At 37.9% G+C, this 134114-nt stretch overlaps 8 protein-coding genes, 1 non-coding gene and 1 pseudogene across 11 annotated transcripts; 5 read left to right on the plus strand and 5 right to left on the minus strand.

Moving 5' to 3' along the window:
- Positions 1 to 4630: 4630 nt before the first annotated feature.
- Positions 4631 to 7261, minus strand: LOC131332023 (U-box domain-containing protein 30-like). Its single transcript, XM_058366039.1, has one exon. It carries the CDS (start codon positions 6644 to 6646, stop codon positions 5297 to 5299), a length of 1350 nt encoding a protein of 449 aa, XP_058222022.1. The 5' UTR covers positions 6647 to 7261; the 3' UTR covers positions 4631 to 5296.
- Positions 7262 to 10828: 3567 nt separating this feature from the next.
- Positions 10829 to 13281, minus strand: LOC131332024 (U-box domain-containing protein 30-like). Its single transcript, XM_058366041.1, has one exon. It carries the CDS (start codon positions 12560 to 12562, stop codon positions 11213 to 11215), a length of 1350 nt encoding a protein of 449 aa, XP_058222024.1. The 5' UTR covers positions 12563 to 13281; the 3' UTR covers positions 10829 to 11212.
- A 16614-nt stretch (positions 13282 to 29895) lies between these two features.
- Positions 29896 to 32482, minus strand: LOC131332025 (glutamate--tRNA ligase, cytoplasmic-like). Its single transcript, XM_058366042.1, has 4 exons — positions 32242 to 32482; positions 30974 to 31904; positions 30289 to 30756; positions 29896 to 30119 (listed from the first exon to the last, which is right to left on the minus strand). The coding sequence occupies exons 1-4, from the start codon at positions 32274 to 32276 to the stop codon at positions 29898 to 29900; spliced, it is 1656 nt and encodes a 551-aa protein (XP_058222025.1). The 5' UTR covers positions 32277 to 32482; the 3' UTR covers positions 29896 to 29897.
- A 4056-nt stretch (positions 32483 to 36538) lies between these two features.
- LOC131332990 (serine carboxypeptidase-like 7) lies at positions 36539 to 59661 on the plus strand. The gene is made up of 14 exons (XM_058367292.1): positions 36539 to 36788; positions 42430 to 42543; positions 43270 to 43415; positions 44026 to 44102; positions 44658 to 44780; positions 45204 to 45306; positions 57339 to 57353; positions 57420 to 57514; positions 57715 to 57789; positions 58452 to 58523; positions 58866 to 58984; positions 59085 to 59198; positions 59296 to 59341; positions 59433 to 59661. The coding sequence occupies exons 1-14, from the start codon at positions 36757 to 36759 to the stop codon at positions 59514 to 59516; spliced, it is 1215 nt and encodes a 404-aa protein (XP_058223275.1). The 5' UTR covers positions 36539 to 36756; the 3' UTR covers positions 59517 to 59661.
- Positions 59662 to 62882: 3221 nt separating this feature from the next.
- LOC131332030 (serine carboxypeptidase-like 7) lies at positions 62883 to 69334 on the plus strand (annotated as a pseudogene).
- Positions 68989 to 103999, minus strand: LOC131332026 (calcium-transporting ATPase 3, endoplasmic reticulum-type). Of its 2 annotated transcripts, none has more exons than XM_058366043.1 (34): positions 103696 to 103999; positions 102516 to 102566; positions 102346 to 102379; positions 100453 to 100470; positions 99950 to 100086; positions 99035 to 99109; positions 96780 to 96825; positions 96298 to 96357; positions 96107 to 96187; positions 93817 to 93902; positions 93389 to 93490; positions 93252 to 93305; positions 92284 to 92385; positions 91460 to 91518; positions 88127 to 88271; positions 87208 to 87315; positions 86340 to 86492; positions 84757 to 84861; positions 83340 to 83536; positions 82938 to 83049; positions 80741 to 80839; positions 80499 to 80644; positions 80305 to 80362; positions 78185 to 78277; positions 77330 to 77380; positions 77037 to 77168; positions 76430 to 76531; positions 74259 to 74313; positions 73414 to 73499; positions 72228 to 72376; positions 71335 to 71440; positions 71152 to 71205; positions 70416 to 70464; positions 68989 to 69648 (listed from the first exon to the last, which is right to left on the minus strand). In XM_058366043.1, exons 1-34 carry the CDS (start codon positions 103726 to 103728, stop codon positions 69581 to 69583), a joined length of 3006 nt encoding a protein of 1001 aa, XP_058222026.1. In that variant the 5' UTR covers positions 103729 to 103999; the 3' UTR covers positions 68989 to 69580. The 2 variants fall into 2 exon arrangements, with proteins under 2 accessions (XP_058222026.1, XP_058222027.1); XM_058366044.1 differs by having other exon boundaries at positions 100422 to 100470.
- A 6654-nt stretch (positions 104000 to 110653) lies between these two features.
- LOC131332033 (cysteine-rich and transmembrane domain-containing protein WIH2-like) lies at positions 110654 to 111550 on the plus strand. The gene is made up of 3 exons (XM_058366051.1): positions 110654 to 110836; positions 111085 to 111226; positions 111323 to 111550. Exons 1-3 carry the CDS (start codon positions 110695 to 110697, stop codon positions 111393 to 111395), a joined length of 357 nt encoding a protein of 118 aa, XP_058222034.1. The 5' UTR covers positions 110654 to 110694; the 3' UTR covers positions 111396 to 111550.
- A 1511-nt stretch (positions 111551 to 113061) lies between these two features.
- LOC131332028 (F-box protein At3g12350) lies at positions 113062 to 116106 on the plus strand. 2 transcript variants are annotated; one of them, XM_058366046.1, is made up of 2 exons: positions 113062 to 114350; positions 115428 to 116106. In XM_058366046.1, the coding sequence occupies exons 1-2, from the start codon at positions 113433 to 113435 to the stop codon at positions 115524 to 115526; spliced, it is 1017 nt and encodes a 338-aa protein (XP_058222029.1). In that variant the 5' UTR covers positions 113062 to 113432; the 3' UTR covers positions 115527 to 116106. The 2 variants fall into 2 exon arrangements, with proteins under 2 accessions (XP_058222029.1, XP_058222028.1); XM_058366045.1 differs by having other exon boundaries at positions 113068 to 114350; positions 115508 to 116106.
- Positions 116107 to 117960: 1854 nt separating this feature from the next.
- On the minus strand, positions 117961 to 122030 carry LOC131332032 (LIM domain-containing protein WLIM1-like). Its single transcript, XM_058366050.1, has 5 exons — positions 121545 to 122030; positions 120879 to 120975; positions 120558 to 120601; positions 120315 to 120404; positions 117961 to 118496 (listed from the first exon to the last, which is right to left on the minus strand). The coding sequence occupies exons 1-5, from the start codon at positions 121677 to 121679 to the stop codon at positions 118269 to 118271; spliced, it is 594 nt and encodes a 197-aa protein (XP_058222033.1). The 5' UTR covers positions 121680 to 122030; the 3' UTR covers positions 117961 to 118268.
- A 3463-nt stretch (positions 122031 to 125493) lies between these two features.
- Positions 125494 to 125565, plus strand: TRNAP-UGG (transfer RNA proline (anticodon UGG)). Its single transcript has one exon. It is a non-coding gene; the product is annotated as a tRNA-Pro (tRNA).
- The last annotated feature ends 8549 nt before the right edge of the window (positions 125566 to 134114 follow it).

The raw sequence follows: 134114 nt of genomic DNA on the forward strand, positions 1-134114 counted from the left end.
TATTTTTTGCATGGGGACAGCAATAATATAATGGAAGATAAGAGCCAGAGGACCAAGCAATATGTATGCCAGAAGCAAGACATTAATAGCACAACACTCCTCTTGTTTTTTTCCATTGACCAAATAGAAAACCCTCAGGGTTGGCCTAGTGATAAGGTTTGGGATTAAGGGTTTTCTCTCATTTTTAAGATCTCAAGTTCGAAATTTCTCAGGTGCTATCAACTCTCTCTGACTTTAATTGGGACACCTGCAAGTATGCGATGGGATCGGTCTCCAATTGGGACACCCGCTAGTGGGCGATGGGGTTGGTCCTTAGGAATTATTCGAGGTGTGCGTAAGTTGGCCCGTACACATGAATTATAAATAATAATAAAAAACTGATATGCATAGAACACTCATACCCAAAAAAAAAAAACACCCAGAACCTTAATATGGTAGACCTTGATCTTATCTTTCCAAACTAAAACACCCCCTAAATTTTTTACTACTTTTAATATGTATTTTATATTACTCCTATATGGAAAATATGGTTATCATGTAAATTTGGTTGGATATTCTAGATACATATTATAAAAGAAATATGATTTTGGCATTGCCCTCAAACATAAAACTAAATCTCATGCAGATCATTGATTGGTAGGTCAGAGATAAAATTAACTCATAGGCCATAGCACTTATAATGAAGTACTGCTCAAAAGTCAAGCATTTGGTCATCATTTATCCATGCATTTAAGAATTTTCAAAATTACATTGGCAGGCATTAAGAAATTGTACTATATATGAAAATGCCAACTGCATGTGTTATTCAAAGTTCAAAGACTTGTCTCATTTTGTAAACCATATTGAAAGTAGTTCGAGTCATTCATTATTTCTGAATCCATTTTTATGAAAGGTATTGAGACACCACGTTAGAGCATCCAAAGAACAACTTCACCCGTAGTTATATTGACTGCCAAGCTATATTTGAACTTCATTTACCCATGCATTTGAGAATTTCCAAAATCTACATAGGCACTAACTAGGCAGGCAATCGAGTCATTCATTATTTTTGGATGCGTTTTTGTGAAAGGTATTGAGACCTCACCTAAGAGCATCTCAAGAGCAACTTCAGCCATATATTGACTGCCAAGCCATATTCAAACTTCATTTACCCATGCATTTAAGACCTCCCAAAATCTGCATAGGCAGGCAATAAATCCATCTTAAGATCGAAGTTGTACCATGAAACTATGAAAGTGCCAACTGGTTCAAACGCAGCAGGGTCTTGTTGTGCTCATTAATACTATGGAAACCCATCACAGGCCTAAGAAAGTTGTTCGAGTCTTTCATTATTTTTGCATCTGTTCTTAGAAACTGGAAAGGGTATTCAGACACCCCGTAAGAGCATCTGAGAGCAAGTTTAATTTACCCGTCGCCATATTGACTGTCAAGCCAGAATTAATTGAACTTCTTTAAATCACATTCAAGGTTTTTTTTTCCTCGGCAAAAGTTTGGTACTAGTAGTTATTGAAATTTTGAACCCTAGTCAAATGCATGAGAGTGCATGGTGCCTATCACCTGGCTACCACTCCGGCCACTTGCGATCACATTTGAGTTCAATGTTGTTAGTTTTTGTCACAGAAAAAGAAAAGGTCGTCATCAGTTCTGAATTTGAGAGCAATTTTTGACTTTGCCAAATTCGCAAAATCACTCAACTCATCTAATTTTCATAGAAAAACAAAAGGGAAATGATTTTCATACTCCCTTTTTTATAATCCACACTATTATTTTTGTTTTTATCCACATGACTTTACAAGGTTACGCTTGGGGGTGTGATATATCAAAAAAAAAAAAGTAAGATAGTAAATTAATGTGGATAGAGATGAAAAATAGAGTGCAAATTGTACAAAGGAAAGTGTGAAAATCACTTCCAAAAAAAAAAAGAAAAGGGATTTAATTAAATCAGCAGTTTGAATTCGATATTCTGCCATGGCACCAAATCGACACAACTAGCATTGTTAAGTGCAACTCTTTTGTAGATAGAGATATATGTCCGCATCCACCTTAGATCTTAGATATTTCTTCTTTGTATTCAACTTCTTCAAAGACGACATCCAAAAACGTCTAGCAACAATGACTATTTTCCTTATGGTATAGTTCGTAATATTCACATCGATCTACAATGGGCCTCTACATCAAGTATTTGTTCGACCTCATAACCTAATTATAACTTTCTAGAAATGTAACACATCATAGTACTTCTTTAGACAAAATAATTTTTACAGCAACTGATATACTTTACTATAATACTCTATCCATTTCCATTTTTTTGTGTTTAGTCCTATTCCAACCAAATAAAAAATTAGTTATAACTTTTAATTAAGTGGAGTACTAATTAGCACAAAAGAGGTTGGTCGTGTGCCAGTCAGTCCATTCAAACGCATCTAACAACTAGGGAGATTTGACCAGATTCAACTTTAAAGCTAGGCTTAGCTGTTTTTTCTCTCAAGTTTAAAACAAATGTTAATTGAGGGGGAAGGGGTTGGGGGTGGGTGTCTCATCAGTCAAAGATCCCAAATTGCCAATGCCAACAAAAGTACAAAAACTTGTGCCCTACTCTCCTTTTAAGGCAAGGCAATGTTTCCTAGCTCTTTTTTCTAGTACTAACTTTTTTTTTCCCCCCTTCTTCTTCTACCTGCTGCTTCCTTTTTCCTGGTCCAAGGCAGTGTACGTGGGGCACTCATTTGTGACAAAAAGAAAGAAAAAGTGGATTCCCACTGCCCCTCTAAACAGCAATTTTCTGCATCAAAATCCATGGAATACAGAGACCCTTTTACTGAGATCTAAAAATCCCATTTCTAACCCTCCTTCAATTACACCATTCTTTTACTGCTATGTCCAAAGATTTTCTTTTTATAACCGAATGTCCAGGTCAGCATGTGCACATCTCAATTATTTTCGGAGCCCTTTAAGTTAACAATAGGGCAAAACTCTTGAGTGACCACAAAGTTTGAAATTTTTGGGCTCCGTGAGATTAGCAAAAGAAAGGAATCCTTTAATCCCACCACAAAAAAAAAAAAAAAAAAAAACTCGATCGGGGGAGTGAGGGGGTGGGTATTCAATAAGTGGAGCCGTAGATTGTCCGCTTGACCCCAAAAAAAAAGAGTAAGTGGAGCCGTGAGTTTTTTATTTGTTTTTTCATGTCTATTTAGCCAAATTCCAGGTTTGCTATTCCCAAGTTACTCCATTGTATGTACAATTAATTTACTTGTCATATCACAAAACACGATTTACCTGATAGATTTTTGTTCAATAACCGGATATCCGATTGAATTTAATGGATAAAGTAATTTATATAACCTATCTTAATGGATCCCCTTTAAAATTCGTTTTGATTTGATTTGCTTCTTATATCTTTTTTTGAATCCAAGATTTGCTTTTTATACCTTATAGAAAAGAAAGACTTAGAGCATCTTCAGCTTTCACCCATATTTTTTCTCAAATTTGAGTCAAATTTTGGATAAAAACTCATTTTGGGTAGACACATCTCCAACCATCAAATCCAAATTTTACACATCTCCCTCTTTCTCTCTCTCTCTCTCTCTCTAACTAGCCGTTGGAGATATGGGTCAAGGCAAAAGTTGTCTTAGATTTGGGCAAAAAAATGGGTAAAACCCAAAATGGGAAAGGGTTTGGGTCAAAGATTGGAGAGAGATTTTGTGGTTTTTGCCCCATTTTTAAATTTGAGTCTTAAAATGGGTCAAGGCTGGAAATGCTCTTAGAGCATCCGCAATGGGAATAATTAAAATCGATAACCAAAATGTGCCACGTCAGCATTTGATTATCCATTTAGTTCATAATCAAACTTAACAAACTTGACCTCCACATTGGTTATTTTTGTATCCCTATAAAAAAAAAACCCCCACAATACGCAATGCACCTATGTCCAATTGCAAACGAGTTCCAATCACGCATCCGACCACACCAAATTATTCGTTTCGATGAGACGATTCTAATGTGAGGTGTTTTTTAATTTTTTAGTTTTGAATTTAGTTATTGGGTTTGGTTATTGAGTTTTGGTTATTGGTAAAAATTGTTAAGTTTGGTTATGGAATGGGTGAAATTTGATTATTTGCTAAAAGACTTGTAATTTTGCTTATTACAATATGAGGTGTTTTTTTAGCATTGTTATTAAGTTTGCTTATCCATACCAATTTACTTATTACAATGTGGATGCTCTTACATTTTGTTCTTTTCTTTCTTATAAATGATATGTATTCGTTTCCTAAAAAAGTGTCCGGACAGCTTACACGCACCTCAGTTAATTCAAATGCTCTTCGTCAACATTTGCTGGATGGGTAATTTTTAGATTCATTCTCAGCTACCCAATTTTGACCCATTGGCTCAATCTAAGACTCTTGAGCCAAAAAACAAAGAAGTCTCATCAAGCATTCATTTGCTTCAAGAATACTGTAATGTAATTGCCTGTGGACTTAAATAAAGTTCATCGATCTTTCAAGTTGAAAAGGATGAGAAACTATACTTCTTTTGAGAGCAAGCCATATTGTCAAAATGCCATAAAAGAGAGAGAACACTTGAGGCTTCTGGCAAACAAAAGCAAAATATGGAAAACTGAAATAGACATCAAGTATATGAAAGGAATGGGTACTCATTGCTTATGTTGATTTTCTATTGCAAGCCCAAAAACACATACACAAAGTCTACAATGGTGGGACTCAGTAGTGAATCACCCCTTTGAACAATGAACAAAATTGGACTAATAAGTGAGAAGCCCCCACAAAACCTTCAGAAAGAAGGCATTGGGGAGGGGAAAATTGGGATCAGTGGGAAAGGGAACTTACAAAATTTGACTATAATTACAATTGACAAATTCAAGTCTAGCTGCCGCTGCTGCTGCTGCTGCTCTAATGCATATGAGTTCTTGAGATTTCGCATCGAACCCAACACTATTGCTCAAAAATGAGATCATTTCAAACAACCCAAAGACATGTCGCGGAAAGGTATCTTTGATGAATAAACATGTGAATCCATTGGAACACAACTTCACATTGGCTTATTGAATCCATTGGAAATAAAAATGAGCCCAGAAATTCACATTATGAAGCTTCCTATGTGAAACCAAATGATCAAAATTTGACATTCTTGAATATTCACAGGTGAAAGAAGGGTGTACCTCAGGACCCATTTCACGTTGCTTTGAGTAATCATCTTGGATCCCTTCTCTTCAACCCCATCATTCCCACAATAGCAGGAAAAATGATTAGTTCATATGCACAACTATGCCAAAAATTTCCCTTCATTGTATTGTTCTTGTAAGCTTGCACTTGGAAATGAAAAGAGTAGTAGTGCAATTCAAACTACACAACTTCAATAGCTCAGCAGACCGTTGCTTCAACACCGGATTGCAACCGCTCTGAATTACCAAAAGAAGCTTAGCTGCTAGCCCTGCATCGACAGCTATCGGTGCACACTCTTCTGGTGAAATTTCGCAAACCCCCCACAAGATTGTAAGCGCTAACTGAGTGCAATTCTCTGAGACCCTCATTAACAACCTAACCATGTTGGGGATTGTGTTGGGACAATCTTTCAAAGACATTTTTCCTTCTGTAAGGCTTGATAAGGCTTCCAGTACATAAAGAGCAAATTCCAAACACTCAGAATTCAAATTGGGCAAAAGCTCAACTATTTGAGGGACTCCCCCAATGCTCACAATTGAACTCCTCACCCCTTCATAAGAAATTACCAACTTGAGCAACCTGAATCCTGCTAATACACCGTTTGGGTGTTTTTTATCCTTCACTAATCTCAATAGCCCCACCAAAAGGCTAAAACTAGAAAAACTTTTTGATTCCAATTCCTTCCCCTCCATCAACATCTCAATCATTTTGGCGCAGTTGATCTTCGTCTCAACCGATCCCTCGTTCAACATGTCCACCATTAGTGATACTTTCGCGGGTTCCACCAAATTCTTCTTTGATTCCGAATCCAAATCCAACTTCACAAGAATCCCGATTGCTTCAGACCCAACAGCATGTGAAGTAAAAGGACCCAATAAAGAACAAATCATCCCAATCCCACCATTTTCCGCCACTGTTTGCTTAACCGAATCATGGCTACTGACAATTTGCCTAAGCTCTTTGAGGGATTCAACCCTAGCTTGACCCTTAACTTTTTTCTTCAAAACCTCCAAAATCTCCAACCCCCTACCCTGCACATCCTCTGCCTTCTTCTTCATTGCCGTATACTTCTGCGAAAACCAACTATGAATCAAATGGCTCAGAGTATTATTCGGCGTAATCGAATCGTCCCAAAGCTCTTGCATTGTAGTGGGGCAAGTCAAATGCCCCAAACTGAACCATTTGAGGATGTTAGACCTCTCATAGGTCTGACCAGTACAAAGGGTCACTGGATCTTGCATTGGTTCTAAGGAAATCGGGCAAATGAACACCGATGGGACTTCTATCGAATCGAGCCGTTCAACCATCGTTTTCAGATCCAATTTCTCCCCCTTGGCAACCACCCCACCTCCGCCCCCCAAAATCCCATCTTTCACGGCGGTTTCCAGATCTAAAACCTGGCCACCCCCACCCACTTCTTTCTTCCATTCCCCATCCCTCCTACGACTAGATGGTTGATACATCGGCATTTTTAAATAGAAATAGATTATCAAAAACCCAAAACTGAAGAACCCTTTTGAAATCAAGAACTAAGGAACCCTTTAGAATTCACTCCGAAACAATCAAGAAAAGTACAAGAAACGAAACGTGTGGTGGAATAAAGATGGGGGAAAAGAAAAAGAAAGACGCTTACACTCTTTTGTATCTCTATATATCAGGATCTTGACCTTATTGGCAACTGAAATCAACGATACAGATCAAAGGGGGCATTTTTTTCCCTTCTTGACGACCTGCTTTTGGCTTTATCTGATCTCTTTTCTTTTCCCTGGTCAAAAGATCCAAAGTGTAGATTTCCAATTATCACGAACGTGTAAAATCTTCTTCTCCAATACCGAAGCTTTACTTGTTCTTGAAGCTGAAAAGGAGTGAAATGATTCTGACCCAGATGAGAAAAGGAGTAATCAAAGGAGAGAGAAAGAAGAAATAATCACTGTCAAATACGTTTACAATGGAGTTTCGACGAATTTTGGTGACAAGAATAGAATTGAAGAGATCAAAGAATGGGAAAACCCAGAACCAGGAGAGAGAGAGAGAGAGAGAAGCTATCTATCCCTCTCGCGGACAGGTCTTTGTTTTTTGGGATGAAGATGAAAACCCTACAGAAAATTCGTTATTTAATGGATTTTTTAATTAATTTTTGTGTGTTGGAAAAAATAAACTGGAAAAACTGGGAGACTGGGCCCTTGGTTCTCCGAGCACCACACGTGCTGCGGTGTCCAAAATCACTTATAAAGTCTAATTTTCTTAATGAAAAATAAGAAAAATACTTTTTTTGTTTTTGTTTTTCTTTTTTTGGCAATGACTTTTACACTGCCTTATTCAAATAATAACTTCACTCATGTTTTGGGGAGTAATTTTGCTACTCTCATTTTTGTTAATGTCACTTTTTTTTGTGCTTTTATTAGATGATTTATTTTGTAAGAGAATGTGATTGACATTAACAAAAAAGGGAGTGACAAAATCAATTTCCTATGTTTTTCTTTAATGAGGAAATTTTTAAAGTTTCTAGAAGTAATAACTAATTATGTAGTGATTTTATTTGACTGCATATTAGTTCTCGTTTGTCCCAAAAGTGTTCACGACCACCAAAAGATTCTAATTTACTTTTAAAGTATTATTTGAAAAATTCTAACCTATTTTTTCCAATACTCATCCACAAACAACAATAGTCAAGTTGCCCCAACTCTTTTACCACTCCCCCACCATGCCTGTTGCTCTAAAATACTATAAATTCGGTAGTTTATTTTTTCTTTTTTCTGTGAAAATAGAAAGTGATTATATGAAAGAAAACATATTTGTGCCATAATAGAAGATATATTGAGTAAAGATTGAATTAAGAGAAGTGCATATAATCACTTGTATCCCCCTTAGAGCACTCGTCTTTTTATCAGATCTATTAGATTAATTAATACTTGACATGCCATGATACCATGACGAGAAATTTCACTAAAAACTAAACCATGGAATGCATCTACTATCAACAAAAATGTCTAGAACAAAAATATATGCAGGTTTCGTACAAATTAGAGCCGGGTGATAGGAGGGTTAGGTGACGGCTAATGGTGGTATCAAGTGAGTACAGAAAAAGTATTAAGCTTAGAGTTTGATGAAAATAACCGCACTCCCGAATAAATAAAATTTGCGAAGAGGTGTTGAAAAAAATTAAGATTTTTTTTGTTATCAGCTTTTTTTTTTTTTTTTTGACATGGTTATCAGCTTGGAAAAAAATAAAATTAAAGAGTATATATTTTATTGTTCAAACAATTGTATATTTAAAAGTAAAGGTTAAAGGGCAATAAATAGTTGGAAAGAGGTGGAAGCCCGTGGCAGGGGGGGACCCGCAGAGAGGTGGAGCGTTGCTTTTCATCTAATGCCAGGTGGGCAGTTTGACTGGTTTTTTGTTTGGGCCTTTGACTGAAAGTGTGTACAGTTTAATTATTGATTCTTTTTTTTGTTAATTATTTTATGCAATTATTGCACAGTTAAGTAGGGAACATGGGAATTTGAGATTTGACTAAATACTCCTATTCCTACTCCTATTTTGTTGCAGGGAGGGAGCTTAGGTGGTGGTGTTGTACTTGAGGACAAGCTGGTCAAAAGGGGTTGAGCAATGCCCTAATTAGGGCTGCAAACGAACCGAGCCGTTCGCAGCTCGATTCTTTAGTGGCTCGCTCAAGCTTGACTCGAAAGTTTAACGAACGAGCTCGAGCCGATTTTTTCAGCTCGTTTTGTAAACGAGCCGAGCTCGAGCTAGGATATGCTCAGCTTGAGTCGGCTCGCGAGCCGGGGTATATATACTTAAGTTTATGATTTTTTTTGTTATTTCATAATTTGTTTTTTTTCGTTTTCACTATCTAGTCAACCAAGGAAAGCGAGAGCACACCGGTACACCCCCGCTCCATAGGAAAATGAAAGATATATACCTTCATAATCAAAATATTTTTGATTGTATTAGACCTATGTGAGGATATATATATACATTTTTCGTTGGTTCATTAAGGCTTGTGAACAAGCTCGAGCTCGAGTCAAGCCAAGGCTTGCTCGGCTCGAGTTCGAGCTCGTGTTTGTTAAAAACTTAATAAACAAGCTTGAACACCGTAAAGCTCGGCTCGGCTCGTTTCCAGCCCTAACCCTAATGTATTTTCGGAGGCTTTTCAGTAGGCAATAAGTTTTGAAAAAGAACTTGTTGTTAACAAATCGTTAGTTGTTTTCCTTAATCAATAAGTTATTGAAAATGTCAAGTTATTTTCAGTAATCAATAAGTTGTTACCAAATGTCAAATTGTTTTCACTAATCAATAACTTGTTGATTAGTGTGAACAATATGCTAAAATGGCTGAAGTTATTGCCAAAAACTTAGCAGAAACCTGGCCTTATTATCGTGATAATGAATTCCCGATTCAACAGTCTGTAGAGTTTTCTTAACAGTATTTTTGGCATGAAAAATTAAGTTAATTGGACATCGATAACAACACGATCAAGATAGATTTATCTCATGGTTTATCTTTAGAATCCTATCGATCATGATCGTTGTAGATGATCTATCAAGAAAACTCTAGAAATTATGTTTTAGATCCCGATGATGAATTTTCATAGAACTGAACAAGGCGCAGTACACCTTGTCGTGCACTTGCGCACCGTGGAACCCCTTTGCTGCCAACTTGAGGGCACGACTCTAGGGACGACAATCTCATTCGTAACCGGTCACAGGTGAGCATTTGAACCAATCGGATCGGTTTTATCCATTTTTTGTAACCTGTGTGGATATGGTTTTGGATTTTAGTCAGGAAAAAATTCGGGTTTGATTTTATACAATATCCGCACCAAAACTCAAACTCAAACACATACCGAACCCGAATATATATTTCACGATGTCTTCGTATACGCATAGGCACGCATGCATGACACGTAGTATATTTGTGTATATATTTGTGTATATATATACAAACATTGGGTTTGGAGAAAAAAACCAAACCGATCACACGTCGGGTACTTGCAAAATTCAAATTTCAGTACGATTGTGTCAAGAAACACAGGCAGAACTGACCCATTGCCAATTGCCATCCCGACATAACTATCTACATGAATATTTGTCGGACTCATGTAAAATTTTGTGTGTGATTCCTTTGTCTTGACGAGAAGAATCTGCACAAGTAAAAAGTGTGTCATCTTATTTCTCATATCTTAGGTTGTGAATAACAAATATTCAGGCCCAACGATGCTGACCCCACGGGGCTGCCTGAAATATTTGGAAAAAGGCAGTACCCATTTTGACCCCAATGTTAGAAAATATTAAGCTCTTCGCTACTGAAAGAAGTTCCAAAAACATGCAAAGTTCACAATAGTGGGACTCAACTGAATCGCCGGAGACAGATGTGTTCGAGAACGTTAGATGGACGCAGGGCTTACATACATCATGTGAATACAAACACATCTCCGTCCAGATTCGTGTCCCAAGCATTTCAGCTCGATCATATCCTTCCAACAATGAACAAAAATGAAGTATTGAGAGTATAGAGAGGGAAAGTTTGGGTCAATGGGGCAGTGAACTTAATCACATTATCTACAATTACGACTGCCGAATACAAGCCTAGCTGCTACTTCTGTATCCCATATATGAGTTCTTCAGATTCCACATCAGACACAAATCCATTGCACAAAAATGATCATATTTCATTTACAGATTCAACCAACACAGTTACATGTAGCGAATCAGTATCTTTGTCGGGGAAAATGTGGATTCATCCAGACTCAAAACTAACATAGGCTTATTGAATCAACTGGAAATAACAATTAGCCCATAAACTTGCATTATGTGAAGCCAATGATTAACAATTGGCATTCTTGAATATACACAGGAGGGAAAAATGAAGGGTACCTCAGGAACCCATTTGACTTTGCATGGGAACACCTAAGTTCACGAGTCGGTGATAACCGGTCTCATACTGCCGATGTTTCCACGGGCTAAACAACCGTCTCGCAGGTGTCCCGGATCCCACAAGCTCTTCATGTGAACAAGTATGCCAAAACTTAGCTTCATTGTATTGTTCTTGTGAGTTTACACTTGGAAATGAAAATGGTAGCTGTGTAATTCAAACTGCACAACTTCAATAGCTCAGCTGACCGCTGCTTCAACACCGGATTGCAACCGCTCTGAATAACCAAAAGGAGCTTAGCTGCTAGCCCTGCATCAACGGCAATGGGTGCACACTCTTCTGGGGAAATTTCACAAACCCCCCACAAGATCGAAAGCGCCAATTCAGTGCAATTCTCCGAAACTCTCATCAACAACTTAACCACATTGGGAATTGTATGTGAACAATCTTTCAATGCCATTTTGCCTTCTGGAAGGCTTGATAAGGCTTCAAGTACATAAAGAGCTAATTCCAAACATTCAGAATTCAAATTGGGCAGAAGCTCGACTATTTGAGGGATTCCCCCAATGCTCACAACCGAACTCCTCACTCCTTCGTATGAACAAATCATCTTGAGCAATCTGAATCCAGATAATACCCCGTTTGGGTACCTCTTATCCTTGACTAATCTCAATAACCCAACCAAAAGGCTTAAACTTGACACAACTTCAGACTCGAATTCCTTCCCCTCCATCAACATCTCTATCATATTCGTGCAATTGATCTTCGTCTCAACCGATCCCTCGTTCAACATGTCCACCATCAGCGAAACCTTCGCGGGTTCCACCAAATTCTTCTTCCATTCGGAACCCAACTCCAACTTCACAAGAATCCCAATTGCCTCGGACCCAACAGCATGTGAAGTAAAAGGACCCAACAAAGAACAAATCACCCCAATCCCACCACTCTCTGCCACAGTTTTCTTAACCGAATCGTGGGCATTGACTATCTTTCTAAGCTCAATGAGTGATTGAACCCTAGCTTGACCCTTCACTTTTTTCTTCAACATCTCAATAAGCTCCAAAGCTCTCCCCTGCACATCCTCTGACTTCTTCTTCATCGCCGTATACTTCTGCGAAAACCAACTATAAATCAAATGGCTAAGTGTACTATTCGGCGTAACCGAATCGTCCCAAAGCTCTTGCATTGTAGTGGGGCAAGTCAAATGCCCCAAACTGAACCATTTGAGAATGTTAGACCTCTCATAGGTCTGACCAGTACAAAGGGTCACCGGATCTTGCATTGGTTCCAAAGAAATAGGGCAAATGAACACCGACGGGACTTCTATCGAATCGAGCCGTTCGATCATCGTTTTCAGATCCAACTTCTCTCCGGTGGAGATAGCGCCGCCTCCGCCGCCCAAAATCCCATCTTTCACGGCGGTTTCCAGATCTAAAACCTGGCCACCACCACCCACTTCTTTCTTCCAATCCCCATCCCTCCTACGACTAGATGGTTGATACATCGGCATTTTTAAATTGAAAAAGGTTATCAAAACCCCAAAACTGAACAACCCTTTTGAAATCAAGAACTGAGGAATCTCCAGAAATCAACTAAGGAACCCTTTTGAAATCAAGCACTAAGGAACCCTTTTCAAACCACTACGAACAACCAACTACTCCGCAGGAAATGAAGCGTGTGGAGGAATAAAGAGGGGTGGAAAAGGAAGGAAATAGGCTTACAGTCTTTCTATCTCTATCAGTATCTTGACCTCATTGACAATGGAAATCAACCAAAGGGGGCAATTTTTCTTCGCGGACTGCTTTTTTGCTTTTATCTGGTCTCTTTTTCTGGTCAAAAGACTGGTGGTGTACGTTTTCATCATCATCACGATCTAGCACATCATGAAGGGGTAATCTTGTGCTCGAATACCGAAGCTCACTTCCTCTTGAAGCTGAAAAGGAGTGAAATGATTCTAACCCAGATTAGAAAAAATGGGAAAAGGAAGAGGGAGTGATTAAAAGTTGGGAGGAAAAAAGGAGGAATAATCACAGTCCAGGACTCAAGGACGGACTGTGCCCTAAATTAATTACTAGGGGCTTTCGAGGAATTTGTAGCAACAAAGGAAATTGAGAACATCAAAGAATTGGGAAAACCGAAATGGCCAAAAGGCCCAAAACAATGAGAGAGAGAGAGAGAGAGAGTTATCTCTCTCGTGGACGGATCTTGATTTGGGAGTGAAGCTGAAACCCTACAAAATTTCTTTTTTATTCTTTTTTCTGTTTGGGAAAATACTTCCATGAGGTACGGGCTAAGCCAGTGAACGGGGACGATGTGGACCTGGGTGCACGAGCACCACACGTGCATTGATGTCCGAACTCCAAAATCGGGTTTTCTTTCAAAAAAAAAACCTTTTTTTTGGGTTTCCATTTTTTATTTTTCGGGTTTCAAACCCAAGTAGATGCGTAGGGCCGCATATGGACAATCTGCTCACAAGCAGCTCTTAACTCGGCTTGGCTTGCTAAGGTTCGGTTTGGTTTGACTTGTTTAATAAACAAGCTGAACTTCAGTTTAAGGCTCATTTACTAAACAAGCTAGGAGTTTACATGGTCCAGATTGGACAGGTTTTTGTAGAAATTCAAGAACCGAACCATAACTAAACAAGCTGGGAGTTTATTGATTTGTTCAGTTTTTTTGGACGCCCCTAAAACAAGTCGAACTCAATAGTCCAAAGCTCAACTCGGCTCAGCTCGTATAAAGAGGCTCATTAATTAAGTATGTAAATAAGCCAAGCTTGACTCATTTAAAAACGAGCTGAGCTTGAGTTTTAGGCTCGCCAAACTCGAACATGATGAAACTCGGCTCGACTCGTTTGCACCCCTATCCATGCGTAAGCACAAGTATGAACACGAACAGGAAAGGCTGACACTCCAAAACTTGTCTTTTAATCGGAGCAGAAGATCCAACTAATTAAGATCAACCTTGTTTGTTTGGGGGTCTCAAAATCTCCGTGCACGTTCTCCAATAAATTTTCTTTATCTATTTCTCTCTACTCATTTTTCTCAAAAACTTTTCTCAAAACTCTCCAACGAACAAAGCTGGCCAACCTCACATTTTCATTAAATTTATTTACTCCGTATGATATTTGAAAATCTCACATGAGGTTTTTGAAAATCAGTCTTCCTATATTTTTGCTGATAGTACTTCTGAAAAATCTCTCTTTCATTATCCAAACGTCTAAAAATAGTAGATAAATGGGTGATGTCATACCAGTCTAACTTTCAGAACATGGGCAGCGAAAAGGACATCGATCCTTTGAGATCGTGAGCAAAAGAAGGGAAAGCCAGAGTCATTTCATTTCAAAACTTTAGCAGGTGATGAAGTAAATATTACACTGTTCAAATCCTAAATACTGTATGTATCTACAAAGATTGTCTTCATTTGTTACCGCGGTCGTCGACTTGATCACCGCCGATCTTCTTCATCTTTAGATGACAATTTTAGGCTAGGTTTTTTTTTCTTATTGTCCAAAACAGACTAAGCAGAGATCAAAATGAACTGAAACCTTAACAAAATAGATTAGGTGATTCTTCTTATATACATTAACTAATAATTTATTTAACGAAAATAACTTGTATAAAGCCCATAAGCTACAGACAAAATCTTTGAGGAAAACCCACCCTAAACAAAGATAAATGAATCTTTGAAGAGAAAAAACCATCTAGGGTTTTGAGAGCTCTTAGGCGATTTTGAAAAGTAACAGTCGCCTGGCTTTTCTGTCTAGGGGGGACGCCCCTCTCCCTCCTCCCCGGGCTCCTCCTCCTCCACCCGCTCTCCCTTCTCCACTCTCCTCTTTCTTCCCCCTCTTTTCTATGATTTTTTTTTGCTGTTACTCCCATACAAATTGGGCCTTGAACACGTAGTGGCAGGTCGAAGCATCAAACAAACTCCCAACAGTTTTTTCCTCCCTTAGATTTAACCCTCTCTGTTGGGCGGGCTCTGCTATCACCGGAGTCGTTTGTCCGCATGTAATCCGTCGCCGAAGCCCTTGTGGCAGGAGCAGTGAAGGCAGTGAGGGTTGCGATCTATTCGGCAGTTTTTGTGCGGCTGGATTAAAAATAAGATCCGGAGGAGTTTTGTTTCTCCTTGTGAGAGTTTTGTCTCTCATTTTGAGAGTAATAAAGTTCGCTTTTGGACGATTTATTTACGGTTCAGGCTCGAGAAGTTAATATGCATATATTGGTGGTTGCTAGAAATTCATTAGTGTGTTCATTTCTGGTCGAAGTTCGTCTAATAGTATGGATTGTTGTTGTTTTTTTTTCTTGGCTAGTAAAGTATCTCTTTTTGAGACTGCTATAGAATATATGAATTTTTCTACTTAACAGAAGGTGCATCAGGTGATGCCTGAGCTAGGGATGAAAAACATCAATCGCCTCGTTCTTTATCGTTATGTATCAGTTAGATTATTAGTTTGACTTTGTTCAAGTTATCTGTAATGAATTTCGTTATGTAAATGTCGTTGGGTTTTTATCAATGCAGTACTTCTCACTTTTATAAAAACTAATTGTTCTCTTCCATTTTTAAAAAGAATTTTTTTAAAAATTTCCTCTAGATTCCCTCTACTTTCAATATTTCTCTCTCTATCTCTCTCCACTTATTACCCTTACTATTTTTCAAAAAAAATTTCAAAACACAAAGCATAAATGAAAACCCTCATTGGCGGCCATTACGATCGCCGAAATCCACGTCACCGCTAGCCGGAGAACTCATACAGTACAGCCAAAATAAAGAGTCGAAAATTGTTTTAACGGTCTTGCTACTGTCAGCCCACTGGGCTGACAATAAACACACTAAAAGACGAGAAAAATACGTATTTCTGTGTACTTTTTATACCCTTTAATACACATTCATACACTCACTATTGTCAGCCCATTGGGCTGATTTTAGAATTTTCCTTGTTTTAAAGAGGTTGGGGAGCTGGAAGCACGTGGCGGTGGGACCCACAGTGAAGCATGGCGTGCCACTCACTAAACGCCAGGTGGACAGTTTGACTGGTATTTTTTTTTGTATTTTTGTTTTGGGTCTTTTGACCGTGTACAGCGATTGATGAACCTCGGGTGCGGAATTGTCGGGTTGGGGTTTGACCGTGCCAGATCGTTCAAAATTCTGCAGCTTCTTTTTTACGTAATTTTTAATTAAGCAAATCGAAAGTACAACCAACGGAGCTAGTTTAGCTAGACTTTTGCATCTTACTAGAAGATCAAGAATTCGAGTATTTCTCCACCCTAATTGGTCTTGTAATTGAAAGAGAAGATCAAGAATTCGAGTATTTCTCCACCCTAATTCGAGTATTTCTCCACCCTAATTGGTCTTGTAATTGGAAGAGAAGATCAAGAATTCGAGTATTTCTCCCCCCTAATTGGTCTTGTAATTGGAAGGGCGAGGCCTAACGCAACGATAAAGTTGTTTCATTGTAACTTGGCTGTAACGGATTCGAGTCGCGAAAATAGCTTTTCTAAGTACAACGACCCTTCTCCAGACTCTGCAATGATGAGAGCTTCGTGCTCTGAGTTTTTCCTTAATTGTTGGAATTAGCTATATCATGGATTCTCACACAATTAATATAGTGTCTCGTGGTTTGTAATTCATATGACATAGTACGATGTAATGATATCTATTGGAAAAAAACGAAGAGAAATGATAATGTTAAAACTATTTTTATTAGTGCCAAAACTCTAACGCACAAAAGGCTTGTACCTTGTGCAGTGTACAAGACTTTTATGTATTGAAATTTTGGTACTAATAAAAACAGTTTTGATATTATCATTACCAAAAAAAAAAAAAAAAGAAGCCAAATACAAAGTACACGGACACGTGGCGGTACGTGGGGCCCTGTCACCCTGGTGGATCTGATCTGAAAAGAGAAGAGTACTTTTGTTTTGAGTATGTATTTGGTCCCAGTAGTTTATTGCATGGTTTGGTTAATTAATGGACCCCTTAATTAATTGGTTAAGTAAAGGGGGACGTGGGAAGTTGGGATTTGACTAACATTATCTTGTCGCAGAGTGGGAAATTATTGTTGCATAGAAGTATTTGGTGGCAGTAGGCCATGCTTCTAATAGCATGCACAAGTCTGAGTCTTCTTCATATTTATGTCCCAAATGAAAAACAAGAATTCATTGGTTTATTTGTTTAAATATGTAAGCTTCGTTTGATAACAGTAATAGATAATTGTGATTCGTAAGGAGATGAGATTAGAATTGAGATTGTTAATGAGAATGGATTGATAAGAAGATGAGATTGATAATGAGTATATTTGTTTGAAATAAGATTAGATGATGAGATTATTAGTCCACAAGCCCTTATTCATCTTAAAATACAACAATACCCCTAATACCAAGTGGGAGAGACCTCTACCAATACCCCCTAATGGCTATAGCTCCCAAACCCATTGGATTGTTAGTCTACACATCTTTTTGGTTATCAAAGAAGTTATTGTGAAATCCATGGGATTGATAGTCCAATCCCAAGGCCTAGTATGGTTATCAAACGGGGCCTAATTATAGATGAGATATAGGATTTATTTTTTGTTATTACCTAAGGACAATGTTCGTTTTGAGATTTTGGATAATAAGTAGAGAGATAGATAGAGAAACGAGAGTAACAATTGAAAGAAAATGTATTGACCGTGCGCGTAGAAAGAGAATTTCAAATTCCAAAACAAACATGGTCGTGATGTTTGGGTCATGCACACCATGATTAATTTGCGGAAAATTAATACCACCAATCACTAATGTGAACCATTGTTAAAGTCAAGACAAAGCTCTAAATGAAACGATCCTACAAGAGTTGGTGACACCAAGGACGGATACAAGTGGGGCCCCGAGCGGGCACGGGTCCCCATTCGATTTTGTAGAATTATATTACTCCCCCCATCCCAAATTGGATATCAATTTTTGATATCCGTGCCAAGTTTAATTCCTTATATTTTTCGATATGGATCTCAAAAAATATGCCATATGGATCTTGTTTAAAAGTTCTCAATTAATTCTATTATAGAAAATTTTCAAATTCATGAAAAATATTATTGATTGAAAGATATAAACGATGAAAAATAACACAAATTTCAAAAATTGTCATCCTTTTTGGATGGAGGGAGTAATTTTCTTGAATATTTCAATTATACCCAATAAATTTGTGATAGTGTTACAATAAAATTATTCTAGATTTCTATTATGAGGATATTTTTCTGATCAATTTCTTCAAGTACTAAATTTTCATATCATCTTTTTCTATAAACACATCCCTTTCTGCTAATTATAAGATGAAATTACAAGGGAAATGATGATGTTGAAACTGTTTTTGTTAGTGCCAAAGCTCTAATATACAAAAGACTTGTACCATGTGCCATATGCAGTATCACTATCCAATTACAGTTTTGACATTATCAACACTCAATTACAAATATACTCGTCAATTTGTTATTTTACTGACAAAAAATGTATTAATTGATGAATTATGAATTAAGTTTATTATTTTGTGTACCCCAATTAATGCAAATTTTAACCCCGAGTCTTTGGAAGGAGAAATCTTATGGCTCATCGACTAAGGCTAAGATATTATCTTTTAAAAAAGCATCAGGAGTATGCTATGTTCTAACGCTTTGTAGTTTAACAGGGATTAAAAAAAAATGGTACGGCTAAATAACTGACACTAAAAATAAACAAAACACAAATTAGGTCATACCAATCCAACATATCACTTAGGGATGCTGCCGAACAGGTGCAGAGCGGCCAATGAGGCCGTTTCATCTCGGCACATAAGGTTCGGTTTAGATCGAATCTGAGTACATACAAATTTGAATTGTCCATTACTGGGTTAAGATTCAAGACGTCGATTGTCGAGATAAGCGGCCGAATCAACCACTTTACAGTACTGCTCTACAAAGAGATGCTGCCAAGATTCAAGACGTTGATTGTCGAGATAAGCGGCCGAATCAACCACTTTACAGTACTGCTCTACAGAGATGCTTGGCAGCATCTTCTATTCCTTGAACACCCCCAAAAGAAAAACAACACGACGAAAACTGAAAACCCAAAACCCAACACAAACAAAAGCTACTTCTGCACCCCATTTTTGGTCGTGTTCCAGGTTCCAAAACATTCAACCACCTCCCCTACTGGTTAAAACAAAAACACACCCATTTGTCAGTTTCCAAAACAAATTCAGAAAACCACGCCCCCCTGTGTAGATAATGGTGAACGATATACAATCTTCTCTGTATAGGCCATGATGTGTTCAAGAATTGTTGTTCTTGAAAATTGGTGAATGCATTCTGCTCGATAAACAACGGTTCGGTTCGAGCTCTGTCCACTGGCCTGTGCGAGTCTCTGTTTTACTAATCACGAAAACTGTACCGCTAGAAGTTTTCAAAATTTTGGCCAAAAGAAAGTGATGCACATGAATTCAATGACCCAGAGGCATATCGTAGGTGAAAACCAGTGGCTTCATTAATGAATTTCGAAAACAATTGGGTAATTAATTCTCGAGAAATGTATCATAAATGACAGCTCCTCCAACTGCTCAAACCAAACAATGTACGGTACCACCCAACACTCCATATTGATACTATATATCAACTACCAATATAATTAACGTTATCCATTGTTTCTAGAGAAATTTGTAAGGCCCCCGCTAGTTAAATTTATTTATTTATTAAATGTGATATATTATGAGAGATAATGACTTGTCTTGTAAAACGAAAAATAAAAATAAAAACTTTAACAAAACGGACCCTAATTCAAGACTCGATACCAACCAACAAAAACACTTACCCACACTGTGGAACAAACAGCGTGTAACTATTTTCCTTCGTGGTGTCATCTCAACAATAAAAAAGCTTGAATGAAATTGGATATGTGAAAGTGAAACATTCATTCTAAATTAGCAATTCAACCATGTTGCATGTCCTGCGGGTGCGATGGGATGTTTCTCGTTTGCCGATAGGACCGACAGATGATTACAGATTGGGAGTTGTGGCCGGCGGATCCGACTGTTAATCTCGATATGAAGGGTTGGACTACAGAGAAGTTGGTGCAATTCATTTTCAGTAAGAGAAAAGAAATATTATACCGTATTGAATTGTTTGAAACAAGACTAAAACAAGCCATCTAGCTACTTAGCATCTCCAATCCTTGGCTTCAAATTAGAGATGTAAAATTTTTTTGAAGGCTTATGTGACATTTTTGACATCTCCAATTTGACATCAAAGTCTCTTCCCCAACCATTATGCCAATTTTATTTATTTGACATCAAGCTATCCTTCTTCAACCCTTATGTCAATTTATATTATTCAAACGCGAACATTTTCAAAGTCCTAACTGTCAATTTTTGAAATTTGACATGGGAAGAGGTTGCTGCCAAAATTGGCAGTCTTGGGCTTCCCTTCAAAGCCACGTAGGTTTTGGCATGGTAGAAGGCACTTGGGTTGCATAGTGAATTAGTTTCAAATATTAGCGTTACAAGCTTCACATCAAATTTGGCATCTCCTATTGGAGATGCTCTCTACAAACAATTAATTAGCGTTTGGCAATAAAGAGATTCAGTAACTTGGAGGGTTTTTTTTTTTTTTTTTTTGGCCAAAACGATAACAGTTGATATTTTATATCACCAAAAAAAAGGGGGCAAATTTCACTCAGACCCCCTGAGATATCTGACAATGACAGAAAGTACCCCTCAGTTTTTAAAAATGACAGAAACCTCCCCTATTTCACAGTTTGGGTTTCATTCCGTTAGTTCCGTTAGTAAAGTGGACGGAAAATGTACGAAAATGTACAGAAAATGAAATCTTCAATTTTATTTAGTTCTACAGCTATCTTAGGGCTCTCATTGAAAGTCCTAAAACCAAAAATTAATTATGACCATTTAGGATAAAATAATTAAAAAAATAAAATCTTTGTACCGATTCAAACGAATTAAAATTTGGAACATTTAAAATTTTGCTCTTTATTTGATTTTAGGGCTTTCAATGAAGAGCAAATACTTAAAGTGCTCCAATTTTCAATCTATTTGAATCGGTGCGAAAATCTTATTTTTCTAATTATTTTATCCTAAAGTGCAATAATTAATTTTTAGTTCTAAGATTTTCAATGAGAGCCTTAAGATAGCTGTAGAACTAAACGAAGAGGAAATACTTAAGTGCTCCAATTTTTAATTCGTTTGAATCGGTGCAAAGATTTTTATTTTTTTTATCATTTTATCCTAAATGGTCATAGTTAATTTTTGGCTCCAAGGCTTTCAATGAGAGCCCTGAGAGAGCCATAGAACCAAATGAAGGGAAGATACTTAAGTGCTCCAATTTTTAATCCGTTTGAATCGGTGCGAAGATCTTATTTTTCTGATCATTTTATCCAAAAGGGTCATAATTAATTTTTTGCTCTAGGACGTTCAATAAGAGCCCTAAGATAGCTGTAGAATTAAATAAAATTGAAATTTTCATTTTCTGTACGTATTCCGTCCATTTCACTAACGGAACTAACGGAATGAAACCCAAACTGTGAAATAGGGGAGGTTTCTGTCATTTTTAAAAACTAAGGGGTAATTTCTGTCATTGTCAGATACCTCAGGGGATCTGAGTGAAATTTGCCCAAAAAAAAACCATTACATCAAGGATGAGACTCATCCAAAAATAATGGAACAAGAAATCATGACGGCGAAAAAACAGTCCAAAGACTAGACTCCATACCAAACAACCTCGACACACGCCCAACAAATGCTATCCGACAAAGTCAAAACCGCCCGCATGCTCGTGTTAGAAGGCCACGAATCGCCAACAATCAAATGCCATGAACGGGTCCTCGTTGTCATTGTGAGGATTGAGTGCCATTTATTTGCAGGTTGTTCACCACTAAAATAGTTTGACCCTTCCAAATAGAAAATCATGCGTCTGCCGCTAGACAAAAGACATGGGTCCTCCTTGAAAGTGGTCGTTGATAACTTTTTTTGACGTGTATTGAAATTTTGATAATTTCTTAGCCATGCATTTTCCCTTCACTATTTTTCTTGAGTCTTGCTCGTCCACATGCGTGTATAATAAAAGACTAAAGTAGGGCTCCTCTTCGAAGTTTGCCTTAGCTATCTGAAATGTCAGAGTCTTGAGTCATTCTTGCTTTTATTGGGTTTGTGAAGTCTGATACGTTATTTTTCAGCAAATATCTCTAACAATTTCTGTTCAAATAAAGGGAAGGAGTAATTAAGGTATTTGCTAATGAAAAAAAAACTAATAACCAGTTATTTAGGTAGTTTTTGGGTCACGGAAGAGAAATTGTGGAGGAGAAAATACAGAAAATTAAAGCAATCTAAGTAAAAAATATGTCAAAGTTTGCCGATCAAAAATAAAATAAAAATGTCAAAGGTTTTTTTTTCTTCAAGGCCTTAAGCTAAACATCAAATGAGGCCTACATTATTGGGCCAGATACGACGCCCTGATCATTTTGTTTCATTGGGCTAGTCCATCTTGTGAACAAGTGGCATTTAACAAAACTCAATAGAGAAAAAAGATTTATGTAGCAGACCCCAATTGATTAGAACTTAAGGCTCGGTTTGGTTTGGTTTGGTTTGGGCTGGTCCATCTTGTAAAGGGAGATGCTGCCAAGCATCTTCTTGTAGAGCGGTGCAGAGCAGTTGATCCGGCCACTCATCTCGACAATCGATGACTTAGATCTTAACCGATTGAGCAATGAACGGGTCAATTATTTATGTACCCAAATTTAATCCGAGCCATCCATACTGAAATGAACAATCAGATCGATCGCTGTGCACCCGCTCAGCAAGAAGCTGCTTGACAGCATCCCAGCTCCGTCCGTCTTCCATGGGGCCTCCTCTGAGGCTTTTCCATGAGCATCTAAATTGTGAGGTATTTCATGGGCTTGGACGGGCCGATATCATCATTACTTAATTTACTTGATGATGACCCACCACAAATTTATCATAAATTGGGCCAATTTCTATTCAACGGTTAAGTATTGGGTTTCAAGATAATTTTACAATCGTGGCATATTCGTTAATTTGTGTTATATTTAGGGCGCGACTATTTGCAGCCATTTATTTTCTTCCATAGCCCACTACATTTCGGTAAATGGTTGTCGAAAATCATACATAACATTTCGGTAAATAGCTGTTGAAAACAAGATTATATTTTGGTAACTACATGTTGAAAATATGTTCAATTTTCAGTAAACAACTGCCGAACATACATTTTCAGTAAATAGCTGTTGAAAAAAATATTATATTTCGGTAATTGGATGCTGAAAATATATCTTAATTTCGGTAACTAACTGTCAAGTATAATTGAAAAATTTTAACGGATTATGGGAGAAAATAAAGGGCTGCGAATAGCAGCGTCCTATATTTATGAGTTTAACAAATCAATATCATCGGGAAATTACGGGCTTGTTTGATAACCTAAATTCAGCACTTAATACTGAATCAATTAAGTAATAAGTGATTCAGTAGGTTTGATAACCACATTTCATATTACTTAACAAATTAAGTACCACTTAAAATATAGGCTAAAAAGTTGAAAAAAATTAAGTAGCTTTAAGCTACTTAATTCTGGCTGAATTTTTATGTACTTACATTCAACTGTCATACCACCACCACAACTACTTCCACCAACACCTCCACCACTCCACCACCACCACCACTACCACCACCTCCACCACCTCCGCTACCACCACCTCCACTACCACCACTCCTCCTCCACCACATCACCACCACCACCACCGCCACCAACACCACTTCCTCCAGCTCCACCACCACCACCACCACCAGCTCCACAACTCCACCACTACCATCACTACACCACCACCACCACCGCTCCTACCACCACCACCGCTGCTCCACCACACCACCACCACCGCCACTCCCCAACCACTACTATCACTACACCACCACCATCACCACTTCCTCCACCACCACCACCACCACCACCACCACCACCAGCTCCACCACTCCACCACCACCACCACCACCACCACCAACAGCTCCACCACTCCACCACCACCACCACCACCACCATTACACCGCCGCTCCTACCACCACCTCCACCACTCCACCACCATCACCACCACCGCCACTCCACCACCACTACCATCACTACACCACCACCACCACTCCACCACCACCACTACCAGCACTCCTACTACCTCCACCACTCCCCCACCACCACTCCACCACCATTTCCAAAAGTATATTGTGACCATTAGTAAATTAAGATAGAATTGGAACAAAATTAATTCATCATTTTTTTAATTCAGTACTTAATATATTTATCAAACAGCTTTTCAGTTTAAAAATTCAGCATTCAATTTTCAGTACTTAATTTTTCAGCTTTCAGTTTCAGTTTTATCAAACAGCCCCTACGTGTAGATCCACTCCTTTCAAGGAAATAATTCCCACAAAGTCAAACACATAAACTTAATTCCCGCATAAGGTGCACCCATTCACGCGTACGGGGGAAGGCTGGGGAGCACGGCCCTTTGGACTTTCGAATTAAAAAGTCATGCCTGCTGTACGTACCTTTCTCTTTCTTTTTCTTTTTTTTTTGGGTTCAGGTTTAGAGTTTTAAATACTTTCATAGCGTACCATAGGCTTTAGGTTTAGACATTTTCATAGGGATTTTAGGGTATATTTTTCTGTCATAGGGTTTTAGCGATTTAGGCACTTTCATAGAATACCCCTAGAGTTTAGGCACTTTCATAGGATTTTAAGGTGCACTTAATTTCATAAAATTTTAATGGTTTAGACACTTTTATACAAGCTGAACCTTGTGAAAATTATTCCCTAGTGGCATCCATGTGTGCAAATTTAATGGTGTATTGGCGCAGAAGCCCAAGGAGCTTTAATGGTGTATTGGCGCAGGCCAAGAGCTTGCTCCTTGGGCTTCTGCAATACACCATTAAATTTGCACATGTGGATGCTAATAGCTGCAGAATACAGAGAATAAAATCATTCATACTCCAGCCATGAGTGCCGTTGAAAAAAGAAGAAGCTAAAACGAAAGGAAAGGAAAAAGCAACAGATTTCATTATCGGAATAAATTTCTTTGTCCCGGTGACTTTGGCTTGGTTGACTCGGGGACGGAGGCGCACATCTGATTGAAAAATTATGAGCATCTTGAGCCCATGACCCGTGAATGGATAATGAGGGTGTATTTGAGACGCATGGGGTGGTGTTTGCAAAAACTCGTTATCCACATGACCGTTAATTTAAAAGATGGACAGACTTGGCAATTTGTAGGAGCAATCAGCAGCATCAACACAAAAAAAATGATCATTGGCTTAACATCACTTAAAGGTTTGAGGAGACCTTCCAAAAGTTAGCTTTATACACAAATAAAAAGAAACAACCACACATAGTGATGACAATTACATACGATCCGCCCCCGTCTCCGACCGCTCCGCCCCCGATCTGAGCAGGTATTTCCCGATCCGATAGGCAAATGGGGCGGGTATGGTATTTGCTTCCCCTGCCCCGTTTTAACCCGATCCGAACCCGATTATAGATATTTATATTTTTGTATGTATATGTTTAAATAAATTTCATTGTTTTGATATAATAAGAGCAATATACCAATTAATAAAACACTAATTTATGTCTTTGTTTTTTTTATTTCTATTTTTTTCAACTCTCATCAATCATCAATATCTTGTTTTTTTTTTTCAAAACACTCTAAAAAGAACAAAACTAGTCAAATTATTATGGTGAATGGGGACCCGATTTTTCCCCGCTCCGACTCCGATCCGATATAGAACGGGGCGGGTTTGGGGGACTCAAAATCCGACCTGATCCGCCCCATTGCCATCCCTAACCACACAAAGCAAAATAACAAATTGTGGAAGCAAACCGGAACAAGAACAACATAGGTTAGTAAATGATTGGGGAGGCGTTCAAGTTAGTTTTACACACACATACTACAAGAGAAACCACCAGTACCTTGGTTCAAATGCTGTTCAAATCATCTGATGTATAACATGTATATTTGAATTGCTCCGTTTCGCCTCCGTTTTGTCAATGACATGACTGATGAGATTCAAAGTATAGTACTATCCAAATGTCATTACTACAATAATAGTTAAGGAAAATTATTAATAAAATTTCTCAAGGATTGGACAATTTATGTTGAAAAGATAATGATCATGGCATTTCTTTTCTTTCTGATAAACGAGTGGTTTGTACGCGTAATTTTCTGATTTGTTCAAGAAATGAGAAAACTTCTTTAAGTATGAAACCACAAAAAGAAGATAATCAGATTGAGGTGCCTAAAATTATTATTTGAGAGCATTATACAGGTCCTTCGTTAGCAAAAAAATAAAATAAAAAATCCGACAAAAGAAACAAAATTAAGGTTATTGCAGGACTTCGAATTCCTAAAACTTCTCATTTTTCGTTATTATATTTTATTGAAATATAAAGGATTGGGGTTTGTTTCGGATCAGTTTGCAAAATTAAAGATCGATTTTGTAAATTCTACTAATTACTAATCAGAACCAATACACATAAAGATTCAAATCTTCGTAGAATTTCTCGTTTTTAAAAATCTTATCTTTCTTTTTCTTTTTCTTTTTTTTGGTTAATAAAACATTTTTGGTATAATTTTTTTGGATTCTCAAATTTTGTTAGAAAAACTTTACCAATGGAAGAGTCCCTTTGAAGTTTGAACTAACCTCTCTGTATTAGCGATGGGTACGGTTTTGGATGGGACGTTGTTTGATCTATTTGCGAGTCGATTAAAGGTTGAAAATTGGAAGTGAAACTGAGAATTTGAGAAACAGAGAGGCTGCGATTTGTACCTGATTGAGTTCAACGATCCAAGATAGGCCACGATTCATCGTATTTGTACGACAAGGACAATATCTTCATCTCCAGCATACACGGGGATATATATATATATATATATATATATATATATATATATATATATATATATATATATATATATATATATATATATATATATATATATATATATATATATATATATGGAGATTATGTTAAAACATTTCGTTTTGGTATTTGGATTTTGAATTTTGAGTGAAAAAAAATAAGAAGAGAAATGATTGAAAGTAAACTTATTGAAAACCGTGAGAGCTAATTCAAAATTCAAAATACCAAAACAAACAAGGTCAAATATATAAGATTATACTTTGCTTTGGTTTGGTGGAAGATAATAATGCTCTGGTAAAAGCAGCAACTTGAACTCAAATATCAAACCAATTATGTATGAGAAATAGTAGCCTACTGATAGGAAAACTAGAAGGCCCACCGAAGACTGGAGTTGGGGTTCAAGGGTAATGATTAATGATTAATGAACGATTTTTATTAGAGAACTGTGCTATTCACACAGAGAAAACCCACACAGATCACATACAGATTTTGTGTGGGGCCCATTATGGGTCCACACAAACAATCTAAGTCATTCATTAAATGTAAAACATTTTTTCAAGGGTCTTTGCAAAAATCAGATCAATCCAATATCTATAGAAACTCGATCCAATCATCTAATTTTTCATTCGAATTTTAGGATAATGAAAAAATAGATGATTGGATCGAGCACCTATAAGTATCGGATTGAGCTGATTTTTTTGCAGAGGCCCTTGAAAAAATATTTTATATTTAACAAACGGCTCGGATCATTTTTGTGGGACCTTTAGTGGGCTCTACAAAAAATCTGTGTGTGATATGTGTAGGTTTTGTCTGTGTCGTTAGCATTATACTTTATTAGATGTTTCCAAACAAGCCACGAGGCAGCGAATGATAGGTCCGAGAAAAAAGTAAATAAAAGCAAAAAGTTCAGGAACACGACTTTTAGGCACAATTACATCCAACGCCGTTCGATGTATGCGGATCTACCTACATCGATCGACACCGATGCAGTTGCGTTTTAAAATTGTGTTCAATCGCACCGTTGCTCAAAAAATAATCGGTGGTCAAATGCCAATGGGGAAGGAAAGTCGGCGATAAAGATAAGAGAAATGTATGGGTGGTTTAGGGATGGAGGGAATCCCAAGTCCGCTATAAATCGAAAGTGTGAGTGGCAGGGTCGGCTCATAAGTTTTAGAAGTCGAAAGTGAATTTCTTGAATGAGACCTCCCAATATTTTTCATACAAAAGTTGATCTATAAAGAGTTTCATAAAAAAAACAATTACAAAAGATTTACCATTATAAAATATAAGCATATAATTATTCCAAAAAAATACAATCCTTACAATATCTCAAAATCCATCATTTCAAAATTAATCTTTTCAATTTCATTCCATTCCATTGTTTATTCCATTCTATCGAACCAAATGTACCCTAATGGGTTATGGCCTATAGAAGTTGATAATCGGTGTATTCCACCGTTGGGCCTAGGAAAATTCTATGTAGTCAATCTGGACCATCAATTTTCAAATTCGAGTTCATTTCTGGGTATTCTTTCGGGGTACCTAGCACTCCTCTTGGGCCTATGTTGTGGCTCCTAAATTTCAATTGGGCATATTTTGTGTAAAGAAGACTTAGAGCAATTTTTTTGAGGGGCCATAAATACATACATATATATAGGGGTCTTAAAATTTTTTGAGCCCTCATTTTTAGCCTTTTTTTGGGACCCGAATCGCATGCTTCTCTCGCCTATCCTCTAAGCCAGCCCTGGGAGTGGCATATGAGATAATGCCACACCTATTACTTTTAACTTAAGTTATAACTTTTGAGTCATGTAAATAATGGTAAGGGTTAGCAGATCCACTGGCGTGGGTCATCACACTATATGTTTAGCTCATCACCTTGTGCAAGTGATCTAGATAGAAATAGGCCCTAGCTAGGTTTATTACCCTCGAACCCAATTCCAGTCTTCGGTGGTCTTTCTAATTTTCATATCAGTAGGCTACTAACAAAATATGGGAGTAAGTTAAACTCAACAACTTCGCTTCGAAAACTTGTAAATTTCATTGGGTTTAAAACATAATTTGGCTTCGAGCTCGTGAATTTCATTGAATTCCAACACATTCGGGTCAACCACATAAATCTATTTTCCTCTGTTAATGGCAGATAAAGAGTTCAACATTAAAATCGAATGCAAGGAGTATAATTCAATGGAGTTAAATGTCCTCCAAATTAATGGTGGGACGGTTGGACTGAATTAGTATTTCTCTTGTTCCTCCAAAATTTGTCCAATCGATTTACCTTCCTCTCACAATGGTACCCACATCAACGTCCTCTTGTGACTAATTTCCTCCAACCACCAAACTCACCGGCAGTGTTATAAAGAGAGAGAGAAGGTGAAGATCTGTTTGCGACATCTCATGAAGAGATTCATCCGCGCCAGAGGAAGGGGTTGGAGAAGAGTGAGAAGGTATCTGGGGCAAATCGTTTTGATGGATCTGATTCAACGACGTCATCGTTGCAATCATGGTCGATAGCTGGAACCGTGAGAGGGGAGAGAAGGCGGGGAAAGGAGATGTGAGGGAGGAGGGGGCAGTTTTGGGAGAAATAATCAGAAATCCTTACAGGTGCTTTTCTAATTAGGGCTTGTACTCCGAGGGAAATAGACCCCCTCGGACCCCCTAAACTAGACCGACCCGTAAACCTCTCTTAAGAATGTCAACACCATTATAAAGCTAGGGTTGATATAATTTCACCGCAACGATCCTATAGTTCCAAGGCATTAATAGTATCCAATATGATGTAAGTACCAATATATTCTTGTAGCGACGTTACATTCTTACCTGTAAAATAGCAATATGTTTCTTCTCGAAGGAGCATGGATTTACATAAGCTGGAAATGCAGTTTATCTACGCTAAACTGAATTATAAGAAACAGGATACATCATGACTTCAATACCGTCCGTTGCCTACCATCTGGAATAGCAAAGAGAACAATGGGATTAGAAGGCCTAACGAAGGGCACATCACATCTAAAATAGCCTTTTCTCTCCAGCTGCAGTACATCTCCACGCTGCAAGTTCCGCATGTTCGAATCCCCCAGCGCTGCAATCTCCTTTTTCGTATTTTCGTTGAGCACGTCAAGAAAATCCTCGCCTTCATCGACCTGCAAGCAGAAATGGTTTAAAACCGATAAGTATTTTATATGGCTCACATCGTCTTTGGGTTGCTCCTAAAGTCGAACTCAAGAACCATGCGATTGTACAAGGATGAAAAAAACACAGTGATCCCGCACAAGACATAAACGAGTAATAAGAATATGGGCAAACACACACCTTTTTTTTGGTAATTAGATAGTCAAACTCCACCAAAGAGAGATTCACCAGCTCACTCGTTTCAGGTAACCAAGTAAGCTTCAACTTTGTGGTCCTGACAGATCCTTCAAGATGCAAAACCCCAGTTAACTGCACAATACAATCATTCTCATCCTTCACGATTTCTTTCACTATCGCGTTGCCCCAGTCCATTAAAGTTATTTCCTCATCAATTGAGATGGATTTGGCATCGACAGAGTCAATCCATATTTGCCTTGCGTATGTCGTAGCCTTTTGTCCAGCACCTTCGGACATCTTATGCCTGGGTATGATGCGGACAAATGGTTTCTCTGGCCCATCAGTTAGGGTTAACATGACCCTTCCTCCTTCGATCACAGCGGTATGTCTGGGACAAACATGATCGATTTTTTTCTTATTAACCGTCCAGAGTTTATCCCATTCCATGAGATTCAGATTCTTTGAAGCTCCCTGCGATGCAAAAAAGAAAAAAGAAAAAGAAGAAGTGACAAACAGAATTGAGCATCACGGGAATAAATATGCTAGCTAGACACTACATAATTGAAAAGGTGAGTTCCCAAGATAAAATTGAAAAAAGATAAAATCTTGTATCGAAGCAACTTCTGGCATAACCGAAAGGAGGAAAGAAAATCTTCTGTAAAGCATGCTACAAGATGCATGTTCTTACTTGTTCATCAACGAATTCTTTCAGCGCCTCGATGGTCAGACCTCTCCGCACAACTCCTTGTACCGTTGGGAAGCGGGGATCATCCCATCCTTCGACCCTTCGATTCTTAACGAACCAAGCAAGCTTTCGCTTGCTCAGTAGGGTATAAACCAAGTTCAATCTACTGAACTCGTGTATTTCGACCTTTTCAAGTCCCATATCTTCCTGAATCCTATGATACTGAGCATTGCGGTCATGATACTCACTAGATCGCAATGCATGCGTTACCCCCTCCAACGCATCCACAACCGGACATGCAAAATCATAAGTCGGATATATCTTATAACTTGAGCCAACACGGTGGTGAGGAATTGGATTGCAGCGGTAATACACCGGATCCCGCAGCGACTTGTTTCGGTGCTGCATACCCAACTTACCGCGTAGGCAACACTGCAATCCCCTTTCAGATCCAGCACTCATTTCCTTCCACAATTTCACGTTCTCCTCTGTGCTGTTATTCCTACACCTCGACTCAATGCCATCCATTCTCTCTTTTTGCATTTGCTCACGCGGTGTATCATCAACATAAGCCTTCCCTTGAATAATCAACTCCTCAGCCATTTTCATTAGTTTCGGGAAGTAATCAGAAGTGTAAGTTACTTCATCATACTTGATACCCAAAGTTTCTATGTCCTTCAGTATATTTACCACAAAGTCATTGCTCTCCTTAGCAGGATTAGTATCGTCAAAGCGCACAATCAGCTTCCCTTTGAACTCTTGAGCACGCTGCTGGTTCAACAGTCCCGCTTTCGCATGTCCTAGGTGAAGGTAACCACTGGGTTCTGGTGCAAATCGCAATCGCACTTTACCAACAACAGCATTCTTGAGATCTACTCCTTTTCCGTGGTCACCAACATGCCTGTTGGCTCGCCCTTTCCCTTTTACTTCATGCCTGCATATTAGGTTAGGTTGGAGTTAGTAAGCACGGGAAATCAGACGTTCAAATCGAACATCGCAAACAGATTAAGATTCACCATGATAAATGTTTTAACACGACCACAACTCTAATAATCAGAATATATTGGTTTCAAATAAAAATTCTAATCAGAATCGTACTGCTTGTCAATCTCTGATTGAATCCAAATAAAATTCGTATAGTATTAGTTTCGAGATAGAACCAATCCACCAACGTTTTGGAAACAACATAGTCAACAGTCCATGTAATCTCAAACAACCAAACAAAACAAACAATGAAGAGAAACACGTTCAGAGTCATCAGAAAACCTTACCCCGCTGGACGATGGGCGACTTCCGCCGCTGCCATGTAGCAACCACCACGATCAGAATTGAAACAAGCTGAAAACAAAACTGTGGGATCAAAGTTTCTTATCGGAGATGATCGAGAAGCCGGAGAAAGAATAGAATGATGGTTTGGGTAACTGTGTGTGTGAGCGTGTGCTCGATATCTTGATTAGGTTAGGGTTTTGTGCATGGCTTCTGTTCTCCCCTTAAGAAGACGCAGAGAGGCGGTTCCAACGCTGCATGGTAAGGCGGTGGCTATTCCTATTCCTTATGCGAGTAGTACTGGAATAGGAGATCTGCAGTGCAACCCTGAGGGCTGTAAGGCGGTTGATTCGACTGTTTATTTTAACGCCGACGGTTCGGATTTAATCTGAGCTCTTATTAATCCGAGCGTCTATTGTTCGAATTAAAATCCGAGTCATCCATCGCCGAAATGGACGGTTGGATTGCCACCATATAGCCCTGCAATGCGGGCTGCACCAGGATCCCTTGGTCTAGTAGTACTTCAAAAACCTTAGGATACATGACACTCGATCTATGAAACGGTTCATGAAAAGAAATGAACGATTTTCATGGATCCAGTGTCATGTATGGTATCGCTTGGAGTCTAAAATCTCATCCAAAAGCATCTCAAATTCAACTTTTCATAATCAGGGTTTGGAGCATTTACCACTTATAAGAATCCCTAGAATCCTATTAACTATTGATATTCTTTTGACAAACAGTCACAACAGATTTTTTTAAAATTAAAATCCTAAAATCTACTCGTAGAATTTTTCGTAACCGCGCACTTGCACTCTTTTTTTTTTTTTTTTTTTATATACTTTTTTTATCCATTAATATACTCTCTTGGTCTCCAAATAAATATATGACGCGCAAATCAAGACCTTTAAAACCATGCAATTTTTTTCCCAAATCAATAGATATCAATGAATTCTTTTAAGTTGTGAGAAAAATTGAATTTTTTAACAACAAAATGCATCTTTAAATGGCTTAGATTTCCGCACCGAATATTTATTTAGGCACGGAGGGAGTAAAAAGTTTTGAGGCCGTTTGTTGGTCGGACTAATTTTGAGAATTAAATAAGAAAGGCAGATAAGAAGAGAATATGGTAGAATGGTAGATTAAAATAACTAGGATAAATTATTTTATAATTGGTTTGATTGCTAATTTGTTTGAGTGGATAAAATAAGGTGGATGGTGCAAAAGGCGGCCAATGTATTACTACCTCCGTTCCAAAATGTTTGTTCAATCTGCAAAACGAGGACTAAAAAATAATGTATTTCTCTCAAAAAAAAATTCAAGCTTTTTTCATAAATTAAAAGAATTCATTGATATCTAGTGAATTGTTGAGAAAAATTTAAATTTTTCTTGTAAAAATTATATTATTTTTACGTTCTCGTTTTGTGAACTGGACAAATATTATAGGACAGATTGAGTATTTGCTTGCCCTTTAAAGTTTCTTTTACTGTGGCTAAATAGGGCATAATAGCCCTAGGTTGACCCAATTTAAGCACACCATACGTCATACTAGAATCATTTTTTTTTTCTTTTCTGAAGGTGACTTGGGCTATAGCCCACCTTAGCCCTAATGTTCTTCCACCCTTGATTGGAAGAGTGATTCTATTCTAACCCAAAACATCATCTCCTGAGAAAATGGATGTGAGGGAAAAATTTGGGTTTGAGAAAATAATTTCGAGTTAATCCAAATTAAATTCTTGATTCTGACCTTAACAGCGACTATTTCTTGTTGCCTGGAATTGGACGACACAGAAATTGGAAAAATAATACAATACTCTTGGAGGCTTGGAGCAAGGCTATGTGAAACTTTGTGTGTCAAGATTGGTGAATCTAACAGGATCCACTGGAATTACAGGATCCATGACTTTTATGTGGATTTTTAAAAGACAAACCGACACATAATGTAATGTGAGTGGTAAGAACATTGCTCCAAAAGCACTCGATAAATTTATTTATTTTGTGACCAAAACGATAACAGATGATATTCTAAATCTCAATTGATCCCCATTGGTGTGTGGTAAGTTCCTATGTAGGTTACAGGATTGAAGAATCTGTTCTGATTAGTAGGCATTTCGCTTTTTAAGTTTTCACATGACATCAGAGTGGGGTCTTTTTTCAAAAAAAATCGCACAACACTCAATGATGACAGACCAGTAAAAAAGACTACACGATGATATGGCCCATATGTGACAAACATCAAATACGGCTGCACGTGAGGGAGAATGTCTCATATTGCTTGGAAGTGAAATGAGTAATCACTTAATAACATCTGAGACCTCTTCACTCATTGCCAATTAATTTTGAGATTGATACTTATCAGTTTCCACTTTCCACAACTTTTGCCCGCTCGTGAGTTCGAGAATGATGTGTAATGGCAGTACAAATTAGAGTGGGATTTCAACTTAAAAGATGATGAAGGTGCGTTCAATATGTGCCATTGATAAGACCGCGCTTGGTAATTTCTTTACCATGACTCCCTTCCTTCGTTTTTCTATTTTATTAGGTTACAAAAAACGTATTAAATCGAGAGATACAAGAATCTCCGCGAGTTTTCGGAAACATCTGAATGTACCATCCCTTCCCATTTCCTTGTCCTCTCAGAATTTTGACCAGACATGGGGTTGGCAGCGAAATTCAGTCTTCAGAACGGAAGCTCCACTGCTCTGATCAATATTGAAAGAGTTGATGAGAATCTCTGAGAACAGAGACACATAGAGAAAATTTGTTTGAGATTGTGCGCAGGGATTTTGAGTTCCCAAACAAACAAGGTCGCTCCCATCCGAAGATCTGCTGGGATTCATTTCGTTGGCTTTTCAAAAGAGGACTAGTACGAGTAGTTCCCATCAGAGATTTTCACAAACTCTTTCAATAACGAACGCACCTTCATCATCTTTTAAGTTGAAATCCCACTCTGATGTGTAATGCCATTACACATCATTCTCGAACTCACGAGCGGGCAAAAGCTGTGGAAAGTTACAAGTATCCATCTCAAAATTAATTGACAATGAGTGGAGAAGTCTCGAATGTTATTAAGTGATCACTCATTTCATGCACTTTCAAGTAATATGAGATTATATTTATTTAACATCCTCTCTTACGTGCATTTGCATTTGAGGTCTGTCAGATGTGGGTCATATCATCGAGCATTCTTTTTGTTGCTCTGTCATCGTTGAGTATATATGGTGCAACATTTTTTTTAAAAGGCTCCACTCCAATGCCATGTGGAAACTTAAAAAGCGAAATGTTCTAACTGTTCTATTTGCAATAGTAGATTTATATTATGGAGTATGACTTCTTCACGTATTTCGTTAAAGGTAATTCATGGAGTTCCCTGAACATTCTCCCCACAAGGTGTTGACTTGAGAATGCAAAGCCCTTCTAGCTCTACGGGATGTACTTTAAAATACACGTTTTGGAATGGCAACTAGGTAGCGGATAGATTGGCTAACATGGGAATTGAACCGGAAAGACAAAAATAGTGCCACATGTCATCCCCGAACGATATCATTCCGCTTTTAGAGGTGGACATGCGAAGTGTGACTGCAGTTAAAGAGATTTTAGTTGTTATAAGGCCATAGTATTTACCTTTCTAGGTTAGGTTTCTAAACACTTTAAAGTTGATTTTAATGGGTTAGAGTGAGTCTTCCTAAGTAGTAAATATTTATTTACATTCTACTAAATAAATCTAAATATTCTATTTGCAATAATAGATTTATATCATCCAGTATGACTTCTTCACGTAATTCATTGAAGTTAATTCATGGAGTTCTCCGAACATTCTGCCCACTAGGTTTTAACTCGAGAATACAAAGCTCTTTTAGCCTTTTCGGGGTGCACTTTAAAACACACATTTTGGGAGGACAACCAAATGCTGGATAAATTGGCTAACACGGGAGTGAACCGGGAAGACAAAAATGATCATCCCCCAAACGATATCATTCCGTTTTTAGAGGCGGATCTGGGAGGTGTGGTTTTTAAGAGATTTTAGTTATTGTTCCTTTTCTATCGTACCCAAAAAATTAGGAAAAATGACGGCTCAAGACGTGTTTTGATAATTAATACCTGCCATGGACAAGTTGAGAACATTTGTTAATGCTGAAAATATCATTGACAAGTATTAATTATCAAAATACGCACTTGGCCGTCATTTTCCCAAAAAATAAAGGAAAAATGACGGCCAAGGACGTGTTTTGATACCGCCAATGATATTTTCAACATTAACAAATGTTTTTAGCTTGTTTTTGACAGATATTAATTATTAATTTCTTCATTTATTCATTCGATGTGGCAAAGGAGGAAATTGGTTACGAACATGAAATTAACCAAGCGATGCTATAATTTTGTAAGCAACTATAGCTAGTTGTATCAAATTGTCAGCTGTCAAGGGCGATTTACGCACATTCGGCTCCTCATTAAATGTATCCTCACAAGTAAGAGCACCAACAATAACTTCATCTGCTGCAAATTTGCTCAAATTCTCGATGGCTTCATGGATCTCATCATATATAGCATCATCGTACTGTAAAGCGCAAACGTTGAGACACTCTTTTACAACAGGATCCTTAGAATTTTTGGATAAATAATTTGCCTGGTCGAGAGTAGCATTCAATTCACAAGTAAAACTTTTAAAACGATGCAGGCAAGCCCTGATAGGGCTAAGGCCTGTTGCTTCCACACATTTCTTATTTTGCTTTGCGTGGTTGTTTCTCTTGTATGTGTGTGAAGCTAACTTCTGGAATGTCTTTTCAGTGATGTTAAGGGTGCAAACTATTATAAGAAACATCCAGTGATCCTTTTCATCATGTTGATGCTGCTGATTCCTCCTACGAGTTTCCAAGTCCCATGTGTCTCTTTTAAATTAGCGGTCACATGGATCCCAAGCTTTTGCACCACAGCCCTATGCGTCTCGAATTTGCTCACATTCTCAATTCACGGGGTTTGGGCTCAAGATCGTCTGAATTCACCCATCAGGTGTACGCCTCCGCCCTCGAGTCAACCAGGCCAAAGTCAACCAGGTAAAAGAAAATTTATCTGGGTAATAATATCCATTCGAATTAGTTTATTCTGTGTATTCTACAGCCATTGGGATCCTTGCATATAGATTTACTGGTGTATTAGCGCTTTCTTCCTTTCGTTTTAGTTTTTTTTTTCAACAGCTTTTCTCTGGAGTATGAATGGTTTTATTGTGTATTCTGCAGCCATTGGGACCCTTATATGCTGATTTATTGGCGTATTAGAGCTCTCTGAAGAGTTATTTCAGTCTATATCCTCGCAAATTTTGGGAGTACGAATGGTTGCAGCATGGAGAATGCTGTGTTAATTTCCCCGACTCGAATGACTATTTGAGCTTCGATGTGACTTCTCTGGAAATGGTGTATAGTTATTTGAAGATAGCTAGGCATAGCAATCTGGTGACATTGGTTGAGATGCTGGGTTATCAACCAAGGACTTCGCGGGTTCCCAACCAACTTGCACGCAGTACCAGCAACACTCTATAATTCATTTTCAGTTTATTGTCCGGTGTGAAGCCGTGGGTGGTGGAATGTTTTAGTTGAAAAACTTGGTTTTTTGCTTTGATGTGATCGGAGCTGTGATCAACTGCATTGGGCGTGCCTTCCCTAATTGCCCAGGTAATGGGGATAACACCCATGTTTTATTCCCACTGCCACCTTCTCCACCTCTTCCCCCACGTCCACCCCCTTCTCCATCTCCCCCTCCCCCTCCCCCTCCACCGTCTCCCCCTTTTCCTCCTCCTCCTCCTCCCCCTTCTCCGCCGCCACCTTCTCCTCCCTCTCCTCCTCCCCCGCTCATCCTTATCCAACCTATTTTCATTGGTTTGCGGCAATTTTCTTATGCATCAGTCTTTGGTCGCTGTGGGAAAGGTCAAAATTACTTTAGTTGACCAGGTCAGAGCTTTGACCACCTTATCAGAAGAAGACATATGACACCTATAGAGGAAGTGGTGGGCACTGATCAAGAGAGAGAACATCCTCCTCGGATTGACCTCACCCATTCCATCTAGGAAAACCTGCATCTTACACAAGACGGAAAAAGACGCGCTGCCTTTGTCTCTTCCGCGGATAGATTGGGCACACAAATAGGGCCGCGACAGGTCCGTGCACAGCACAGACATGGCCGCGACAGGGCCACGCACAAACATGCCCGTAGACAGGCAAGGCTGCAACAGGTCCGCGCACAGACAGCGTCGCGACATGGCCACGCAGACAGAGCTGCGCACAGACAGAGCCGCAAACGGGCAGGATCTGCGACCTCTCCACTCTTTTCCAATTGGTTTGGAGTTGGATGCGGTTTGGGCACCTATTTATACACCAAGGAGAAATCTAGAACATTCTCAGAGAAGCTTCCCAACTATTATACCTACAAATATTTACACAAGTCTAGAATTATACTTCCTCTGTCCAACAATGTTTGTCCTGTCCACAAAACGAGGACATAAAAATAATACTCCATCCGTTTGGATTTAATAGTCGCTCGTTCAATTCTAACCAGATAAAAAATGAGTTATATCTTTAAATTGGTAATGGATTTTATATCCAACATGGATCTTGTTTGATAAATCTCAATTAGTTTTATAAGACAATGTTTTCAAAATTATATAAAACATTATAAATTATAAGATATAATCGATTGAAAAATGACACAAATTCCCAAAAAGGGCTATTACATCCGGACGGGGGGAGTAGAATTTTTGCAATAAAAACTTCAATTTTTTCCAACAATTCAATAGATATCGACGAGTTCTTTAAAGAAACAAATTTGAATTTTTTATTGAAAGAAATGTATTATTTTTTAGTCCTCGTTTGGCGAACCGGACAAATATTTTGGGACGAAGAGAGTATACAACAGTCAGATTAATTTACGAGATAGTTCTAGAAGTTCCCTAGAATCCTATAGGCTTCCACATTGCTCTAGAGAACTCTAGATTGTTCCAAGGAAAAAAACCTGCATGTCTTGGTGGGAAGCATGCCAGGTGTTTGTCAAAATGCCTAGGTTGTGACACTATACTCAACAATCTTGTAACATTAGTTGACATGCTGGGTTATGCACCAGAGGATCCATCCTAGCGAACTTGCGAGGAATGTACAGCAACATTCGATAATGCATTTTTACTTTGTTATCCGGTGTCAAAACTTGCCTGGTGGAGTGGTTCAGTTGAAAGACCTATTTTGCTTTAATCCAACTTGAGCTTTGATTAATTTCTCGGGCCCTACTAACTCCCTGGTATTGCTCTCGCTGCCATCTCCTCCACCTTCTGCCCCTCCTCCCCATGTGCGCGCATCTTTTCTCCTCCTCCTCCCCTCACTCCTCCTTATCAGGTCTATTTCCATTGGATATATTGCCTTGTCTTTTTTTGACCCTTTTTGTTGCTTGGGCTCTTAGGTTTGGTTTTTTTTTTTTTGAACAGCAAAAAGGGTGGGAGGAGACAACCAGCGTAGCAACCCCTCATGAGCATGACCATAGGGGCTCTCTACCCATTCTGGAATGTCCGGTTAAGTCATAGCTACTACCCCGTGAGGACATGCCGTTACCACAGTACCATCAAGGTGCTAGCTGGAAGTAGTATGCCATCCCCTGCAGGACCACTTTTTTTTCCCTTTGTTGAGGTTGGTTTTTCGTTTAATATAATTTCTTTGTAATCTCACAACCAAAAAGACTTTTGGCGATGGAATCCAAATTTCGTTCACCAAATGCATGGTACCTTTTGGTGTTTCATCGCCAAATTGGACCTATTTCGCGAGGAACTACTATTTCATCGCCGAATGCTACTTTTTGGCGAGAAAAGTCATATTTTGTTGCATAAAGGTTCCCATTGGCGACAAAATACCATTTGCTCGCCAAATGTAATACTAATTAGTTTTTTTAATAAAAAAATTCATATATTTTTAAAATAAGTAACCGATATATATTATACATAAATTACTCTAAAGATTATTGAAAAAATAGTAACATATATATTACATTTTGAGTTTGAGTAGTTTAATAAAGAATTGGAGGTCCTGAGTTTGAGTAGGAGGAACAACAAAGTGGAAGGAGTAATTTTTCTAGTTTGGCCGCTTTGCCTCAATGTTACATTCGGCCACGAATTTTTTTTTTTTTTCCTTCAAAATTTATCTTGTTTTAATCTGTTGAGATGGGTTTCCAAGTTAATTTATTTATTTGTATGTTAAAGTACACGAAGACTCCCTCAACTATTACTTATTTTCACAGAGACCCTCTAACATTTAAAATCATCCAAGAAAACCTCCTCAACTATATGAAATAAAAAAAAATTGGTTAACTATATTAACGGAATGAGGAAAAATAACAACTCTACCCCTTAAAAAGTGCCAACATTGACCTCCTCAACTATAAAAATTGTCCACGCTGACCCCTTCATCTTAACGGTCTTTTTGAGATAAGAGTGCTGATTGGTTAATGCCTTAACGGTTATAGTTGAAGGGTTCTGTATGGATTTTAAATGTTAAGGGATCTCTATGGGAAAAAAACGATAGTTGAGGAAGTCTCCATGTACTTTCACCTATTTGTATTCCATGTCTGCCTCTGTCTCATAGCATAACACGAAACCAATTACTACTAATTTGGAGGTGTTTTAAGAGAGAGTAGAAGTGGTGCGGAGAGCTAGCATCAGCCTTGCCGTGCTGGTAGTTCAAGATGGTGAGTGAAATTAAATAAGCAAAGTCAAATTAATTCAGAATCAGGCGAAGCAAAAGAATTAGTAAAACATACTGAACAATTTAAACGACAATCTGCGCAGCCCTCTCACTAGCAGTACCGCAAAAATCACGAACATTAGTTTACATTGCAGCCATGCACAATCGTGCTCCGACCATGAAACAAAAGTACCAATGAAAACTGATTTCATTTTCGCGGAAAATTGATGGTACGGAATGGAGTCATTTCCACATCCTCCCTTGACTGAAACTAGGCTCTCTTTGTACAGGAAATTCAGCTCACCCGAAAGCTGCGAATCCGGAATTCCCACCCTGTTTAATTGGTAACAACGTCGTACAAGAATGGCATAAGTTCCTCCAATCCAGTCTCTTTTCCACGTTAGATCCATTGTTTTATGGGTTTGCAAGTAGATTAAGGTCGAAAATTGAAAGCGAAACTGGGAATTCGAGAAACAAAGAGGCTGTGATTTGGACCTCATTTAGTTCAACCATCCGAGATAGGCTAGCTGTGATGCAGATTATGTTAAAGCATCATATGCAGTTGTACTTGGTTTTGGTCGAAAGGTAATAAGTTAATAGTGCCATGGCACGTAAAAGCAGCAACTTGAACTCAAATATCAAATCAGAACCATGTGATTTTTGTAAACAATAAGTAATTGGATTCAGATGATAAGATAATTCAAGGATTTCATATCATTGTATGCGAAATTTTTTGTTTTACATATATATATATATATATAGCTGATGACGAAGCTGTCGGAACATATATCTTGTCGCATCGTCCTACGTATATCTATTTTCTGATATATATATATAAAGGAAGAGAAGACAGACAGAGAGGCTTTGGATCTTCAAATTAAGACAGGAACAGATTCGCTGCAAGAAATATAGGAGATACCTCATCACGGCAAGAAATATAGGAGATACCTCCAAAAACTAAAATGTGGTAAAATCCAATTGCTACCTACCGGATTAAATATACTATTATGTCCAAAAAAGACTCCAAAGAACAACTCCTTTCTGATCCCTTCCACAATCCCTCCTTCACTCTTTTCTTTATTTTTTTTTACAACCGGAACTGGGGGTTCAGGTCAGTTTTTGCGCCCACCTCAACTAATTATGTGCCTTGAAGTTAAAGAAGGGCAAACCTTCCGGTGGCCAAAGGTTTGGAATGTTTAGCTTCCATGAAATTTGACCATTCGATCGATCTTGTAGAGAACAAACACTTCTTAGTTTAATTTCTAATTTCTCTATGCCCACTTGGCCAAATTAATTCCTTGGGATTTCTTCACCCTTTTCATTTACTGTCATCTGTGTATATTTCTGTGAGACCTAATCCCCTGCTCCCATTTGGAAATCAAGATTTTGATTACTGGAAATGGCAATTCCGGAAACAGAAGCCAAGCTATTGTTGTTCAAATTCCAAACTGATCATAATACAGTAACTGGGTGCCATATTACGATTTTGGTCCTGTCTCTTCTGCTGGCTTGTTGTTCAGAGCCCGCGGTCTCTTCTTCTGCAGTTGAGTCTCTCCCAGGATTCCAAGGCCCGCTTCCTTTTGAACTCGAAACCGGGTGTGTCCACTGATCCCTTGTTCATTTTGATTTCCACGCTCGCGTGTATGAAATATGTGTAGTACATAGTAGCATACGTTATGCAAGCATTTGGCATCTTAAATCGCATGTGAATAATGTCTATAATAGTATGAAATGATGCGAGACAATTCCAATTTGGAGGTGCCCTTTTGGATTTGAATCCAAGGCCGAGAGGGACAAACCCGTGAGGCCAGCTATTGTGCTAGGCTAAGGTGGTCAATACTTAGGTCTTGTTCGATTCGTGTTAAATGTTGAAGGGCCGGGTTCAGTAGCAAGCAGAGGATTAGGATAGGGAATTTGAGATTGAAATTGGTAGTGAGGATTGCTAATATTGACGGCCTCACCAGTTTTTCAATATTGAATTGAATTTCGATTGAAAATAAGTTACCAAGAAGCAACTAAAACACGGATACTTCACAAGACGATATCCACAAACTACACGTCGAATGTTTTTTTCCGTCTTTTCATTCAACTGTTTTGTCTTCCAAAATGCATGGCTATATTTGGGTGCTTGCGATGTTGAGTGATAATGGGTTTGATTATGAAAATCAAAAATACCGAGTAACCGATTGAGAGGCAATTCTATTCAAGTTTAAATTACTGAAAATTTTGCCAGAAGTAGTTTTTCAAAATATGTTTCTCTAACATTTTCATTTCTGTCACTGAAACTGAGCCTGAATGTTTATTTGTATGTCCATGTAATAGCTATGTGGGAGTGGATGAATCAGAGAATGTGCAGCTATTCTACTACTTTGTGAAGTCAGAGTCCAACCCACAAGAGGACCCATTGGTACTTTGGCTAAATGGAGGCCCTGGCTGCTCTTCCATTACCGGTTTCATGTATGAAATAGGTAAATTCGCGTTCGTTCTGCTAAGGTTCTTATTTTTTTACAATAAGTACTTATTTTTCGTTTTATGAGACAGATCATTTTCTCACAATACATCATCTTTAAGTCAAAAAAATAACTACTTATTGTAATTAGCGGAATGGGGTAGTGTGACTATTTTTGGATAAATAACTCAAATTAACTTATAATTTTGTCATTATTCAAATTTTTTTCACACTTGTTAGTCTTGCACCAAATTTTTGTGGACTATTGATTAGTTTCGACGAGAGGAATCGGAAAAGTAAAAAACTATGATCGAAACTCATGATTTTTTTTAATAAAAAAAAATTGTCTTCTTGACTTATTTGTAATCATTCAAAATTTGGAATCATTACCGGACAGAGCTTTTGAACCAAGCCTTAGTGCCTCCCAAAGGCCAAAGTTAACGTGGTTAATATTGGACCAATCCCATCTTTTAAGGCATAAAGGGCACATTCACATACCACTTGTAAAATTATACATTTCCTTGGCAATTTTATCCCCATCGATCATGTCTTTTCCATTAGCAGAAAAACGAAAAAGAAAGAGACGTAGCTGAACTGAAAAATGGAAATTTGAAAACTTAATTGTGTAGGTCCGCTGAATTTCAAGGCAATGCAGAAATATGGGAGCTTGCCCGAATTAGTGTTGAATCCAAATTCATGGTCAAAGGTACGTAGAATTCAATAGAGAAATTATGGTACGAATCCAAATTCATGGATTCCTCTCCGTCTTTCCCTCTCTTGCATTATTGAGATTACATCCTAATCAAAGACGTTGGCGAACGCCCATTGCCGACGTCGTTAGCTTTTGGAATGCCCATTGCCGACGTTAGCCTTTTGGAATCCAAATCCTAGCTCCGGTAATCCATTTTACACCGCTGCTCATCCAGAACAATGGTTGCAGTGCAGGGCCCACAGTTTTCGAGTTTTGCTAGCTAGGTGTACGCAGAACAATGGTTGTAGGGCCCAAAGTTTTCTTCTGCGTTCACTAGCTCTTGTAGTAGTCATTACGTGCATGAATGCATATGCTGCATAGAAATAGCATTTGTCAATAGACGATCCAGATTTCATCTCGGCCGAACAAATCTCAGCCGTCAGTCGAGACGAAATCTGAGCTATCCATTGCCGGGCACGGACGATCCAGATGGGCCCAACACGCATGATGTCCCTTAGCATGAACCCCGGGCATGATTAACAATGTTACGTACGTACATACATATATCAGGTGGCAAGCATAATATTTTTGGATTTGCCAGTGGGAGCTGGATTCTCGTACGCAAGAACCTCACTTGCTACTCACTCGTCAGATTTACAAGCTTGTGAACACGCCTATCAATTTCTGAGTGAGGTACATAAAACGGTGTATATAAAAGAGTTTTAGCATTATCTCGAAAAAATAAAAAGGAGGAGGAGGAAAACTGGTCGGGTTGGATTTGGGTTTAAATTAACATATATCTAACCCGACCCGTTTCAACCCGCCTACTATCAACTTGTATTTGAGTTGCAAATATTTGACCCGTGACCCGTTTCAACCCGGCTCTAATAAAACCGTACTTACTTTCTTAAGCCTTAATTAAATCACACCAGAATATATATATAGTTTACTAAATCCCCTGATTAGTCAAAATGGATAAAGATTTTGGGATTTTTAAAAAAATGGAATAAACACTAAGATTTCGGAACAAAAGATGTAAATTTTGGATACATTACAGGGGATTTAGTAATTTCTATGTCGATTTATGAATTTATTTAAAGAAAAGCGTCATTGCAGTGGCTGATGAATCATCCGGAATTCCTCTCAAACCCATTTTACGTGGGCGGAGATTCGTACGCGGGCATTACGGTTCCAGCTATCGTGCAACTTATTTCAAATGATATGAAAATCAAACACTGGTCGGTATGTGAAATTTTTGGCAAAATCGGGGAGCAACGGTGCCCCCAAGATCATAGAATGATTTTTCAAAATAGTTCGAGTCCTTGTGATTCAAATGTCCAATAAAATAGAAACATGAAAGTGCTTCTTGATATTGCTGTGGCAAGTCAGCATTAAAAAATAAATTACTTTTTGAATTATAAAGATAACCTTGCATTATATTTCAGAGAGTACTAATGGCTTCTTAGCGATTAAATTTGTATTCCTAGAGGGACGGAAAGGCGGGATCAGATGGTGCAGCGCCTCAAAAGCACTATACCGTGCAAAGCTCTATCTCATCGGTTAAAAGTGTTTTGGACAGTTCGAATGAAGCGTTGCACCGTGCAGAGCGAACTTCAGAAAAGGATCCAATTACCGTGATGCTCCTTGGTCAGACAACCAAGGTATTGGCGAATGCAACATATGGTAAAAAAAACAGAGTACTGAAAGCAACTTGCTAAGTAAAAGGTAGAGTCACAAATGTAATAGAAATAGTGAAGAGTGCTTGATAATAGGATTGGGTGTTTAGGTAAATAACCCTTGATAATATTCCCTTCTTTAAAAGTCATCGACTACTAGAACCATTTTAAGTGTAGCTACGAGAGCGTATACTGTTCGCTTTTAATTAGACTAGTCCGCATCGACCTCGGCCCTAGGACAAAGCGAGCGTATACTGCTCGCTTTTAGTTAGACTAATCCGCATCAGTCTCACCCCTAGGGCAAAGCTCAAGAGGCCATTGCCTAGGGTCCAACCAACAGCCATAAATGGGCTCCCTGATACTATTATTTGGTCATGTACTGAGTTGTAAAAAATGCCCAAATTCATCAACCCAATTGGATATCAAATGCTACTCTGGGATTTTCAAGCTCAGTCCACCTGATTCAATGTTAAGCACCTTCGGGGTGCATGCGCCTCCGAGGCGCCTGGCTCAATCGAGATTGAGCATCTGGCTTGATGTGGGTCAAGCATCCGAATCTGTATCTGAATCTGTTGCCGGGACTTTTGAGTTGTCGCGCGACTTGTCCGAATCTGTTCTGAAGTTTACTCGAAGACTTCGGAAATCTGGCTCTTCTGTTGGTTTGTTCCGGTATTCTGAATTTGTTCAGAGCATTTGTTATCTGCAGTCAGTCTGTTTGTTTGTCCGGTTTTGAGAGCAATGTTGTTTGCTTTTGTAGTTTGCTCTCTTGTCTCTCTTTGTTTGTTAGAGTTTGTAGAGAGTCTGTTTGTTCTGGTTTTTGGATTGTATTTGGAGGCAGCTTGATTGTGTCTGGGAGGTGATTTCTCGCCAAGGTGGAGATTGTTGAAGATTGGAGTTTTCTCACGTTTTTCACAAGAGGGAGGATTTTGGTCAATGTTCTAAAAGTCGCTCGGCGTTCGTCGCTCGGTCGATCACCTTCGAGCTTCGAGACCTATTAATCGCCGATTAATCGGCTTGTAGCAATTAGTCGGGTTTTTATTTATTTATATACAAATACTCCCCAATGACAACTCTCATAAAAAATTGAACATTCATCTATCAATCCAACAACATCAATTGTTTTTCAAATATGACATAGAAATCTCGCCTTTGCAGAAAACTGTTAACATGATTATAATACCAGCTGGTATTGGGTATGGACCGTTCATTTATTAGTCACTTACCAATTATAATAACTTTATTTATATACACCAAACAATACTACATTTTGTGTTAAGATTTAATAAAAAATATTACTACACTTTGTTTTCAGAATCACTAACGCGTCAATATGGGTATGGGCTTTTAAAAAAAAAAACACTAATATTCGAGGTCGGTGGAGACGTGGAGTGAGGAGATCTCGAATTTGAGAGAGAGAGAGAGAGAGGCGATTGTAACGCCCCGACTTTCCGTAAGCAATTTAAAATAAAATCTTAAGAAAATTTGCTAAATAAATATAATTTTTCAAAATAAAGTTTAGCTATTACAGTCACAAGATAAATTTACTGATTCAAAATACATTAATTTCAGAGCTAACTCTAGGCTTGATACAAATCCGAAACATACTCGATCTTCGTTCCTGATATTCTTTCTGTGTTGAACTGCAACATTTTTGAATCCTCTCCAGTGAATCCTGCGCCCTCTGGCAAATTGATCGCCGAAGCAAACGATTTGCCAGGATACAGACGTATCCGTGAGTGATAAATCACCCAGTAGAATAATCCAACCCAACTACCCATCTTACTTTACAGATAGCAAGCAGCAGGATAAATATAGTACGAAGTAAAATAGAGATTTCTCACATAAATTGATTTATTACTATCCATTATCCCTTTGTGTGATCTAAGATCCCTCCGCGAGATCTTTCCTCCCCATCCGCTAGCCATGCTCGGTCCCATGAGATCACTTCCCTTTGATGTCGCAGATACACCTAAGTTATGTACTGAGTATGCATCCCAATAACTACAACAAGGGGAAAGCTTATCATACCTGAATCACAACTAGGGTTCGCCTATCTTATATATCACCTCACAAATCACTTCACAATCATCACTGGACACCCGCCATCAATTTATCACTGGACACCCGCCAGTTTTATTTTCATCAATTTATCACTGGACACCCGCCCGCCAGTTTTATTTTCATCAATTTATCACTGAACACCCGCCAGTTTTATTTTCATCACAAATCTCATCACAATCACCAAAATCCGCCTGCAGGCAAATCTAAAAAATAAAAACTTTCCAGTTTATCCATTATCTAGCATCGTCTAGATGAATTCTATTTCGCAATACCACCCCATGTCTCTAGGGTCCAATCTAGCATTCAAATCAAGTATCGATGCAATATACAACCAATCAATAATAATTAAAAATAATTAATAAACAATAAAATCACGCAACTTATTATGAACGAGCCGTTGTGTTTGTCACGCCCCAAATTCGGGAGCATGACCGGCCGTGCACCATGAAGCAATCATGGGACACGAAGCCTAATTAAAAATATTTTTACAATTCGAACTAATAAGAGAAAGACTGGATATTTTATTAAAACAAAATGTGCAACCTCAAAACCAGTATTTTTGTTAAAACATCTCATAATCTCCAACTCCAAATTCTACAATGAACTGCCAATTAATAAGAGTGCAGAAGCTAATAAATAAAAGTGCGGAAGCTTTTTGACAATAGAAAAGAAATAAAAAAAATGCAGATGTCCTAGAGGTCCAAACAGAAGGTCCCGACAAAGCCACAGAGTCCACTACAATGCTCCATGAACTAACCTGAAAAAAAATGTGGAATAAATCCGTCAGCTGACGAGCTCAGTGAGTAGTTAAGCATGCTAAGGGTGATACAAAATGGCATACGTATAAATGAACGATAACGAGTGCTCCAAAGAAATGGTTTTCAATAGTAATGATCGATGGGTCAATGAATAGCAACAACTAAATAAGAAAGGACAAGATGAACGACCCAACAAGCAGTATCAATGGCCTCAACAATTGATTAACGAATACCAGGATCAATAATCGAGTCGCACTAATGAGCATTTACATCAAATAGTTTGCCAGATGATATTAAGAATGACCAACAATAATATGGAAATCCAAATCAAAGTGGGAACCAAAATCACCAATTGCCAAATGCCAAATATTTTCTCAGGGCTAAGTGGGAACCAAAATCACCAATTGCCAAATGCCAAATATTTTCTCAGGGCTTAGCCCGTTGGATCCAACACTGTACTTAGAGTCACCACAGGATGGCGCCTGAGACCTTTTCCCTAAGCCGATCCGGAATAGGATCACAGGGTATTTCACAAGTCTTTTCCCTATCCGTTGAGCACTAGAGTCACAGGGTATTTCACAAGTCTTTTCCCTCGCGGCCAAAGTCACCACGATATTTCACGGGTCTTTTCCTTGGACTTTAATAAATACAAATATAGTCCATGGTCCCAAACACAAATAGAACAACAGCGAGCCGGAAGCACCTGCACCAGGATTATTCTCCGTGTCGTTGCAGAGTCACAATAATATTAAGGAGTCAACGAACGAACAACAAGAAAAATAAGGGCAATCCAACAATCCTATTAATTTTCATCAGTGAACCTTGTATGCCGAAGGGTACGTCAATTGTCAATAATTATGAGAGCAACGAATAAAAATAATTATCATCGGATCACAACCAATAACGAATTGTCAATAATCGATAGGCTCAAGAGAATTCCAAAAGAAGGGATCACATGCTTAACCACTCACCTCGATTGGATGGATAAATCGCGAAACGTAATATTACTCGAGTGTACTCTGCTAGTCTGAACAAAAGAATGCATTACGGAAATCAATTCAATGAAAACAGCAACTCTATTTACCACTGAAACTAATAACAATATAATTATGGGCCATAATTATCACTAATATCGATCCTCCTTAAGTTAACTCCAAGAAATACCTCATGGGTTAATCTCTCAATTGTCTCGCCTCGACACACGCACACACTCCACATGCATACAGGTTCATAATATACTAATATATATACATATTCTCACACTTGCAAACCAAGCACAACACACACTACAACCATCACCCCAAGCGCACAACCTCATCACCATTGCCGCCCCTCCTTCTCTCTCCTCCATTCACTCGGCACCACCAAATAAAACCACTATTTTTCCCAAATCAAGGCCCCTATTTCTATGTGTTTGTATAACCATAAACTATATACTTAACAAGGAAGAAAAAGAGACGATAAAAACCTTACCCGAAGATTCACCGATCCAAAAACTACCGCAAACTCTCAACTGTGGCTTCTCTCTTCCTCCCTCTCGTTCTCAACTTTGTGGAATAAAATAACCCTAAACGCTTCCTCACCCTAATAAACTGTCCACGTTCAAACTTAAAAACTTATCTAGTCTAATTACACAATCTACCCAACATTATTCTTTACGTTAACTAATCACTTGTGGGGACCCATTCCCAGTTTAACCAAACTTAGGGTTTTAAGCGATACGTGTAACTGATGCAAAAAAAAAAAAAACAGCCCAACATATACATTTTTTTTTAGCAAAAAGTTTGAAAAGAAAAATAAAAGATTTAATTATTTGCGTCAAAATATTATTATTATTATTATTTTACTGAAAAAGTGGGACGTCACACGTTGCCCTTAATTTTGTATGGTCACAACGTCAATAATAAAGTAAAAGTTTTAAAAGGAATTAAAAGGAAATTTTTTTGGGCTCTTATTAATTAATTCTAATATAATAGATTAATTAGATAAAAATATTGAAATATTTATCATGACCTTACCAAGAGTTCTAAAGGTCATACGCAACCAGTTGAGTATCAAAAGTTGAGTTCGGAGGGTCGCGAGATTAGTTTAAATAAAGACGTTAAATAAAATGACCGAAAGTGAAGTACATAGATAATAAATAATTTACTAATTAAAATATGTTGAGGTTAACAAAGTTTTATCTTCGGAATGTAGGGAGTCTAAATAAAATTACTCGGGCATTAATAATAAGGTTTATAAGGTCATAAAGATTTTTGATTGGAAACGCTATAGAAATAACAATAAATGGTAAATTAAATAAAAAAAAAATTAATCCAACAAGATAACATCTTTGAGATGCAAGGAGTCTAGAAAAAATTAGTTTGGGGGTAAAAACGTTATTTGGAAGGTCGCAAAGATTTTTCATTGGTAAACTTTGATAGATAACTAATAAATAATTTAATAAATAGATAATTAAATAAAAAAAATATGATCTTAACAAGCTATGATCTTTCAGGTGTGAAAAGTCTAGGAAAAATAGTCCAGGCGTCAAAAATGAGGTTTGGAAGGTCGCAAAGTTTTTTCGAAACATTTAAAACCAACTCAATCTACCAGATAAATTAAACTGATATAATTAATACATTTTATACTACGATGATATTATATTGTAAGAAAATAATATCAAGTCAGTAGTTTTTCATAATATTAATATCAGACAGATTGTAAAATAAATATCAGACGGGTCATCTTATTCGTAAATAACTACAAATAAAGTATCGGGCTCAAAAATAATATCAAATTGGTGAATATGGCTGAAAACGCACGGTAAAGTATATATTTTTCGTTCAGGACATATGGTTAAGCATATAAACACTTAATATACTTGGAGAAGAGGTTGGAATGGATTATAATACCTTTAATCGGATCGAATTGATTTAAAAACGAATCTTGAATTTTGGGAAAGAAGACTTCGGTTTTTTTTGATCGGGAGACTTTGGAACCAAATTGGACGATGCTTGGTGATACTAGGAGTAGAAGGAAGAGATTGGAATGGTCGGATTGAGTTTCGGTTGGATCTTGGTACGAAACCCACTTTTCTGTCTCTTTCTTTCTCTCTTTAAAACTCCATGGATTGAAACTTGGTTTTCTCTCTCTCTTTTGGACTGGTGGGACGTAGGGAATATTGTAGTGTAAATTTCGTGGGTCAATGGGGTGGGGTATTTATAGGAGAATTTTGGTTGAAGAGAATAAGAGTGAATTTAATGGGATTGGGTTCATGGAATTTTGAATGGACGAATTGGGCTTGGTTTTAGAGTTAGGGAGGAAGTAGAGACTGAGTAGGAAACGGAGAGACGGAAGGAGTTTGTATTTGTACATGCATGTAATTTGTGTGTAGGAAAAATTTAAAAAGAAAACATGTATATATTGCATGCATAATTGTATCTAAAAAAAAAAGAATTACATTAAGGAAAATAATTCTAATAATATTATATTTATGAAAAAAAAATTGGGTCAAAAATCCGGATCGTTACAGCGATAGGCGGCTCGGAGATCTCGTGTTTTACACAGAGATATGACAGGTGACTCCGAGATCGATCAATTGATGATTGGGTGTTGAACAAGCCCTAAAAACTGTGATTCAAAGCCCTTAAATTGGTATGAGTATATAACAGTTACACCCCTTGATTCAAAATTATAGATTTTACCTCTATTAATCGCCGATAGCCGACTAATCGCCCATTAACTGATTAATCGACTTATCGCCGCTAGACGCCGACTGACTAATCGCCGGTTAATCGCCGACTAACTCCGATTAACCTCCTGACCTACTAATTCAACCTTCTAGGCATTAATCTAATCGGTTAGGCCAAATTTCTGATTAATCGGCGATTAAATTCTTCTTTTGGAACACTGATTTTGGTCAAAGAAGATCTTCATAGGATTGGCAAAAGGAAGCTTTGGGATAAAGCTGCATTAATGAGGAAGAGTCTTGATGGGAATTTTCAACTATGTTTGACAAAAGGAAACTTTGGGATAAAGCTACCTTAATGAGAAAGAGTCTCGATGGGAATTTTCTTCTCTGGCATGGCTGTGAACATGGTTTTACTCCTCCCTATATATACCCTAGTAGTTTGCTATTGTACAGTAACACAGAGATCTGAGAGTTTGGGTGGGTATACACTGGGATTGGGTGAGAGTATGTCCAAATACAAATCAGCTGTCCGTGGAGTAGGCAATTTGCTGAACCACGTAAATCTGTTGTTTCTGTGTTCAATTGGGTGTGTGTGTTTCTTTGTGTGTTTTTGGTTTGATCCTTATTTCCGCAACACGCTATTGAGCTTGACGGCGACTGCGAGGGTCCGGTTGAGTCCGTTCATGGCGACGCTGGCCGCGAACCCGACGTTCGTTTCAGGGTTGTTTGCTTGGATGGTGGCGCAGTCGGTGAAGGTGGTTCTGAATTTCTTTGTGGAGAAGAAGTGGGATTTGAGAATCATGTTTGCTTCGGGAGGAATGCCGTCGTCTCACTCGGCGCTGTGCACTGCGCTGACGACGTCGGTGGCGATTTGTCACGGAGTGGCGGACTCGTTGTTTCCGGTTTGTTTGGGGTTTAGTTTGATTGTCATGTATGATGCGATCGGTGTAAGGCGGCATGCTGGGATGCAAGCAGAGGTATGGTAATTGTGTTTTCGGTTTATTAGTCAATGCTTGAATTGTTGGAATTTACCTTTGTTCAGTCTATACATCTGTTTGTTTGTTGAGAGATTGGTCGACGACCCTTTTCTTCGGCATCATGAGAAGGGGGAATTCTTTCTCATCAAATCTCACCATAGGAAGGAAACAATAAAAAAATACTTTTCTCTCCAAAACTGTTTTGATAAGAAACTCTAATCCTTTCTTTTTCTTTTTCCATAAGGTTTGTAAGAACAATTAAGTCAAGAACGCAAACAAAAAAGGCACTACTTTTAAGTATTTCCCCAATTGGTTAGTTGAGTATATTCACTGCTTGGACCAAATTTCACTATGTATCGAATGAAGAGAGGGCAGATTATGTGAGCTATTGCGTATATAACAAGCAAGTATTATTATTATTAACCTTATAACTTCGGATTTACATCACCAACACTGTTGTTATGCACTGGCCGGAAGTACCACCACATAAATCTGGTGTTCTCTTGTGTTGTGTGGCCAGGGGCGGATCCCTGTTGACCCTGACTTTTCTACTCTTGCACTTTTACCCTATTAATTTAAGATATAGTTCATTTATCCCCTCAAAAATTGTACTAGTGCCCTATTGAGATTTACAAAATATCAAATCTGTCACCTTATAAGTCTCAAAAAGTATGAAAAACAATCCCTTATTCAATGTGCTTAACTACCTCAATCAAAAATATCTCTTTGTCCAGTGCTCTATTTTATAGAAGTATATCGATAGCTTTATTTTTTGGTGAGATTTAAAACTTTGATTCCTGCTAGGTATTTCATTGTATGAATAATACTCTTCTAAGCTCTGGAATATCTACCGTTTAGATCACAAGGATACCATTACCGGACACACAATTATTAAACTTTTCTTCAAAATTCATTCAGTTAATAGGATCTTAAATTTTGAATGAAAAAATGAAAGTTATGCTGCAAATTTCATAATGTTTTAAATTTGAACTTTTTTGCTTAATGAAGAATGTTAAAACATTTTATCTTCTCATTATATTGGACCGTGAATTTTTTTTTTTTCCAAAGTTATGTTTGACAGGTGACTCCCTATGGGAAATTCCTGGATCCGCCACTGTGTGTGACTATTTGTTTCTCGGCCCGATTGGATACGGTATGAGTTTTGGGTGTATTATTTATGAAGGGTGGATAAGATAGTCGGGGGTATTAGTTAAGAAGAGAGGACCCACATTGATGTGACATTTATAAAGGGTGTATTAAAAAGTAGATGGTTTGGATGATGTATTAGAAGGAATGGTGTATGATGTAAAAAACTGTCAAATGACTCTTTTACCTTTGTGCAGTTCCAAACTTTATTATGTCTAACATTAATTATATAATTGCAAAACTTAATATATTTAATTATTTTTCGACAATTCTAAGTTATAATAATTTACTTCATTAACTAGTTAAATAATTTAACAAATTTGTACTAAAATATAGATTCCGTTTTTTTTTAAGTAGGGGAACTTGCAATACACATGGTCACACATGTTTTTTTCAAAATTGTTTGTGACCATTGAATTGCTCTCCATTATTCTACACCATTTATTTGGATTGATTTCAACTACACTTGATAATTTTCCCATTTTCCCATTTTCCCAACTTTGGGAGTATCGACTGACTTTCAGTCTTCTACATTTTCCCAACTACATGTGTACTTGTATACGGAGAGAGAGAGAGAGGAGAGAGATGAGACAAAAGCGTAGAAGAAGGAGGAGCGGCCCCCCGGTTCTCTCTTCCGATCTGTACACAACCCATCCCCAATCCGGTAATCGTCTCTCTCTCCGATCGGCGGGTTATCTTGCTCTCTCTCCGATTTGTACACAATCCACCCCCAAGAACAGGTACATCTCTCCTTACGTATACATACATGTTTTCTGTGTGTGTGTTTATGTGGTGGTGCTGGTGGTGATCTGTTGTTGTTGGTGGTGTTGTTCTTCTTCTTCTGTTTCTCTGTACTCTGTAGCAAATAGAGAGGGAGAGCCGTTGGGAGAGGGGGATGAGGAGGGGTGTTTTGGTCAAAAATCAGGCGAATACACCCGGATTAGCTATTGCTACCTGGGAGGGTAGCAATAATTTATGGCTGTGAATGGTGTATTAGCGAATACGGGGATTAGTTAATACAGGGGAAAAAGTGGATGCCAAACCGTGTATTCACCTCTCATCCGGGTGTATTGTGTAATACACCCACCGTATACACCATCCAATCGGGCTATGGATTGAAACTGGATTTAGTATTTATAATTCTGTCTGATACATAAGGGCACTTCTGGGTTTCCGTCCTAATGGGATCCATTTTTTTGCATGTATTGCAATGGAACTCATAACGGAGTCTGTCAGGTGTTTCTTTTTCTTTATATGGAAGTACTTTATTGGATTTTTGTTAGCAACTTCTCCTAATATGAAGGTGAACTAGGTATCATTCGAGAAGGCACTATACACTAGTCGTTTATTTTGGTACAGTGAGGGAAGGTTGACGCGTGCTTACTTCATTGATGTGGGATTGCGGCATAATGGAATTCCTATGAACGGAAAAGATTTTCAGCTGTGATGTTTACCCCATCTTTATGATACTTTAGTCATCCCACGTTGGCCCTCACTATTGTCATGAGCTTATATGATGTAGAGGCCATGTGAAAAGGATTCGTTCATGTGGTAAGCCCTGGAGAACTTAAGGTCGAAGGAGTTAGTCAACTCGAGCCAAGAGTCTTGACTCGAATAATACATAAAGGTAATGAGCCAGGCTTGCAGGCACTGAAACTTGGCTTCGCTCCTTCCTTTAGTGGCCCTAATTGGATACATGCATTGCTTAGTAAGTGGTAAGACTTGGGGAATCTTCAGGAAACAGAATATTTCCTTTCATGCAAGGCAAGAGCATAGCCAAATGCATTCAGTGTTTTCAGTGTCTATATGTGCTAGTTTTGGGGGCTATTTCTACCTCTTTTGTTTCGTGGTTTCAAGTTTGAATTTCTCTACTGATTTCCTACCTTTGTTTTGCTGGAGATGGTCTTTGAGGGGTTATTACGTGTCTGTTTTAGTGTTAATAAGACACCCCAAGGTCATTTGGGGCTTTGAGGATGTATTTGAATTCTTGTGCCGAAAACTGAGCTCACTGCATTGTCCACATGGTTGTCTTGCATCACTGGATTTTCTGGTAGTAATTAAGCAAAAAATGCAGGATAGGATTGGAGAGCTTACTTATTGGGAGATATGGGTCAAACATATTGATGAACTGAAAGTATCTATCCCTGCCTACTTCTTCCATTCGCTTGGAAGAAAAGCTGCCGAAACTCCTCTTCAGTGTTCAGTCTGGAATGTAGGAAGTGGGCGAAGCATTTATTTTTGGGTGGGTGAACCTGGTTTAGGTGATGGCTTCGTTTGAGCATATACTTGGTAGATTTTATTATTTTCTAACTCATAGTTTGGGGGAACATTGAAGGTTACTTACATCCCCTATTTCATGAGTTCAATGCTGAAGATACTTAAGATCGTACCAGAAGCACGTCTGGTGTGCAAGATTGTTTATTATCTTTCCAGAATAGGAATTCATAAGGATTTTGAAGAGAGTTCTGTTTATGGTGATTACACCTGTAGAAAACAAGTGTAAAAAAAAGCAAGCGTTTGTGCTTATAATCTATGATGTACTAAATCTTTTGCAACTTAATTGGAAAAGATTCTTATCTGTGATATATTTGACGGGATATGTGATTTCACAAGTATAGGCCGAATTCAATAACTCGAGATGTCATCTACAGTACTATTAATTTCTTCTTTCATGCACCATAATTCGCCATATTATTCCTGTGCCTGTAAACACATCGTCAATTATCATCAATTGTACAGATATTTTGGTATTCCTTCTGCTAGATAATCTTCGTTGGTGTGTGGGTTAAGCATTATGGTTTGAAGCTTATATGGGTTCTTGACTTCCCCTCCCCCCTTTCTAGTTGGTATCTTGTGTGATGGTCTGTTTTAGAGATTTTCACCTCTTCTTAGCTCAACTGGGTTCAGAAGTTATCTTAATGTTTCTCTTGCTAACATATACTCTTACTATTTAGTTTGACGAAATCATGTCTGTTGTTCTGCTTCCTGAATATGATAATCACCACAGGTTCTCAATATGATCGTTGCGGGCTTGTTCCAAGGGCATCCAATCAGTCAAAGAAAGCTCAAGGAACTTCTTGGCCACACTCCGCCCCAGGTTGTTGCTGGAGCTCTAGCAGGCATTGTTGTTGCTTTTGTCTGCTGTCAGGGTTGCTTCGTTGCAACTTAATCTCGTGCTGCAAATAATTCGAACTGTACATTGTTGGGATGTTACTCTCAGGTTAGGATGCTATCTTTTTGTACTCCATTATCTCTATCAATAATATTCCTTTTTTCACCTTTTAAAAAAAAAAAAAACTGTTGGTATCTCATGAAATCAAATGCTTTGTGTTGCAGATCCTCTATTGCTTATATATTGCTGTTGCTGGTGCTGTTGGAGAAAGGAAAGAGTCCAAAGGACAAAGGAGTGATGTAGATTCCACCTTAATTTGGTTGTCTAGTTTGGTTGTCTAGTGTTAATTTGCTACGTACTACTGCTAGAATATTCCAGCTTATGTTTTTTTGCTTTGGTAACTGACCCTTTTGATGGGCTATGCTACAGTTTCCACTGGATTGACTTCTTGCCTAGAACAATGATTAATTTCACTTTCACTATTGTTTTGGCATTAAATTGAGTTACTTTTGTTTTCCTGCCTTATTAGTCTTTTTTTAATTAACAGCCTTATTTGAGGAGTAGTGCTATATGTACCGAAAGGGGGGGAGAGATTTCGTACCGACGGCCGCCGGTGGGCCGTCTCCGGCCACCGGACGGCCAATCCAAGCCGTCCAAACATTCTAAAAAAAAAAACGAGGGGGCCCACGCGAGAATCAACGGCATCCGAGGTGTGTAAGGTGCTTGATCCGAGCATCCTTTTTTCGTGTATATATGTGTATTCGCAACCGTCAGATGACATTTTTAATGGTTGAGATTTTAAAAAAAAAATTCTAGAAACTTTTCTCCGGAAAAGTTTTTAAAAGTTCGGACCGTTAGATGCAAAGATGAACGGCTGTTGGACTGTAGAGAATCCTTGCAGTTGGACTATAGAGAATCCACCTCCTAGCTTTACTCATTCTCTTGTTTTTCTCGACTGTAGAACAATGGAAAACGGCTCTCCCATTCTTGGCTTAACAATGACGGTGTCCGAGAAGCACTTCATATTCGGAAGGTAAAATCTCAAACTATTACTAATCGAATACGGAAAAATCAATATTTACAAAGAAAAATGTCAATAAAATGGAGGCAATCTACATTGATGTAATGAAAGTAAAGGACCCACGACAATGACAGAACGCCCCAAATAATTGACTATTTTGCCAAGCAGAGTAGTCTGTTGGGATTTTGAGATAATACGTTCTTGTTTTACAACAGTTATTCCAACAAAGCCTCACGGGATCTTCCTTCTTTGCCTTGAATCAAATCGGAAAATGACTTCATTGACTTAAACTTTATTATGACCATCCCTAATTGGTTGTCCGCGGATTCCATTATCGATTCTTACTTGACATAGGGAAGCATAGGGGAGTGGACAAGATGCAACCTTGGATTGCCTTACACTCCTAACATCGCCGAGAGTTTTGTGTATCACGTAAATCTCAGCACTAAAGGTTACAGATCACTAATATACAGGTGAGATCAGTGTATATATTTCTTGCATTTTAAATTGTTGTACAATCTTATTGAAATCGGTACTCAGAAAAAATCAAAATATTAACGGATGTTGAAACAGCGGTGATCACGATTTGATTGTGCCATTTTTGGGAACTCAAGCATGGATACGATCCCTGAACTACTCCATTGTCAACGACTGGCGGTCGTGGGTTGTCGAGGGCCAAGTTGCCGGGTGGGTTACCTATTATTATTCACTATGATATGCTAATGCTTATTAGAAAATAAATCTGGAATTTCTTAATTTCCATGTACTTCTTGTTAATGTGTAGTTATACAAGGACTTACGCGAATCGGATGACATTTGCCACGGTGAAGGCATGAATTTCCTCTTGTCTTCATTGCTTAATTTCCACCAATGGCCTTTTTGTTTTAGTTTGATTTTTGGTCATGTTTTACTGCTTTACAGGGAGGAGGGCACACAGCTCCAGAGTATAAGCCTGTTGAGTGTCGTGTCATGTTTGAAAGATGGATCTCTCGTCAACCTCTATAACTTGTTTGGCAACCCTTGCTTATTTGCTTCTTGTGTGCCTGAATTGAGACTGAAAATAAGCTAACAAGCAAAATCTACCAATAAAGCTACCAAAATGTAGAATCACTCTCAAGTCGTAATTTTTACACTCCCATTTTTACTCTCAAGTAGCAGTATTAAAGTACCACCATTCTTTTAGTAGGGAAATTTTTTTTTTGTTAGGGTAGTGATTTTTACACTCTCATTTTTACTATCCACGCTTGTTTTTTTTGTTTGTATTCCCTCCCAACAGCTAAAAACCATAGCCATAGCCCACCACAGCTAGAGATATGTCCCTCTAAACATAGTTTTTAATATTGGCCGGTACGAACCGTATCGGCCGGTTCGTACCGGGATTTGAGAGTTCCGGTTCGGATATAGGCCGGTATAACGGGGAGACTGGAAATCACAGGTGAATCGGCCGATTCCTGATACGTATCGGTATGTAACAGATTTGTCGGCCGGTTCGGCTGGTTCAGGCTGGTTCGGCAAAAAAAAAAAATAGAGCTTTTTTTTTTTTATCCGCAAAAACAGTGCTCCTTCCACAGAGCATCAAACCATCAACTCCTTCCACTTTTCACAGCTTTTTCCCTAAAATTTTGGATCTTGTCTTGGAAAATAAGTAAATAACACAGCAATTGAAAGTTGAAACCCAAATCTGATCATTACCTGCCGTTGGCTTTCTTATCTTCTCTTCTATCTTCATTCTTTCACAAATTTCTTTCTTCAACAAGCCACTCTTCAACATATTTCAAGAAAGAAAAAAAATTCCAAAAAAATAGTTTAAGATTCTTGAGAAACAGATGGTATTGATTGCTGATGCAGAGCATTTGGTGCTGAACTGCTAATTTGGTGAAGTAAACGGAAAGAGGAGAAGAAATGAATGGTTGTAGATTGAACTTTGAAGGTATTTCTTTCCCCTGATACTTTGATTTGGGTTTTTTTTTGTTTGAGAGAGAGAGAGAGAGAGAGAGAGAGAGAGAGAGCCGCGGCTGCCGATTTTGCGTGGCTCAAGAGTAATAGATTTTCTATATTCTCTTCTCTTGTTGATTTTGCGTGGCACGACTCACGAGAGTAAAAGTTACAAAACCAATTTCTTTGTTCACCACCTCTGTCAAGGACCGGAGCAACTATTATATAATTTCTTTAAAAAAAATGTAGTTTAGTACGTTAGTGACCTGAAATGGAAAATTTTATTGACTTGCGGGTTTTGATAAATTATCGGATATTTCACATGAAGAGAATGGATTATTACATGTCTTAAATTAATTAAAATGTGATTATTTAAGCCAATGTTGGGGGCAAAAGTATATTTTTCAAGTTTTATACATGTTGCTGATGATTTTTAAAAATTCACGACCGCGACACCCGATTCCCGCGACGTATCACCGATACGTCCCGATACCGATATACCGCGACCGATACCGCGACAGTAACCGATACCGCGATTTAAAACAATGCCTCTAAAGCAAGTAAAGCTCATACGATGGATGAGAGATAGATGGATCCAGTGGACCTCAGCCCCCCGTTTCATGAAATAGGCCATTTTACCCTTTAATTTATTCAGTTTGTAACACATCAATGGATGATTTTGTAAATTCACATTAACAAAAACAAAGAGGAGTGTGGATGGTTTAAAACAGAGTGTGAAATCAATTTCCTTTTTGTTGTCCTATGAAAAATTGACCAATAAATGATTAAATGTACATTAAGAACCTTGTTGACATTCCGCATCTGACGTGTCAACCATTGATTGGTCCGTGTCCCATGAGGTACGATGCTTAGGAAGGAGAATTTGAGTCATCACAGCTCAACAGGCAACAATATTAGACAGCATTTACAAAGGCAAAGTTTAAGATTGTCTCATCCTTCGTCTCCCTCAGTGTGGTCAGCACTGGGTGTTTCCGAGCTGCGAGGCTTACACCCATTCACATTAATTAGTTCTTCCAACGTTTCAACAGAAGAATGGTAAACTAGCTCAAGTTGTTGGGTGCTTGTTCCGAATTTGCTTATTTTCGATTTCCGTTCCAACAACGTTCTTTAATAGTGTACTACCGTGATATTCCATTCCAGAGCAGAACAATATCCGGCGTAAAAATCATGTTCAACAGCAGGAAAGCAAATTTTCTGTAGAGCTGAACATAGCAGCAAAAATTCTCTCGACTCCATAGATTCTAATCTCAATTGTAAACAAACGCGGAAACCCAGCCCTCAAATCTTCTGTACCCAATTTTGTATGTAATGTTTCGGTGTGTTTTCGATCGTTGGATGATTCTCATGTGATTTAATGGTCAGAAAGGGCGCCACGTTCCGACGATCTTGCCTAATGGATGAGACATGCCATGGAGTGGAGAATATCCCCGAGTCTCATGTAAGACAACTAAATAGACCTCGAAGTTGTGCAGAGGAGCAGAAAATTTTCTTAGTTTATTGTTGTTCGTATTCGGAAGCCACAGAGTCAAGATTAAATTTTTTTTTTTAGAAGGACCCGTGATGTGAACTCTTGGGTCGTGGAAAAAATGTACTCCACAGAGGATTTGAGCTTGAAAAACGTGGGGCTGGATTCCGTCCATTTGCTTCGAACCAGTTTGGTCCATTTAGTGCATCTAAGCCGTCTAAAAATGTTTTGGACGGCCCAACTTTAAAGGGGTGTTTTAAATATAAAAAAATACAAAAACACTCTCTTTAAATCTAGGTCGTGTCTAGACGATCCGGATGCACCAAATAGACCGAACTGGTCCGAAGCCAAATGGACAGGATCCGATCCTGAAAAACGTGGCGTAATGGTAGTGGCTTAGCACATTCATTTCCCATCACGGCAAGAAATAAAGGAGATGCGTCCAAAAACTAAAATAATATTCCATCACGGCAAGAAATAAAGGAGATGCGTCCAAAAACTAAAATAATATTGTAAAATCCAACTATTACCTACCAGGTTAAATATACTATATATGTAAAAAGGGCGAACCCAGTGCACGAGACTCCCGCCATTGCAAGGTCCGGAGAAAGATTGATGTACACAGCCTGTAACCCTGCAAGCACAGAGGTTGTTTCCGCGACTTGAGCCACTGACCTCCAGGTCACAGTGGAACAACTTTACCGTTGCGTCAAGCCCGCCCTTCATACTATGTCCAAATAATTTTTTTTGTTTTTGATCCCTTCCATACTCCCTCCTTCACTGTATGAATTTACTGTCATCGGTGCATAAATGTATCTAAGATATCTACTCACTGCTTCCATTTTGTAACCCAAACTTGACTAAAGAAATGGAAATTTCCAATCCAAAGGCCAAGCTGTTGTATTTCTACTTCCTAATTAAGTGGTCATAATTTCGTTAGGTGCCATGTTATGATTTTGGTTCTATCTCTTCTGTTGGCTCGTTGTTCACAGCTCGTGGTCTCTCATTCTGCGGTTAAGCATCTCCCTGGATTCCAAGGCCCGCTTCCTTTTGAACTCGAAACCGGGTGTGATGACTCATCTCTTTGTTCGTTTTCGTTAAATGCTCGCATGTATATATGAAATACGTATAGTAATAGCATACATTTGGCATCTTAAACCCAAGGGATTGGCGCGATGGTCAAGGCCTCCTAAGGTCTCAGGTTTGAAACCTCCCGAGTGTTAGTCGAGTTCTCAATTTTTGGATTAGGCCAAAGCAGACAATATATTCACATCCTATGTTTTTTCTGCATCTTTATACAATTGTTTTTGTCTTTCAAGACATATGCCAACGATATATTGGATGCTCGCGTTGTTGAGTGACAATAGCAATCTGAAAATGAAAATCAAGTATCAAGTAACCGTAGTCACATTTTCTCATTTGTCTTTAGAATTCCTGTCACCAAAACTGAGCCTGAATACATATATATGTAGGGAAGTACTACAATACATACACACCCCTTATTTGGGTGTGTATCATATGCACTCTTATTAAAATACACCAAAATGTTACGAATCTATTGCTAAAAAGTTACGAATCATATTGTTGAAAAGTTACGAATTTTTAGTATAAAAGTTACGATACAAAATAAAATGTTATGAATGACCGGTCTTACAAGTAATTTTTTATGAGGTGGCACAATATGAACCACACAATAGGTACATATGATACACACCTTAAAGGGGTGTGTATTGAAGACTTTCCCATATATGTATCATGTATGTCCATGTAATAGGTATCTGGGAGTGGATGAATCAGAGGATGTGCAGCTATTTTACTACTTTGTGAAGTCAGAGTCCAACCCAAAAGTGGACCCACTGGTACTTTGGCTAACGCCCTGGCTGCTCTTCCATCTCTGGCCTAATTTATGAAATAGGTAAAGGGGGCCTAATTTATGAAATAGGTAAAGGGGGTGTTTGGGAACCTGCTTTTTGATTTTTTATTTTCAGTTTTTTGGCTTTTTGGATTATAGCCAGAATGTATTTTGAGTATGGTAGGAGTGTTTGGGAGATTTGTGCATAATGTATTTCGAAATGTAGTAGTGTTTGGTAGATGATTATCGAAAATGAATTATAGGTTGGATTTTTACCATATTGTCCTTTGTCTTTATTACTTTGTCGAAAATGGAGGAAAGTGGGTATTTGGGTAATTGATCACCACAAAATGGAAAAATGCAAAAATGTGAAAAACACCTCTAGACCTGTTTCTGGATTTTTTCCTCTAAACCAAAAAACCAAGAATCCATTCTCATAATGGAGTGCCAAACACCCAAAACAAAAAAATAAAAATGCAAAAATGAGAAAATGGGGTTCCCAAACAAAGTCCCTTTGGTCACCAAGCTCACTTCGGTTACCACCGAATAGAGGAAAAGAGCAATTCTGCAGTTGTGGGATTCGAATTCACAAAATTATTTTTAAAGTGAATTGTGCGGTTCAGATTCCATTCGAAAACTTAATTTTGCAGGTCCACTGAATTTCAAGGCAATGCAGAAAGATGGGAGCTTGCCCGAATTAGTGTTGAATCCGAATTCGTGGTCAAAGGTATACGTAGAATACAATAGTAATTAAGGGCATGCAAGATGTTATAACTATCACAAGAATGGAATGGAATGGAATTGAATCATTCAATTGTAATATATATAAGGATAAAAAGAACGTACAAAACTATCCAAGTTATTCAATATATTGACTCTAGAATGGAAATCTTGTTTCTATGTAGTGAATTTCATAATAGGTCAATCTCAATTATAGATAGATAGATACACAAAAATAATAATACAAATGTGCTCGTGTCGACCCCTTGCAGTGTCTGTGCCGTGCTTGGGCTGCGTGTACTAAAATGACAACCCAACCTGGCCCTACTTAAGTAGCGTTCATGCCGTGTTATGCCGATCCATATATACATTATCATGCCTCTCCTTTTAAATGTGTTGTTCTGGTCCGGCCGAGGTTACACCTCTAACCATAGTGACCAACATGCACATGCAGCAATATATGCATAGATTTACGTACACTGGTATATATCTAGGTTGCAATATTAATGTTACGTTACATGCATGTATTATTATATATATCAGGTGGCAAGCATAATTTTTGTGGATTTGCCAGTGGGGACTGGATTCTCCTACGCAAGAACCTCACTTGCATCTCACTCCACCGATTTACAAGCATGTGATCAAGCCTATCAGTTTCTCAGTAAGGTACATAAAAACTTTACGTACATTGTTAGGAATAAAAGTATAGTTTAAAGTACAACTCCGGACAAATGTCTATCCGTTCAACGATGGATGTGGGTCACAAGCACCGAATGATTACGGATACAGTTGGGTATGAAGTTGCGTTCTTATACTTCTTGGATATAATTGACTGGTTCTTATATCTATATTTTGATGCATTGTACTCGTTTTGTCTCAAATTTTTGGGCCCTTTGAACATCTAATATTTTAAAGGGACATCATCATTACTCTTTAAAGATATGAATTTTCAAAATTACCTTCCTTTTTAAAATGTAATGGTTTACTTTTTCGACTCCACTGTATTTTTCCTCCACTTTTGACCATGCATGGGGAATAAGGGGGAAAAAAAAAGGTTCACTTTTTTTCTTCTTGACTTATCAAAAAAGGTAAGGATTCTAGGACATTGAAATAACGAAAGAAAAATAAATATAGACTAAATTAAATTAAATTTTGGGACGGATTAAGTACTACATATATTTTGGGTACAATCCAGGAGATCTAGTAATTTATATATCCATTTATCCATTAATTTTTTGAGAAGTATATTTGCAGTGGCTGATGGATCATCCAGAATTCCTCTCAAACCAAGTTTACGTGGGTGGAGGTTCATACTCGGGCATTACGGTTCCAGTTATCGTTTAACTAATTTCAAATGGTATGAAAATAAAATCGCGGGGCTGAATTTGATTCCGAGTCCCCATGATCTCAACGTTTATAAAAATGAAAGTGACTTGATTGCTATCAAATTGCTGAGTGATGGCTTCATAGTGATGAAATTCCTATTCCCACTCGAGAATAAAATCATCCAAACTTCACCCAAGTTTTGATTATTCATTATTCTCACTAATTAAAATTACAAATGCGATTACGATATGAGAATTAGAATCCTTTTATACCCCATCTCACAATATAGTGGTTAGAATCGAAATCACACCTGAAAAGGGTGGACAATTAGTTAGACCAACGGGTGTTGTATTAAGTTTATTCACATTTGAAGTGAATGTTTTTCAATGCAGGAAATGAAGCTGCAGGAATATTTAAGCCATTTATCAATCTCATGGTTAATTAGTAGCTCTTGTTAATACAGATAACAGATAAAGGACAGATAAATCACTATAACGCGACCCGATATCACGCGATCATTTCAACTGATTAGAAAGGGTACCTAAACTATTATGTGTATGAATAAAGGCATAGAAATGATAGAAGTAGATTTGAGAGACTTTCTTTTTGAATGCTGTAAATTGAAATGATAATGCCAAAACTGTTTTTGTTGGTGATAAAACTCTAGTGCATAAAAAGCTTGTACCATGTGCAAAGTACAAAACTTCTATGCATCAAATGTAGTGCTGTGGTGATGGAATGATTTCAGGAATATTTCTTTCTTTTTTTTTAATCTGCAGGGATACTTACTTGGCAACCCAGAAACAATTTATCATGCTGAAAGAAATTATGCAATTCCATTCTCTCATGGGAAGGGACTTATTTCAGATGACCTATATGTGGTAAAATTGTGAACAATAATGCTACAATGATCACATTCTGTGTATCTACCTTACTTTATTTATCGCTTGAGTGGCACGCTCATAGCGATCAGTAAAATACTTCGTACATGGAATCCACAAGTACTATCCAATCGATACGAGTGTGCCACATTAATTAAGTAATAAATAATATTATACCGCGTGTATATATGGTCCCCTTGAACATTGTTGAGTTGAAATCAACCTCTCTTTATCTCTCTCTAGTCTTTGCAGAGAAATTGTAAAGGAGAGTACTTCAATGTAGACCCCAACAATACAGAGTGTCTGAAGGATGTCGAGGCTTACAATAAGGTTTAAAATGTTCTGGTTCGCACACCCTACTTCTATTGTCGCAAAAACACTTTTTGACGGTCCGAATGAGGGACAACACACATGTTGACCTTTAAGGGTCGTAGCAAGATCCCCCATTTGCTATCCTAGGTACTTGAGCTCATGAATTAATTTTCATTCTATTGCATTGATTAATTTGCAGTGTACAAATGGAATCAACAATGCTCATATTTTGGAACCATTGTGTCGTTTTGCTTCTCCAGAACCATGGGAGTTGTTTGGTTAAAGAAGATCTCTTGATGAGAGTAACAAAGAGCTTCTTGTTCCTGACTCATCACCCTGTGCATCTTCCAGAGTAAGTCCTAGCTAGCTAGCCAGTCATTTCCCAGAATCTAATTCATAGAAGTCTTAAACTACTACCACAGTAGTAATTATGTATACAAAAATAATGTATGTGTGTATGGGATTTCTGTTTAGCTTATAGAAATGCCCTTGATCGATTGTCGAGCATTTTCTAATCAAGATTTGTCACATCTGTACGTCACTTTCGGGCTGAATTCGCTGCAATATTGATGAGGTTGAGGCAAAAATTCGTTGTAGTGAAAATGTCGATAGAACACAAACACAATCTCCTCAACGAACCATTCTTATGGGGAGCATTTGGGATTAAACCTGTGCAGTAGTTTCAAATGCTACATGACAAGAAGCAAATCCTGTATCATGTTAGGAGTATGTCTTAAGCATCAAAAGGACTTTCTTTTTGCATTACTCTTCAAGAACGAAGTGATGAACAGATCGGGCGGATTGCATACGCACAACTAAATCTTCGTCTCATACGACTCCAAGTTTAGCTATAGATAGATATGTTCAATTGTATTCGGTTAATTGTGCGAGTCAGAAGGAACTTGGCGTCTTCAATGACTGCTCGGTGTTGGCCATTGCCTGGGTTCTCTTCATGGATTAAATCCACCTCTTCTTCTTGTTGGAAAACCGTCTCAATCTCTAACATGGCTCGTATATTTTTCTCTTGATCGTAGATTGATGGATATCGGCTTTCTCATTCTTGGCTCAACGATGATAGTGTTCAAGAAGCACTCCATATCCGAAAGGTAAATCCCAAACTATTTCTTAGTTTGGAAATCTACCGTTACTACCAACAAATAGAAACAGAACTAATAAGAAGGGCCAAATTTTACTTGACACAGGGGAGCATGGGGGAATGGACTAGATGCAACGATGGATTGCCTTACACTAAAACGATCGTGGAGAGTTTCCAGTATCATGTGAATCTCAGCACGAAAGGTCTTAAATCGCTGATATACAGGTGTGGTAACATTATATTTCTTTCAAGTTTCAATTAAATTGGGGCGTTGGTTAACTGCAATCACTAAGAACTAAAAATAAAAAGCAAGCGTTAACGTTTGTTGGAACAGCGGTGATCACGACATGTATGTGCCATTTTTGGGAACTCAGGCATGGATAAGATCCCTGAAGTATTCCATCGTCGACGACTGGCGGCCGTGGTTGTCGAGGGCCAAGTTGCCGGGTGGGTTGCCCTAATTTAACCTTTATTTGAATTATTCGCTTTGCCATTAATCCTTATTAGTAGAAAATTACTCTGAATTTTTTTCCCCCTGTATTTCTTGTGCCTGTAGTTATACAAGGACTTACTCGAGTGGGATGACATTTGCGACGGTCAAGGCATGAATTTCCTCCTCTTCACCTTCGTTCCCCCTTTTTTTGTTCCTCGTCTTTAGTTATTCCGTTCAACATTTTGTTGTTTTTTATTTTAATTTTTGGTCATATTGTGTTGCTCATTAGGGAGGAGGGCATACAGCTCCAGAGTACAAGCTTATTGAATGTTTTGCCATGTTCCAAAGATGGATCTCTCATCAACCCATATAACCCGTTTGGTAACCCTTTGCTTATATTTGTGTCAGAGATGTAAAATAAGCTCTAATCAGCAAATTTACAAAACGGCCGTCACCCCTGTTCATATTTCCAATAAAGTTGCAGGATTCTACCATGGTCAATCCAATGTTTCAAATGATGCTAGAAGTTTAACAACATTGTTTTAGTATGGATTGTTTTATTGTTATTCTATGAAAACTAACAATGAATGAGAATATGATCTTTCCATGAGTTCCATCTCCATATACAACAGCAGGGAAGTAAGTTTTCTGTAGAGCGGAGAACAACAGCCAAACCCTTGAATTCTCTCATGTCCAAAAAAAAAAAAACCCTTGAATCCTCCGTAAATTAGTGCCAGACAGCATGTTTGGAAAAGCTATTTGTTGAAACATCCCAAAACAACCGCTGTTGTCCTCATCCTTTTTTGGCGATTCGTTCACACCAAATGCTGGAAGCAATGAGTGTCGACAAAAGTCACGGCTGAATGATATAGTCCGAGTTCTTTTATAAACGGACTTCAATGTAGTCTGAGCTTGTATTGAGGAACGATTAAGGGTAGTTGACACAATGGAGATGAAAACAAGACAGCAGCGTAAGTAATATAACATGAGCCTCCAGCAAAATTGTTGTTGACACGGGTTTCCGATTTTCACTTGTCGCGTACTTCTCTCTTTGGGAGTATATCACCTCTTCTGAGTCTCAACTTGAACCGTATTCCTACAACCACAACCAAAGCAACCATCAACTAGTGCATGAAAACTAGTCCATTGCAAGCACCGAGGGATTTCAGTGTTGGTCAACCATTATGATGGTTTATAAAGGTAGAAGATGTATACCACTATGAGCTTCTACTTCAACCCACAAAGAGCATACGAGATAAAGAAATTTGCTGCAATTCCTGAAATCAAATACTAGTGATTTGCATATTGTGTATGGCTTTGGAAAGTGGGAGGTGTTTTTCTTTCCTTTTGGGGTTTGTGCATAGTATAGGCTTTGGAGGTGCCTATATCCATATTTGTGTACAGAAAATTGCATGCGCGCGCGCGCACACAAACACAGAGAGGGGTGGGTTGAGTTTTGGGCCAGCTGCTTGCAGTGGTGGTTGGGTGAGAAGGCTGCAGTCGCAGCTGGTCATGGTTCATTTAGCAGTGGGTTGAGAGAGAGAAGTTAGTCAGGTTATTGGGGTGGTTTTGGAGATGGCAGTGAAAACTATTACTAGCACACTCGGCAGTTATATATCCAATGAGCTCGGATTGAGTTGCCTCAACGATTCAGTGAGTTAGGATTGGAATCTGAATAAACTATGAAGGATTTAAAGATAGTCATGTTATTGCCCAAACAGGCATCACTAATATGGTAACAGGTGGGTGTCATTTTTGAAAACAGAGGTGTTAGAAACATGTGGGGGTGTAAATGAAATTCTCCCAAAAGAGTACAAGTCGTAACAGATATTTGCAAAGAACAACAATTGTAGAGAACATTACCACTTGAATTTCTTGAGAAGAACTTCAGTATCTCGTCAATTATTATTACCTACACCAGGTAGATGAAATCGTAAGTACTGTCAAATAAGCTAGAGCTCCAAATATGAAACTCTAAGTGAGACTGTCTCAGATTCAAATAAGATCAAACTAAAGCAAATATCACACACAAGATGCTACTTCCTGCTAGAGGTTCTGTTCAAGAAAAAGACAAGTTATTCAAGAACAAGAGTTACTATTACCACTTGAATTATCCTTGAAGTGATCTTTGCCTAATGGTTGAGAAACTACCTTTCAAAGTTGATAACTAGAAAGGAGCTTTTCCCTATTAATTTTCTAGGACAAAGTCTTGATCAAGTTTTCGAAGTGAGGGCATGTCGAGTAAAATATAAATACGCTAATGAGGAAATTGATTCTCCATAGTAACAAAGTACATATGATTTTCTATTATAGCTGGGAAAGCAACATAATATGAGCAAATTGATCTAAAAACATCCCATGACTAACAAACACAAGGGTTGAAAGTGGTAATCAGGCACATACTTGCATGCACACAATGTAAATACGCCTATTAACGTTAGAACAATCATAATACTAACATTATAGACATAAAATGCACCAGCATGACAAGGTAATAAGTTCTCATAATGGTTTTAATCAAGAATAAGTTCTTATATTCAGAGAGAGAGAGAGAGAGAGAGAATATGAACGTCAAACAAAATGTGGCCAAACTACTCACAGGGAATGAAATATATAAAACAACAGTCCACTCAGCCCAAGACAAAGGCGTCACCTGCACGAAATTGACAAACTCCAGTTAGCAACCTCATGGGAAGGAGGGGTGGGGGGGGGGGGGGGGGGGGGGAATTCAGATCACAGGAAAGAATTTGTAGTAAGATCTAAGTAAAAATTAGCCACTTACGGAGAAAAGAGAAGATAGAGGCCCCACGTACAAGACAAGTATGTGAAGGAGCATGGTCAAGACAATTGAACCAACAAGCCACAAATTACTCCAGGGAGGGATAACACTACAAATAAAGCAAGGTCAGCTTTTATAATTCTTTTCTCCTTCTGATTTTTCTCTTTCTTGTCATGTACGGCATAAAACTGAAGTCAGAGCCAAGGGCAAAAATATGACTTCGAGTCCGACTTACTATAGTAATATCTTCAAACAAATAACAGATGGTAAACATAACACAAAAACGATCATTAGTTCAGCCATCATGTTAAAAAAGCCTCTGCACCTTCGATCTGGGAAAAAATGGTACAAGGAGCAATATAATTCCACCAAAACCTCAGCTAGATGGAAATTTTCAACCTGTCAAAGGGTTTCAGCATCTCTAAACGCTTTCAAGTCACCAAGTCAAAAAAGAAAGGTGAAAATGGTCAAGAGATTTGATTTATGTTTTATTTTCTGGTTTAGGAGAAACAAACCAGCACAAAGTTCACAGGCGGTAAAAATTGCAATAAATTACTGTTCTTAATAGTTGTCCAGTCTGGTCCTCATTCATTCCTTTCTTCCTAAGTTAGTTCTACTGAGAAGCTTAAAAGTAGTTTCCCGACAGAGTAGTACTACGGATGCATAATTCCTGTAAGTGTTTCATTGCCAATTGTATCATAAAAAATTTAAAACATAAAGTTCTACACTGGTTTGACTTTACAGGTACCTTATGTGGAAACAAATAGCAATTGCAGAACTTGCTATCAGCCTATATCCATATTCGTAAAAGCCACACATGCATTTAGCAAATAAATTGGATCAAGGAGACAAGGACTGAGACAAAGTATCAATTTGAAGTTCAAGTGAATACTCACAGAAGGGATTGATTTTCACTGAGATTATTCAAGGCATTGAACATCTCAACAACAACCAGCACTGTCATTGCCACAGTTGATGGATGCCGGTCAGTGAATACACTACAGGAGTAATTTGTTTCCCTACTTGAACAAGTGTCGAAATTCATCTGAAAATAATAACGTACAAGATGTAAGTATGCAAAATGTTTTTGTAAGGCATGAAGAACCAATTTTACTACAGAGGGAAAATCAGTCCCACATCAGTAGCATGAATTCGTTGTTGAATCGCTGATAAAACTTTATAGCACGTGTTAGAAGAGTCATCCTTTTAAGAATAAATAGATACATATAAAGAAACAATAAAGTACCAAAAAGAATTCTAATTACCCATTTAAGATAGTCACATCAAAAAGACTGAATTGTAACTTTTTAAATGCAAACTATATTCTCAAAATACTGAAATATGTATTTAGTTGCCGTTCTGGTTTAAAAAATAAGTACTTATTTGCAATTTTCAAGCTTAAAAATAATAGGCTTATTGAAATAAAAAAATATGTAACATAGATCTCAGTGAGATCAATCAAACCCTGCAAAAAAAAATATGAAAAATTATTTTCGTAAATCCATTATTTTTAAGCTTGAAAATAGGTCCTTATTTTTTAAGTACTTATTTTGGAATGTTGAACGGGGCCTTAGTCTATAAGGTTCACTATCTCGGTTCTGATCAGACACGGAAGGACACGAAGCCCAGACTTTCTCCATCTGGATGGAAAGTTATGGCACTATCAAAAAGACCAAAACATTTAGTGAAAGAGAAACTATAAAGAGAAGTCAAAAAGAAGAAAGTGAAGCAATTAATAAAAAATGTGAGGCCACGAAACCAGGTCTAAGTTCTAACATCAATTGTCATTTTGAGATTTTTCAAGAAAATCATTCAGAATTCTTTTGCAACAATTGCATGTTAGAAAATGAAAATCAAGTCTATTAGTTTCTGCATTCAAGTCAAACTCTCCCCAAATGGGCCAAATATTCCACTATTCTGCCAAAATAAAAGAATTTGATCCCGAAACATTTGAATTGGGACATGGTCTCTATTCACATTCTGTCGACTATATAAAGTGTTCATAAAAAAATGGTCTGATGTCAGGAAGGACAACTAACCAACAACTTTCCCGCAACTGTACTTAAATGAGAGATAACTTACCAATTCAACATATGGTAGTTTAGGCCCACTATCAGCATAAACAAACCACCAAACGAAGCCCGCAATGGTGGCAAGTCCAACGTAAGCTGTAACAAACAAACGAAGGCAGTTACACACCTTATCCTTAATTGTCACCGTTCAGAAAATTCGAGTTAAAATCAGCATCAAATGAGGTAGCACTTTGAGCCATTATGTAATACCACTGGCCCAATAAACCGTCACCAATGCATAAAATTTGATTGGAGGATCATTGATATTTGCTTGAATTAACCAAAAATAATTAACCACTTAAGAAAGCTGCTCAAGGGAATAGGAGGGGAAATGTGGCCAAGTAGAGAATATCCTTCCTGGGCCTCTCATGTAAGAAAGAACGGCAGATAAAACAACTACACATTCCATGAATTGGGTATACTGTAAGCAGCATTCTGCAAGTTGGAGTATTCAACAATACCAGTGCTGTCTCGAATTCAACCCAGGATCACGATGGAACCCTTTTAAGAGCTACAAGGCCTGCTTCATGGCAAATAGCGAGGATTCCACCAGATCTGACCCATCTGTCATTACTTGCAATTTTTTACCTCATTTGTTATGCAGGATTTTACTCTCTACATAAGCTATATTTAGGGTCTCCAGGGTTTGTTAGGAGAGATGCAAGAAAGCCAGCATATTGTATTCTCCTATTTCATAATGAGTTTCCCGCACTGACTGTGGATGTAGGCCTTAAGCTGAATCATGTAAAACAATTTTTTTCTTAGTGATCGCTCTGTTTTTTATTTACATTTTTTGCATTCCGTCTACCACCCTAAAAGTTGAAAAACAAACCAGTATTAATAGTCAGACCATACCTCCTATAACAAGATAACGGAAGAACAGCCAACCAGTGACAACTGCTTCATTAACCTGCACAGTAAAACATAAAAAGATCTAAAATCCTACAACTAAGAATTTTTGTTTCTTTTCTAAGTAAAATCATTCACTACTGGACAGTAGAACATACTTCAATTCAACAGGTTTAGCAACCAAAAAAAAACCATCTTAAGTAAGAAAGGGAACCAATACTTGGTCAAAATAACAGGGGACATGTACAGCCAACGAGATGTGATCTAATTATACTTGCTTAATAATGGAAATTGTGAGATATTTCATGATACAAAAGCAACTGGGATATGCTCAGTAAATTGTAATGCCAAAAATAACAGAGATTATGGTCTAAGCCTCAAGTAAGAAACTCTCATATGTTTAAGGAAGGAATTGACAAGTCATCTACATCAGGCAGGATATGACATTTTGAATAGCGCAGTAGAAGAACTAACAGCAACTATGCTGATGCCACCTTCAAGTTCTACCTTCTCTGCTCTTCAATTACAAGCATACAGTTTACATCTCAATCAAGAAACCCTTCATGTTTAGCATTTGTTCAACAAAAACACACAAGGATATGCAGGCCCGACCCTGAGATTTTCGAGGCCCTAGGTGAGGTTAGCAAATGGGGCCTCTCATTTTTCCTATATATATTAGTTGTTTGATATGAGAAGCAAGATTGCCTTGTGGTTTAGTGGCAAGCCGCTTGTATTATCTTTTCGAACCTAAGGTCGTGAGTTCGAATCTTTTCGCCATCAGTTTGAAACGATATTTTGTACAAGTTCAAAACACTTTTTGGGTAAAAATTTAAGGCAGCCGGTTTCGAACCCACAATGTCGTGGTTACAAGACACAAAACTTACCACCGCACTGGACTAGTCTATTCGTGAAATAATTGACATACATAATATTTAATATATTTTGCTATGTGGACTGGAGGCCCTATTATTGGGCCGAAAACTGGAGACCCTAGGCTGTCGCCTGGTGGTATGGCCAGGACCGGGCCTGAGGATGTGAAAACTTGTTTAAAATAAAAGGTTGCAATTTGCAGAATATATGCTTTCATGGACAAGAGTACATGACAAGAAGTTTGCCTATCTTTTGAGATTATGTCTCTTTGTAACAGTTAATTTAGAAATCCCTGTATAAATGGTGGAGATGCCTGTCAGTCGTTGATCATGTCTTTGATAGGCTATATGTTCTACTTCTACATACTTTGTAATTAAATCTTTTCATTAATGGAACTCTTTTTGATAAATAAGCTAGAATATTTATAAAAGAAAACTTCTGCACATGTAGTCTACCATCTTAAGCCTGCAATCACGCTGTATGTGGTTTGAAAATCACAAAAAACTCGAATTAGTTAAACCAACTTCTTGTACTTCGCTCAGTTGGTGCTTGGTGCCCATTTGCATTCATGGATTTCTCTGCCCCATTTTTATTTTTTGTTTCTCTTGCATCAAAGAGCAGAGGCTTTTCCAGGAGATGGAAGAGGTACGAAGAATGGACATCAATACCAGACAACAGGAACATACTCAAAATTATGACCTTTGATAAATCGTAAACCACAACTCATAGTCCTAGAATCTGCACTTTGATGCCTTTACATCCAACCTTTTCTCCAGAGAAGAAAGCCTGAAACTTGAGAAACAATGATAATACTTGTCTTGAAACTTGACAAGAATCCACTTACTCTTAGGCTTATAGCCAAAACAAATAAGATCTATTGATTCACTTCACTTTTTTTGCTTATGTGAGAACAAAGTGTTGGAGTCTGTCCCACATCGGTTAATTATCCCCTCCAAAGCTAGTATATGAGCATGGGCGGCCTTTCCACTCATTGTCAATTGGTAATGAGGTGGATGCTTTAATATGATATAAGAGCAATCAACAGATCCTGTATTCGAACTTCACTGAGGCAACAGATCCTGTGTTCGAACCTCACTGTCTACCTAATTGATTATAAATTTGCACGTGTTTAGTCTGATTATGGAGGAGAACCTACATGTGAGGGGGCATGTAGAGAATATAAATAATAAAGTTACCCTTCTCTCTAACAGAGTAAGCTTTTGTTTGAGTTGGTGCTTGACAATCTAATACAAAGCAATCAAACACCAGAAGAAAAATGAGTTTCGAACACACGGCGAGGGCATTACCTTTCGGGGTTTTGCCTTCATCACATCGCAGTCTTGCTTATTAAAACCAATAGCAGTGGCAGGCAATCCATCAGTAACTAAATTTACCCAGAGCAGCTGGACCTGGAAGAGAAAATTGATCCCTTTACATCACCGAGGCATCAAGGAAACATAAAAGCATCCCACACAATAAAAGTTCCAGAATAAAAGTAAAAAACATTTCTATGAGCTCTTAGTAAATTAAATTGCGGTAGATGTTTTAAACAAGGGACTATGATGTTGTATCAAGTATCCAGACACGATGAACAAAAACACATGATGAAACCTAAATAGGCCAACCCAGTACTGGGCATTCCAGAGGTGGTGGACTGCAGTCTGGACCTCATAAAGTGGCTTCCCTCAAGCTATAAATCACAATCTCATCCTAGACAACCTAGTTTTGCAAGAGGACCAACCAATAGACAGAAATATGGCCAACACTATAACCAATAACATTCAGGTTCTTCACAGAAACAAATGTGCATGCTGCCTACTTTTACACAGACTAATCAGATGAGGCATTTTCATGTACAATTCATATTTGAAAGAGAGGGGTCCAATAAAAGATATCTAAGCTACTTTTACTCACAGGTACAAGAGTATCAGGTATTCCCAGTACAGCTGCCACAAAAATACAAACAACTTCGCCAATGTTCGAAGATATCATGTAGCGGATAAACTGTTTTGTGTTGTTGTATATAGCTCTTCCCTCTGCAACAGCCTGTTTGACGTAGAACTCAATATTGAGTTGATTGAAACAATGAGATTTTCAAGCGGAAATCTTCTTTATCACCAAATGGACTTTGAGGGCAAACATGCAAAAGAAATAAAAAAAAAATAGAAGGAAGGCCTACTCAGAATGATGAAATTAGGAAAGCTTACCGCAACAATTGTAGCAAAATTGTCATCTGCCAAAACCATATCGGAAGCACTCTGAAAGTCCAAACATTAGAACACGTAATGTGTAACAGATATTGTACCAAACTTAAAGGGAAGGAACTGCTAAATGCCACACATACAACCCCATCATCTTACATGTAAACACTTCTATGCTACAAAAATGTCGTGATACAAGAAAAACCATAAACCAGAGTACAAACTGGACACAATAATAAAATAGTAATGAAGGACAAAGACAAAGAGCATGCGGATAGAAATTAGACTCCAGTTCCTCTATATATTTTAAATCTTAAAAAAGGACATTTTTTGTGGGAAATGTGAAGACAAAATGTGGATTTGTTTTGTATTTGGTCAACGAAAATGAAAAGGGGTTCAAATGAAATGTCACAACATAGAGATTATATAAATTTAAAATAGGTTGCGAAAACATAAAAACTGTGTACGTAAACAGCAAAGTATAAAACGGTAAAATATAAAACACAAGTCAAAAAGCATAAAATGCCTGAAACATTAACCTACAACAACCTTATAAGAAAGACACAACCACTAGGTCCACCTAAGTGGGTGAGTAAATTAACCAGGGTCAAAATCATCATATTCCCAAAAATCAAATCTAATTCAGACCACCAAATTCCATCCGAAAAAAAAAGACGAGGAAAAAGAAAAAGAATATGCAATTGCAGAAACTAGGCTTGGTCCTCCAACAATTGCAGCCCGATGCCAAGGAAGAAACCGGGTATGCCCCACATATTCTCCCACACTCCACAGAAACAGTACAACAATAAGTAAAAAGATGGTGAAATGAAATTTCTGAAAGGGAAAGCCACCCGGCAATACCTTAGCAACTGCTGTCCCTGATCCCATGGCAATTCCTATGTCGGCTTTCCTTAGTGCAGGTGCATCATTTACTCCGTCACCCGTCATTGCCACCTTACAATCACATAGTAAAATATTAATAGCTTGAGCCCAAACTTTCATATTTCAAATATAAACTGGAAATCTAAAAGCTTTATTGAAAGCCTCAAACAGACGAGAAGATCTAAATAGTGCGTAAGAGAGTTGCGTGAGACCAGTAAGGCCTTGCTCTCCTTGGCTTTTTGGGGCTTTTTCTTGTTTTGTCCTAATTCGAGTTTTTCGCATTTGTTAATTTTGCACCTAACTTTTGTGGATTATTAATTTGTCTCAACGAGAGGAATCGGAAAATCCACAAAATTTTACTTTTACCCAAATATTTTTAGAAGGCTTTTGGGGCATTATCTTGGATATTTCCAAAACTACTTGGGTAAAAATAAATTTTCTTTTACTTTTCCGATTCCTCTCGTCGAGACAAATCAATAATCCACAAAAATTTAGCGCAAAACTAACATACAAAAAATTCAAATAAGGAAAACAAGAAAAGGCCCCAAAAAGCTTAGGAGAACAAGGCATAAATATTTCTGTGATAATGGGAAATCGAGAAGCAAAATGGAAAATTGGAGTACAGATCTCAGTCATTTGAAGGCAGATAGGCAAACGCCGCAAACCATAAGCGTTAGATGGAGGAAATTATATTGAAGGCTTAACTGTCAAGGTTAACTTAAGAGAGCCAATTCATCAAACAAAAACTGACCTTAGCCAAAAGCAATGCATGCTGTTGAAAAGATTACAACTAAAGAAATCCAAACACAGTGGAAACGGGGAAATTTTGGCAGTGTTTCACAAAATCAAGTGAAACATAAATGAAACAAACATAATTTAGATTACATAGCCCCCTATTAGATTGTTAACCACCAACTCATCTAAAAACTTAAGCTGTCATAGAGAGGGGAAACTTTATTACTTATACCTTCAACATGCCCCCTCGCGTGTAGCAAGGCTCTCCTCCATAAGCGGGCTAAACATGTGTAAATATTTTAACATTAGGTCAGCGGTGAGGTTCAAACACAGGATCTATTGCCTGCTCTGATACCATATCAGATTGTTAACCACCAACTCATCTAAAAGCTTAAACTGTTAGAGAGAGGGACAACTTCATTACTTATACCTTCAAACCAACCCCCCCGAGCAAAGCTAGAGCTAAGATTGAGATAGTAGGACTAACCCAGGCTTATGGTCAATTAGGTAGCAGAGGGAGAAAGGCAGACTTATTATCACTGAGATATCAGAGCGAGAAAGGCCTTACCAAGCAGACTTAGCCCTAGAGTTTGATTAACAAGACAAGCCATAACACTTCTCACTCACAAAAGCTAAGTCAATAATGGCATATAACATGTCCTTTATTGTGTCCCCGTCCATCATTTGAGATGCACTAAGCCGAGCAGACACATAGAATCAACACCACAGCTGTCCTTGGATAGATTTTAATTGTTTCGTGAATAGCTCCATTGCTGGTTCTTTGAAAGGGTTACAATCCACACTTAGTTTGGGGGCTTTCGCCTTTCAATGATACAAAATGGTAATTATGGTACAGAAAACAAATCCATTATGTTAGGAGTGTAGTCATACAAGGATCCCAATAAAGTAAATCCCTTCCACAAACTCCACCTATCATATTACTGGTGAAACTCAAAGCTGATTCCTTCATTTGAAATACACATGTATCAAACACTGCCTAAAAGACTGCATCAACCAAACTATGAGAAAGTCAAACTTTAGATTTCTGGTTCCCAGGCCCAGTGTTTGTCAACTGCACAAGATCGGTTACTTTAGATCGGCAAACTAGTATCAGATATACCACAATCTAATCATCATCAGATCCTAAAGCCTAATACTGTATAGAAGCTCCAATGATCAGATGGAGGCTTAACTTACTGGCCGGATAACAAAAGTTGGTTGATACAACAGTTCCCGAAAATATAGCCACTCATAAGAGCAGAAAAATCAAGTTGCCTTAGCAGCACGGAAGTTTGTCTCCACTCACACGTACCAGCAATGAGAATCATGTAATCATTCGCTCAATTGAGACAAAGGAGACTTACCACTTCATTTTGGTGCTGTAATGCTTCAACTAGCATCCTTTTATGAGATGGCTCAACCCTGGGAAGGAGGAATATTATGCCAGTAGTAAAATAAGTCCTAGTGCTCTAAAAACTGAAAGTTTCATGGAAAAAATACAAACCACCATCGAATAATCAAATACCTGAATGACCAAAACTAAAGGCATTAGGTGTACCTGGTAAACAACGTCATACGTTGCAATGCCACAGTTTTTTGCAATGCTGGTAGTTCTTCAAACTCAGAAGCAGTGTAAGAGTACCCAGCAAAATCTTCCAAGTGATTGAAAGCACCTATCTTCTGACATAGTGATTCTGCAGTACTCTAAAATTTCCCCCTCAAATTAGAAAACCACCCATAAATGTTTAACATGATTTAAAAAAAATGATCATGCAAGGAGCATAGATAGTTTAAAGTTACCTTGTTATCCCCTGTGACAACTATAACGCGTATGCCAGCAGTCATGCACGAGAGTATTGCATTGCTTACTTCCTCTCTTGGTGGATCAAGCATTCCAACCTTTAAAATCCCGGAAACATGAAGAAAGGGAAAAACTAAGAAGATGATATCAGCATGAAGACAATATCCAAACCCAGAAAGATCAATGTTAACACCCCGCTGGAATAAGCTAAAAGAGAAAGAACAAATTTTGATCAAACAATCATAGTTAAATGACTACATGACAAAATTGTAACCATGATCGCCAAGCCATGTTTGGTAGAACAAAAAGAGAGGAGAAAACGAGGGAAATGAAAGAAGAGAAAAGAAGGGGGGAGAGAGACGTATAATTCCCACGCTTGGTTGAAATAAGAGGAGACTGAAAAGTTATCGAATAAACCAGCTATTTTTGCCAGAACTTTCAGTAGCCAAAACTGAAAACCTTGCAACAAATACCCATAGAAGCCTAGAAACCTTCTATATTTAAACCCAAAGTTCATTTTGCAGCTTTTCATAACCATAACCACCACAATTGCAATTGGAGTCAGGTAGTCTTAGGCTAGTCTCCTAAAGATGTCCTAAGTTAAGTTTGACTGATGCCGGATGTTTCATTTATTTCTTAGGCTTTAGAGGTCAATGGCATTTTGGTAATTCTTAATCTGGACAGCGTGGGCCATAGATTTGGTCCGTTGAGCATGACAAGCTCGTATTTTTAATTTATCTTTATTTATTGCGATTCATGTTACGTCAAGTGTATCCTAATTAGTCAAGATTTCTTAGATACATACAACTAGTTTATAAATGTTGGTGTCCAGTTTCGACGAACTGAAGAGTTAGCATATGAGAAATGGAAATTACGCACAATTGAATTTGCTAACCATGGAAATGGTGAAGTGTTTCTTCTTTTTCTTCACAAAGGAAGCAAAACAACATGATGAACTAACAATTAAATCGTACGTCAACCCTTGCCCCACCTATTGACCTATAAATTAACAATTAAATCGCATGAAATAACCTCTGTCCTGAACTTTCTGAGATTAATTCAGAAAATCCTGAAATCCCAAATTTATAAGTCAAGAATTCAGCTTTTCCAACCACAAATCCTAAAAACCTTCTATCTTATTGAAATCCAAACCCTCACAACTTACCATAACCAAAACCCAACATATTCTACTTGTAAGGAGCCTTTGGCCAAATGGGCTATTTTAATTCTTAAATCTCAAGAAGCAGACATGACTTGAGGAATACATGAACTAGTTTTGCTTGAAATATTTACCTGGATATCATCAAAGTGGTGCTTCAAGGAGAGAGGTCTGTAAGCTCACTTAGAGCGATATTACACTACCAAACCAAACCGAGCCTTGAGTCACAATCAATCGCGGTCGGCTACATGAATCCGTTGTATCCATTAAATTATTTTGAGGGCCTTGTGTTTCGATATATGCAAGAAACTATGGACTACCACCTCTAAAGTCAATTTTAATCTACCCCTCCCCTTAGTGCTACTATCTACCGTAACCATATCACTCCTAACTACTGCGTCAACCAATCTACGATATACATGTCAAATCACCTTCATCTATTCTCTCATCTTATCTTCTATTGGTGCTAGCGCTACCACCAAGCGAAAGTTTTCGTTTCCAATTTGAACTACCACACATCTATCTCAACATTCTCATTTTAGATACACTCATCTTACTCGCATGCATCTTAGTAGCCCAACACTTTGTGTCATATAACATGACTGGTCTTGTAGGCTTGAAGCGGTATGGTAAAATTTTCCCTTCAACTTTGTAGGTATCCTGAGTCATTTAACTTTGAGTCAATGTACGTGAACATATACCACTTAAGTTTCCTCCTGTGGAATGGTCTGGCCACTTTCCAAAAATTCACCTTACCTGATAGCGCTAAGCCAACTTCAGAGGCAACTTGCTAAGTACCACTAAGGGGAGAATCTTCATGTTTTCTCAATGATAGATTTAATGCATCAGTATGCAAATTACTCAATTTCACTTAATCTTTTCTTTCTATTTCAGGGGTAGAAACAGGAACACTTAAGGAATGGAGGTGGGAACATTGCACATAGGACTTAATGCAAGAATATTGGTGCCTAGAACTCATCCAAGAGTCAAGACACCAAGCAAGCACCAATCTATGCTATATGGAAAAGAAAGCATACCAACCCAATAAACGTAAGGTCTTTTTCATCATCAAATGACAAAGCCTGCTGACCCATGGGCATCCTTTTCAAGGCTAGTGCAAGACATCTTAAGGTTTCCTTCCCTGCAAAGCTGGCAATAAAAACACATGGATTTATACAGGAAGCCCAGAAAACATTACTGCATCTGCAACAATAATAAAGACTAAAAGAATCCTACATCCTATTACTTATTTGGAAAACCAATATTGCAGCAGATAGGAAAGTCAATCATACCCAATGAACTTGACATTTGGAAGAATGACATGCAAGTGAGGGGCCTTTACCAATGACTGGATGAGATTGGAAAAAGTGGTTCCAAAATATAGCCATTTAACCCTATCAAGTGTAACAATAACAAGAAAACTACAAAAGTAATCTTACCTGCGGAATCTTGACTCCAGCTCATCTCGTATATTTGCAGTTAGTGGAACAGTGGAACCATCGTCATTGCAAAGGACACTTGTACATCTAGAAATGATGCTCTCCGGAGCACCTTTAGAGAACATAATCTCCATCTGCTTCCGGCTACAAAGGACACTCATCATCTTGCGATCGCGTGAAAATTCCAAAACAGAGACCTACAAGGTATGTGCTTTTCAACTACGATTCAAGGAGACAAAAGAAAAAACAACCAAAAGGAAAATGTTTGTAATTAGATCTACGAGGTCCATTTTACGGAAGAATTCCTCCCATACTACGTCAACTCATAAATCAGCATTCGGCATATGATTTGTTACAACTTACAATGCCTCAACCCTATTCCCCACATTCACTGGCAATAAATCAAATCGAATGCAGCACAGAAAATTTTCAATTAAACAACTACATCTAGATAATCACCTGAACTGTTTGTCAACAAATGTAAACACGACTCAATTTTATGGAGCTACAATGTTCTTTCTCGATGTTATGGAGGATATTGGCATAAGGACTGATTTCCTGATGGAGGAATAAAACTTTGCCCTTAAAGAATGAGAAGATGGGAACAACCAAGGACTTCGGCATGACCAATGTCCCGATGAAAGAATAAAACCTTGCCCGTCAAGAATGAGAAGATGGGGGACAACCAATGCCCTAATCACCAACATACTGATCAAACTGAAATATACATCTAGGCATGACCAACACCTGTATGGCCTTCCCAGGGGTTCTTGACTACAAAATAGCAAAGTGGAACTACAGACAGATGGCTTCTGTTAACGTTTGTCCACAAAATATTGCTCTAAAGTCTAAACATATTCGTTGTAGAGAAAGAACCACTGGCCAATAAATCCACCATAATTAGTACTCCCTTCGTCCCATTTTGTTTGCAATTTTGGGAATTCCAACTCTTTATGGAGTCCTCTTGAAATTGTGTAGATTTCCACAATTACCCTCCAAAAACAAATGCAACCACAAGTACTTTTAAGTCTAATCAAACTTTTTATGGGGTAAAATTGGAAGGTTGCTTGGTTTTGGTTGCTATTTTTGGAAGCGAAGCAAACAAAATGAGACGGAGGGAGTACAAAAAAACACAGAGAGAGAAGGGCTATCCAGTGCACGAGGCTCCCGCTACTGTAGGACATGGGAACAGTTGGATGTACGAAGCCTTACCTCTACAGGCAAAGAGGATGTTTCCGTGACTCGAACCCGTTACCACCAGGTTCATCATTATTAGTATTGATTTCATAACCAATTAATCAACCACACAAGGCACCCCAACAATTATTATAGGTGTTGCAAACATTGGATTCATCAAGACCAGGTTTCATCACTCAGTAAACAGAATATGATATGGCAACAGTATGTTGAAGCAAACCTTTTTAAACTGACTCTCCCAATAATGATTACAGTAAGAAGCTCGTTCATGGTTGCTCAGCATATTCAGAGCAGAAGGCATAGCATCAAATCCTGGAAGCCCAACCTAACCAAAATGACATGAAAACATATGCACCTTATGATTGAGAGTCAAAATTAACAGAAAGTAAGCGAAATTCAGATAAGGTGAAAACTGGATCAAAGTAAAAATTGACTCTAGATCTCAGATAGACCAAGGTGTAACCTTAGTCACACAGTTCGTGCGAATAGGTCCATGCAAGCGCCTACAAATTGTGGACTGAAGAACTCCAGTCCGATTCGATCAAAATTCACAAACACTTATTAATCAGTTAAATTGACTGGTTTCAAATTCCGGAGTGTCGTGTGACTCGTACAGTCCTTAAATCAAGTGGCAGGTTTTTCTTTGGTGTACACGTAAGCCAAGTACAATGTCGTAGCAGTATTGCATGTGCATAAATTGCAAGTGCACCTCACTTACACTAAAAATGAATTTACAATTATTAGATAAGTGATAAAACATTGAAACTTACCTACAGTTGTGATTATTTGACATTTGTTTCTATGGAGTATGATTAACGTGAAAAAGGGCTATATAGCTTCACACCAGACGACTAAACAAACTCTCACATGTAATGCGCACTATAAGAGGTATGAAGATGAGACTCGTACTATATTGTGAACATATTACATAGCAAGAATACATTTATCACAACCCCAAGAGGTTTGGCCCAATGGTTGTGAGAAAGCAATACGTACTACTCCATGAGGTCACAGGTTCCATTACCACAGAGGCCAAACATTCCAAACCTTAGGGCCATTGGGGGTTATGCTCAATCGTTACCTTCAAGGCCCCGGAATTAGTCGAGGTGCACGCAAGCTAGCCTGGACATCCAATTATCAAAAAAAAGAATATGTTTATCACTAATGTTAGGGACACAACACAACCACCAACCACAACCCTCTCACATGCATGTAGGCCCCACCATACATAGGGCCCCATATTCCTATATAGGGCCCACATAAATGTGAGAGGGTTGTGGTTGGAGTTGCGGTTGGTTGTGTACGTAGCACTGTACTTTTATTCACTTTTAAGTCATGTAACTGACTTAACTTTTGCTTTGTTTGTTTGATGTTTAGAAAAGTTTTGGTTTTGGTTTTTGGAATAAGGAGTGGAGAGAGAAATTAAGGTAATAATTGGAGATAAGGGTAAGAGTAGAGAGAGATAGAGAGAGAAATGAGAATAATGATTGGAGATAGGGGTAATGAGTGGAGAGAGAAATGAGAGTAATGATTGGAGATAGGGTAATTAGTGAATTTAGAATAGGAAATTTTTTCCAAAACATGAACCAAACAAGGCATTTGTTTTATTAATTATTATCTCTTAAACTAGTAACCTTTTTATTTACAAGTTACGAAAAATTAGACATGAAATACAAATATTAACACATAGAGAAGATGCTTTAAACTACAGTTCTTCTAAATATCAACACTTTCGCTCATTCAAGCTTTCGCTCATTCAAGCACTCACGGATTATGTGACTTCGGGTGTAACTAAAAACAAACCTTCTCTGCCAATACCCGAAGGGCTACTTCAGTTGACTCGCCAATTTTTTCATAGTTCCCCTTGTCTGGGTTGTATTGTAAAACAGACTCGTTACATAGGGCTGAACACATTGCTATGTGGAGAAGACAAGGCAATTGAGCCGGAAACTCCAACTGCATCATCAAACAACAAAAATACAAAGGATGTAAGGAGCTAAATATGAGAGCTTAAAAGGGGTACAACATCCCACAACCTGAATAGAGCCATGAGTTAACTAGATGATCACTTTGTATCACACATTGAGCAAATGCATGGTATTGCACCAATACTTCTGGCATGATCTGAAGTCTGAACCTACTTTGGGCAACAATAATATCAGACAAAGAAACCAAGGGCAGTTGCATTAGCAACCCTATATGAGACCAGCTAAAATTGAACTCTTTTATATGAAGGGTTCTCTAATCTCCCACAGCAAGAGCTCTTCAAATGTTCATGTTACGAACATAGCAACAATTAGAACAAGATAGAGCAAAGGAAGGTATAGTAAAAGCCTACAGTTTTGAAGAGTCAAGACCAGTATTAACTTAAAAATGAACTGCCGAATGGAAACTCAAGAGAAACAGACAAAATAACTAATAAGTGCACATACAGTAAGAAGAATCCATGTTCAGAACAAATATCAAGTAGAAGGGTATTTCGAGGGAGTTGAATGAGCATATGTTATGTTTTGAGAACGTCCGAGGCTGACCATCTCAAGTAGTAGGGTATTTCAATTCGTAAGAAGTCCATATACAAAGTTGCACAAAATTATGCAAAGAGCATGCAAAAGATTTGGGATATTTCTGAATATAAGTGGTACTACAAGGCATAGTACCAGAGGAAGCATACCTGCATCCCAGTGGTGCTAAAAATAAAGCCATCTGGTGCATATGTCGTCCCGCTGACACCGTATTCAGTAGTACTGGGACCATGATGTACAGAATGAAGCACACATATCTGGAGAGGCAGGGAAAAGAATGAGTAAAGTACTTCTGTCGTATGGTAAAGCAGGATTTGAATGACCAGATGAAGCAAGTCTTAAAGTAAGCAAGGCCATGGTTTAGATAAAAGAATAAAGGGTTCAAAACAAGGAAAAGTTCAGCACATCTCACTTCTATTTTTGGTGCAGGGGGCTTAAATTAATATCCTTTTTGCATGCATACAAAAAAACCCTTTCCGAATTAGTTACAATGAAAACGCAAGCTCAAAACATATGTTGGAGTTTTATTGCTATACTTGCATAGAACTGCATAGAAAAAAGAAAAAAACTAGATTCATACTTTATTTGCAAATAGTAGAATACCAAATAAAACAATGAAACCAGAAAACTATCTGAAAAAGAAGAAAAAGTGGTGCAAATAGCACACCCTTAGCAGATTTCCAGCATGTTAATGCCTAACTACGTAATGAAAAAGAGAAGCGAAAGACAAATCAAAAGAGCATTTTCTTGTTCAAAATAAGGAAACCAAATGACTCCTACACTACCATATCCCAAAGCAGGACAAAAAACTTTTTCAAACACCATATGTGCATTACTATTAAAATTTAAAATCTTGAACAAGACAAATCTTCAAACATCATAACCTACTAACAAAGTCAATTAAATTATAACATAACGAACTGATAGTATTGAAGAATCCACTAGCATCCACAACATCACAATGACAAAGAACTTGTAGAGCAATTAAACATATTTCAGCAAGGGAAGGAAGGCATAAAGATAGCTAGGATACATGCAACTAATCATTAGAAGTGGTAATGGAGTAACCTTCGAGACAGACATCATATTAGTTGTCAGAGTACCAGTTTTGTCACTGCAAATTACTGTTGTACAGCCTAAGGTCTCTACAGATGGCAGAGACCTTACAATGGCATTCATCCGAGCCATCCGTTTGGTTCCAAGGGCCAAACACCTGATGAAAGATCAAGAGTTCTTTTATTAGTAGCTTGTATAGTTGGGACGAGGGGGAAAGTAATCTTACCCTTGACCAATTCATAGATCGGTTTGATCTGTTTCATACTTTTGGTAGGGTATAGGGCTTTTTTGTCATCCCCTTTTTGTATATGGGCAGCATTCCCTTAATGTATGTTTTCTAATATATTTACTTACTTATCAAAAAAAGAAAGAAAGGAAACATCACCATGAAATTCCACTACTTAATTCCATCAAACATCATGTGCTAGCAACCTAAACAAACCACCTAAAGTTACAACACGTTTTATAGGAAACTATACATAAATATTAGCAATCTGAATATTGAGTGACATTCACGTTGAATGTGGCCCAAGTTAATTCTTCTAAAAGACAGTAGGTTTTTATTTAGCTTTCTGTCAACATATTTTAGAATAATACTTCGCCTGGACAAGAGGAATAAGAAAAGTATAAAAATATAGAACAAAATTGAAAAAAGTTCATATAAGACTATGCCAAAGACACTAAAAAACAGTGAAACTGTCTTTTCAAAAAAAAAAAATGTCTTTAGTGAACTTTTTGCGACTGTCATAATTTTTGAATCCATTCGGAGACAAACGACCAGCCCAAAAAAATTTGAACTGAATCAAGTAAAAATTGAGAGAACAACAAAAAAGACAGTGGGAAAATTACCTGTGAATTTAGTCCAAAGGGAACGTCAATTCAGTACACAATGAATTGCTCACAAATGATTAAAGAGTACCTCATCTAACCTTCTAATCATGCAAGTGAGTTTCTAGCATTTTTCCCTTTTAAAGACGAAGGTATTGCAAAGTTTCTTACTCTAAACTATATCTGCATAGTGTAAGGTCACTGGTTCTCAAAAAGCATAAGATGTTAGGAAAAAGGCCCTAGCTATCTGACACTCTTCCTCTCGTGCAACCCCGTCTTGCAAGTAGAGATACGAATATCCATACAAAGAGCAAAATAGAATGCAAAACAGATGAGCCAAATCGAATGGGGAACAAATATAGATGGAGAGATTTGAACCAAATACCTAGAACCAAGGCTCTAATACCATGTTAAGTAACCAATTATGCCAAAGCTTTAGCTATTAGAAAATGGGCCTAACAATGTATTATTGTATATCAAGATATCTAACAGCTACATCCTATTCATGGGTTAGTTTTCGATTTTCTCATTGTAGCAAAAAAGTATAAATTTTCAACAATTCTACTCATCAATTTCCCTATTACCCTTTTTCAAAGTACATTCAACTAGAAATCCAGATCTCAAAATAAGTTACTAAGTTAGTCAGATAAGCTAAAAGCGACCTGCGATGACGTATAACTCACTAAGTTAACAGTGATGTACTGAATATAACCAAGATGGAAGCAAGGTTTGAGTGCAACCCTTGTGGTCAAGGTCCCTAATGCAGTAAAATTTAGAGTATAGTCATTCATTTTCCGTCCTCTAGTGTTAGTGAGTCTATAAACAGGTTTCTAGAGTTTTCATTAGTTAGTTTTCTCATTGTTAAAAAATAAATAAATATTAAAGCTAAGACTCCTTGTATTCCCTTTTAGGAATCTTCTCTTTTGTTTAATCAATCTATCATTTTGGTTGGTTGCATCATTTGGTATCTGAGCCAAACCTGGGCTTTGATCTCGCCGGAACCCTACCCTCGCCGGGAAATCTCCCCGGAACCCTAAATACCTCTTTCAACCTCTTTTCACCAGATCTATTCGAAACCACAGACCTATATGATTTGACTTAATTCAACCTACTCCAATCTAGATAAAAGATCTCAGTCACTTCATTAAAACATACCCGAAGGCAAAGATTACATTGCAATAACAGGAATGCACCAAACAACCTAATCCGAGACACGAGTACTGCATTAAGCACACTAGGCTACAGACTCAAGGACACCCTGCAAAAGCACCCGGCACAAGTGTCGGCCTAAGAATCCCGTCCGGGACTAGGTAGAGAGATTCCAAAACGGGATCCCAGCACAAACCAGTAAACATTAAGCACAAATGTATTCACACAACAACAAAATACAAGCGAAAACAAATATCTGCTCCCAAGGACATGCCTCAAGGGCCGTCGGCCGGAACTGGACCGGGAAACCCAATCCAGAGCTATGGAGTCCTCTGGGGAGGATCCGAGGCAAACCTCCGCTGTCACGCAAGGCTCCGGGCGTGAAGGCCGAGGCAACGCCGGTGAAGAACTCCGGCAAGCCCAACACGCCCACGGCGGCCAAAGACCAAATACTTCCTCTCGCTCTGGACCTGTTGTTAACCACCAACCAAAAACAAAGGGAAACAGCCAACTAAACAAATCGGAACAGATCTCGGAAAAACCCCAACACAGCCACCACCTACCACCACTGCCGCTGCCGGGAGAAACCCCAATACCCATCCACGATTACTGTTGAACCACCGCAACCCTCTACTCCGGCTGGACCACCCAAACCCTAACTAAAATTAATCACACAAAAAGATTATTTACCCACCACCACAGCCACACCAGATGCGGGGGAGACCCGAATCGGTACACAACCAGACTGGGAAACCAGCCGGTAGAAGAGACGGAGGACCGCCAGAAAAAACCTAACTCAAGTTAAGTCAAGTTACCGCCAGATACTTCTATGTTTTCTTTATTTAGTAGTCTGAGTCTCGTCGTCCAATTTGAGGACAAGTTGTTTTCTTTAGATGGGGAGTCATGATGCAATAAAATTCAAAGCATGTAGTTCATGTTTTGTCCTTCAATATTAATGGGTCTACAAGTAGGTGTCTAGAATCCTTAGTAGTTAGTTTTACCAGATTATATAGTATTCCCTTTTAGGGGTTTTTCTCTCTTATTCAATCCATTATTATGATTTGGTTGCATCAACTTTGATTTTTAAAAAAATATCTTACACGAGGACACCGGGTTTAAAATCAAGTTGAATGCGTTTGAATAAAAAGGATTCACACAAAATCAGTCCAACTATGAAATCTATCAAAACGACTGACATGTGGGTGTCTAACAGGACAAGGAGAAAATTTTGTTATGGCGACAGGTTTTCATGTGTGAAACCAACCACCGCATTAACAGTGCTTCAAATGAATACCCAAGTATCTAAAATTCTTCAGATGTTGATGAGTGCATGTTCTCCATTGTTACAGACATCAATAAAGCACTTACGTGGTGACAACAGCAGGAAGCCCTTCAGGAATAGCTGCAACTGCAAGAGCAACTGCAATCTAGAAGGGTAAATTAGGTCAGAGACAATTGGGCAGTGGAATTCAGTCACAGCATCATAATATCATAGAACAAAAACTGAGAAGTACACATGAGGTATAAAGAAAGGAAAGAATAACACAAAAACCGCCATGTGCGTAAAATAGATGCCATTGATTTGGAATAAAATAGTTAAGTGAGTCACTAACTAAGGTTAGACCTAAGGGAGACACAGTAGAAGCCTGAAGGTTTGCTGACTAAAGAGGAGAGAGTCTAAGTCTAGGACAATATAGAGTGCATAAATATTAAATAAGAAGCTAATCCATAGAATGGGAGAACAAGAGCAAACCATTGACCATAATCTACTTAAACATGTGAAAAATTGTGGCCAGAGAAGAATAAAGAAGATGACAAAAAAAGGAGAGCAGGATTTAACAAAATAGAGATGTGCATCTTGAGGGATGTGATGAGAAAACCTTAATCAATTAGTTACAACATTTATTTTAACTTTAGCAAAAATTATACAGAAAGTCAGCCAGAAACCATATGATGGCTTTAAGAACAACTATATAGAGCCAACTGAGAAGGGAAAATTTCACTTAGAGAAAGAACCATGTGATCCAATGAGATGTATCATTTAGCAATTGATGCGGTTTAACAAACGAAGGCAATAACTGGACTCCAAATGCAAATATCGAAACCTAAGTACTAAAGCATCAAAGCCAAACTCGAAATATACATGTGTGTGTGTGTGCACATAATTAAAACAAGCAACCCTGGATCATTACCTTGAAGTAATGGATTGCTCCTCGTAAGAAGCCACCATGAGCCGGATCACGAAAATGACCAATGTTTACAACCCATACCAGTACACAAATACCTGCAATAACCTAGAAGAAAAACAGAATACCGTGACAGTGTCAACTACGTAAGATTTCATTTAAAAAAGTTACACAAAGTGAATAGAAGTTGTGGAGTTCTTAACAAATTCAACTTTTCATTCCTTCTACCATGCAACAAGTGAAATCCTTCTTTTAGCAGTAAATGTAAGATATTTTGGTAGATAAATCCAGTGTAATACAGAGTATACATGGAAACAGGTGGGGGGATGCAGTCTGATGCAAGTTCAGTAGATTGATAGGGCTAGCCAACGAAAATAAAGGTCAACATCAGCTACAAGAGGAGACAAGTATCGTTTGTTTTCTAGATTTTGGACCTGATTTCAATTCATAAACTCTGAGAGTAAGGGCGGAGAAGGATACATGTGAGGACTTGTGCTAAGGGTGCCTCGAGCTCAAGGTGGACCAAATGACATATGCATCCAAGTTGATATTACGGGACTTTGAAACAAAACAACATAAAACTAAGGGCAAACCTATTATTTGCCAACGTAGATGAACCGGGCAAATACTGAAACTGCTTCCTAGGGTCAAGGACACCAAATAAAACTACATAACAAAACATGATGGACCAGAAAGAACAAGTGAGCACAACCTTGATCATAAAAAAAGAAACTCATAACTTCAAAAGATTGTTTCAGCAATACATCTCTTTTCCTAATCTTCCCTGCAAAATAAACTGACTATGAAAAAAACATGAAGTGCACAACTCCACGGATTCACTGCAATCTGCAATCTCACTCCAATGCTTCTCTCTTTTGACATAAGATAAGCAAAAAAGATCCGGTCTCGTAATATCTAATGATTAAGAGCTAATACGACCTATCTATGCCATGAATATGACTGAATGCAATCACCTTTGCCAAAAAAGTACCGAACTCATCCAGCTTCTTTTTCAACGGTGTGACTTCCTGCATTATATGTGGATAGCATAAACAATAGGCATCAATTAGGGTTGATATATACAGTTTAAATGCGCACACATAAAGCTTACGTCTTCTGTTCTCAGCATAGAATCACGAATACTGCCCATCGCGGTGTTAGAGCCAACCCCAACAACAACAGCTCTTGCCCTACCGGCAACTACTACCGTTCCCTGGCCATCAGCATCAATTTTTCAGTAACTCTAGACAACTTCAGAGAGTGCAGAAGCAGTAATGAGGCCTAAATTGAACACATAAATCTGAAGTAAGACATAAACATGAAATTATTCCACACACAATTGTCAAACACGAAAAGAACCGAATGAACCACAGATTTACACATTTGTAGGGAAGAGAATTTATTTGTATTTTTCTTTAGACACCCATGTCCCCTCCTAGTGAAATATCATTTACTCCACATCGTTTGGTTCCATAAAGAGAACTTTCATAGCTTGATACATCTTGAAATAAGATCTTAAATGTGGCTAGTAAGAATTACCGAGAAGAGGATGTTTGTTTTGTCCTGGTACACAGCTTTCGTTGCTAGGGTAGAACCAAGCTCCTTTCCCACAGAACAGCTCTCACCTATTGTGAGCAAACCAAAATTCTTTAACTTGATGATGAATGAGCTACAAAATTGCGACCATGGGAAAGGGACGAATAAACCACCATAAGGTAAAATGTTACATGCGGGAAAAGGAAACAATAATAACAGAACATTAAAAAAAACAACGGATATTTGATGAAAAAACATAATACGCAAGAGATGTAGGAGCTAAAAAGCCTAAAATATGGCGCATTCTCGTAGAACATTCCCTTTATCATGCAATCAATACGGAAGTACTGTTTACAAAATAGAAAACAGATTTAATTAATTAGCTTTTGATTTCTTTCTGTTCAGCACAGAAATGCAAAGGATGTCTGTCCATAAGTTTTTTATGTTATTACCCCATTAATCTAGGTTGGGTGTTATACAAAAAAGGGTACTGAATAGTCATTACTCATTAGAGGTTTGTCAAGGTGACGAAAGTTAGAATGAGCAGAGGATTGTATGGAAAATTCTAGACACTATCCTACCCACAGCTAATGAATGAGCAAAGGATTGAAAAAAATCAGATTAATGGACTGCGGTTAGATTGGCATAACAGAATCCCTATGATAATATTCATGGGTAAAACGTAATACGCAGTAACTTTCCAGCCCTTTTATTTACTGAGACAAACAAAAAAAACCTAAAACCAACTTTACCCAGATTTCTCCCCTAATCATGTTTCCTTCCATTCTCTTTCTTTCCAAAAGTTCCTCTCACACCCTAAGAGGTAGATTAATTGAAAGCCAAGTGGAGAAAAGCAAGCTTATCAAAACTTGATTTAAAACAATGGATGTTGCCATGTTGGTCACACTCACCTTCCAGAGTATCACCCACTTCTAAACGTATTTTGAACAATGTTCGAAAAGTTGCTAGGCTCTAGTCGGGCGGTTGGCCACCTTCGAGCGATTAATCAGATTAATCGGCGATGACTCGGCGCATATTAATTAGTAATCGGCGATTAATCGTTAGTCAGACCTAATCAAGTAGGCCCCACCACGCTAATTAATTCCTTGTTTTAGAATGCTGGTTTTGAAATAGGGGTATGGGGCCAAATAATGGTAACAGTTGCGACCTACCACTATCAGGTAGCGAACAACAAGTGCAAGGAATCAGGCGTCGCAGTTGCGAGTTTTAAAAAACATTAACAGCAAGAAAATTTACAACTGCTGACTGAGCCATAGCGGATATCACATGTGAGCCTGTACGTGTTGCGAATCCCCAATACAGATGAGATTTCCACTCTCACCAGCTACCAAGGTGTCACAGTAATCAGAGAGCCAAAAAAACAAAAAGGACGACATCAAAAACCTGGCTTCTACATTAAAATTGCCCTCAATCCACTGGAAAATTTATTGTTATTGCTTTGACTCGTTTTCCCCAAAAGTGGGCCCATCTCGCTCCGCCTATAGAAATCTTGAGGCTCTGGTTCCCGACAGACAGCTGACTCATTCAGCTCAGAACCAACATGCTCTAGTGATCCCGGAAAGTGACCGCAGCATGCTTAAGCGATATCTAACCGCACGTTAAGGGTGAGCTAATAGGTCCTTTTAGATCCACAATTCCAAAGATTTGACATTTGTTAGAGAAACTAATAACAATAACAGAAAGGACTGATGAAAAGGAAAAGGAAGAAAAAAAGAAAGCCAGAACTCTGATCCATAAGTTAACAAGCATATGATCATCACAAAGAGAGTAGGGAGAAACAAACCCCCCTTTACGCTGTTATATTTCACTTCCACTCAGCAAATGAAGCTCTGATCGTGAAACAAGCAATCAATGTCGAGTTAACAATGTCATTAACAAGGTAGCCTAAATGCTAGATTGGATTCACCTGAACAATGATGAACCCAAGTTGTGCCCCAACTTATCATGGACCAGCCAAAAGGCAAAAGGTTTGCCAATCACCCCCAAAAGTGCATCTTTTTCGATTAGCAGCTTTTTTGATTTGAAAAAGAAATTAATTATCCGAAGGCATGAGAATAAACACTCCTATACATCACTAAATCCCAAAGTGCAGACACCACCTTCCACGGGGAAATTTTGGAACACAGTAAGGAGTTAAGAACTCAAAACCATGTTATTGAGATTAATAATTGAAATGGTTTATCATTCTTTCTCCTGCGCAATCAGAGATTAAGCAATGATATATCAACAAAATTAATAGTATAATGGTATTGAAAAGGAAAGATAAATATACCTGTGAGAATTGCTTGATCAACACGCAATTGATCAGTTAACATCTCAATCATTCTCATATCTGCTGGAATTTTGCATCCCACTACCATTTACACAAATAATAAAACAAAAAGTTAGCGCTGGCACCATTGGAAAGAGGATATCATATCTGAAAATTAGTAGATGTCTAAAACACGGAAGAAATACACATACCACTAACTTCTACAATATCCCCAGGGACAAGATCCGTTGCAGGTAATATTGAGAAGCAACCTGAAAGATTTGTTTCATGCAGATTGAGAATCACCAAGAATGATGTAATGCATAATTACAGGACGGAGAACAAATAAATGCCTATCAACTTAACTGCAAAATTTGAATACTTTCTGCTTAAGATCTATACATCTACGCATGAAGATCTTAGCAAGTCGATCCACAACGCTAAAAACCCATCCAAACTATCCCTATTGTCAAACCTACGGTTATCATTTCATGCAAGAAGCATGGAACAACAGCATTATAGCTCTGAAACAATACATAAAGAAAAACTAGACCATCTCCAATTTAAAAGACTTCACATAATCACACCCCTTTGGACTTAGACAGTTGTCAGATGGAACAATTGGATAAACATCGCCACAGGATAATTAGCACTCAACACCCATCTAGTACTTTACTCTAAAGATTTCCTTTACCATTTCGCAAGACAGTTGCAACGTCAGCTTGGTATGCACGGAGCTCCTACAATACAAAGAAGATCATAAAAGAAAAAAAGAATGAGCTGCAAGCTGAAAGACTGACACTAGTATTTCAAAAAAAGATACAGGACACAAAAACAATAATAGTCCTTCCGTACTAGCGCGCGCGCGCGAGAGAGAGAGAGACCCACCCAATGCGGCAAAGACAAAGGGATAGCACTGAAGCATGCCCATTTACAGTTTTATCAAAATCATTATTATATTCTTGCAGCAAGACACGATGAATTGAATGTGCCATACAAAACGAATTGACGGCATGGACATCATTTCAGTTTCATCACACAAAACAAATCATAGAGAATTTCAAGAACTCATCGTGTAGCTAAGTTACCTTAGCCTGGAGCCCCCCACTAATTGGGACGTACTAGGTTATACAAGGTAAAAAAAAAAAAAAGCAAGAAATTTACCCCTAAAATAATGCTGCTCTACTAAGTAAGAAAACAAAGCAAAAGCACATTGTAACACCTCTTTTTTCTTCATGTTTTTCTAGAAGTGCACTTTATAGTGTACACCTTTAATGGTTCATCCAGAATAAGCATACAGAACATCAACTGTAATTCAACCACTGTCAAAAGTTGAGCAAAAAGAGATACTCAGCCACACTTTCTTTGCGAAAATGTAGACCAACTTTCAGTGTTGTTTTATGCCTATAACTGAATAAACAGCTCTGCTGACAATGAAGCAGACTTCCCCTTTGAAAAACATTAGCTCTTAACTTCCCAAATTTTGATGCTCAAAAGTACCCTTAGACTCTTCTTGCTTTTCTCGTCAGGTTTACGTCTACATATCTCTGATTTTGAGAAACTGCCATAACTTTGTTCAACACTTCTTCTTTACTTCTACAGTTCTACGACACAATTCTCAAAATCGACAGTGAAAATAAGCGCTTGGTGGTTTGCCCGTAACTTTTCTCTGAAGGATAGTAACTAATAAGCTAGCAATATCTTGGAATTTGTTGTAAACCAAACTCGCATTATTTAAAGATAAAAAAACTAACGCCTGAAAGAAATTCAACTACAAAGAAGCACAGGCATAAGTTCCCGTGAGTTGGTGTCATCTTCATCACTTTCAAACCTGCAGCTAAATTTTGTCTTATATTCAGCAAAAATAAATTATTCCAGCCTAAAATGTTTGTCATTAAAAAGTGCTACACGCTCAAGGCATTCTATACTGCCCTGAAATATCTGCAATTGTCATTCCGGCGCAATTTCCATCTATCTATTTGAAAGCAGCCAAAGAAGGGAATTGTTCAAGTCCGTTTCAGGCTTTCAGGAAAGGAACTACAAAATCATGTAAGACAAAATGATAATTAATTAGAAAATATTTAATAATAGTTTCTACCATATACCACTGATGGGAGATATCACGAGTCGAAACTAAATATATCTCCTATTTCTATTTTCTAGATGCTCACGCCTTAGAGTCAGATCCTAAAACTTATAACAAGAAGCAGCAGCACCAGCTCTAATCCTTTAGTTCTTTCTTTGTTATCAGCATAAAATATATGACTGCTAAGAACAGAACAAGAAGGGAGGACAAGAAGTCCGCCACATCAAAAACTCTCCACCATAATGGTAATTCTAAGGGACAATGAAGAAATAAAATACCCATGTTTTCCTCGGTCACCCTATCACTAATTCACCAGTGAGGGTCTCAAGCACAATGCTTTGAACCATATGATTGGTATGAAGTTTCTTCTGCCCCAGTGTCCTGTGTCCATTCAAACAAACCCTTACCATAAGGGATATACAAGCATCCCAACTCATCTTCTGGTAAGAAAATATAGGTCCATTTGGATCATAGACAAGTTCACCAAAGTAGGATTTAAAGGGAGAAAATGATGAGCCCAGAAATCACAAATCAACAAAAGTGTTAACTGCATCCAAATATTGTGAATTTCAGCAGACTTCTATGTGAGTACTTGATGAAAAATTTGCCAATATATATTTGGATTACACGAGCATATTCCCATGAAAAAGAACCCAGCAGGCAAGCTTACATGACAGAGATAAGCAACAAAACTAACTTCGACTGGTGAATTCAGTAATCTTAACGGAAAATATGAGCAACGAAAAAAGAAAAAAACAAGAAGCATGAATAGAAGAAATGACAACAATCACACAGAGAGGATAGCCTAAACAAATCTGTTCACTATTTTTGTCTATCTTTAACATTAGATCTCAACAACTTACTTCAAGAGCCTTTTCAGCATTTGTTTCTGTAATTACTCCTACTGCTGCATTAGCAGCCAATATCATTAGGATAACCTGTAAAACAATAAAAGGTGAGTGAAATAAAAAGTATTGCCATGAACAAGAAATACCAAACCTGATTCTAAAGAGAGTGTTATGACTTTTGCTATGATATAGACATGGGAAACTAGAGAACTTGACAATTCAGAGAGTGACCATAATAGGACTCCCTTTATTTTCATTATTGAGTACCTATAGTTTAAGATTTGATGGTGCTATTGAAGTGAGGGTGCCCTCACGCATATATACTTCATATTACTTTGGTGGCGATTTGGGACTTCGCTTCACAAAAACCACCCACGATTTCGGGTAGAACGAAAGTAAGGTACATAGTGAAAGATAATGTATGCAAGAGAGCAGGCTATGTTGGGCAAAATGTCCTTAGATAGTAATCTGACTTATCATCATACGGTATAACATGGAGAAGTAAGAGTTCAACCCCAATATTCTACCAGCCATCACTTCCTATATAAGCAAAGATGCTGGAAACAAGCATAAGAAAACCCTTTTACAAGTGTTGTCCATCCAAGCAAACCCTTTTAAATCATCAGCACGCAAATGAATGCACCATATGCATCACCAGATGTGTTAAAAGCCAGCAAGCATCATTACCAATACCTCAGATGTGCTAAAATAGACAAATGTGACTCCTTAGTTTAGTGAAAGGGGTGTGTAGCATACGCATAATCATTCCTCATTGAACCTCAAAATATTCATCTCAGAGGACTAAACAAGACACGTATGAAAAAGGGTCTATAAAAGAAACTGAGGTAGTATATGCAGCATACGCGGATAGCTGCATACACTTTTTAGTCGTAAACATGCTATACATTAAACTGTAATACCACTTCTTACCGAAGGCTCCAAAAATGCTGTTAAGCCTGTCTCTCCATTCATTAAAGCCAAAAAGAAAGAGACAGCGGCAGCAGCAATTAATATCTTGACCAGTAAATCATCAAATTGCTTCAAAACCAGTCTCCAGAAGGGCGTGCCTACATTGAGCGCATTGCAGGTGCATTCACAAAAGGAAAATATTAGATACCTAAAGAATAATAAGAGTCAAAATGCGAACATCGATATCAAAAGCTACAATAAAGCCAAGATGGCAAGCATGGCAGCAGATAACAATTCCATGTTATAGAAAAGTTAAGGAGACTCGAACTTGAGTCTCTTTATAGGGTGAATGTGGTCAAAGCCCCAGATGTAAGACACCAAAAAATAACATATATGCTGCATGCACTAATAACAGTAGTTATACAAATGGTGGGTCAAATCGACCCATTACCCACTGTCAAGGGACTTATAACATGTATGTTTGACAAATTACCAAAGAAAGAGAGGCAAGGGCATGTACTTACTTCCCTCCTGAGGCAGCACTGAGATCATACATAAACCATGCAATGAAACAGGGAGATATATTAGAAGCAGAAATATAAATGTCAATGCAACTAGGAAATCAAATAACAAAAAAACTGCTAGCATACTACCAGGTTATGTTTCCTCTATTGGTGGAAACTGGAAAGGCAGGTCCCAATTTGGACGTGGCCCCAGCTTAATAAGCTCATGGGGCCAAGCAATAGGTTCATCAAGATTGATCAGAATACTTAACATTTAACAAGCTCAAAACATAAGTTCGAGTTTTGCTTGTTTATCAAAATAACCCACCCTGAATGACCTTTTAACGAGTCAAACATTAGTCGAGCTCGAGCAGTATGGTTCACTTAACAGCCCTAGTTCAGCATATATACCAATGTGCCAGTATTGGATACGTCAACAGAAGTTTGGATAGATTGAATACTTATAACACAATGAGGTCACTCACCAACATAGCATAACGAACTAAAATATGACCTCAGTCTCCCATCATGTTGGTCTTAATAGCCTAATGATACTAAATCCCCACCCAACCACCAATAGAAGAAACATAACCTCAAGATGTTCCCAAATTCATTTCTTAAGGAGTTCCTCAGTCTGTTAAAAAAAAAAGGACTTCCTCAGCCATCGAGTAGTCGGACAATAAATATCCAATAACCACTATTCATACCCATCGAGATTTTCAAACCTCAGTGACACTCTAAGTTAACCTCTCTTTGTGGAACCACGCTTTTATCCATCGCAGTTAAAACTTAAAACGTACCTCTCTATGAGGAAAATAAAAGCCTTGTCAGGGGTTGTATAAAACTTTAGTACTACTCTTGCCAAAGTTTTGTTTTCTTCCCATCATAATTCATAAACAAAACTAACATATAGAATTCATTTCTAGGTACGAGGTAGATCTCTTCATTTCCTAGAACAACCAATGCCACAAACCATGCTTCAAATCTAAACACAGTTTCTATATTTTATCTATTTAGCAGATTTATCCGCCAACTATACATGGCTCTCTTGATATGTTCTAATCAAGCATGAGGCACCACTAGCAAATCCACTACAGTCCCAACTCAAAACTCATGACGAGCTTTTAGATACCATTCTTGTGTCACAATAAGTATCTATGAAGCACTTACACTCCTAGGAGGTAGTCATACTAGTGTCAGGCACGCCAATGACATGGACACATCAAATTTGACATGAGAAGATGTCAAATGACACATAAGCATTTGAATTTTGGTAGGAGTTTCTTCACATGTCAATTCTTCCACTTGGCATGCCATGTCAAATTCAACATCCTTGATCGGAGATGCTCTCAGATATGCAAAGTTGAAAAATTAGTAATTCCTACGACTACACGTATAGTTTCTAGAGGGTTCCTAACCGTGCCCACATCTTATACTCTTTCTTTTAATGATTTCTTGAGACCCACTCCCATGTTAAACGGGATTCTTCATAACTTATGTTATCCTAACCATTATGTAATTCGGGACGTACTTTTATGGTGATGATATACATAACAATATCTTTGGATATGTAGAATTGAACCTATTCCCAATGTGTCTGTGTCCTACGTTTTAGAGAAAGAACATATCCGCTTGTCCATGTAGTGTCCTATTCATGTCCTGTGTCTGTATCCATGCTTCTTAGGTGCCCGCCCTAAACAGAGAGTGGTGATACTTAGTATAGGCAATTGCCTCAAGCTACTATAAGACCCACCCAACTATACACAAGCCTAAATCGATATCCCACTAAGAAACCCAACAAGAGGCAGATATATGGCAGAGCATAAGGGAAGGTTAATAACTTGCTTGCAGTGTACCATACACTGACATTTCCGTCAAGATAAAATCTACACAGGAGTTGAAAATGGTACATACCATTTCTACCATAAAGTCTAGCATGTTCTGCAACCTGCAAACAGCAAAACAAGCAGAATGTAGTAATCCAGCAAAACGAGTTTCAGTTTAACATATCTTGGTATCTCCCCCCGCCCATACATTAACTTTATGATTAAGCACAACAAACTCAATAAAGAACAATCATGCACCTGGGAATCAGCTAGGCCTTTTGTTGGGTCCACACCAAAGAATTCCAGAACCTGAAAAGTATATGATTTTTCTAACCTTCAGCACAAATTCAAAACATTTGCAAACAAAGTTCAACTAATCCAATCAGATCACTCAACTAATAAACTGAAACAACAAAGTCCCATGAACTTCCACAAATAGACAAAAATTCAGGTCTAGGAACAAAAATAGTGCAGAGCAATTCAATAAAAAAAAGTGAAGGTAAAACTTCAAGGCCAAGAACAGCCCACTTCGACCGACTACCAAGATTTAACATTCGAATCCTTGTCAATGAACCCGGGCAGTTGACCCATTGGTTGTAGCACTAAGTGAGATGCGGGTTCAAATCCAATAGAGATGAGTTCACTATTGGTTGTGCAGCAGCACTACGTGCGATGCGGGTTCAAATCCCATAGTCAAGTTTGCTATTGCCTATTGGTCATGTGGCAGCACTAAGTGCGATGCAGGTTCAAAATTCAAATCCTGTAGTCGAGTTTGGTATTGCCTATTGGTCGTGTAGCAACACTAAGTGCTATGCGGGTTCAAATCCTGTAGTCGAGTTTGCTATTGCCTATTGGTCGTGTAGCAGCACTTAGTGCGATGCGGGTTCAAATCCTGTAGTCGAGTTTGCTATTGCCTATTGGTCGTGTAGCAGCACCAAGTGCGATGTGGGTTCAAATCCTATAGTCAAGGTGTGATGCAGGTTCAAATCCAATAGAGACGAATTCGCTATTGGTTGTGTAGCAGCAGCACTAAGTGCAATGCGGGTTCAAATCTTGTAGTAGAGTTTGCTATTGCCTATTGGTCGTGTAGCAGCACTAAGAGCGATGCGATGCGGGTAGTTTGCTATTGCCTATTGGTAGTGTAGCAGCTCTAAGTGCGATACAGGTTCAAATCCTCTAGTCGAGCTTGTAATGGCCTATTGGTCGTGTAGCAGCACTAAGTGCGATGTGGGTTCAAATCCTATAGTCGAGTTTGGTGTCATACGGGTTCAAATCCAATAGAGACGAGTTCGCTATTGGTCATGTAGCAGCGATGCAGGTTCAAATCCAATAGAGACGAGTTCCATACCCATTGTGATTGGTTGGAATGTGTTCAATGCGATTTTTCCAATAGGGCCAACCAGAATCTCAACTAAACAGAAAATAAGTTGATTATTACCTCTGAAACAGATCTGGCAAAGGCGTCCTCCATTGAAGACGCGACTTTGGGAAACTGTCCGCCGGCAACTGAGAGCGGGGATCGATGAGTGATCACAGTGTTTATAAGTTGAAAGAAGGCTTTGATGGGGATTTTTCTGTGACTTGCGCCATGATTTTCTGTATAACGTACAGATCTGGAACGTGCTATTTGCACTTAAATGGGGAATCTGAGATCTGGCTTCGAAAGAATGGGCGTCGGTGTCTTTCTCGCCGGACAATGACGTTGAAATTAAGCAAACGTCACGACGGGAAGCATAGGGTTTAGCTTTTATTTTTAATTAAAAAAATACGGAGTATTACTCGTATGAGGTTGTGTTTGGTAAAGTTGCCAATTTTTCATAATAGATTTGGTTTATATGTTTTTTGGGCTGCCAAAAGTATTTTCAAAATAAATAAAAATGAATTTTTTGTATTATTAGAATTTTTGTAAATTAATGGAATTGATTATATATTTTGTAAATAAAAACAGTGATAGAAACATATTTATGGTGCATGTTTCAAAAAATATCATAAATAAAACAAAAAACTGGAAATAAAAACTTTTCCTTTGCTTTTAAAAGTTTTTGATCGAATTGAATAATGTCTCATCCAGTCAAGGAAAATAAGTACTTATTAAATAAATTCTTATTTAAAAATTAAATATAATTTATTTTGAGAGAATGACCGATCTCGTAAGACAGAAAATAAATACTTAAAAAGTAAGAAACTTAGTGAAGCGGGGCCTCAGTAGTAATGAATAAATTTTATGCTCAGCTAAATAAGCTATTTGGCTTCTTCTTTTTTTATCCTTATTCAAAAAAAAATCGCATTTATTAGTTTTTGGTCTATTTTTTGAGGATTATTGCTTTGTCATAATGAGAAAAATCTAAAAATAAAAAATTACGATCAAAATCCAATTTTTTTGAATAAAGATGAAAAAATGGCAAAGCTATTTTTTCATCTTTATTCAAAAAAAATTTAGATTTTGATCGTAATTTTTTATTTATTAGATTCCTCTCATCATGACCAAGCAATAATTCTTAAAAAATCGGCAAAAAATTAACAAATGCGAAAAAAATTAATTAAGGACAAACAAATAAGCCACCTTGACTTATTTAGCCGAATGAGACCTAATACTGAAGTTAGGCCAAAACTCTAAAACATTACCTGAGGAACGTGTACAGTGGAATATTGTAAAACAATTGAATATTCTCTTTTTTTAAAAGAGAGAATTTAATATACTCTTGACTTTATTTGCTAATGTACTAGTATTGACTTTATTTATTTATGCAAGTTCCAGTTTAACAAAAAAGTAATTTTGTGGAACAATAATTTGGGGTAGGGGGCATTTTCGGTAGACAAATTCTAGTAGCTATTTGAAGTCAAGTTATTTACACAAAATTAAAAATTATAAAAAATATGTTGAGTTATTGGAAGAAAATGTGTTGCGTCTGCTTCGAGAACCAAGATGCATCTACTCTCCAGGGGATTTGTATTTTTTTTTGGTTTCTTTTAGCATGTGGGTAATACAAATATACGAAAGACAAATGTTGTAGACAAAATTTCAGAATATTTTGGAAAAAGAGTAGAAGGAAAGACAGAGATAGTTCTTTTGGAATAGTAATCCTACTTTTGTCAACGAAGAAGATGATTTTTTGTTGTTTTGATTTCTAGAATTTCAGAAATCGGGCTAATTTTGTTTACAAACACGAACAAATGTTTTTTAGAAGATTAGTTAAAAATTTAAAATTTATCAAGTGTACACTAAAAAATTTATTAGGGCAAACGTAATAAGCATGCAAATACTCAAGCTTGTCTAATTATTCAGTGCTCACGCATTGTTCGTTTTGGGATTTTAGAATTGGATTTTGGCGTAATGAATGGAGAGAGATACTGAGAGAGGAAATTTATTGGAGACCGTGCGCAAAGATAGAGTCTAAAATCCAAATCCTAAAACGAACAAGCTAGGCTGGCCATGTTCGGACCTTCTCCCTGTGCACGGTCCCCGAAAAATTTTCTTCTTAATTATTACTCTCATTTCTCTTTCTACATCTCTCCTCCTAAATCCAAAATCTCAAACCAAACAAGTAGTGCTTTGGAACACTTCAACGCCACATATCGAGGGTTGGGCTTTGGACATACGTTGAGAATGTGGCCATATCGAGCCCCTAATTTTTATTTCATTTTTTGGGTCCCCAAATTTTCATACCCTTAATCCCTTATTATATATATATATATATATATATATATATATACATACACACACACACCTAATAAAATACAAAGGTGTGGGGACCACACAAACAAACACAAGTCGAAGGAATGGTTGATATTTATTTGATCCAAGAGTTGATGTATGCTCTCCAACTCTCTTAAGGAATGGTTGATATTCATCGGTTCTTTTACCCACTGCTTGGCTTATGACGTTGGCATAAAAAAATAAAAATATATTACAAAAATGCCCGTGCCTACGGCACTACATGGGTGCGTAGTGCCATAGGCACGGACAAACATTAGTATATATATAATTAGCGGAAAATTGCCCAATAAAACTTAATAATTCATAAAATAAAAAAATGATAGAAAATGAGAAGAGTAGGAAAAATTTTAAATAAAGACAAAAAATAATTCAAAATGATTTTAAATAAAGATAAAAAATAATTCAAAATGATTATTAAAGTCAAAACATGCTTTGCAAAGACAACGTAACGATCCGTAAATAATCTGAAAAGATGGTCAATCACACAGAAGAGGCACGATTAAAAGTAAAACTCCAAGGGAAGGCATAACTAATTACTCCATCCTTAAAAGCCGAAAAGAAAATCGATTGAGCTTCCCCTCGCGACTTATTTGTTCTTAATTTTACGTATTGTCGTATTTAGTGCAAAAAAATTTAGCTTGTTATAAAACAATTAAGTTGGAAGAAATAAGAATCGAAAGAGAAAGTATCGGAACAAATTTCTTTCTTTTTTTTTTGAATAATATGAAAAAATTGGCTTATTAGCTTATTTTTGTTTTTATTAAAAAAAATTAAGTTTCGATCGTAGTATCTTACTTTTTAGATTCCTCTTGTAATGACGATATAATAATCTCCAATTAATTGACGAAAACCTAACAAATACAAAAATAATAATTTAAATAAGGAAAAAAAAAAAGCCAATTGATTTATTTAGCCGAACGGAGGAGTCTCGTTTTTTGCTTCTGCAATAATAGGGCTACTTTGAAATCCCTTTAACTAGGTCACATAAATGAGCAATTGAGCATGCTTAACTAGTATGACGAGCGAAAAAATGTCTTTGAAATCCATCTATACTATTACTAAAATTCATGAAAACAAGGATTAAGCAAGAGCGGGCAACGACGATTCAGAATGGAATAAACAAGAGACTTTACCGATAGAAAGATTATGTGACGTGGATATATATACATATCATGACCTTCAGCCTAGCTAGCTTAATTCTGCAGGCTTCCTTTGCTTCCTTTTTTTGTTGATAGATCGATTCTTCGCTTTCGCGAGTGGAAAGAAAAAACGGGAATGCGGTATATACCACTTTTCAAATTTGACCAAAAAAACAAAACAAAACTTTACCAAAAAATTTGAAAAAAAATAAAAATTGGTCCCACTCAAACTTATTGATTCGACATAGCTTCAATGGGATGGAGGAGTAACAAATTAACAAAATCACAGCGCATGCATGCACCATGTATAAATAGAGAAAAACTATAGCTAGTAGTAAATCAAATCAAACCAAACATTATATCTCAATCACTTGAGGTTAGCTACTATAGCTAGTAGTAGTATTTAAACAATTTAATTTATTAAGGAGTAATGTTTAATTTTGAAGTACATCCGCCTACACGAATATATTAAAACAGTACAAAATGTACATGCACAACTTTCCAAAATCTAAACTTAAACGCCTTCAACGTGTCTTTAGCTCTCTAATGATTCAAACATGCATCAAACAGCTTGCCGAGAGAGAGAGAGAGAGAGAGAGAGAGAGAGAGAGAGAGAGAGAGAGAGAGAGAGAGAGAGAGAGAGAGAGAGAGAGAGAGAGAGAGTGTCTCTAGCTCTCGATCTGATGATTCAAACATGCATCAAACAGCTTGCCGAGAGAGAGAGAGAGAGAGTCAAAAGAATGGGAAAAAGCCATATGGTGGAAAACAAAGATCCAGGAGGCAGCAGCAACACAGAGCAGCCAAGCTGCATGCACAAACAGATGGAGTTATTTAGCAGTATCAAAGAAAGAAATTGTTAACAATATCGATCAAATTACCAGCTTAATTGCAATAAAGGAAAGGCTTAAATATTGACCAACAAAAACATGCATTCATATTCACTAGATCATACTCAACGCATAACATTTGTCCGTTACGAATTTCGTGCGTCACAACTTATGCTAGTATTAATTTTCGAACATATCCATATTCTGTCCATTTTTTAACTTTGTATGTGTCCCAAAAAATTTAAGATTGCTACAAATGTCCGATCAACCTAATTTTTGGTAAGGATAATGTGCGTGCCACTACCTACAAAATAAACGATGGCAAAATGCCTAGTAGAACTCACCGTATCGACCTAATCAACCACGGATTTTTTGTGATTGCTGCTAAAATACCCAATTGTCAACCATGTGCATTTGTGGCCGAGAAAAAAAAAAAAAAAACCATGTGCATTTGTGCAATACTATATGCTGTGCATATCACTGCAACATAAGACTTGTTCTACATATTGTTGTGTTAATTAGAAGACTTCATCAAATTTTTCAAGGAGTTTATATGCATGAGAGAGAGAGAAGGCGGACCAAGCATCCAAGCAACTAGGAGGAGGTGGGCTGGGTTCTGCATAAGTAACACCTGGTGGCGGCGGCGGCGGCACATAAGGGTTATACTGTTGTGGGTACCCCTGTGGCTGTGGTGTATGTCCATCTTTCTCCATACCTAATTAAATATGATAAAAAAAAAAAAAACCCAAATATCAGAAACCTAGCTAATTTTCATGTGGGATCTGAATATTTAATTATCCATAAACATTTACAAAATATCTTCCCGGCCACAAAAAAACATCTGCCAAATATCTTACCTTTCACTTTTTTTTTTCAAACAGAACTTTTTTATAATCTTTGAATGGGGATATGATCTTACCTTTCACTTAATGAATAACATTGCAATAATTAACTCTAGAATTCTACACACAAAGAGGAAGGGGGACCAATTAAGCTCTCATCCGGTGGTGTTATCGTTCAGTCCGGTCCAATTTAGGCCTTTCAGGACCCTTACGTGGCCCACAATAATGATCAAAATTATTTATTTTGTAAAAATCGAAATCGCACATTTTGTAGAACTCGTCAGATAGTATAGTAACACAAAAACAAAAACAAAAATACAACATCAAACATCAATCAATAGCTGTATGAATAAAACACACATGATATAATTTGCAACTTAAATTCCCCATTTTTTTCTTGTGCAAAACTGTTTCGTTCATATAACCATCGAGGTTTGATTCAACTAATCTTTATCATGAATAGTTTACTTAACGAGTTCTTTAAAATAAACGCTTACAATCATTACAATGGTCCAAACAAAGATCTACTAAAGGCCCAAATTAGACCGGACTAGAGGGTGACAACATTGGTTGCGAGTTTGGAGAGAGAGAGAGAGAGAGAGAGAGAGAGAGAGAGTTTCCTTGCCGTGAAGAAGAGGTGACCTCGTAGCTCAATTTTCACACTCTCTAAAAGCGAATCTTATAAAAGATCCGTCGTTTAGAAGGTTAGAGAAGGGGTAAAGGAATTTTAAGGAAAAGCGGTGAAGGAGAACACGTGTAAATAGTACAAGAGTACAAGTAATGAAAGTGGCATGCAAACGTCCACTATTTGTCACCATGCTTGTGCCCCATGTTCTGGCTAAAGCTAGAGGGGTAATTTATTCATCGATCAGTTGTCCCGGAGCACAGTCACGTAATGCTTTGATTATTTCAGTACTATACATTTATGTGAGGTCCTAATCGTGTAGGGTTGGCATAGCTCTGAGTTTTCAGAGGTCTGATGCGAACTTTTTGAAATGGACCGTTGTATAATTGAGAAAAAAAAAGGGAAAGATTACAATACACACATCTTATTTGAATGTGTATCATATGCACCTCTCAAAATATTATGAATTATAGAGAAAATGTTACGAATTATATTGCTAAAAAGTTACAAATCCTATAAAGGTTACGAGATACACCAAAATGTTATGAATCATAATGAAAATGTTACGAATCGTACTGTTGAAATGTTATTAATTCTAGAACAAAAGTTACGAAAGACACTAAAATGTTATGAATGAACCATAAAATAGGTGCATACAGTACATTCTTTTTAAGGGTGTGCATTGAAGACTTTTCCGAAAAAAATATTCTCTTCGCACGTTTCTCAATAACTTTTTCTATCTCTCTCTGCTCATAAGCTCATTACCACTCATTCCAAAACTCAAAACCAAACAAGGGCACAATTTTTTATTTTTTGCTTTTTTTTGCAGCAAAAGCAATAATTAAGCTCTCTTAAATTAAGTTTTTTTTGTTATTAATTAAACCTAATACTCTATCCTATGGAATTTGAAGAGAAGAATATGTGCCTATGAGAATCAAACACTGCTTATGTGCATTAGAGTATAAGGGAGGCACCAACACTCCACTCCACTTGCTCTTAAATCAAGTTTACCTACCATTTTCTTGTGCTTTTTGTTTTGAACTTCCATTTAAATTGGGCCCAAGGTTTCTCTCGTTAATTTAAGTAGATTTTTTATTTTTTATTTTCAAATTCTAGCGAATATCTACAAACATCTACGTAGCTTATCTCTTGTCCTTTTAGCTCTCCCTCTATTTCTCTCGAAATTAAAGAGACAAAATTGGACGTTTGACTTTGAAATATTTTCACCTTTATCCCTTACCTTCTCTGACCTTCTATAAGGATCCAGGAGCCACATATATCACCAAATGCACTCCGTAGTAGTAGGAGTAGTTCTTTTTCTCTGTACTCCTTTGGCTTTGAAAGGTGACAAGATGAGCCGCCATAGCCCCGAGGTGGTAGAGGTACCCGTGATCACCTCCTCTCCTAAAAAATCCTCTTCTCCAATGGGTATGTCTTTCTCTTTCTATTAATTCCTAATCAACTTGGTTTCTTTTTTCGTTATGCTACGTTTCAATATATAGATAATTATGATACATCTCGAACGACAATCATAAAAATTATGGATTTAATTAGTACTTGTCGATCATATATATCCTTCTGGGTTTACCGCTATTTTAAACATTGCTAGAGACGTTTCACATACTTATTTTATTGGGCGTGTACATATGTTTGATATACGTACGTACGGTATTTAGGTGTAGGGAAGGATGGACATCCTCCACCTGCAGGGTTCCCGTTTCAGTCTCATGATCAGCCACCCCCGCCAGTAGTAACGGTACCGGTTGTTGCTTACGTTGCAGAACCCGTTCCCCCTCCTCCTAGTTGCTTGGATATTTGGTACTCTCTCTCTCTCTCTCTCTCTCTCTCTCTCTCTCTCTCAATTCGATATTGAAATCGTGCTCATACCATTTCATGATATTTTTGGATGTGCAGCTTGGCCACTCTTTGTTGCTGTTGCCTCCTGGACACGTGTTTTCCTCCATATGGCCCTTTTCCTTTCTTTTGATTCTCTCTCAGTTTCATTCATGCTTTGATGATCATACATATATAGACAAATATGGAAGGCTTTTTGTGTTTGCAGAATATGATGTATATATATACTTTTCTCTCATTTTTTCTTTAATTGTTCTTCCTTAATTTTCTGATGGATTGAGGTTTTTTTTTTTCCAAGCCCGTTCCCCATCTTTTGGCAAATTCTTCTTTGTCAGGTGGATTAAAAATGTAATCCTATTCAAAATGGAACTGTTCGCGTGTGTGTTTTACTTATTATTGTCAACATCTAGAACTCATGGGGATCGCAAAGTGAGCTTGATGCATGTTCATAAAATGCGAAGAGCTCGTACGTAGCTTAAGTTTTTTGCATTCTTTCTTTCCTTGGTGATAACTAAGGTACTAGTAGTTTAGTACTCTTCAAGGCAACGGACATTCCCCTCTCGTTTGCATACTTAATTGGAATACTTAATTGGAGAGGTCATCTTTACGGAGGGATAGTTACGCGTAAACATCTTGTATTTTTACAAAAAGTCATATTGTCCCTTTTGACTTTTAAAACACTTGTAATCACAATTAATCATGTTATTTGGTGTTGTAATGTCTGAATTTTAATAGGCTTCTAGTGGTCAAATATTTGAGTGTGATCATTAAAAAGTGAAATACCAAAATCATTGCCTAATTTAAGAACGCTAAAAGACAAATATTAAAATATAATTATTAAAAAGTGAAATGTCAAAATCATGGCCTAATTTAATGCTTACAAATAGAAGGGGCACAACAAGTAAACAAAAGAACCCAAAATACGAGCAAAACTTCATGCCGAGTTTCCCAAAGAAGCCTGTTTTTTTTTAAAATCTTTATTCAAAATTTAATCGTATCTGTTAATTTTAAGATTTTTTTGAATTATTGGTTCGTCTCATTTTACTCTCCTAATTTTTTATTTTCTTAATGAAAATAAATTCTTTACACCACGGTGTAAATATTTGTTTCCTCCAAATCAATTACATTGCGCTACGTTGCAAAACAGTGGTCTCAATCAATAAAACATGGCGACGTGGCGTAATGTAATTGATTTGGAAGAAACAAATGTTTACACTGGCTGTGTAAAGAATTTAATCTCTTTGTTAATACTTTAATTTTTTCTCTCTCTAAGATAACCGGGTCTCACAATTTTCAAGTTCTAACATGTTTATGAGACAAAATCGATCTTGACCGACAAGTTGATCTCAGTTATTAAACGTCATCAAGCCAAACAATAATATCACATGTGAGAAAAGTGTGATCGGAGAGGGATCGAAAAAAATGTTGCTATTGTTGAATCCAATTCTTTACACCGCCGGTGTAAATATTTATTTCCTCTAAATCAATTACATTGTACCACGTTGAAAAATAGTGGTCTCAATCAATAAAATATGGCGACGTGGCATAATGTAATTGATTTGAAAGAAACAAATGTTTACACTGACGGCATAAAAAATTTAACCTCTTTGTTAATACTTCAATTTTTTTTCTCTCTCAGATAATTTGGGTTTTACAATTTTTAAGTTTTAACATGTTTATGAGACAAATCGATCTTGACCGACAAGTCGATCTCAGTTATTAAACGTCATCAAGCCAAACAATAATATCACATGTGAGAAAAGTGTGATGGGGAGAGGGATCGATAAAAATGTTGTTATTGTTGAATCCAATTTTTTTTTTTTTGAACGGCAGAAAATATTGTTGAACACATGAACCCGTGCTCTGTCCGTAAGAAATCACGATTACACACGCTTAAGGCAGCAGAGATCCATTTCTCAAAGCTTCCACTGTGCTCCACGCAACCTCACCCAAAACTCCTCACAAAATTTTGAAAGCATAATTCCACGGTTTCCACCCCTCCTAAGAATCTTCCCCAAGAATCATCAACATCACCTCTCTCTCTCTCTCTCTCTCTCTCTCTCTCTCACACACACACACACACACACACACACACACACGCATTTCCAAACCCCAAACCAAGATCCAATCAAGATCAAGAAACAGAGAGAATCCAATCCGAGTTCCAACCATGGCGAATCCCAATTCTTCAACCCCCTTCTTCGACTTCCCAGAAGACGTCCAGCTCTGCATCCTCTCCTTCCTCACCCCCTCCGAGATATCCGCCTTCGCCGCCACCTCCAAGCCCTCCCTCTCCCTCTGCCGCCACCTCTCTCCCAAGCTCTGGTTCTCCCTCTGCCACCGCCGCTGGTCCTCCAAAACCCTCATCCATAAATGGTCCCACCGCAACAAAATCCCCTTCAAGCACCTCTACCAAACCCTGGACGCCTACGACCAGCTCATCGGCTTCTGGCGCCGCAGTGGCACCGCCGGCGCCAAAACCCTAGTCCACTCCCCCCCGCCGCCCCCCCTCGTGTTCTTCGAGTGGGGGCCCTCGTTCGTAGCAGGTTCTAGGGTTTCGCCATGTAAAACACCTGGTTTGTATCACGTAATTAAATCTCCGTTTATTTGGTTAGGTATTGGGGCTAATGGTGAGCCAGTGAGTTTCGTTGATCCGGAGTGTAAGTTGGAATTGTGTGATGATTTGGAAAGATTGCTAGACAATGATGAGTTGGTGCCGGTTAGTGTTAGTTTTATGGGGAGTGGTCATGTGGTTGTGGAGGAGAATGCGAACTTTTCGTATTCAAATTCTCCGGAGGGGGGGAGGATTAGGAGGGTTTCGAGTTCGGGGAATTTGAGGGGGGAGGAGTGTGGGGTTGTTGTGGAGGATGTGAGTGGGTCGCCCGGGAGCTTACCGGATCGGTTGGTGTCGGAGATTTATCAGCACTTTGCGAATAGGACGAGTCCGGGAGGGGAGAGGGCGTCGAGGAGGCAGAGGAGGAGGGAGAAGGAGAGGCAGGGGAGGAGGAGGAAGTGGGAGCCGGAGCATTTCGTGAAGATTGTTAATTGCTCGCCTACGCGGTTGAGGCCTTTGCAAGGATTATGGAAGGTGGCGTTTTTGTTCTTTTTTGGTGTTGTTGCACTTTGCAATTACTGCTAGAAGCTCATATAATCTATTATGCAAATTGCATTTATGAATAGAAGTTGTGACATTTACTGCAAGTTCGTAACAAAGACTATTGCTCTTAGCGAAAATTAGTGGATTCTAGGTACTCGGTTGTCAATTGGCTTCTTAGTCTTTATAGCACTCTGATTCAGTATTTTCTACATAGTTTTGATGCTTGAGTTCAGTCGTGTATCTTAGGCCGTTGCGCCTTTAAATTTGCACACGCTTGTTTTAAATGCTTTACATGTGTGAAGGTGATGACAGTTAGTTTTCCCAGAGTACAGTTGCTACGTTGGGATAAGAGGGTGTGTTGTTAACGGTTGTAGATAATCGTGCCAAGTTGGCACTTTGGTGAGACTTGAGATTATGCTGGACTTTTATAAAATCCTCCCACCTTTGTGTTTTTTATGATTAGATGAGAATTTCCTCCAAGTCAGCCATTATATAAGAATTACAAGTTTGAAACTGGGGTCCATAGCCTGTGTTGTAGGATTTTCCTGTGATTTTCTTCTGCATTTTTCCATTGAAGGAAACTAGGTTTTATGTAACTTGATGCAAGTATGATTTTTTCGGCATTAATTCTATGTAAAGGAACTTTATTATATGTGACTTGATTCTGCATTGCTTGCTATACAAATTAGATGTAACTTTAATATATATTAATCACTGAGAAAATTATTTTCATTCATTGAGCTGAAACTTCATGGTTGAGGAAGTCAAATAGGAATTCTCCGCAGTTGCTCCATCATACCTCACCCTTGGATTAAATTGCTGTTCTTTTTCTTTTCTTTTTTTCATGTGCTGGTTTTTTAAGTTGCTAAATTTTATGTTCTATGCGAAATAGTTTTGTGACCTTAAGTTAGTTCGGATGAAGAATTTATTGCTACCGTCTTGAGCTAATGTGATCTCCTCCACAGGCTAGATGAGTAATCAAATAACATTGCCTGCTGAGAAACACATGCAACTAAAAATGCATAATCTTTCACTGACACTGGTGATTGTTTTGCAATGTTTCTCTAGCTGCTGATACTGAAACATGGTGGCGTGAAGGGATCTCTCACTAAAGCTCATATGATGCTTTCACCTGTTTCTTGCTGCAGGGTATTTGTGATGATATGAACCTGGATTTTTATCTTGTTTCATATGATGACATTGGGGGCATTGCATGCCGAAGGGTTGGAGACTCGTCTCATCTGTTTGCCGAATATTCCCCAGTCTTTTGGACATCAAACACTACATTCATTGAATCTCCATTTTCTGCTGAAGAAGAATATATATATGATAGTCGCATACATCTCCGACCACCTGAAGCAACAGATTCCATTCATGGGCAACTGCCTTGGATGGAAAATCAAGTGGTCTCTCGTATTCTTGATATCAATTCAAGTTATGATCTAGTAATTCCAAACCTGGCTGGAGCTTCTGCGAATCCTCGGCAGGTGCAGGGAAGAATATGGCTGTATGGGAATGGGTCATTTGGGTTTGGGTTTCTCCGGAACAATTACATTATAGACCTGAAGCATATTTCTCAAAATGGTTGTATTCTTGATACTATGGAACTTTGTAATGACTGATATCCTTGGGATCATCTCTGTGTACAAAATTCCTTGTAGCTAGATGTTATTTATGTGGTGTGGAACTTTGTAACATATTTACACGAGTAATGAAATAATTATTCCTTGAGTGGACTTCATTTTTATTCCTTCTTTTGTGCTTGGGTCGTAGAACTAATTTCTGAAGCCCATATTTTTGTCAGCATGATGCTATTGCTTTATCTTATGTTGTGGGCATGATTGATGGTAACTAAGCCCAGTCTTATGTTATGCTTTTCTTGGCTTCCTTGTACTTGAAAAAGTACATGGGTAAGTAGTGGCAAAAAGTATATGGCTTTGATGGGAGTAGACTATGAAGTAGGAGTTGTACGAAAGAGTTGTGAGAAAAGAGTACATTGTCGACAGTTCTGTAACTGCTCTTACTGGGGATTTTATACCGTTGATCTGTAACTGCTCTTACTTGGGATTTTATACCGTTGTTCTGTAACTGCTTTTACTTGGGATTTTAGACCGTCGTTTTGTTTCTGCTCTTATTCGAGATTGTTTTTCTGTTCTCATAAAAATTGCCTCTTTTAGTATGACCTTTTTTATTATTGTGTACTTGCAGGCTGTTTTAAAGTTACTACAGGCCCGCCAGTTTGTAACTGTCGGGGTTTCCTCATCCTGCAATTCAACACTTCTGATGAGAAGTTGATGGCCATTTAAAACCCAGATCAACTCTTCTGGAGGTAGCTTTCCTGTTATTGATCAGGTGTTTAAGTTCCTTTAAGCTAGTCACTAGTCGGTGTTTTATTTTTATGTTTCATGGCTGAAATCTGTATTCTACGGCTGGTGTTACGTAGCATTCTCTAAGCTTTCGCTTTGGCAGAGCTTTTCAGCACAGCTCATTTCAATTTCTCTGTTATCTATTGTAGTCCTTGCAGACGATTTCTTTTGCAGTTCAGCATCTAATGTTCCTATAATACCACTCTAAAAAGTAATACTCCGTAACACTTTGACTGTGGGCTAATGTCTGGCTGCTTTCATGGGAACTGAGAACATGATCTTGCGTGCATGCTCGTGCAACATATCTGCAATGGAGTGGGTTGAAAGTTGATGATGCGTTCTTAGTTTTGGTTGTCTCACTAACCTCTGCAACAATTTTTTATTCTCTGTCTCCTCTCTTATTTTGTGTGCAATGATTGTGGATACCAAGGCTGTGACTACCGTACTGGACCGGCCGGTATGGTACCCGGTCCGGTACAGTACCCGTTTTTCATAAAACCTGTACCTCACCCCTCTAGTTTCGTTCTGGTGCAAATATTGGTCATACCAAGAAATACTTGCAGGTACTGGTCGGTACCGGTCATACTATATGTTTGATTTGATTTGATTTTTCTGTTTTTTAGGTGATAATCCGATAATTAGTTCTTTTGTACTAAAAAAATCATAATTTCCTCTATATAATCTTTCACAATCACTACTACTACTATTATTTTTTCATATGTATCTTCATGTTGGTTGAATGTTTTGAGCTTTTTAAGCATAGATAGGAGTAAACAACAAATTAATGTATAATATTTACAACGCAAAATGCGAGACAGTACCCGAAATTAAACCAGTAACGGTACGTACCGTAAAAATAAGGAAAACGGTACTGCTCCTTGTACGGTATTCAGAACCTTGGTAGATCCACTCTTTCCCCTCAACTTCTAACTTTCCTCCACTTTTCATGTGGTTCTTTTGATACTTTTCATAGTTTGCTGTGTTTTTTTGCTAAGACATCATTTGCTGTTATTCTTTGGACAATTTCTGTCCAGGATATAAACTGAACGGCTGTAGGGAGTTCAAAAGGAAATATGAAGCCATCTCTTGTCAAGTTTACTGTCATGAATGCCGATCAAAAAAGTACTGTCATTAAGTAATCCAAACCAATTTTAGCTATGCTTCTAAACATATAATTCTCAACAGTACAATACATATACATGTACATATATGTATATGTCTGTATATGAATGGTATACAAGCAAAAGCAACCGGCACCAATGGCATTTATTCAAAACTGATGGAAGGGAATAAGAGTTTTCCAATAACACTGGCATATTACTTGTCTTATGATATTAAGAATAGCCAAGTCCTCATGAAAGCACAAGAAACAACAAACGAAAAGACAGAACACACAAACTGGTAAGTGGAAACATTCGAGACTTCCATCCACTTTGGTAGTGTAAAACATTTCTCCACTGCATGGAAAGTAGAAGATCATTACTGCATTAAAATGGACCGCAGAAAAAACCACAAGATTGAGGGTGAATATTCCTCAAGCAGATCATGACTCAGCAGCAACTTCTCTGACCTTGACTTTTTCATTTGCAGAATCCTTCTCATGGTCACCCTCGAGCTGGCTTAAGTTGCCTTTCTCCCTTATCAGTTGGGTGTGGTGGTGTTTGCAGTAAAGCCGGCCCTCATGTGCAATGTAGTTGGAAGGGCTTATTGTGCAGCCTCCATGGCTGCATTTGAAACAACTTTTGTGGTACGCCGTTCCATTCACCGTAACCTTGCCATGAAATGCATATTACTAGTCAATGTATAGGCGGACATGTTTTTGATACCAGAATTAGTCTCTGTATTCAGACTTTGAACTTTATTTGCCCTACTTATCCAATATTTCAATATCTTAGAAACAGAAGAAATATACAAATAGGAAAAAAACCATGTGGAGGTTTTGAATTCTGTGCATACTAGAGGGAGCATGGAGTTAGGTACAAGAGTCGCCTCCTGGTATGCATCTCAATGTCGAGTTTATCTAATTCCGATGTCAAGGACGCAAGGACACAATAAGTATATATAGACTCGTAGTTGTTATATACTTGGAAGCACTGACACAACACAACACCGCATTACATGCTCCAGACATGTCTTATGTCTTTTTTCAAATGGACATGCTAGGACACATGTTTGGGACACGCCAAGACACATTTGGAAACACGTTAGGGCATATCAGGAGATCAAAATGCAAATTTTATTTTATTTTAATTAAACCAGAGTTGAAGTTTCCCTATATGATCAGTTCTTGAATACGTACAAGTGACGGCTGATTTTCATATGTTCACGAAGTCATGTTTTCGGTTTGTAACATTAATTTGGTAGAAACAAGGCTTATGTGCACCTCAACTAATCCTTGGTCCACCAGCAACGAGTCCGATTAATGCCGGACTGGCCCCATAAGAATTTATGGCATATGGGAGGTTTCAAACCTGGTACCTTAGGAGGGAGGATTGACCATCAGGCCAACCCCATGGGGTTTATGAATAAACATCTATTTTAACACCCTGTCCCAACCAAAGACCCCATAATGGATACACAATTAACTATTCATTGAGAATTTCCCTTTATCCCCCAACTCTGCGAATAGCTCCATACCTCTTAGTTTTCTTTTTCCTCTTCCTACGTCCTTTTTCCTCCCCCTTTTAAGTTCTTGTCTCTCTCCATTTATAGCACATGATGACTCTTCACCATAGTGGCTTATTGCATGACACATGCACTCTTTAAACAATACTAATTTTGTTTGTCTATCCCTTGCACCCTTATCCTTTCTTTAGCAGTATACGGCCACCTCATGTAAGCCATGTAATTTGTCTTTCTTTTTCTTTTTTTCCTTTTGATGTCAATCTCTATGCCACTTATAGTTATGTGCCTTTGGTATTTATTTGAAACTATTTCAACCACTCCGTATATGGGATGACACATGTACTCTTTAAACAATATTGATTTTTTCCAACCATAGTGGCTTATTGCCTGACACAAGCACTCTTTAAACAATACTAATTTTGTTTGTATATTCCTTGCACCCTTATCCTTTCTTAGCAGTATATGGCCACCTCATGTAAGCCATGTAATTTGTCTTTTTTCCTTTTGATGTCAATCTCTATATCACTTATAGTTATTGACCTTGGTATTTATCTGAAACTATTTTAACCACTCCGTGTATGGGAGGGTGTCACATCTAGAATACTTATTTTTGTATCTCACGTGATCCCAACGCATACGTATCCAAAGTTGTGGAAAAATACCTTGCCCGTGTAGTGTGGTGTCCATATCTGTACTTGATTCATGGGTTATATATTTACTTCTTTTGGTAGGGAAAATGGTGCTTACAAAGTGCAGTGGAGCATATGTTTTTTTTTGAGGGGTAGTTGTATGTTTAGTTTTACGGTGAACTCGAAAATCTACTACGTATTGTTTCTCAGTGAATGTCCGGTTAACATTTCAGAGACATATCTCATACCTTACCCCGACAAAAGGATTCTATACGTTTAGAAGAGTTTATGTAACATACATTGCTGGAAAACAATTCATGAATTGCATTGTGTACCTTTTCAGTTGGATAGACGGTATTCTTACAGCCCAGGCATTTATCTCTGGTTCCCCCGAACATGTTTGATGCTTTACTCGCCAGAGGTTTCTGTCAATCAAAATTAGCAGCAAGTTATAGGAAAGTGTACACTTCTTTAGTTTAAGGTTGTAAAGGGATATTGTCATTAATTCAAAGGGGGTAACTGTAACTTCCCCATATATAGTAGCATATTGGTGAGCTCCCAGATTACAGGAACAATACCTGATTATCAATAGGTTTCTCTGGTTTCACAATTTTTGGTGTCCCTGGATTTGGGAAAAGAAAGAAATTAGCTTGATCTGTCAATCGATAAGCATTTAGCCCCCTTTGTTTGATGAGATCAATAGTAGAGGGATACAATATCCCATACGATGTGTAATCCTATCAGACTAGTATTGATGAGAAATAATTCTACACTTCGTAGGGTTATTAAATCCAATGCATGTTTAATCCAGATGTAGTTCAATTCCGGTCGAACAAAAGCTTATGGAAAAGGCTACACCGTTTTTCTTCCTTTTTCAACAAAAGAAGCCTGAGATTTACCTTCAAAGCTTTTGTCAAGGCTACCGGTCATTTTGAAGAGTTGATCGAAGTGTGGCCTGCAGTACAGGACCCCCTCAAAGGAGTTGTAGTTTCCAAGCTGTAAAATACAAAGCATCCCTTTCAGACTTTCATGTGAAAAGGTGTGAAAGTGTCCACCCTCTTTTTTTCCCCCTTTCCCTGGAATGAATTTTGGCAATTTGGCCAAATTGGCATTAAGGCTGCGGTTGGATCATGAATTTGTAGATCAAGGAAAAGGAAAACGACCGAAAGTAAAAAGAAATAAATTGAGCTTGGTTATCTTCTTGGCTTGTCTTTTACCTTTTCTTTTCTTTTCTCTTCTCAAGTCCATCCGCAAGTTTGTGATCCGAGTTAGTCTCGGATCATGACTTTGTTGAAAGATTTATACAGAAGGGGGAGAAAAAATCAAGGATAATATAAGAAGAATAGATAACTCAATTGCTTCTTCTTTGATTATTCCATCATTTTCCTTTCCATTGGCAAAAACAGTAGTAATTCATTATCCAAAACATAGCCAATTAGCCTCAGCCACAGGGTGATTGCCTCATATTCAGATCTGAATCTGGTTTAGTTTTCAAAATTGCCATTAAGATGAGACTTGCACACGCGCACGCACTTGTATATAGTTGTATGTAATGGTATTATTACCTTGAGTGTTCCTTTGCAGTGATGGCATCTGAAACAAGCCTTGTGGAAGACACGGTTATCTGCAGTCAGCTTGTCCACCAGATAGACTGTCTTTTCACATGCCATGCACTTCTGGGTTGTTCCTGCAAAGGCCATGGCTTCCAATTCTCACACACAACAAGAAGAAGAAGGTTCTGCCTCTTCTCTCTCTCTCTCTCTCTCTCTCTCTCTCTCTAAAAGAAGGGATCCAGTGACTGAGAAATCTTGAAGGGTGAGGAATGTTGAAGGGGGAGAGATAAGGTGGGTAGAGAGAGAGAGGTGGTTAACAGGGGATACCAAAAGCAGAGTGCCAGAGTTGGTCGTTTTTGACAAATCATTTTGTCCGAATATGTAAATCCCTCTGACGACCTTTGCCAGATATTTTGCCACCTTTTCTTCTCTCTACTTCTCTAACTCTGATTAAAGCATACATAAGCAAATGGTAGTCCTTTTTGGGAGCTGTTCAGTTTTTTTTTTTTTTTGAATAGGTGTTTATTTAGGTTGTTAGTTCATATGAGTCGTTTGCTTTGTAAGCTCTATCGCGTAGATAGTCGTTTAGAGAAAAAAACAAATTACTTCGACAATTGTAATCGCGTAGTTTAATCATAGTTGTCTTTTGAAAAATGGAATACGATATTGAAATTAGCCTATTCAGCTTTTGAAGCTGATTTATGAAATTTGAATAAGGAGTGGAGATACTCTTAGAGCACTGAATATTTCTTCCTTCACTATGCCGGCTAAAGATGGACCATCTTTCCTTCTTTTTTTCTTTGCTATACAGTGATAGCGTTTGCACGTAGTAGTTAGCAAGTTACGACAACAGATCAGTGTCGTTTTATTAACTTAAATTTGAGATCTTTTCCGTGGGCATTGAAGCCCCCTTGCGATGTCGAGCATTTTAGCATGGAATATCTCTAGCAACAAAGTTGTCGTGAGATTTTAGGCATTGTAAAAAGTAGAAAATAGGAAGCAATAATTGTTCCTTACAAAACCACCAAGGTCACATGACGGAGGAGCCCAGTTTGTTGGTGGTATCACTTTCCCATGTTGAATGTCTGGCATCATCTGTAAAACACCACAGGAATCTCTCTCTAACAAGAAGAGAGAGAGAGAGAGAGAGAGAGAGAGAGAGAGAGAGATGTTTTCAAATTCTTCAATTTTTTGGTATCACTGTCCATGACCCTATAATGCCAAACATGAGTGCTGCTATGTGTATAAATGAAATGTACATATGGATTTTATGAGGTCCACCTCGAATCCCACAAAGATGATTCGAACCGTTTATTATTTTTAAAATATTTTTTATGGAGCCCTGTAAAAAATCACCTCAACTTGATATCGGGAAGGATTTTTTCTAAATTTGTAAGGGTAAAACTAAGGAGTTAAGTAGTTTCGCTCTTACAAATTCAGGAAAAATCCTTACCGGTATCGGGTTGAGTTGGCTTCTTACAGAGCTCTATAAAAAAAATGTTTTGAAAATAATGGACGGTTCGAATCATCTTAATGAGACCCGAAATGTACCCCACAAACTCATATGTACATAGTATGTACATTTCATATGTACCCAGAGCTTCATTTGCGGAAAAAAGGTTCTAAAGGGATAGAAAAGTCTTCTGGTATATTTAGCAGCTTCCCCCACCCCCCAAAAGAAAATTTGTCTTTTGAAGAGATGGCTGAGTGGGATGTACTATTACACACATATATGAAGGGCGGAGCCAAGATTTTTGAGGGGTGGGGTTAATACTTAATACATAACTAATCTGGTCTTTTTTCTAATTTGGTAATTGCAAATTTGATAAGTATTTAAGGAGACAATACTGTAATTGTAGTGAACGTGCTTCATTCTTAGGGCAATTTCATCACATTCGTGGGGTCAAATTCTCATAATGGAGCAAAATTTCGTTGAACAATTGAAGAAATTTAGAAGTCAATGGAATCAAGTGACCCCACTTAACTCCTTTTCTGTGCTTATGTGAATGCAACCCATTGCTGGTAGTAATAAAATAGGCAATTTTATTATTTTAAGTCTAATGCTATGGTGCCTCCAATTATCGAAATTATTCGCTTCATTAAAAAATGTGGGATTAACATTGTTAACTGTAAATTTCAGATCTTGTTTGGTTTGCGTTGCTTACAATATGACATACATCCCACAAAGATAAGCAAATTTATTTGGTTCTATAAATAGTTATTTTCTTATATCCTATTTTAGATTGTTGATTTTCCATATAAAGTAAGTAATTAAGCTACCAAAAGTGTCCAAACAATTCTAGTATTGGCTTATTGCTTATTTCTGAGAGTTTGGTAGGAAATTAAACAGGAAATAAAGGACTAGCCAGCTATATAAAAAAGGGTGGGATGGTCTTTTTCTCTCTCCTATAAAAAAAAATGGATGGTCTTAATTTCAACAACCAATACCAATACCTGGCTCATACATCGGGAGTTTGGGTATTGTGTGTGTGTGTGTGTGTTTAAAATGTCCATTATGTCTCTCCCAAGTCAACAATTGCTTAGATGAGTTGGTATATGAAATTACTCTGTTGCCCTCCTTCAAAGCAACCAAGTCTCGCCCATCCGTTGTGGTTTGGGTGTTGGACCTTTGGTGCAAGTCCATTGGGCTCTCTGTTGTGGTGCCACTCTTTAATGGTGAGACTCTTGGGCCTGCGTCAGCTGGACTGTCTCCCAAATCGAGAGTTTGGATATTATGTATGTGTTTAAATGGTCTATTATATATCTCCCTAGTCAACAATTGCATATGTGAATTGGTATATAGAATTACTCTCTTGCCCTCCTCCGAAGAAACCAATACCAATACCTAGCTGGATGGCTTTCAGTGTCTAAACAATCTAATCATTTCATCTTCATCTGTAAGAATGAAAATGCACGTGATCTCATTTTAACTTTAAAACCTACTGTAATTATTTATAATAGCAAACCGTTTGATACTTGATAGGCACACATTTAGGTTAACAAAACACACACAAATGGGTTCGAATCCGGTGTGAACGATATATTTGTTTCAATATGGGGAGTAATTTTTTTAATGATCAGCTGAGTTGAGGTTAGAGTAGTATAGATGTTTCTTACAAATGATGACCAAAAAGAAAAAGAAAAAAAAGCACTGGTGGTGATACAATGAATGGTAATTTGGCCCATATGATGATGACTTTGTGGGGTGTCTGATTGGCAATCAATACAATCGTTGAAAGGAATTGAAGTGGCTGACAGCTCTCCCTCAGTGCATGAATGCCCCCGCCAGTTGTTCACCTATGCAAATGAGTGATTAACTCCGTCCCATTTTAAACATGAGAGAGGGTGTGATTTTGAGTGTGGCGGTAGAATTTTTATTTAAATATCTCATACGAAAATTTGTGTATTTTTGAATTTTTTGTATAGATGTTATCTAATTTTCTTACACCAAATTAAAGTATTGAATAAGTATTCAATAAGGGATAAGGTATCACTCCCTCCGTCCCAAAAATTATGTCAATTTTTTTTTATCTTCGTGTCAATTTCAATAACTCTCTCAATTGATTTTTAAGTGTCCAGCTTCGTAACTCCAACTTATTGAAGAGACATCATCATTACAACTTGCACATCAATTTTTACCTCTACTTTTTCTACTCACCATTTATGAAGATATCATCATTATACTTTTATTCATTAATTTTTTAAAATGAAATCTACTTTTAGGAACAAAATATAAAATGTATCATTTTTTACCCGCTAACCTTATGAAATTGACATTTATTAAGGGACAATCCAAAATAGAATACTGAACTTTAAAAATATATACAATATGAATCTTGTTGCTTCGCTTTGCTTTCATTTTTCCTTTTCTCCATAGACTCGAGAGATTCTTTGCGTATGGTATACTCTGTTAAATTGAAGTAGAGTTAAATAGCATAACTTCTTCAGGCAAGTCATACTAGGGCATTTGGTCTAGTGGTATGATTCTCGCTTTGGGTGCGAGAGGTCCCGAGTTCGATTCTCGGAATGCCCCCCTTTTTATTAATTACTCCTATATTATTATGTTTTGCATTTTTTCCTTTTCTGTCAAAGACGAATTGGCTATGTAACCATACAAGGCTTTTTAGTCGGCCCACTCAGGAGAGGATTGGCCCAATGTGGATATTGGGCCTAGACAAACCAAACTGAACCGAAAAAAACCAGATACAATACTACTATAATTAGCTGGACTAAGGCCGAAGGTAGGAATTTGTTTTGACATGTCTCACCTCGAGATGTAAAGTCTTAACTCCGTCTCCGAAGTCGGCATTAGGATTTTTCGTAAAAATCCTAATGCCGACGTCTCCGGTTTGCAACGCAAGAATTTCATTGGCGCCTTTCCAACAGATTCTGACATGCCTCACACCTCAAGATGTGAAATCCCAACTCCATCTCCGATGTCTACTGTTGCGATTTTGCCAAGTGGCTCGACCGCCCCGTTCGCAATGCAAGAATTTTATTAGAACATCTCCAACAGATTCTCGAAAAGTGGTGGTTGATTGAGAAGCATATGCATTGACGGAAAACGATATTCCATCAAAATGAAAACATTAACAGAAGCCAAAAATTCTAAATATTTCATAAAAAAAATGTTTCATAAACTCAAGATAAAATTAATACTCCACTATCTTAGCTTTTAGTATTTTTGATCATTTATCTTAGCTTTTATATATATTGCCCGAAAGAGAGAGACAGGGAGGGAGAGAAGAATCTGTTTGAAGAGTTGTAAATGGCCAACAATTAAGGGTGAATTACTTGGTGTTACTGTGTCATGGGTCAGAGCCTTTACTAATGGTGTCGAACATTTTTTTTTTCCAAAAGTTGAGAGGTAGTATTCATCAAAAGATCCCCATGGGATAAGGTTGGGAGTCCATAGATCGAATATTTCAACAGAAAAGAGCGTATAAGAGCATAAATGCGCCGCCCTACAGAATGAGAAGAAACCCCTCAAAGGAGGACAAAACCTTCGAAGGAGGACAAACCCCTTGAAGGAGGACATTATTAAAACAAATAACAAAATAAAAGAAGCACCGCCGAGACATCCGCTGTCACTCTTTCGCAACCACCTTGATAGACTCATAACCACCACCTCTACTTCACAAAATAGGAACACATCATTGGGAGGTGGTCGCCAAGCAAACGAGGAAGACTATGTCAGGTCACAGATCTAAGAAGATGGAGGTTGAGAGAGGTAGTGGACAATATCTTACCCGCAACCACTGAAACCGAATCCTTGGAACGTCGTCGGAAAACGAAAGTTTCCAATGGACGCCCGAACTTCAATCGCAGAATTAAGAGAGAAGATGGTTCGACAGTGGGGGAAAGAGAACTGAGGAAGAGAGAAATTTTCACAATTCACAAATAAAAAATCTACACCTGAGTAATCAATAGAGAAAATTTCTCCCATGGGTCATCTGGCACCATGCCTACGCTATTGGCGTCGCTCCTGGTCACAGGACGATTAACTCGGTCGTTTAATTTCATGACTTCAAAATTAGCCGAGGTACTTTTAAGTTGGTTCGGATATTTGGTAAAAGAAAAAAAAAATCAGTGGATGTGGCATAGGATTGTCGGAACTTCGTACTAACATATACTGGAAACCACACAAACTCCGGCGCCACCATGGTCCATGCATTAATGCATACCACGTTTCTCATTAACTAGCACATAAAGTTTGTTTCAACTAATCCCAACAATTAATGCTGAATTTGAAAAGTCATCTACCATCGGTTCCATGGATCAATTTATAAGAGATGTCTATGAGTCTCTATCTAATTTCATTGCCACGTACTGACGGCAAGCGGACCTAGAACTTTATGTCATTGGGGTCAAGTCTTATACAAGTATCAGAATTGCTATGGACACCAACGATGAACATATTGGCACGCGAGTCTCGCTCTGGGTTCTATACGGATAATCCGAGCCGAATATGAATGAAAAATTAGAAGATTGAATTGTGTACCTACATATATCCAAGTAATCTGATTTTTCAAGGACCCACTAGATTTTTTTTGAAATTATTGAACGATTTGAATTATTTGTTCGGGATCTGAAGTTGGACCCGTATGCCGCTGTGCACTGTCGGTGTCTTTAGATTTCGGTCTTATATGTAGGAATTGGTTTCATGAGCTCTAATGGCAAAGACTATTAATTTTGTTTAGTTATACTTTAAAATACTTGCAATATGGAGTAATTTCTATATTTTATCATTCTAAATTATTTATTGTGAAATTTGTTTAGGGTGTCATTCGACAAAATTCACTCGGGCTCTCAAAAAGCTTGTGAAACTTGGAGAAAAACATATCGAATATCTATGATACAAAATCTACTTTGACTTCGGTTTTGCCCTTGATTAATTCAAGTTTAGAGCTTCCAAATTGAAGCCCATGTATCATGTTTCTTATTGTTTTTGCTTTGCGTTCCTAAAATATGAGAGAGAGAGAGAGAGAGAGAGAGAGAGAGAGAGAGAAGGGTGGGGGTGGGTATATGTACTTGAATCTGGCTTGGTCCAATCAAATCACAAGTTTTGAGATATATATATAGAGAGAGAGAGAGAGATGTAACTTGTAAGGATTTTTTGAGGGCAAGGATTGTAATATTGTTGAGATAATTAGGCAAAGTATAACATCTATTGGGACAAATTTACCAATATAGCCCAAAACTCTATAGCTTTCCTGGGGTAATTTCCAACTCAGTGGGGTTACTTGACCCCACTTGCCATTACTTGCGTCCGCCCTTGACTGAGGGTGGTAAACGAGTTGAGTCGAGCTCGTTTTGTCGAGCTTAAGTTTGGCTCGTTTACTAAACGAGCCAAAAATTTGAGCTCAAGCCTTAACGAGCCGAGCTTAGTCATTTACTAAGAGAGTCTTCTTAATCAGCCGAGCCTCCCTTAAAGAGTTGAGTTTTTGTCGAATGAGCCCAGCTGCTAACTCATTTACAGCCCTACACGTACATATTTACTGCTATACATGATTGAATATATGGTATAAAAATTTACATCCACCCTTTGTGTTGCCCTTAGGATGGTAACATTCATTTGGAAGCTAGGGTTGTGCTTAGGGCTGCAATAACTGAATAAGCCGAACTTCAAAATGTTCAAGCTCAACTTGTTCACTATTAGCCGCACGCTCTCAAGCTCAAGTTTGTGAGTGTTAATGAAACGTGAGCCAAGTGTGAATGAGTTGAGCTTGAGCTCTCTAAAAAATTTAATGGAAAGAAAGCATCCATTAATACTTCATGCAAAACTAAAATAGGATTTTATAGACCTAGTTTTGTGTTCGAGAGTTTACTCGAGTCGAGCTTCAGCTAACTAAGCGCGAAACGAGCCTAAAATTCCGGTGTCAAGTCAGCGGAAGCTCGGAATTTATCATTAAGCTCATAAATGAGCTTGAACAAGCCGCGTTGGGCTACATTGAATAATAATCGTGGGCAGCGTGACCGCAACCTTACAAGTCGTGTTCCTTCTGTTATTAATTACTCCGTACTAGAGAGAAACTTATTCACGGAAGATTGTTCACGAAGCAGCGTAATCACAGTTGTCCATTCGCGCAACTCATGGTTGAGATTCATTTTCAATTTTAACCAGTAAAATTTACCAGTCAAAATTTGTTTCTAATCTGGACCGTCCAAAAATACTTTCGACCCGCTCGATTGGGTTCCGTAACTTTTAGTTTATTGAGCCCTCCGTAAAAAAGATTTTCTGCAATTACTATTTTTGTTGCATTGAAAATTTGAAATCAATAGAAGTCGATTTCCTTTTTCTTGAGAAAGCAAATACTAAGTGTTTGTCCTCTATCGCATGATCGAGTCCCACGGAAGCCAAACATTTTAAACCTTAGGGCCACTAGAGAGTTTGTCCGATATTCAGGGTTTCAAATTACTTGAAGGGCGCGCAAACGGGCCTGGACATCCGATTATGAAAAAAAAAGAAGTTAGCGTTCAGACACAACTTTTGAACGGATGTGGGTCTCCTCATATATTTTGTTGTTGCTAGATTATTAGAAATTAAAGAGTGATTCTATTTGAAATGTGTCTGAGTTAGTGAGAAATTTTTTGGGTTCGAAGAGAATCACCATAAGAAAAACATACTCTAATATTGTAGTTAATATTAGAGAGACCTGATTATTAATAGTGATGTTCTACTCGTCGAGATGTATAATATAAACGGTTTAGATCAAATTTTTAGGCTCGGTATGAAACCTGTTTTGCACTCAAAGCAGAACAGCTGTTGTACCCAGCGCACAACGGGCTCTCTAATCCATCTTGAGGTTGGTAAACTCAGAATATAAGATAGAGGCCTGGTAAGGACACTCGTCTGGACTATCAATTTTTTTTTCCGGACACTCTTATAGATCGAGTGTCTTAAATCCTAACACTTTTGTACGAGATAGAGGAACAACCACAAAAGACCAATGATTCCTTCCGAAAGCATGGAAAAAAGAAGAAGTTAATCATACGTTCTCTCTTTTCACTTGATATATGTCTAACCTACTCCTAAGAGGATGAGGAAGAGGTACCGTTAAGCGGCATAAGGGTGAGACAAGCCTAAAGGATATCAACCACAACACCAAGCACTTGCTGCGCTTCTGGCGAGAATCGAACTCTCACTTTCCATGTGAAAGAGATGAAGAAGTGCCATTGGCTGCAAGCCCATTGGCAAAAAGAGTTGAGCTTGAATTAGCGTTTAAGGAATAGGTTGGGCAAAACTAGCTTCGATTTTGTTTATATGAAGGATGATATTTCAAGATTCGCACCAATTATTTCGAATGCCAAGTTGTATTATACTAATTGTTTTCCAAGGAAAATGTGTGTATGTGTCTGAGTGAGAGAGAGAGAGAGAGAGAGAGAGAGAGAGAGAGAGAGAGAGAGAGAGAGAGAGAGAGTCTCCATTAACTTGTTCTTTTCAGGGGAAAAAAAAAATCATTGTCCTTATACAATTGTTTCGTTTTCATTCTCAATTCATTCCCCTTGCCAATCCCTCCATCCCATTTTTTTTGTCCCGCCTCTCTGTATCATACTCTTTGAATATTTGTTAAATATTTCCACCGCTACTTCTATTTAATAAGAACAACTAAGAATACAGAATCATACTTAATATAAAGTGTTGATGACGTAACTATGCATGGAGAATGATACAACGAGGTGCGACAGAGAATTCTCAATCCCCGTTTTGATTCCAGAATCATGACTTCCATTTAGAATGCAATGACCCTTCCTCCAAGTCAATTTTTAATGGTTTTGTGCTAAAAAATAAAATGGGATTCTTGAACCACACACCAAGCAAAAAAAAAAAAAAACACACACACACGTTGCACATCATTATTTAAATAAATTGATCAACTCATCAGACGTCATTGCATATCCAATTAATCAGTCATTAATTCTGTCATTAGTGGTGCTGAAATTTTGTTCAAGTGAAATAACAAAATGATTAAGCAATTAAAACGAAAGCAATGACTAACATGGTACCATATTATATTATAATGCAGTAACGTTAGTAGGGGGGATTGGAAAATATTTAATTAGGTAAGATTTTAATAATAGAAATTGCATTGCAACGTAACTGATAAAATAATGTTTTTAGGGATCTTGGCAATTTTATTGGAATTTAGCTTCTTTTTTTTATAACCCAATAGAATATGAAGGGTAGCTTTTGGTCGTCCCTGCGGTATCGGAAGGGGTAAAAACGTGTTTCGATACCATGACATCCAGTCGCACCCATATTATCTTACGCTAAGTAATAAATTAATATAAAAAATATTCAGGATTGAGAATGAGTCGAATTTACTCTAATTATGTTCAGTTGGCGTGGTTTAAAAAATTAACGAGCTTTAGAAGTTATAAGCTTTAATTCGTTCATGATCAGTCGAGTTGATCTGAATCGAGCTTTAGTCGAACAATACTCCATAAGTTTATGTAGTCGTGTTAAGAGCTGCAAATGAATCGAGCCGTAAGATGTGTAAGATCTATACTCATCATTCAAAATGAGTTGAACTTGAGTTTGGCTCAAACTCGAGTCAAGGCACAAACAATCAAGCTTGAGCTAATTAGTCTTTGAGAAACTCAAGCATGGCTAGGCGAGCTGATAGATTAGTCTCGTTTCGCCTAAAATGATGGCTCACGCTTTTTTTAATGAGCTGAGTTTCGAACTTTGTGCGCGGAAGCTCCGTCCGTTTGCTGACATATGAGCCATCGGGTGTTCAAATTAAAATTAAAAACAAAAAAAATGTTGAAGATTAGTACATCTAGTAACGAATGAATTAGGAAAAGAGTAATGCTATGTGTACATATGTAGTGTACATACCATGTACATATGGATTTTGTGGGATCCACTTCGGATCCCGCAAAAATGATTCGAGTCGTCCATTATTTTTAAAATATTTTTTTATGGAGCTCTGTAAAAAATCAGCTTAACTCGATATTGGTAAAAAAAAATTCTGAACTGCTCAATTTTGCCTTACAAATTCAGAAAAAATTCTTACCGATATCGGATTCAGCTGATTTTTTTACAGAACTCCATAAAAAATATTTTAAAAATAATGGAGGATTCGAATTATCTTTATGGGATCCGAGATGGGCTTCATAAAACTCATATGTACATGTTATATACAAGCTCATTTGTACCCATAGTTTTTTCCTTATGGCCCTAAATATCTTCAAGAGAATAGAAGTCATTTCTCAAGTAATTGTCTTATCTTAATTTCAATGAATTTCATCATCAATTTGCCATCAAACTAAATTTCAATGAATATATTTCATCACCAATTTGCCATCAAACTAAATTTCAATGAATTTCATCATCAATCATCAATTTGCCATCAAACTAAATTTCAATGAATTTCATCATCAATTTGCCATCAAACTAACAAACCCCTGCCGCTCTTTTCAAACCAGATTGTACATTTTCCAAATGTGGCCATCTAGAAGTTGTAACTATTGTCAACCCCTATATACCATGTATCCAAATCCTATCTATATATAGCATGTATGTATCCAAATCCTACACCCAATTTTGGTGTTGTGATGTCCTCGACTCGTCCTACGCGACCATCTTCATTTTAATCCTACACCAAATTTCAATCTCCGATAGTCCGATAATGAACAGGGACGTGTAGAAATAAAAAATATCATACGGACGAGCCAAAATATACTCTTTTTTGTCAAGAGAAAAATGCGCACACCCATGATATTACTAGATATTCTTATGTGTTTCGTGTATAAAAATAAACACATTACATAAAGTTGTTTTAATCCCTTTTTCGTTAGTAACTAGCTAGAACCCTTACATATTTTAACCCCAATGGATTGGTCAAGTGATCTTAGGCCTGAGACTTATGGAGTAGTTGTTTGCTCTATCCTAGGGTCTCATGTTCAATTCTCCTTGCCAATAACTTTTGGGGCAACCTTACCCTCACGCGTAAGCGTATGAAATGGCTGTGGAAGTGACTGTAGAGATTAGTCTGAGGTGCGCGTAAGCTGATCCGGAACACCCTGCATTGCAAAAAAAAAAAACACCCACTTACTTAAATTTGATCATGTCTTATAAAAATCAAGAGCAATTTTTAAGAAAACGAGTGATATAGATGGCTAGGACCAATTCAACTACCCTCTTCAAAATAGGATGTTCACACTCCAATCCAACATTAAATTTCATTGGTTTAAATTGACCTGGGGAACATATTCCGTTTGGTGAAAACTTAACCCCTTCCCCAAGAAGTCAAAATACAGTACATACATAGAAGCTTCTATGGTATATCGGTTTTGGTATTTTTTTTCCAAGCCTATGATTTGACTATTCTGGCTTGGATCTGGTCATCCAAACAGACCCTTCACATATATACTTGTGGTTCCTTTCCAATCTCATCAATTCAAATCATCCAAACATCTAACCCAGCAAGCAGAGTCCATTTTTCTCAGATGGTAAACGCATGCATTTGTGGCAGTGGGAGTTTCCAACGTCAATTAGAAGAAGATGATCTTCTTGATATTGGGAGCCCAAGAAAACCGAAGAGAGGGAGCAAAAACCCGTTTGCCGATCGCGGGCTGGAGAAGTTCTCCGCTCTCTTGGCCGAGTTGGAAGACAAGAAGAAGCAGATTTACACCCAGTTGGGATCGGAGGAAATCGCCTTCATCCGTTTCGATTACTCCAAGTCGAACCGTTGCAAGCCGATTGTGGTGAAGGTGAAAGAGAGAGAGAGAGATCGTAGACAACAGCAAGACAAGGATGATACGCCTGTGGAAATCAACAATTCAGCAGCAGTTCAAGTTCAAGATTCACGAACCGATCAACCGGGCAGTAAGAATGTTAATGATCCGAAGAGACAGAGGAGTTGTTGGGATTTTCTGAAGAGGGAAATGTGGAGAAAGCCTTCTTATTACTTGCCTGCGGTTATGATCATGATTCTGTTGTTTGTGGTTCTTTTTGGGCGTTCGTTTGCCATTTTGTGCACTTCTATTGGGTGGTATATGATTCCTGCAATTACCGGAGGGGAATCGAACCCGAAAAGGGTGAAGAAGAAGAAAGATTATCGAAGAAGAGCTAGT

This window comes from Rhododendron vialii, chromosome 7a, assembly GCF_030253575.1.
Source record: "Rhododendron vialii isolate Sample 1 chromosome 7a, ASM3025357v1".
In the NCBI taxonomy this organism is placed as follows: Eukaryota; Viridiplantae; Streptophyta; class Magnoliopsida; order Ericales; family Ericaceae; genus Rhododendron; species Rhododendron vialii.

What these genes read in the sequence shown, in the direction of transcription:
- LOC131332033 (XM_058366051.1), top strand. Translation starts at nt 110,695, where the DNA reads ATGCACTCCGTAGTAGTAGGAGTAGTTCTTTTTCTCTGTACTCCTTTG. An exon ending in AAAATCCTCTTCTCCAATGG is followed by an intron (nt 110,837 to 111,084) that starts GTATGTCTTTCT and finishes TACGGTATTTAG; the next exon opens with GTGTAGGGAAGGATGGACAT. An exon ending in CCTAGTTGCTTGGATATTTG is followed by an intron (nt 111,227 to 111,322) that starts GTACTCTCTCTC and finishes TTGGATGTGCAG; the next exon opens with CTTGGCCACTCTTTGTTGCT.
- LOC131332026 (XM_058366043.1), bottom strand. Translation starts at nt 103,728, where the DNA reads ATGGAGGACGCCTTTGCCAGATCTGTTTCAGAG. An exon ending in TCGGTACTTTTTTGGCAAAG is followed by an intron (nt 92,386 to 93,251) that starts GTGATTGCATTC and finishes TTTTTCTTCTAG; the next exon opens with GTTATTGCAGGTATTTGTGT. An exon ending in TTGTCACAGGGGATAACAAG is followed by an intron (nt 80,645 to 80,740) that starts GTAACTTTAAAC and finishes GGGAAATTTTAG; the next exon opens with AGTACTGCAGAATCACTATG.
- LOC131332032 (XM_058366050.1), bottom strand. Translation starts at nt 121,679, where the DNA reads ATGGCCTTTGCAGGAACAACCCAGAAGTGCATGGCATGTGAAAAGACA. An exon ending in ACTGCAAAGGAACACTCAAG is followed by an intron (nt 120,976 to 121,544) that starts GTAATAATACCA and finishes TGTATTTTACAG; the next exon opens with CTTGGAAACTACAACTCCTT. An exon ending in CCGTCTATCCAACTGAAAAG is followed by an intron (nt 118,497 to 120,314) that starts GTACACAATGCA and finishes TTTCATGGCAAG; the next exon opens with GTTACGGTGAATGGAACGGC.
- LOC131332024 (XM_058366041.1), bottom strand. Translation starts at nt 12,562, where the DNA reads ATGCCGATGTATCAACCATCTAGTCGTAGGAGGGATGGGGATTGGAAG.
- LOC131332025 (XM_058366042.1), bottom strand. Translation starts at nt 32,276, where the DNA reads ATGGCAGCGGCGGAAGTCGCCCATCGTCCAGCGGG. An exon ending in GTCGCCCATCGTCCAGCGGG is followed by an intron (nt 31,905 to 32,241) that starts GTAAGGTTTTCT and finishes CCTAATATGCAG; the next exon opens with GCATGAAGTAAAAGGGAAAG. An exon ending in ATCTAATTACCAAAAAAAAG is followed by an intron (nt 30,120 to 30,288) that starts GTGTGTGTTTGC and finishes TTCTGCTTGCAG; the next exon opens with GTCGATGAAGGCGAGGATTT.
- LOC131332990 (XM_058367292.1), top strand. Translation starts at nt 36,757, where the DNA reads ATGGCTTCATGGATCTCATCATATATAGCATC. An exon ending in CGGTTTCATGTATGAAATAG is followed by an intron (nt 43,416 to 44,025) that starts GTAAATTCGCGT and finishes TTAATTGTGTAG; the next exon opens with GTCCGCTGAATTTCAAGGCA. An exon ending in AAGCACTTCATATTCGGAAG is followed by an intron (nt 58,524 to 58,865) that starts GTAAAATCTCAA and finishes TACTTGACATAG; the next exon opens with GGAAGCATAGGGGAGTGGAC.
- LOC131332028 (XM_058366045.1), top strand. Translation starts at nt 113,433, where the DNA reads ATGGCGAATCCCAATTCTTCAACCCCCTTCTTCGACTTCCCAGAAGAC. An exon ending in CTTTGCAAGGATTATGGAAG is followed by an intron (nt 114,351 to 115,507) that starts GTGGCGTTTTTG and finishes TTCTTGCTGCAG; the next exon opens with GGTATTTGTGATGATATGAA.
- LOC131332023 (XM_058366039.1), bottom strand. Translation starts at nt 6,646, where the DNA reads ATGCCGATGTATCAACCATCTAGTCGTAGGAGGGATGGGGAATGGAAG.